Source organism: Apus apus, chromosome 1 (genome assembly GCF_020740795.1).
Source record: "Apus apus isolate bApuApu2 chromosome 1, bApuApu2.pri.cur, whole genome shotgun sequence".
NCBI classification, from domain to species: domain Eukaryota; kingdom Metazoa; phylum Chordata; class Aves; order Apodiformes; family Apodidae; genus Apus; species Apus apus.
In genome coordinates, this window is record NC_067282.1 from 150855184 (window position 1) to 150999362 (window position 144179).

Here is a 144179-nt window from a genome sequence, read left to right on the forward strand (position 1 = left end):
TTGTATTTAGATACGAGCAGATGTCATCCCTGCACCTTTTACATCTTCACAGAAGTCAATCACAAGCTGGCATGTCCTCCTCCTCTCCCCAGGTCTGGTGGCTGCTTGAAAACATAGTTTCAGCCTAAGGACTGTATTTCCTGGTGTTCATGATTTTGATGTGAATGCTCAGCAGTGATTTCATATCCTTTCTGTTGGACAGTTTTGCATTGGCTCAGCGAGTTTTGAATGTTTTGGGGTTTTATAGGGATGTTTTTAGTCAATATTTCAAATGAATAAAATATTTCCTTTAAAACCCAAGCATATTTGAGGTTCATCTGGCCAGTATAAACATAAAATGACTTGTGAATGGCTGACATGATGGACACAAAAAGCAATTTTAAGCCACACAGGTCCCATACCACAGTGAGCTCATATCCTAGCTGAAGCAGAGATAACACCAGTAAAAAGAAAGTGACTTGGCAGCACAGCAGACACGATGAAATCTCAGTGGGAGGAGAGCTTGCAGTCACCATGATATTTAGTCTGATGCTGGAGGGGATATGAAGCTCCTGGAGTCTTTGCAAGCTAGATTTTACAGAGAGCAGCATGCAGATGGAGAAAAGCTGCAGGTGGGATGTGGCACACCAAAACAGCAACTGTGTGCCAGGTCTCTGAAGGTGCTGCAAGCAGAAAGGACTAATATGAGTTGGAGCACGGCCCTGTGGATCAAGCAGAGCTTGCTCTGCAAGGTGAAAAGAGGAAGCTGGAGACTCCCCCACCATCAGGCTCCTCCTCACCCCATCTCTTCCTCTAGAACACCCTTTATTTTTAGCTGCCATAACTCATCTGCTGCTAATTAACTGCCACATCTCATCCCAAGGGACCAGGCATTCAGTTTGACTCCAGACAGTTCCTTTTCCCAAAACACATTGGTAATGCTTTCATTTCATAGAACAGTTTCTTGTACTCCTCAGCATGGAGCCTACCAGCATGACTTTATAATAAACAGCATTCATCTTCCTTGGAAGTGCTGGGATACAAAAAGAGAATTTAAAATCCTGTAGTCTTTTTTACTTACCTGAGGATTTTTTCCAAGCACATTTAAGATGCAGAGTCACAGGGTTGGTTGCTGTGCTCACCAACTGAGTTGTCTGTAAGCAATATCTTTCCTGGAGCTGTTAGTGCTTGTTTCATGAAAGGGAGAGGTGCAGGCCAGAACAAGGTACCCTAGTGTCTCAGGCTTCAGGCAGGTCTGAAAGAAGGAAAAGTGACCTCAGGTTAGTGGGCTGAAGGACATGTCCCAGAGCACTGCCTCCAACTTGCTCCTACAATATCAATACAGGGTATAAATACAAGGCATGACCTTGTGTTTCAGGTGGCAATTTGTGCCCTCTGAGATTAACCCTATAAATTACAAGGGCTTCGTATTTATGTCATTGCCATGGGACTCAGGCTTTTGTTTTGGTTTTAAAACCTGGGTCCCAAAGGAACCCTGCAGGAAAATCTTTATCCTATGCAGGACATTTGCTTCTGAAGACTTTGTTACAGCCCAGGTAAAGTTCCTTTTTTCCTGTTCCTAAATTAAGAAAAGAGCAAACAGACAGGGAAGTTTAAAGAGCACCTGTAACGTTTCCTTCTAAGCTGTGCATTTGCCTTATGCCGCTCAATGAGTCTCTCTCAGGGTTTCAGTGTTTCCATTGTTTTATATTCATTCTGGCTGTAAATTATATTAAAAAGTAAATCTAAAACGATGCACTCGGTGTGAAACAGAGCTGTGAATCGCTGTTCCCCCTACAGGCTGACGCTCCATCTGCAGTCCTGCCAGTTCCTGTCGTTTCACACAGGCACAGCCCCTCTGTCCCACTTCCTGCCATCTGCACATTAAACCAGCCTGTTTGCAAAAAGCAAGGGTAATTATTGGTTAGACACAGATTGACTATATGTTTCTTGGATAGCAGAACATAAATTGCTTTCCTAGAGAAGCTCCTCTGGGAAAGTCAGGTGTCTAGAATACAAGCAGACAGGTTTACCAGGGAGTCCAATGCAACCCAGCAGGGGCAGAGCTGTTGGTGCAGAGAGCACAAGAGAGGTCCCCTTTTGGTCCCTCGTGCAAGAAGCAGAGTTTGGAGATTCCCTTAAAGTGCTGAACGCATCAAAGGGAGGGTTTCCAGAGAGTGGGCATCTTGGCCTAACCTTTCTGGAGTCATCTGACACTGAGGGGCTTCTTTAGGATGTGAATCCATCAATTTTAGAGCAACACGATATCTATTATGATGTATGAAGTGTCCATAATGTCACCTGAATCAAGGCCAATGTGTTGACCCAAATGCTGGAGCCTCATTTGTAAGTTAAACCCAGGTTCAGGCCCCAGCCTGACCACAGCACTGAACAAGAGAGAAATCTGATTGAAAGTGTCCTAGCCCTAGTTCATGGTAGGAAACCTCTTCCCTGACAGAAAGTTGGAAGCAGTGGTGCAGCAGCTTCAGGAAAATGCTAAGGAAACAGAGGAGTGTGTCCCTTGACCAGCCACTGAAACACTTTCGGTTTGGGTGCATGGCAGTTTTTTGTGCATTTGGTTGAAAGTTCTACTGGGTTGAAGCAACATGGAAGGGTCCACTGGAAACCCAGTACTGTTTTCTGTGCTATCTCTGCACTAGAGCTGTGTTGAAAAACCTCTGATATTCTTTAATCCCTACTAGTATCATGAACTTTAAAAAGCAGAGGAGCTCCTTCCCTCCCCAGAAGCCCTTAGGGTCCCATCCTCACAAATCCTGTTCTCTTTCCTACCTCAGGGTAGGAACTGATGGACAGCCAAGCTATTAAAAAAATTCTGAGAAATACTGGGGCTTGTCTTAACGGAAGTGCTTTCAGGACTCTGTGCTATCATTTGCAAACATGTTGTGGGTGTATGTATGTGCACGAGGGGAGGGGGGCCGGGCAGGGGTATTTGTTCTCTGTGAGCTTGGAGCTCAGAGCTTTGAAGACAGTCCTGGCGAGACTGATGTTTGCTGTGCTTCTGTTCTTGGAGAGTGAAGTCATGGCTGGAAATGCTCCTCTAAAATATATGCCTGGAAATGTTCCTCTAAAAGAAATGGCAGGAAGACAATGCAGACAGAAGGGAAACACTGTCGTTCCCCTGGGTTCTGAGTGTGTCTGTGTGTAGTAACTGTCTGCCCTCCCCTCTACCTCACCCCCTACCCTGGATTCCACCTCATGTCTTAAAAAACAGGCAGGAATTTGAGAGAGGTAAGACGATGCAGCTTGTCTTTCTAACCTTCCCCTTTCTGCACTGTAAATTCTTAAACAGGCCCAAGACAGTAAATTGCTTTTTCAAGTTTTATCAACAAGAAGGCAGCCCAGCAGAGTTACAATTCAGTGCTCAAAGATTGCCTTCATGTTTAGCAAGAAACTTTCAGGCCAATAAATAAATAAATATATACTGAGAGGGGGGACTGCCCCATCCTGGTGGTACAGAATTTGCATTTTGTGGACATAACTCATCTCCCTGGTGCATTTCCAAGTTTCCAGTCTAGTCTCAAGTAAATTGCCTTCTGTATTCAGAGTTATAAGACCTACCCCAATCAGGACACAGGAGAGACTTGCTGGACCATAGAGACAGCTTCACTTAGTACAAACTATTCCACTAGGCATTATCCAAAAATGAAAATCTGAGCTTTTCAGATATGCACCATGTCATTGAAAAACAAATAATTTTTAAGCCTGCTGTAACCTTAGAACTGTTTCTCACTTCAGTAACATCAGATGCTGCTTTACAAGTCCTGATTTTCAATTAATAGCAAAAATGAAAGATGGCGAAGACTGAAAAGAGAACAGTATGTCCACATACTGTTGCTAGTATATATATATATATATATATATATATACTAGTATATATATATATATATGCCACTACATATGCTAGTTTCTGACAGAGAAAAATTAGAGAAAAGGAATGCCAGCAATGTTAGAAGAAAAAACAAGAAGAAGAAACAAATTCCCTTGAAAAATAAAAGTGGGCATTTACAACATTCGTTTTTGTCTATTCCACTCAGATTCACTGGGTTCTGAACTACATTGTACTTTCAAAAGAATTGAAACTCTTTTCAGAAAGCTGAAGAGAGACAGGATGGATCTTATCTGGTCTTGGTTTCAAAGACGAGCCTTGGCAAGAATATTAGCCTCCCTGTGATACAGCCCCATTTACAGAGTACAGCATGGCAGTTTCTGCTTCCTCCTTTATTAAACTGGTTTGCCTCCCCACTAAAAGAGCAGAAAATAACTGAAGACCTCCACAGCAAAGTGTAGATAGTCAGCTCTTTGAAAGAAGAGCTCTCTTTTCAGAAAATAAACGTTCAGAAAGCAAAACACCACCCACTGGTCTTTTCCCAAGTCTTTTGTGGAGCCACGTACTCAACACTCTGGTGAGACGTGCTAGGGGAGAAGGCATGGTGGGGGTCGGTTTACCACCCTGTGATGCCTCTGGCTTTGCAGTTTCTGCATAGTTATACACATTTATGCAGCAAGTCAATGAATCTTCTTACTTCCAGCAGCCCATCCCATAGAAGCAACTGCAATGGCATCTGATTTCCAATAATGTCCTTGGGTACTTAAGATTAATAAAGTTCTCTCTATCTGCCCCTAAAGCCGTAGGTTTGGAATTACACTCCAACAGCTAAGCTCAGAGATCTCCAAGCTGCTGGTTTAGGCTGCCAGTATCTTTAAATTGACATTAATATGTCACTTTGGTTAGTAGGTCAAGGGAGGTTCTCCTCCCCCTCTACTCTGCCCTGGTGAGGCTGCATCTGGAGTATTGTGTCCAGTTCTGGGCCCCTCAGTTCAAGAAGGACAGGGAACTGCTTGAAAGAGTCCAGGGCAGAGCCACAAAGATGATTAAGGGAGTGGAACATCTCCCTTATGAGGAAAGGCTGAGGGAGCTGGGTCTCTTTAGCTTGGAAAAGAGGAGACTGAGGGGAGACCTCGTTCGTGTTTCTAAATATGTAAATGGAAAGTATCAAGAGGACAGAGCCAGGCTTTTCTCAGTGATGTCCAATAATAGGACAAGGGGCAACGGGTGTAAACTGGAGCACAGGAAGTTCCATATAAACATAAGGAAAAACTTTTTCACTGTGAAGGGCACTGGAACAGGCTGAGCAGAGAGGCTGCGAAGTCTCCTTCTCAGGAGACATTCAAAACCCGCCTGGATGTGTTCCTTTGTGACCTACTCTAGGGGATCCTGCTCTGGCAGGGGGGTTGGACTAGATGATCTCCAGAGGTCACTTCCAACCCTTAACATTCTGTGATTCTGTGACTTAAAATTTTCATAGAATCATTTAGGTTGGAAAAGACCTTTAAGATCATCAAGTCCAACCATAAACCTCACACTGCCAAGTCCACCACTAAACCATGTCTCTCAGCACCATATACATCTACACTTCTTCTAAATACCTCCAGGGATGGTGACTTGAATGCCTCCCTGGGCAGCCTGTTCCAGTGCCTGACAACCCTTTCAGTAAAGAATTTTTCTCTAATATCCAAACTAAACCTCCCTTGGCACAACTTGAGGCCATTTTTCTTGTTCTACCACCTGTTACTTGGAAGAGCAGACTGGCACCCACATTGCTATAACCTCCCTCCAGGCAGCTGTAGAGAGCAATAAGGTCTTCCCTCGGCCTCTATTTCTCCAGACGAAACAACCCCAGTTCTCTCAGATGCTCCTCATAAGACTTATGCTCTAGACCCTTCACCAGCTTCATTGCTCTTCATTGGGCATTCTCCAAAACCTTTTTGTCCTTCTTGTTGTGAGGGGCCAAAACTAAACACATTCAAGGTGCAGCCTCACCAGTGCCGAGTACAAAGGAACAATCATTTCCCTAGTTCTTCTGGCCACACTATTGCTGATACAAGCCAGGATGCTGTTGGCCTTCTTAGTCAGCTAGGCACACTGCTGGCTCATATTCAGCCAGCTGTAGATCAACACATCCAGGTCCTTTTCTGCCAGGCAGCTTTCCAGCCATTGTTTCCCAGACTTGTAGCATTGCATGGGGTTGTTGTGACCCAAGTGCAGGACCTGGCACTCAGCTTTGCTGAATCTCAACAAGGTGTTTATCCCAGTTGTACAGGGAGAAAGACTTCTGGAGTTCTTTGATTCCAGGAACTAGGAGCATATGCACAAATCTGTCATCTCTAATGCAAAACTCATCAAATTAATAGCAATCATCCCTTTCAGTATGGTTGAAGGCCATTCTTCCCATGCCTTAGTCCAGCCTTGGTGGTATCATAGATCCATCAGAAGACCTGTCATTTTTGTCACTGACTACTTCCACCAGTTCACTAATATTGCTATATAAGTGCTTAAAATAATAATTAGAATTCAATTAATAATTAATTGGCTGAATAATTTATTCAGATATAGTGTAAAACTTGAGCAACTTATTTGATTAATATATTTAATAACTCACTCTGTCCTCTATCTTTATGAATAAAATTTTTGAAACTAGATGAGTAATTTGTTTTTAAAAAATTTTAACGTTTGTCAAATAAATTATCCATAGCCTATTATTCAACCAACTCTAATAATAGTGAATTACGAGCAAGTGCATTCTTGAATGACCACTGAAGGCCCAAATAAGCATGTATGAACTTTCTGGGCAGAATTTTTGCTTTATCTCTGATAAAACACTTCTCATGGTGAAATATGATCTTTTTTCCTCAAGAGCTCATATTTTACTTCTTAGTGGAGTAAAAGAGGACAGAAGCAGTAGCTGAATGGAATAAGGATGTTCATCCTTATTCCTGAAACCATAGCAACGTGCTCATTTTCAGATGGGACAAAAGCTACCATACATGAGGTAGTACGTGTGGTCAGAAGTTTAATTAAACCCTCATTCCCACTCCCTCATCCCCAGTCCAAAACAAGGACAGAGAAATCACTGAACTCTGAGCTCAGCTTTGTGACTGTCACTGCAGAGGGGATTCTGCAAGACGGTTTTGTACCAAGGGACAGCAGGTTTGCAGTGTGTAATTGCAGAGTTAGTATGAATTCAAATCAAGAGAGTTTTCCTCAGCTGGGATCTGAAGAAGGAGAACTCCAGGACAGATGTTTCACATAAGCAACCCTTCCACCCAAGGTTGCATGAACAGCAAGAATAAATGGACCCACATTAAGACCAGAAAGCAGCAACTGTTCCTGAAACTTAATAATAGCCAAAGGTCAAGGGTGAGAGATTTTCTTCTTAATCAATCTAGTGTACTGTCCCCCACCCTGGATGCCTTTTTTCAGCTCTGATAGATGCTTAGACCCAGGACTGAGCTCCCCAAAGGAGCTGTGCAGTGTACTTGGTAGCAATCCAGCTTTTGATACTGAAGATAATATTTATTGCTCAGGAAGAAAGAGCTCATAATTTTTTAGCTCCTACCTTGTCTGACCTAGTTGGGTTTAGCCTTGAAGAAGAAAAACATAGCAAAATGCTCTTAAAGATTAAAATTTATTTTACTTTTTACAGCTTTGCTGTAAAGCCTTGGGCTGAAGTACAATTTGCAGTTATGATTATAGCATTTTAAACACACAGTTCTTACTTTTAGCCTTCACTATACTGGCTCAGATACCTCTAGATGTGTGACCTTAGCATTTTCTTTACATGTTCTCTCCGTAATAATCTCATTAAGAATTGTATCATGTAAAGATGAAGCTCACTTGTTTTTTCAGTTACCTGCAAAGTCTTTTGTACATGTAAACTCAAGGGGCCGAGTAGACAGCCTCTTCTAGGACTGTTGGACACCACCATGTGAAATTACAGTATTCACAGATTATTCTTGTTCTTCTGAACCTGTTCTTCAGCGTCCTCCAACACAGGCTTTATTATTTTGGAGTAGCTATCAGAAGGAAAGCATAGGGTGGCTTTCATAAACTATGAGAGCTATATGAAGCTAAGTGTCTCAAGACACCTGGGTCAGTACTGCATGTGAAGATGTAAGGCTGGAGGTCTCTTGAGCTTTGCTGGCATTTTCTTCCCTACTAAGCAAGTTGCCAGGTTTCAGCCTATAAGTAAACATTGTCATCCGAGGAGTCTGGATTCAGTTGTGAGCCCAAGCCTTGAGTTAGATGGAGTCTTAACAGTCAGTACATCAGTTGCCTGAACTGAAGAACATATTTTGTTTAGGACACTTTGTATAAGCACTGAAAACCTCTTTATATATCCCCACATATAGGACACTCTCTCAACCAAGGAGCAGTTGGGGTTGCACATGCATTCAATCTATCTGGTACTGAGTAACTGAGAAGTACTTGGAGAAGGAACAGGTCTGTATATTAGACTCAGTTGGATATTTCATAGGAAAAAGACAAAGTACAAAGATGGAAGAGGCATATGATGTGTTAATCGCAATGCCTGTGCTGAGTTTTTGGATATTTCCAGAGAGTAGAACAAACAATTACACTTATGTAACTTATATTTTGGGAAAGACTGACAAGCTTGTAGCAAAGTCCTTCCAACACAGAGGGAAAGTCCACACACAATACTTGAAACACTTGAACCACGGACCCTGGAACACTTCCCTCCTGCTGCAGGAAACCAAGTCAATCTCATATGCTTAAGCTGCTGCAGTTGTAACCAGCAGTGGGAGATGGGCTTTCACTGGCATGCATTTCTCTATCTATAAAATTGTGGGTTTAAAACACAGAATCCAGTAAGATCTACCTTGTGACAGTCACTGCTTTAGGACAGACAGACCCTGGCCTCCTCATCTCTAGTTTTTGTAATCTCACCACTCCAGCTCCCTTGCCTTAAGCCATTGCAAATGCTCTTGCTGATAAAAACTTATCTTTCCAAGTACTTTAAAAGGTTTAGTTCAGACAGAACTGCATTTCTTATTTGTGTGTATGCCTTGTATATCTCACCAGCTAGTTGAGCACAAGAGACATACAGCAAATTCATCCCAGGAATCAGAAAATCTCCCAGACTTCCTCTGTCTGTGTGCATGTGTGTGTCTGCACTTGTGTGTCCGTGCTGGGACACATTTTTCTGTGGAAACTTTAATTTGACCCTCAATCTCCTATGAACAAGTAAAGCCAATGGATTTGTTTACTAGAGTCGGTCACTGAATATTTAGAAGAATCCATTTCAAGCCGTGCACTTGCAAAACCATACAATGAACTGTCCAGGCACCTGCTATTTTACTTAATTTATACTGCAAGGGCAAGCTCTGTAACACAAAATAATATTTAAACTTACTAGTGTAATGTTGGCCTTAACCTTTAATTGGCAACCTGGAATGCTTTCAGCTCAGTTTGGCTGGGCTTTCAGGGATGCAGCCTATGAGCTAAACCAGTGCAATATATCAGCTCCTCCTACAATATTTCTTGAATGTTATTTCACCATGTAATTCCTCACAAGCTAACTCCCAGGTAGGCAACCCAATTTGCTGCATATATAGACATGTCTGGGAACTTACTAAGTCATTTACGTTGTCTGCTTTTATGATATACAATCACAGCACTGAGGCATACACAGTGTTTTTGTCTCAAGCAATTATGCAATAACTAATGTTAATTCCACTGTAGCAGTTACTGGACTTTTTCATTATTACAGTAAACACCTGATATGCACCAAGGTTTAAAAGTTTGCATCATAAAGTGTAGTAGTTCTCTGTTTTCTACAGTACATAATCACATTGTCAATACATTGCCAGGACTTCTCAATGCTGTTTAACACATCTACATTATGCTTTTTCACGATTGTCTCTTCTCTAGGTTGAAGAGTCCTAGCATATTTTGTATAGCTGATAGGGAATGCTATCCGATGCTTTTGATTATTTTGCTGACTTTTGTAGCACCTTCTCTGATTCTTCCATGTTCTTTCTGAAATGAAGAGACCAGACTGCACTCAGTCTCTAAAGTGGAGTCACACAGTGGGTTTTCTAGTGGCATAAAGATATTTCCTGTTCTGATTGCTATCCCATCCTCAAAACTCCCAACACAGAATCACAGAATCATAGAATGATTAAGGTTGGAAAGGACCTTAAAGATCATCAGGTTCCAACCTCCCTGCTATGAGCAGGGACATCTCACACTAGACCAGGTTGCACAGAACCTCGTCCAACCTTGCCTTTAACACTTCCAGGGATGGGGCATCAGCAACCTCCCTAGGCAACCTATTCCAGCACCTTACTGCCCTCATGGTGGAAGAATTTCTTCCTGATGTCTAACCTAAATCTCCCCTCTTTCAGTTTAAAACCATTACCCCTTGTCCTCTCACTGCCCCCTCTGCTGAAAAGCCACTGCTCAGCTTTCCTGTAGCCTCCCTTCAGGTACTGGAACCACAGAATCACAGAATTACCAAGGCTGGAAAAGACCTTTAATATTATGTCCAGCCTATGACCAACACCACCACACCAGCTAGACCATGGCACTAAGTGCCACATCCAGCCTTTCCTTGAACACATCCAGGGATGGTGCCTCCACCACTTCCCTGGGAAGTCCATTCCAATGTCTGGTCACCCTTTCTGTGAGGAAGTACTTCCTAATATCCAACCTAAATCTCCCCTGGAGCAGCTTGAGGCCATGTCCTTTTGTCTTGTTGCTAGTTTCCCGGAAAAAGAGCCCAGCTCCCACCTGACTACAACCTCCCTTCAGGTAGTTGAAGAGAGTGATAAGGTCCCCCCCGAGTCTCCTCTTCTGCAGGCTAAACAACCCCAGCTCCCTCAGCTCATCCCTATAAGACTTTCCCTCTAGTCCCTTCACCAGCCTTGTTGCTCTCCTCTGGACCAGCTCCAGCACCTCAAGATCCTTCTGGAAGTGAGGGGCCCAGAACTGCACACAGTACTCAAGGTGAGGCCTCACCAGTGCTGTGTACAGGGAGAGAATTACATCCCTACTCCTGCTGGCCACACTATTCCTGATACAAGCCGGGATGCTATAGCTCTTCTGGGCCATCTGGGAACACTGCTGTTCAACCAGTTGTCAACCAGTACTCCCAGGTCCCTCTCTGCTGGGCAGCTCTCCAGCCACTCTTCCCCCAGCCTGAAATGCTACCTGGGGTTATTGTGGCCAAAGTGCAGGGCCCTGCACTTGGTCTTGCTGAATTTCATGAAGTTGGCATTGGCCCACCTCCCCAGCCTGGCAAGGTCCCTCTGGATGGCATCCCTTCCCTATAGGGTGTCAACTACTCCACACAGCTCTGTATCATCAGCAAACTTGCTGAGAGTACACTCGATCCAACTGTTCATGTCTCCAACAAAGATGTTAAACAGGCTACTGCTTTACCCTGAACTGACATTTTTGTCGTTCTATCTGTTATTACATGAAGATCTCATTTCTGATGGTAACAGACAACTCAGAACCCATCATTATATATGTAAAATTAGGATTTTTTCCCCAGCATACTTTGCTTCAAATGCTGTTACTTTACACCCAGTTGCTTGCTGTAGTGAGATGTTTTTATAGTGTTTCACTGTCATGTTGTCTGTTACTTGGAATAATTTAGCATTAGAAAACATCTTGCAATTGATTCTTTCATTCTAGATCATTTATGCACTCATGAACAGCATGGCACTGAACACAGATCTGTGTGAAGCTCCACTGACAGCCACCTTCTCTACCAAAAATTATTTACTCTTACCCTTTCTTTTCCTGTCTTATGACTAGTTACATGTCCACATGAGGATGTTTGCCCATGATAGATTAGGATTTTTGTCAATGAGAACCTCGTAGAATGCCTTTCAAAAGTGAATGTGGATTATAGCCACCAGATATCAACTACCTCTACATATCAACATGGAAAGATGAATCCCTAAAACAAAAGTCATGTTGTAGAAACTGTCCCAAGTTCTTTATGTTTAGTGCAGCCAGGCAGATTAACATTTTTTCTGCTACAATTTTGTTGTCTTTGAAGTCTTCTGCTCTTTCATCTTTACTCAGTCTTACAGATGCCCTAGAGGTCTCATAGCCCCTAAGATGTAGCTACATGATTTATAATTAGTGTCTCTGCTTTTTTTGCAAGTTGAAGCACAATGCAGTTCTTTTTTAGCCTCTCTTACTGAATTTCAGCATTCTCAGTCAGTATATTTCCTTTGGGGGTTGGGTGGGTGTTTTTTGTTTGTTTGTTTTGTTTTAACAGGATCAAGCTTTGTGGTTTTTTGAATAACACCTTCTTATTCCTAAGAAAGCTCCCTTACATTTCTGTTAAGCTAGGCCTGTCATCTTTTGGTTTTTTCTCACACATTTATTGATAGTTAGTAAATGTTTGCTCTCATCATCCAGCACAGTATCTTTGAACTGCCCCAGTGCTGTCCATAAAAACTTTGCGCGTGAACCACTCATTTTACCTTCTGTTTAATGAGACCCCTTCATTTTCGTGTTGTTTGGCATTTTTAAAACTCATCACTGCAATTGTGGGCCTCTTGGATCTTTCAAGAGGAACAGGGATGTTGGATATAAACACAGTACTGCCACTGCTCCCAACAGGTCTGTGACAGTCACCAAAGCCTTCACATTGCTCAGGACTTTTTCACTTCTCATTTACCTGTCTAGTACTACCATAAAACAGAAGTTGTCAGCGTCTGAAAGTTCAGCCCACACATCATACCTCACAGTAAAGTTTACCCAGTAAATGAGGACAATTGTAGTCTTCTTTCATTGTTCATTGCTGCCTTCCTTGCTCTTTCTTAGTGTGTCAATCTCTATCACCATCTTCATCAGGCAGTCTGTAATGCAGCCTTGTTACTACATTTTTCCTACATGGGATTGGAGTTTGATTCATAGGTTTCTATTATTTGTTGACAAGGTTTGGTTGTTAATCTGATTTAACTCAAAACTTCTTTTAGACTATAGTACCATTCCTTTCTCTGTAGAGCCCATTTTTTCTTTCCAGTATAATTTTTCAAATTGGTATTACATTGTCCATCTGCTTGTCCTTCCACCAAATTTCCAATATGTCTTTTGTGTCTTTATTTTCATTGGAATCTAAATATTCCTATCTCCCTAGACTACTGGTATTAAGGTAGATGTATACATAAAATTATTTTTAACTTCATTCTATCTGTGCCGTTGTGCATCTGTTTGTGACCTGACAATTTCTAGGTTTTGTCCTGTGCTTCACCTGAGGATGAACAGTTCTTGTAATATCAGGATGTGTCCTCCAAAACCCATGCTACTCAACACCTTCATGTGGGCACTCTCCTGTGCAGAGTCAGCAGCTGGAACTCCCCTGGGGCAGCCTCCTCCCTTCCAGACATGTCTCTGTTCTTCGTGGTTTTGAACTCTCCTAAGTATATAATTTTCCCAACAGCATTACCTTCTCACATCTGCCTGACCTGCACACATTACCAGGAGTATTCTGGGGAAAGAGGCCAAGGAGATCCTGCTATTCTATCTCCAAAACCTCTCCCCCTACATTACCAGCTCTCAAAGGGGTGGTGGCCACCAGCTTCTTCCTGGCGTTTCCCAGAAGTCTAGGAAAAAACAGTGACACAGGCTGCTTCTCAGCCTGCAGGCAAACCAATGAACAACCTTTGCCAGAACCACAAGCCCAGATAGATACGTGTTCCATACACAATAACTACAGCACAGCTGCCCACTCCAGTCTCTCATAACCAGAGTTTTTTGCAATCCCACCCTCCTCATAAAATTCCTCAAAAGCACAGCTGCATCCCCTTCAGGATAGGGTTTTGACATCCAAACAGGCATATAGAGCGTAGTAGCAATCACAGACAAATATTGAACAGAGCATAAAAAAGGAGGAGCAACAGTGACAGTCATCATGGTCTCACAGTTGGCCACAAGTATGTGAGATGGCAGGCTCCCTTGTGGACTGCAGATATTGTTAGAACATAGGGACAGAAAACCAATGCCGCATACTCAAAGAAGTTGAAAGGCAGAGGCACATCCTGGCTGGCACCAAATCCTTTTTAGTTATCTTTTGAGAGCTGACCAAAACAGGCAGGCAGAGATTTAAAACTCGTCGTATTCCATCTCTCCTTGCACCCTTGGAGGAAGGTGTAGGGTGGGGCTGGGAGGACATCCTGGGCCTCAAACTCAACTGGCTTCACATGCCCTGCTGAGCTGCTCAAACTGGCACAACTTCAAGACTTGTGTAAATCCTGATAGAGACAAATTTTCCACCCTATTTGTCTTATCCCAAGGCAATGAGCAAACATTCATTCCCTTTTTGGTTATTTTCTCTGACTGAGAAGGGAAAATAAGCCAAAATTTGGAATACAAATCTGAAAAGAATGAGAAAAAAAGAGGCAGAAAGCAGAAAAATATCCTGTTTTGCCCAAAAACTGGCATTAGGGGGTAGAATGATTGCATTGAAAAGGGTTCTGTACTGGTCTGAAACGGGTAATTTTTCTTTGGTTTTACAGTTAGATCGTTGCTGGCAGAAAGACCTCAGCTATGGCAGTAAAAATCCTACATTTGCGAGTTTTCAGAAACTAGCAGGAATCTCTCTTTCATCTCTACAGGAGTGTCTCCTCTTTGATTTTACTGTCTGCATTACTGTGTAGTTTCTTCTTTCTGTATCATTTACCTATATCTGTAACAGGGAGACAGGGATACAGCACACTATTTACAACAAGTAAACACCATTAAACCAATTCCACCTCATTGTCCCTGCATTGTTTTGAATTGAGTTATTGACTCTTGGATAACAGCAGGGTTAGAGACAAGCAAGAAGAAACTATCTTTGAACCCCTCTGGGTAAACAGCCCACTTACAGCATCAGAAGAAATGCATTTAGTCTAACTGCATACTGTTGGTGGGAAGAAGTCAAGAGCTTTTCTCAACTGCAGCTTACACTCACATGCCCTTATTTTGGTTTCTTCTATAGCAAACAAACCTGAACTGAATCACAGAATCATAGAGAGGTTTGGGGTTAAAAGGGACCATTAAGGATCATGTAGTCCAACCCCCCTGTCATGGGCAGGAACACATTGCACTAGACCAGGTTGCTGAACACTCTATCCAACATGACCTTGAACAATTCTATGGATTGGACATCCACAGCTTTGCTGAGATGGAGTGGTATAAAATTCAGTTTTATATGCAGAAGCCCAGGTCTGCTTATTGGGTAGAGAGCTTAAAATGAGGCCTAACCTCCTATGGCCAGTAGCCTGCACTGTCAGCAGAGGGTAAAATTAAGGCAGCTGCAGGTTATAATGAAGATTATTTGAAAGAGGGGTACTGAATATTTCCCTTTATATTGGAGGAGTAATAAGAGGTAGTAACAGACCATTCCAGGAGTCAGAATGAGCTAGGGTTGAGATCTGATTCCCACCCCAGCACTAGCCCAGAGCTCTAACTTAAGCAAGATTCTGCTGAGTAGTCATTTCCTACAGCACTCCACAGCATCTGCAGGAGCACAGTGGGACTGGAAACCTTTGTTCCTTGTCCTGTGACAGATACAGGATCTTACAAAAACTCAGGGCACAGTAGATTTGTGACTTTTTGAAACCATGAAAAGGCACAAAGGAACAGTGAGATGGGACACTTCCAGGAAGACTGCCATTGCACAGGTGGGAGGGATAAATTCATTTAGTCAGGTAGATCCTGTGGTTTTAGGGGGTAGGGGAAAACCCTTCCTCCAAGCTCTGCTTTTTCACCTAGGAGAAGATTCTGCAGTGTTTCCTTGAAATATTATCTAGCTTGTGGTGCGCTCTCTCCCGGATGAGAGGCAAGATGGGTTCTCTGTCAGACACTGCTACAGGCTTGTTCCAAGAAAGGGAACACAGGCAAGACTGTGAAGAAGATAATCTTCTTTACCTAAAAGAAAAAAAAAGTAATAAAAAAAAAAATTTGCAGGCCAAGTCTGCCCCCTTCTGAGTCTTCCCAAGACCAAAGCTGGTGTGCTGGTGCGTGAGGTCTGTGCACACAGCTCATCTATCCTTCAGCTTAGGATGTAACTGGGGTTGTTCAAATATCCATTCCTCTCCTTTTGAATCACTATTTTTTCAGTTTGGCAAGTAGTAGCTTTCATTCTTGTATCAAGAAGAACTATGACATTTTTAAAAAATCTGTCTTTGGCATTTTCCAGCACAGACAAAATGGGGTCTCTGTTTTTTGAAAGATGGTGTCCTCCTGCTGCTTATTCCCTAGTTAATCCTCCAAGTGTGACATCAGTCATCTCCATGTAACCTTATTGAGACTTCTCAGGCACGGGATTATCACTGCTACGGACTCCAGTGGGGAGTGCACAGCAGGAGCAGATGCACGGTAAAGAAACAGAGAGAGAAGCCTGTTTTCATGCAAACATGACTCATTAAAAAGTGTTTTTTGAAAAAGACAGAGTGGAAGCAGCAAATATGCAAAACACAGAAAATGTACCTGATTTCCTAAAAAAGGAATTGCCAGTGATCCTGGCAATTACAGTTCCATTAATTTAAATTCTCTCCTTGGGGTGACAATGAAGCAAATATGAGAGACAGGAGGAGGAAAGAGAATCACTAAACAGCTGGAGATAAAATTTTAGTAATAAACATGACAATGGGTCCTCAGCCCAGTTGGATCCTTCAGGCGCCACTAAAGTACGAATAATAATAGAATAAATCTTCACAAGCAGATATAAAAGGTTCTAAAATAATTAAAGTAGTAATGCCTACTGGAAATTCACTTGGTATACTGCATTTTGGTTTTCCATAAAATATTTGATATTGTGTCTCCCATGAATGTACTTGAATAATTAATTGAGATTGGCTTCAGCAGGAGTACTGCCACAGGGTCTACAAATTGGTGGAAAGAACATTAGCAAATGGTAATGATAAATGGCAGTGTTTTAATTTGGGGGAGGTAGCTACTGGGGTGCCACAGGGATTGATGTTACGTCCTATCTCATTTATCACCCTCATTAATTGGTCTGGAAGAAAAATAAACAGTCATTAATGAAATTCACATTCAATGCTGAATTGGGGAGGAGTTTTAAATCCTAGTAGGAATTAATAAAAAGGAAAAATTAAAACATTCAGAGAAAAATGAGGATCAAGAGCAGAGAATGTTTAGGTTTTTTTAAAGAAAAAAAAGTAATGTAACTACTAGATCTTGATTGGAATATTTTGGAGGAAAATATTGAGAATGAGTTACGGTTCTGGATTTGAAGGCCAGAATATGTTATATTGTCTGTTTAATTTCATCCCCTTCAAAATATAGGCCCAAAAATACTGATTCCTTCAAGTAGCCAGGTATTCTAAGTTGCGTGAGAACATATCTCTTGGAAAGGCATCCAGTCTTAATTACAGATCTCAGGTGATGAATGCTGTTTGTTAACAGTGTGAATATAACTACAGCTCTGTATAATCAGCCATTAGAAAAATATTACTTTACCCATGTTGTGGCCACTGGCTGCTGCTGGTGGTTTCAGCACTGTGAAGATGGAGAGCTCTGAACCCAACTTTAAGCATTGCCTGTGTTGCTTCTGGGACAGCAGAAAACCATTTTACTTCAGGTTGCTCTCTCCTTCATCTCCCTCTATCTCCTTCTTCTGTCTCTTCCTTCAATCTTCTCCTTTCTGCATGTCCAAACTTCAGCAAAACTGAAGGCTCTTTTTATATTTTTCCTTTGTCATGCTCTCATTTTTCTCTTCTCTTTGTCTATGATTTCTGTTTGTGATTGTCTTGTTCTGATATGATCTGCAATTAGTGACAGAGAATTCACTTCTTGGACAGATCAATTACTTGACAGATTGCAATGCTTGCAGAAGCCAAAGGCATCTGTTGTTCTCTGAACCCTAATAGAAAACTGCTTCCTAAATAGTAGTTGAAGTTTAATACTTCTTTTTGTATGTTCTCTTTGATAGCTCTTCATATAATACCAAACATATTTTTATGAGAAACTCGGCACATGCTTGAGTTTTCAGGAATCTGAGCTGGTAAATGAAAGCTTTGAATTTATGAATCACAAACTTATTTCTTATTAGGCTAGGTAGTAAATGAGCAAATGAGAAAATATTTCATAATGTGGCATACAGCTTTAAAAAAGTCAAAACTATTTTTGTTTTCTGTGCATCATTGACCATTCATGGCCTTGATGGTGCTGCCACAGAAAGTTTGATCAAAGTAGAGATGCAACAGCTAATTCATATTCATTGCTCTCCCAGAAATAGGCAGCACCTCCTCCTTGAGGGGTATAGTAGCAGTTCTTAGGTAGAATCATAGTATAACATATCCAGAGGAACTTCCCACCAGTTTGACAGCACTGAAACCTGATTTCCCTTGGCTCTGGTAAAGTGTTGCAATGAAAGGCAGGAGGATGGGTGGGCAACCTAGTTTAAGATGCTCTGCAGCAGAGCAGATGAATGAAGCAACTTCTCTACACAACTGCAAATGCCGCTGGCATCTGCTGTGCTGTTCTGGGCATCGTGTCACTTGCAAGATATTGAAAAGCTAGAGGGAGTTCAGAGAGGAGGCACAATTATTATTAGGTAGTGGGAAGGCTTGATTGATATGGAAAGATTAAAAGAGCAAGCTATGTACATCTTGGCAAAGCAACAACTAAGAAGAGATATGATAATCACCTCCAAATAAATTCAAGGAATATCCCAAGAGGGAGAGACTTTGTGCAGGCTTAGTACAGTGGAGCATCACATAATAGGATGAACTGTAGAGAAGGAAAACTTGTGAAGTTTGAATGTGAATAAAAACTTCTTCCAAAAGTAGTAAGATGTGGAATAGGATCCCTGGGGAAGCCTTGCTCCAGGACTGCTTAAACTATACTGGTCCCATTACAAGAAAATAGTTAAGGAACCATGTCACATTGATTAAAAGAGAGAACAGACTCCCAAGGTGAGACAGCCCCACTCTAAAGCCAGAGACCATCGGCTGCTCTGTACTTGCTGAATTCTCCCTAAAGAGCTTGCTGCTGGTTTATGTGAGAGAGGCATCATCTTGTCTTTAAAGCTGTTGTGGTGTGTGCCATTCAGGGAAATTATCACCAGCCTGCTAATTGTTTCAGAGGGAAGCTGTATTGTAAGAGAAGTGCTGCCTGCAGGATGTATTCAGCAGGTTTCCTTTACTAAGGAGTTGAGATACATGGACATGGAACACGGAACAAAGGAAACAGAGGTGGCATTGCCCAGTGTGTTACACTAAAGCTATTGAGTTACTTGCCAAAGGGGGACCTTGAGCGAAGTATTTTAGCAAGGAATTTTGAAAAGCATCTGCTGGTGTCACAGCCATTATCAGTGCCCAATTAGCAGCCATGCAGAGTACGCTGCTGCTTACCAAAGGTGCTGATCTGCCAGCCAGGGACAGGAGAGATGGGCATTTTTCATTCAAGCAGAACACTTCAGATGTGGAGGCATATAGGATAGCGAGATTTCACCCATCGTGTCAGGTGCTAGCCTCTGCAGAAGAAGGGCTTGAAGAGCAAGGAATAGTTTTTCAATAAAAGAATGGAAGATACATTAAATAAGACATTATTCACTTGGTCATACGTCCATTTCCTTAGACGTAATAGCAGTAAGAGGGAACACTCTAAGCTGCTCTGCAGTAACTCTCCTAATTATACTTTTACCCCATGATACATGTGAGGTAATTTACTAAGAGGGAGTCTTACAGGGAAATGGAGGCTTCTGTAGCCAACTCTGCTAGACCCTTGGCACAGCTGAATCTGGCAGCCTGAGCAGCCCAGTTTCCCTCCATGCCTGAGTTCTCTCAGATTACCTCACTTTTATTCAGGGATGAGTGCAGAGGTAACCAGTTACCTCTGTCACTTATTTAAATGTCTATAACCCAACTGAATGCCATATGTTCCTGGAGGAGCCAGCCGTTTCCATTATCTTTTTATTCCTTCATTCACCTAAATATTGACTCCCTGCCTGTATTCCTTCACCTTTCCCTGGGTCTGTAGAATAGCTGTAGTGTTAGCAATTATTTATGGGAGAGCTGCTGATGCATGTGACAAGAAATAGTGCTAATGGTGATGTCTGTTAGCCTGTAAAATAGCTCCCACAAGTAAACTGGTGGAAGTCTCATCACTTGGATGTTTTAAAACCAGCCTGGACAAAGCACTGTAAAATATACTGCAGGGAACAATCTCGGAGTGGCAGCAAGATTAAGTAATGGATTGCTCTCTCATTCAGCCTAGCAAAATGCCATGTGAGAGTATTCAGAGTACTCCAGGGATGTGATGGTTTGGCTTGTCCTGACAGGGGTCTCTGCTGGCAGTGTTCCTGTGCAAACACTAGATTGGATTTGTCTTTGGGGAGACAGAGAAGGAGAGGGAAGGGGGAAGAGTGAGTATTAGAACATGGCATGTTGCATATATGACCCTGACCACTGTTGTTAGGACATTACCCTTCACTGCCCCTGTGCTAGTTATTCTCATGTTGCAAATATTTCCACTTATTAAAACCTTCCTCTGCTCTGATCAGCCTCACATCCACCCAACAGTTCTGATAATCCTGTGTTTTTCCTTTTTTTAGCTTTGCTTCCCTATATGTTGCTGCTGGAGTCACTGGTAAACCAATGGTTGGTTACTGACTGGTGTGCTCAACCCCAGTAAACCACCATGGTGGCTTAGTACAGATTTGTCCAAAAATGCATACCATGAAGAGATTAATGATTCATAGACTTACACCACGGTGTAAAGAGTTTACTTCAAACTAAGGAGCAGAACTTATAAGAGTCATGGTGATAAGTCTCTGCTAACCTGACAGGAATGACAGACTTGGTAAGTGAGCTACTTTTCCACTCCCTGTCATATTACACACCTTATCACCAGGTTAAGGTTAGCTAGACAGAAGTAATCATCATAAAGCATGTTTAGGCAGTGTCCTGCACTAAAACAGCATTCTGAGCCTGAAGGAAAGTTTTAAGTTCATTCCATTTAATTTCAGCTACTTCTGAATAGCTGGAACTTGACCTTGAAGCAGTTTTCCCCTCTAATTTTGCCTGGATGATCTCTTTTGAAAATGTCTAGAGCAATGCAGCTTCTGCTGCTGCCTTTGCAACTCTATTCTGCATATTATAATGTTATACGTTGTATAAGGACTTCTCTTCTGGGTACCTTCTTAGAAATCAGACCCTTTTTTCTTTCACCTGCAACTCTGCTCACCCACCCAAGCCCTTGTTAAGGGACATTACAGCCCTCTTCTGTGCATTCAACAGCCCTGCCTCAGTAGATCCAAGGAAATGGTATTCCCCTTTACTCAACTCTTGAGGCTGCATCTGGAGTACTATATCCAGTTTTGGACCAGAAAGATACATACAAACTGGAGAGGGTCCTGTGGAGAACCACCTAGATGGTCAGGGGGTTGCATAAGGAGAGGGTGAAGGCGATGGATTTTTCGTTCTGGAGAAGGTAAGTCTGAGGGGATCTAACTCATCTCTACTATTACTGCCACTACTAGAGGGGGTGTATAGCAAAAGGACAAGGGGCAAAGGCCACAACTGCAACAACAGAAATTTAAATTTAACATAAGGAAAAACTTTCACCATAAATGTGAGGAAAGCACTGCAAGAGTGGCCCAGAGGGGCTGTGTAATCTGGGAGATTTTCAGAGCTCAAATAGATAAGAACACAAGCAACCTCATCTAATTTGGTAGTTGGCCCCACTTGGAGGAGGTAGTTGGACAAAGTGACCGAGAAGTACCCCTTCTGATCTAAATGTATCTCTTCTGATATGATTTTGCATTTTAAGATGTGTTTAGCTATTTTGGTGTTCAGGTAAGAGTTCAAAAACTCTTCTGAAAATGTGGGTCAGGCTCAGTAGCCAATGTTGCTTGGGAAATCCTAGCTTGCAGTCTCTTCTGTGTGTCAGGTTTTCACTTCTTGTAGCATACACAAAAGTCAATACAGTCATGTTCCCAAAGACCTTGGAAGGGAGGAGCTAAATACAAATGCTTTCCATAGAAGTGAAATTCCTGGTAGGAATCCCACACAGATACAGTCTTGAGAAAAGTTAAAATATATTATTTTGTTGTTTGGCTTGCTGACTTTCTGCCTGTCAAAATGTCTCTTGCTGCTTCTGCTGCCTCCCTGAAGACAGACAACAAAGTTGACAAATGCCTGCCAGGCGGGCAGCTCTAGAGCTGTCATTTGCATTTTCTCAGTGGAAAATTGGAATTTCTTGTCAATCTTGAAATTTCTCATGGCAAAATTTCAGATATGCAAAAACTCATTTTATGCAGGATATTTCTTAGCTAGCTTCTAATAAGAATATACCTGTTTTCCTTTTTTTTTTTCCATCTCATCCACTTAGCCCTAAAATGATTATAGCTCCTGTCATAAACTTAGCAGACAACATAAGATAATAGATCTCCTGTCACAGCCAGGGCATCTAGGTTTTCCCTTAATGGTATTCTTTAAGAAAAGTGGTAAAAGTGTGCAGTTAAAGGTGAGTGGAAGCTACTGTTTATTTCAGCTGTGGCCAAAGTTTGCTCCATGACTTAAGGAAAGCTGTTAAAAACTACCATTTGCAAACTGAGAATACCCTCTTCTATCTGGAAGGAGCAGCAACATCTTAGTCTGGAAAGTCTAAATCAGGTGAAGTTCACAGCCCTGGCTGCTTCTCCCCTCTTCTTTTCCTGCCCTCATTTGATGGGAAGATATCACTCAGCTGGGAAAGATAAAGCAGATAAGAAGATGAGGTCAGCTGATGAGAATTTGTTTTGCTGATATTGCTGCTGCTGCCCACCAGCTTGTTGCCTGAGGAGCTTGCCCTTAGCTCTGTGTGGTCACCTGAATCCTGCTGAAAAATCCTCCTTCTCTCTTAGGTCCCATGAAACCCATCTGCTGTTTCCCTGCATCCTGGATTCTGCTGCTTCATATCTGCTGTTGGTATAGTTGACACTCACTTTCCTGCCTGTTGGAAAATCGCTGAGGCAATGGTCGACCTCCTGCCACCAGTCTCTGGCAGAAGCACTGTTAATGACAGTCTTCCCCCTGCTGTGAGATAGCTTGTGCTGGCCAAATCTGACTCAGTTTCCAGGAATCCTCCCCAGCTCTGACCTCCTTTAAACCCCAAGAAAGCTGGTGATGCTCAGCCATGGTATTTGAAGAGGTCCCTGAAAACTCAACCTTGCTTCTCATCTCACTAGAGTAAAGCATGGAAATGTTCCCTGTGTCAGAGGGAGGTGGTTGGGGAGGTAGGGGTAGAGGTGTTCCCCTTCCAAAGCCATTCTGCAGAAACCTTGTGGTGTTTTTACTTCCCTCCCCAAATCTGCTTCCTATGAAAGCAAGAAACAGGAAGAGAGTGGGCCCTGGCACAGCCTGCTTAGACCTACTGCCAGACTAAAAGTTCTTACCTGGAAGATGGACATAGCTGGCTGAATCAGAGTTGTCTGATATTTCAGTGATAAACCTGAGACTCTAATTGAAATGCATTTGATGGCTGGAGTTCAGCCCCTATTAGGCAAGAATCCATGTTTTAACGTGAACCAGCTTTGCACCTGTTTTGTCCCAGCTGGCATCTCCACTGTGGTAAAAAGTATTAGAATAATAACAATAAATCCTATCCATAGAAGGCTTTGATCAAAGGGCCTTCTCATTTCCTTTCTTTACCTTTTCTTTTTCTTTCTCTGTCCTCTCTATTGTCTGGTTACTCTAGACAAGTATGTCTGACGGCCTAACGGAGTTGATTGTGGTTATAAAAGCATTTGTGAGACTGGTGGGTAGGAGCCTTGGAGTCCCACATATCCTGGTTTTGGCTTGCAGCAAAAGGAGCTAGTTAAGTACAGCTCAGCTTTAGTCCGCATGTCCTCAGTCCCTTCTGACCACTGATTTTGTTTCTTCTCCTGAGGTCACTTCAAGACATTCATTTGCTCCTGACAGTCCTCTCTCCTCACTCCCACCATCCTGCTCCCACCCCTCCAGCAGCCCCTTTGGGGGACTTGGAAGATCCATTTTCAAGGCCCTGCTTGATCATGATTTTTTTGTATACCATTCTTTGGGCTTTTTGGCCACTGCCATCTGTGTGTCAGTTCACCATCTGTACAATGGGGGAGTAATTGCTCCATCATCCTGTGGACACCTCTTAGGACAAGGTGCTACCTCCAGCTCAGAGCTGTGCTCCCCTGGCTCAGCCCAGAAGCAGCTCACACCCTGCACCTTGCAGCAGGCTCCCATCTCCCCACGCCCCTCTGTGGAGACATGTCTGCTATGACTGATCATGTTGACACAAACAACCCCAGCCCCTGATGGGCTTTATGGCACACGTGGAATAGGGGGTGCACAGCACAGTATGGCTTTTTTTTTTCCTTAGTGTGAACGTGTCTCCCCTGTCCTGTCTCAAAACTGTTCATCTTGCCCTCCTTCAAAAGCCTGTTCTGTGACCAAGGGAGCTTTGTGTCACATGTCACCAGTTCCCAGTTGAGGCACACAGATTGGGATCACTGAAGAGAAAAACCTCCATTTGTTCTAAAGGCACCTCTCCAAATCTCATCACAAGCAATCAGACAAGCTTGGCAGAAAGAGCCCTTCCTTTTGTGTTCTAAACAGAAAGAAATAATAGGCGATCTAAGCTTCTAACAGTGCTTAAATCTGTTTATTCTGATGTTTCCCTCAGCACAGGTCATCAACAAAAGATCTAAGTCAGAATATTCTCCTCTACTTGTCTATCTTGAATTACGTCAGAATTAGGTGGTTGCTGCTCTAGATTAGGGTTACCAGAAGAACATCCACTGTGATGACTGTATTTTCATACCTTAGCATAAGCCTTTTGGCTTAGTACAACATTGAAATCTTGAAATCCAGTTCTCCAAAGACAAGAAATTCTGAAAAATAATGGTGCATCTGCAACAGTAACTGATCTGCACCTATATTTGAAGGTAATGTATTAACAAAAGCTGTAAGATGACATTGTATGTAAAACAAATGAACTGGAAATAGAAAACAGTCAATGTCTTCAAAGCTCTCTGGTTAATATTGTGCAGTGAACTTATTTTTTGTCTGTTGCTTGAGCATTTTCATATCACAACCTGAAGGCTACATTATTGACACAAATAAAAAGAACTAGCCCTGGTTTGCCTGTGAAGCTGTGCTGGATGCCAGGTGCCCACCAAAGCCACTTTCATCACTCCCATCCTCAGCTGGGCAGGGAAGAGAAAATGCAATGAAAGGCTTGTGGGTCAAGATAAGGACAGGGAGAGAGCATTCACCAATAACGATCAAGGGCAAAATGGACTCAACTTGGGAAAATTAATTTATTAAAAATCAAAATCAGGGTAATGAGAAATAGAACCAAATCTTAAAACACCTTCCCTGCACCTCTTCCTTTTTCCCAGGCTCCACTCCTGATTTCTCTACCTCCCCCCCAAAGTGGTGCAAGGGGACAGGGAATGGGGGTTGCAGTCAGTTCACCAGGTTGTCTCTGTCCTACTCACAGCCTTTCTCTGCTCCAACATGAAGTCCCTCCCATGGGAGACAGTGCTTCCCACAGGCTGCAGTTCTTCTCAAACTGCTCCAGTGTGGGTCCCTCCCATGGAGGTGCAGTCCTTCAGAAACAGACTGCTCCACTGTGGATCCTCCATGGGGTCACAAATCTTGCCAGGAGCCTGCTCCAGCATGGGCTTCCCAGGAGGTCACAGCCTCCATTCAGACACCCACCTGCTTCTGCGTAGGGTCCTCCATGCATCTACTCCACCGTGGACCTCCATGGCTGCAGGGGGACAGCTTGCCTCACCACAGTCTTCAACCTGCCTTCACCATGGGCTGCAAGGGAATCTCTGCTTTGCCCCCTGGGACACCTCCTCCCCCTCCTTTTTCACTGACCTTGGTGTCTGAAAAGTTGTTACTCTCATATAGTCTCACTCCTCTCTTCCAGAGAGGTGGTGGAGTCTCCTTCTGTGGAGACATTCCAAACCCATCTGGATGTGTTCCTGTGGGATCTACTGTAGGTGATCCTCCTCTAGCAGGGGAGTTGGACTAGATCATCTTTAGAGGTGCCTTCCAGCCCTAACCACTCTATGACCTTGACTCTATGACTGCTGCTGGTGTTGCACAGTTGTTTTTTTCCCCTTCTTAAATGTTATCACTGAGGCACTACCACTATCACTGAGGCTGGAGGCAGGTCCATGTCGGAGTCAGCTGGCTTTGGCTCTGTTGGACATAGGGGAAGCTTCTAGCAGCTTCTCACAGAAGCCACCCCTGTAGCCCACTTGCTACCAAATCCTTGCCATGCAAAATGCAGTTCAGAAGGTTATAAAGTCTGCATGAGATGTAGACCAAACCCCAAAAGGTAGTAACATTAATAAAGACAAAAAGCTGAACATGAGCTGTTTGGGGCCAACAGAGCTAAAGCAGTTTTGATGTGTAACATTAAAGGAACAGTGAATCATGCATGGAAAATACTTCTTCTTCTGTGCACAGGTAGTAAGCTAGGAGGCTTGAAGTAGTAGTTTGTCTTGAATGTGGAAACCTCTGCCTCTCCCTAGGGAGAAATACAGAGCTCACACCCACCTCAGGTGAGGCAGGTAGCCCCATGGTCCTTTTTTAAAACCAAACCAAACCAAAAACAAAACACCAAACACAACATGATAGCATCCTGTATGCTATAAAAATACTAAAATTAAAAGTTCTGGAATCTATGAGCATTGTTGACAGAAGAACACAGAATCATGTTCTACCACCTGTTTGTCAGAAAAGTACCACGAAGCTGGGCAGGATGGAGAGAAGAGTCACAAAATGTAATTCAAAGACTAGGGGAGGAGAAAGAATAAACTAATGTCCTGCCTTTCAGGGAAAGACTTAAGGAGCTCAATCTGTTTTAGTTAATCAAAAATAAGATTGAGAAGCGGTGTGGCTACAGGGTATAATTACCCACATGGGGAGAAAATACTGGCTACAAACGGGATCTTTAATCTAGCAGAGCAAGACATAACAAGAACTAATTACCAGGAGGTGAAGCACAGCAAATCCAACATAGTAATGGGCCACAGCTTTTTATGAGCACAGATGATTAATCACTGGAACAAAATACCCAGAGAAACGGTGGGTTCTCCATCTCTGTAGTCAGATTGAATGCCTTCTGAGGTTGAATGTAGGACCTGATTTTCAACATGAGTTGCCAGACTCCGTAACAACATTCTCAGTGAAAACCTACTGCACCAGACCAGTTTTGGACACATTTCATATCACATCCACTTTCCTTCACCATCTTATCTGCACAAATACCCTCAATGCCACACCAATAATCTCACCTTCTCACATTAATTTGCCACTTTTTCTGCTGCTTTTTCCATGGCCAGTGCTGGAAAAAAGGCTTGGATATCCAACCATTTGCTGCTCCTGACCCCTATCCTCTTCTTGGTCTGAACACCTGCCTGTACATTATTTTCCTCACACCAGACAGTGACATCTCTCCACTTTGCCCTTTGCAGCCTTCTCTGTTTCTTTGCATGCATCCCTACAAAAGCTGCCTGTGCAACCAAACAGAAGAAGAACAAAATCTGTCAGTATCTGCTCCCATTTGCAGGTCACCCATGAGGACTCCCTCATAAGACAGACCTTCCTGCAGTGGCAGCTACCCTGTGAGGGACACACAGAAGCAGAAAGGGCTTCCCAGGCAGAGTTTGCCTTGTGCTCCCACACACCTTGGGGAAGGGTCTGCTCTGCCTCTGCTCTACCTCCTCCTTTCCACCCCAGCAATCTGACCCAAGGCACCAGAGTCAGTCTCACCACTACTCCCACTCTCTGTTTACCAATGTAATTCTTCCTCTATTTATATCCAACCCACACACACTGCTTCTCTAGTAACATTCCCCACCACTGTTGGAGCATTTGTAACTTGCAGAGTCTGGCCAGCGTGGAGAGAGTAAGTTTCACTGAATTGATACAGCTCTGTAATAACATGATCTGCCTGCTGGTATTTCAGGGCCAAACATATTCTGAGGGTGCTTCCATTGGTGAAGTCGACTTGTTAAGAATGATGCAGAACTCCAAAGTCCCACTGGCATTGTCACTAAGGCAGTCACATTGTCACTAATCAAGTCACATTAATTTCTAAAAATGCTTTTTTCATCTTCAGCTTGAAAGGCAACATTTATCTCTTGCTCCCAGGAGTGGGACATGGCTAACACCATCAATTCGTTTATCAGTATCCATGTAGGTTATTAGAAGCAACCATATCTGGACCTCAGTTTAAGGTTGCCAACTCAGTTCCAGCTGGTACAAAATGTTGCCTTCTGTATGGCTGAAGCCGCAGTAGGCACAACCCTTCCCTAGCTCACAGGTAGCCTCTGACATCAATTCAAAGTCTCATTTTTCAAAGAAGCTGAAGGATTGAATCCTTGGTCCGTGAAGGACCAGATTTCAATCTGTGACCCCTGTTGACAACTGGGCTCCTCTGAGGCAATGCCTTGGAGAACTGACAACAAAACAGCTCTGATCAAAGGGAAGTCTCTGCCAAAATTATTCAAGTGGGGAATAAGTGCATCCCCAAGCCTAGAGTTCTCTAGGGGGTGTTACTAGACTTTCCTCAGAGAGAACTTTTACTGCCATCTAACAATACAAACACTTTTATTCTCTCCATGTCCTCATTCCCTCATTCCCTCCAAAGAGAACAGCCATCCATGCAGAGTCCTGACCCCAAAAAAGGAAACTGCCATGGGCCCCATGAACTCTATGTGGGATTTAGTGACTTTTTTTTTTTTATATATACAAAAATGTGCTTGGAGACTACAGTAGTGGATGCAATAAAACTCTACAAAGATGCAGGAGAACTTGACCCTGAGTTTCTAGGTCATTTGTCAAAGAAATAACCCTAATTTCTTGCATGTTGGAAATGAGTGCTGAATAAGGGAATTGCACAAGGAGTGAGGCTTGTAGATGCAGAAGTCTAACCCACCCAACTCCAACTTCATTCTAAGATCAAATAAAGCTCCAAAGCTCACTCCAAAAGCACTGTCACTATACCTGAATCATTGTCATTGCCCCAGGAAGAGCTACGTAAGATGCTGCAACTGAAGAGTTTAGCTGCAAGACTCGGATTCTCCTAACATCAAGATGCCTGAGCTTACAACTTTTTTTTCCCCTCTAGTGTTTGAAGGGGTAGGGGAAGCCACAAAGAAGCAATAAATCAGTGCATTAAATATACATGCATGTATGCATATATTTACAGTGAGAGAAAAAGATAAATAAGAAACTGCAAATTCCATGCGTCAAATTCAACTGGACTTTTTACCCTTCCATTTTTTCCATGTACAGTGTGCAATGGGCCTTAAGCTTCAGCTTCTAAGTACTCATTGCAGTAATGCTGTTTAGCAGAGACTGCTTAATTACTGCTTGCATTCTCACTTCAAACAGGAAATACTGAGCTACAAACAGAAGGACTGGGGTTAAAGAAAGGTGCTCCCATTTTGCTCAGAGCAGCATCCCTAAAAGCATTTATCGCCAGGCGAAAGTTTTTAATTGTATTTGAAATTTTCACTGAATTTTCAATGAAAAAAAAAAAAAGTATTATTTCTGGAGCCTTTGTAGGTGGTATTTTTCTCTTGACCCCAATTCTATGTCACGGAATAAGGCCACAAAACCAAACACTCTATCACACTATCACTGAGTGTTGTGGGGAGCAAGGGGAGGTTGTGGTGGTGAAAAACTGAGAGATACCAAGTAAAGAATCATCTTGTTAACAGCTGTAACCTCACTTGTGATGTCAGTAGCCATATATTGGTGATAATCTACTGGAAGTTACTAGAAATCAAGCATCAGAAGGTATAAAATTACATTAGGATCATGCTTGCAGCTGCATTCGGGATAACACACTGGTGTTTTTGCCATGCTAACAACTCCAGTCAATTAACAAACCTTCCAGGCCAGACTAGCGGCTGAAAAAAGATATGCTAATCCAGTCTCTGAAGAGCTGCAGTGCACGAAGCATGGGCTCCCTCCATATGTTCCCTCCCTCCTTGCAGAGTAAACGTCAGTGTTGCTTTTGCGTGTTTAATGACAGTTTTCTACAATCCACTGAGCCTAGGAAATATTAGAGGAGCTATGAGTGATTAAATTCAACTGGAGTCAGGCAAACAAACTTATCTCACCATTCTTCAAAGCTGGTGGAAAACATAAACCAGCAAGAGGTGCGGGTAGTAAGTCCTCCAGCACTAAACAAAGCTGCCACCCAGCCTAAAGTATTCCCCAAAGAGGCAGCCCTTCACGTGCCCATGTCTGAGCCCTGTCAGTCCACCATCCTAGGCCTTAACACCTGTTGGTAGCCCCTGCACTACACCCAGCCTCACCCTGATCTCTACACAATGGGATTAAGTTATAGAGCAAATTATATTAATTTATAGAGCAGAATAATTTATAAAGCAAATAAATAACAGGAGGCTATGCATCTTGAGGCTATTATTCCTTCAAGGCTGTTCTAATTCAGAGCAGAAACCTTCTAATGGTGCCATTCACTGCAAGAAAGGAAGCTTGAGTCATCATAGCCCCTGGATAAAATTATATCTGTGCAATACACAATTGCCTCTTTGTTTAGATAAGCTGGTTGTATTACCCCTGAGCCCTCTGACTACCTGAAATGAGGAGAAATAGTGTTGATGCTTTCCCCCACTGCAAGCTGAGAGCCAACATGCTGTAATGCACCCACTCTTTTCCTTCCACATAAGTGCTGAGAGATGGATCACAAATGGCCACTCGCAAATTATGAAACATGTGCCTTACTTGTGCCCAGCAAAATCCTATCATGTACCTCTCTCCCTTCCTAGGATTTTGTTATGCGAGTCAGTGTCAGAATAGCTCACAATGCTCAGCTTTGGCATGTGGCTCTGATGGACCCATAGGCCAGAGTCAGGAGAGGTCATAGATGATGCAGCATCGAATATTAGGCCTTCCTCAGACTGGCATCCACAACCTGTGGATAAGGGCCCATGGACCCTGTGGCTCATGGGAAGAGGGGGTCAGTACATCAGAATAGCCTGAATGCAGCACTGAGGAAAGGCTGAGGCTGAGCAGGGCTTAGCTCCTGGGGTTTCCTGTCTTTTGGGAGGAGTGGTCTCCTCAGCACTACAGAGAGATGTTCCTATTCTATTTTTCCAAGGATGGAGGGTGAATATTTGTCCCTACCCATTGAGGGGTTTGGGGCATTCTCTTCCCAGCGGAAAACCCAATTTTGCTTCCCTGCCCAGTAAATACAGATTCATACCTATCTGTTACAACACTCATTTGAGTTATTTAATAACCTGCCCATCATTTAGGCTTTCCCAGCACTTGTCCAACATGGGCTATGAAGCAGATGGGGATGGTCAATCATCAGGTCAGACAGCAAGTGAGTAAGAGGGACTGTTGTTCTCTACTCCACTGATCAGATGATTTGCCTGGGCAGAGAGAGTATCTGAGTTTGGCATTCTACCATAAACAGTTGTTGAAACATTAGGAAATGGCTCCCTGAGGCAGAGCTTATTAGCTCAGCCACATTAACATGACCCAAATGCCTTCAAACTGGAGCTTGCATCTCAACACACTGCTGCATTCTGGAGATGCCCAGATGGCAAAGGGCTGGCTCTGATGCCTCTAGGCAAGTCCACCGTTGTTACAGGAAGCACTATAGAACAACAGAGGACAGAGCATGTATGGAAACCATACGTGCTTTTCCTTTGCTCGGATTCCCTGAGTAATAGACCCTCTGATATGTGCTTCTATAGCTTTTCTAAAAAATAGGAACTAATGTCATTCATAAGCTCTTCAATTGTGCTCTGTTGAGCAAATCCTTGCTTACTACCTACATTTGAATATCTGTGCCAGTGTATTATCTCGTGTCCACCTCCTTTTGCAGATACTTGGAAGAGTGGCTCTGAGACTGGAAGACAATACCCATAGAAAGAGTTTCCCAACCTTTTTCCTGCAGTAGGCAGCTTCCCTATCACCTTTAATAGCTGTTGGGATTGAAGCCCTTTGTTACTGTTTTAACCAGGCTTGCCAAAAGCTCACTGTTCCAGCTTCCGTGTAGAAACTGCAAATGTTCATCTTTTGATCAACTGCCAAATGCTTCCTCAGGAGCAAGTAGAGGGATGGCTGGCTTCACTAGGCAGCCTGAACTACATCTTTCCAGGTCCAGCATTTTAGATTTCACCCTTCTTCAGAGTGCAGCAAATGGAGGTCATTAACTGCAGAAGGTTATGAAGTCTAATAATACAAAAAAAAAAATCAGAATAAAATTCAGGAGTATGTTTCTTCTCCCTCCTGTGTACATTTTGTACAGAATACAGCAGTAGGAGACAAGTGTGTATGCCCTAAGAGTGATTATTTTGCTGGCAATCTGGATCCTTTTAACTTGTTTTAAGTCGTTAAAACATTTGAAATGTAGCCAGGTCGTTATGCATTGGAATTAGCTACAGGGTATGTCAGTAATAAAAAACAACAACAAAACCAACATGTAACCCTATTTTATAAAGACCTGCTCCCCACACAGGCTGTGGGCTTTGTGGTCATTCTGCTGGACCCAAGGGAAATGCTCAGAGCATGGAAAGTTAAGTCTTTGTTAAGTCTTTCCAAGATCAAGGTTGTAAGGCAAAACTAGGGGGGGGGAAAGCAAGCCTTTACAGTGCATGGTTGGTATGGAATTTTCAAACATTCATATCTCAGTTAAATAAAAATCAATTTCTTTCACAATAAGGCTGGGCATTGCAACTTAGTCATAGCTGTTTCCATGGCAAATCAGTTTTTCACTGTCAGCCACTTTGCCCATAAGAGTTGTTGAAAAGGGTCACAAGTTACAATGGGAGAAATGCATTCTGCTTCTCATTCTTACTTGAGGTCTGAACACTTTATATGTAAGCTTTTCAAAACAATTCATGAAGCATGGCAAATTTAAGCCTAGAAGGTGGATGTTTCACAAGCTACAACTACTGGAAAATGCAGTTTTATAATAAAAAACATTTTGCCATCTTAAATATTGTGCTGGTTTTGGCTGGGGCAGAGTTAATTTGCTTCACAGTAGCTAATATGGGGCCATGGTTTGGATTTGTGCTGGAACCAGTGTGGATATCACAGGGATGCTTTAGTCACAGCTGAGCAGTGCTTACACAGAGCCAAGGCCTTTGCTACTCCTCACCCCACCCCACCAGTAAGTGGGCTGGGGGCACACATGAAGGTGGGAGGGGACACAGCTGGGACAGCTGACCCCAAACTGACCAAATGGATATCCCATGCCATATGACGTCATGCTCAGCATACAAAGCTGGGAAAGAAAAAGGAAGGAGATGTTCAGAGTGATGGCTTTTGTCTTCTCAAGTAGCCATTATGTGTGATAGAGCCCAGCTTTCCTGGGGATGGCTGAACACCTGCCTGTCAATGGGAAGCAGTGAATTAATTCCTTGGCATGCCTTGCTTGCACATGTGTACTTATTAAACTGTTTTTATCTCAACCCATGAGTTTTCTCACTTTTCTGATTCTCTTCCCCATCCCAGCTGAGGAGAGTGAGCGAGTGGCTGTGTGGAGCTTTGTTGCCACTGGGGTTAAACCATGACAAATATAAAGCTAGTTGTCACTTATTTTAATACCTTGTAATATGGTTTTAAAAATGCACAAGTAACATACAATTTTGCAACTAGTACCTTGATTCTAGGCTTTTAAGACTTCTAGGAAGAAAAAAGTAACATAATATGAAGAGCCATGATAATAATTCAGGATCTTTTTCCATTTACTTTTGAAGCACAAGAGGCAAAAAAGGTACCAGTGTCTGCAACTGTTGGAAGAACTGATAAGGCATGGGCTAACTTGGTTTTACAGTGGGATCATTCTGGTATAATCTTGTAAGAATATTAAAGTGGCAAATGTAAAGGGAATTTCTCGTGCCTTTTCCTACACTAAGCAAGCAACCCCATCATCACAAACCGTATTCTTCAGCTTTGACACAGATCTCTGTTGTGTTGCAAAAGCTTCTTTGAAAGATAAATTTTAACAGCAAAGCAAAAAGCCAACGCCTTAAACTCCAGAAGGAAAGCTACCATTCCACCTCTCAGAAAGAAGGTCCCCCACCACAGAATGCAAATATTCCACCTCATACCAAGCTTCATCTGGTTAGTGCTCAAACTGAATGAAATCTTCTTTCTTTTTTTGATGCTGCAGCTTTCAAGCTAAATTATTTTCTTTAGGCACAAGACTTAATTAACACCCATTGAAGTCAGTGGAAAACCTCCTACCAATTGAATGGGAAGTGGTCAATCTTAGGGAGAATGACAGGATGGCAGGGAAAGTACATTTTCAGAACAGATGTTCACAACCGAATAAACAAGTGTCACACTTTACCTCCTGAGGCAGATACTGTGGTAGCAGCTGTAAAAGTACAGCTTCAAGTACCATTTTCTTACCCCCCTGCTAGATCTTGTGCTGCTTTGGAGTGGCTAAGGTGATACTAATCACTCCTCTGTCACCAGTTGTGAATATGGGGACTTTGGGATGTGACAGACTTTGCAAGGATGCAAAGTGACATTCAAGTCACATCTAGCCCTAGGGTAGAGAAGCAGGAAGTGAATTCAGGCAAATATTGTTGTGCAATTTCAATAGATTTGTTGCTCTTAGTCTTTTTTTTCTTTCTTTTTGGTATGATTGTTTGTTAGGAAAATCAAAAAGAAAGATTCAGCAAATTCATTTGGGGTTATAATGAGTAAGAGCTTTTGTTATGATTGCAAAGTGCCTGAATTAGGACAAAATATAAACTTGTAGATGCACACAGAGAAAAAAGGATAAGGAGAAATGGAAATTATAAAGTAACATTTATGATTTATGAAAAATTCTTCCTTTTACTCCTAATCATAATGGACTCCTGCTGCTTATAACCTTATAGTAATCAAAGGGGTATTTTCATTTCTGGCATAGTTATGTGCACGTAACTCCCGTCGAAGCTAATAAGCATTATGTGCTTGCTGTGAGGGGCAAAGAGGTGTCACACAATTAAATAATTTACTAAGCTGCATTGTAAATGTTAAAAACAGCCTAGAATATTATAATTATATATAACATTACCCAATTTTAATTTTAAAAAGGATGTATGCCATTTTCCCTTTGGCCTTGTGCTTGGAGGAAGCAGAACTGGTTGCAGGAATTGGAGGCACTGGGAAGATAGGTTTCTGTGCACAGTTAAGTTCTCTGCAAGGTCTCCAGCAGTATGGTAGACTGTTAAATCACTTTCCAATAAAGCTTTCCATGGCTGCCTGTAGGGCTGGATGAAGGCTACCCACTTCCCCATGTCTGAAGCTCTGGAAGAACTGGATCTTGGTGGTACAAAACACCACACTGAAAATATCAGAGATGGCAACTTCAAAGAAAGACTAGAGATGTCTGCTTTGACTAGCAGGAAATTAATATCCCCTTTACAAGGGTATTAAGGAGCCTGCAAGTAATTTGTCTTGAATTTCTTGGTTAGGCATATTTTAGATGTGATCCATTGGTCAGAGTCTGACATCAGAGTCCAAACCAGTGCCAGGATGTTCAGCTGGTGTAATTGTTTTGAGCATCCTCTTCTGGGAAGTGTTTCCAGATCCACCTTGAACAGTGTAACCACAGCTGCAGGTAAACTGGAAGAGGATCATATTTATATATAAAAAGCACCAGTTTGACCCTATCATTTCAGTTTTGTCTGGCAGGCAAGACTGAGATGAATTTTCAATATTAAAAGCCAATAGGGTGCAACTTAGCTATAAGACTAAAGCTAAAATATAGATAAAAATGATACATTTAAAAAAAAAAAAAAAAAAGAAAAGAAAAAGAAAAAAGAAAAAAAGAGGTTTTATTTTGGTGAATTATTATTTTCTAAATGAAAACTGGAATAATATTCTTCAGTCCTAGGCAGTATTTTCCAAATTTCATCAGTTCCCCAAAGGAAATATTATTAAAAGAAAAAATTGAAAAGTTCACAAACATGGATAATGGACTACACCCTTAGGTATCATAGATTCTGAAGAAACAATTCACCACAGTGGAGCTCAATGTGTATAGAAATGTTTGAAGGACCACTGTCTTAGGCTGCTGCACTTCACACAGTCCCAGTCTGCCCTGACATGAGTATTCTTCAACACAGTATTAGTGGGACACCTTAGGAAAGCAAGGATTATATAGAAACCAGAAAAAAAGCAAGTTCCAAAGCTGAATCCTTAAACAATTTTGTCTCATTTTGAGTTTAGACTGATTTGGAACACAAGACACCTCATGGATTGATGGAACTTGCAGCAGAACTACCCTTTCTCCTACTTCAATGTAGAAACCAGCATTGCCTTCTCATGTGGTGCACAGCATATAATGGAGGAGCTGCTGCCAGTAATTAAAGCAGCCAAATTTTTAATGCTTACACAGCACACATAAGTCCATTAAAGTTACAATCTATAAATGAGGACAAATATCCAAATCTCTACTTAGTTAACGAAATAACTATAACTTTTTCTCAGATGGGCCAGACCTCCCAAGGTTCCAGTTTAACTGCTTTTAGAGGCTGTGGACAAACATCCTCCTCCAGATCCAGCTGTGCTGTTAGTTGCTACCACTACAGCTGCTCATCTGATGTGTCCCTTGTCCTCCTTTTCTCACCCCTTCCCTTCCTTAGTGTTAAGCACCCTTTCAAACCATCCCATGCGTCATTTTGTGTCAGCATTCCTTCATTTGTGCCAAGTAAAATCACTCAGGTTAGTTTAGTTGGTTTAAATAGGAGGTGGTGGTGGTGACTGTAGCCCTGAGAGGTACCACTCTTTGGGCAGCAAGGCAGGAATAGCCAGCAAGCAGCAGGCTGGGAGCTGGTTAAGAAGCTCAGGTGCAGGATAAAGGGAAAGAGCCAGTTCAGACTGAATGGGAAAAGGAAAAGGGAAAGGAAGAGGAAGAGGAAGAGAGAAAAAGGAAAAGGAAAAGGAAAAAGACAAACAAAAAAGCAGGACACTGCACTGGTCACTCCCACAAGCCTGACCCGCTGACCTCAAACCTTCCTGCATATCTGGTTTTCCAGTTTCTCCCATGATCTGAGGTGTCTCACCTCCCATGAATGGAAATATACTGTTCATGTATGACTACTATCTACCCACATTACCTGGTGCACATCCTTTATCCCTCTGCCTGGAAATTCTGTACCTTTGAGATTCTTGTTTACTTGATATTTTTTAGAGTTTCAGACAAACCTTCCTGGTCAAGTATCATGGCTTAACACAATCAGTTCAGAAAGAAGTGGCTTTGCTGCCTTCAAGATAAACACTTAGGAGTTGGGATGCAACCAGGGAGCATCTAGCTCCTCATGTAGGGTGTGCTCCTGTCCAGAAAATCCCAGTCAGAAATGTGTCATCATTACCTGGATGTCACACATAACACAGAAATCTTAACTGGTCCCAAAAACACTGGCTGTCCTGTGTTTGGGGACAGAACATTTGCACCTGCAATGAATGTGCAAATAGGAAGAAATTTTTTACTGTGAGGGTAGTGAGGCACTGGAACACATTGCCCAGGGAGGTTGTGGCTGACCCCTCCCTGGAGGTGTTCAAGGCCAGGTTGGATGGGGCTTTGTGCAACCTGGTCTAGTAGGAGTTGTCCCTGCTCATGGCAGGGGGGATGAAACTAGATGATATTCTAGGTATTCATACAAGGCATTGTATGATTCTATGATTCTATGTTCTCTTTCAGTCAGTGACTCTGAACAGTAAATCAGTAGCTTTTCTCATTTAGGAGATGATTTAGGCTGACTTCCTCCTCTCTCCCTTTTGTGTAACCCCAAGTGTTTGAAGATGTTGCCATGCAGTGCTTGCTAATAGTGCTAACATGTCAAAATGGTGATATGTCAAAACAGTGACATGCCAAAACAGTAGCACCAGTGCGAGAGACAACCCAGTCTCCTCATCCCTGTCTTTCAGGAGCTGTGCCTGGTGGGGCATGAAGCATACCAGAAACTTTCTCATCAAGTGAAGCTCAGCTGCACTGATGGAATCTGCATCCAAAACATGCAGATCAGATTAGAGAGCTGGGGTGCAAGAGGGAGTGCAGTCCATGAGAAACCAAATCAAGAATCTATTAAGTAAAAGCTACCTTGCCCTCAGTGAGGACAGGTCCTAATCATCCCTGACCTCCAGTGGGAATATAAGAGCTTAAACAATGAATCTCAAAGTCTCCTTTGTGAGGTACAGGAATGTGACATCTCCTCCTCCTCAGATTGTTCTCTGCAGCTGTTTGATTTCTAAGGAATTGCAGCCAACTTACAGATTCTTCCCTGGTACCCAGATGGGGAGGGAGCATCCACTAGGGAGTTATTCTTACATTTTCAGTCACCTCCTGTCCTACCTCAGCCAATTACGCAGTCGTGATAGGGGCCGTTAAAAAGCGACTGAATCCTGCCCCAGAGCTAGTGGCATTCAGAAAGGTGAGCAAAATCCAGGCTTCTCTAAGTTTCAATGTACTTTGGATTAAAAATTAAAGAGGAGATATTTGTGTTAACTTTTCCCATCACCTGGGAAAGGATTTAAACAACTTGAAACATCAGGCAGCTTCAGAGAGAAATTCTGCAATTGTGCTACCAGTCAGAGTTATACCTATTAACCCTGAGGAATTCAGGGTAAAAGTAGCACTATTATGTATAAAGACATAGATTCTTCTTTCTGCTACCCTTACAATGAAGTGGGACCTTAGGATGAAAGTAAATATTATTTTTGCACCATTTTTCCTTGCTGTTACATCAGGAATAAAGGGTTGATGGGGCTATAGCTCTACCTACAACACATGCTGGATGCCATGTATACTCTAAGCTGCAGGTTGGGAAATGGCTGCTCCTCTTCCCTCACTTCCTTAGATTGTGGTCACATCAACACTATACTGACAAAACTTGTAAAAAAACCTTTATGTAAATGAGAAAAAAAAGCTATATATATTTTTTTAGATCAGTCCCTCTTTTGCTTTGTTTTGCAATAGGTAGTCAACAAAATCACTTCTGTAGTCATAGTTGTGTTACAGAGTTAATCTTGGAAACTTTCTGGAGGGTGATTAGAACAGAGATTATCTGTTGATAAAACTGCAGGTTCCAGGGTGCCTTGAAGACTTCTGTCCCCATTAGACAAAATAATGAGTGGTTCCTTAAGAAGCTCCAATAAATTATGACCTCAAATGAAGTTGTTCTGCTTTCTGTGTACAATGTTACTAATTTCCTTTGTATAGGAAGAAAAAAAAAACATTAAGCAGAGATATGAAGGACACCTACAGCATTCCTCCTTTATGACTCATGTCTACTCATCTTCACAACCTTTTCTTCTGGACTCATTGTTTGAAGTCTTTTTTGCCATTCCCTTTCCAGAAAATAATTCACATTCTCAATGGCCTGATTTGCTAGGACAAATTAATCTAATTCACTGTAATTAGGAACACGGTAAACTTCTACTCATGTACAAAAGATGAAAGGTAACAGCTAGCAAGTGATAATTTCAGCAGGATTCTGTATAGCATTTCAGACAAAACATTTCTGCTCTTAATAGCTCGAATGTCTCAAAAGAAATCCATGGTAACTTGATCAACAGTATCTGAATCTCTTCACAGGCTGGATGCTTTTCAAGAAATAATGATATTTGAATCATCTTTCTTAATGAAGAAGAAGGCATCAATACAATGTGCCAGTTCTGTTGCTTAGCCACTCAAAAGTTGGCTCTTGCTTCACATTAGGGTTATTCACCTGGTGACTGCTGGGTGCTAAGGCTCTGAGCCAAGAAAGTAATGAAGCACGTATGCCTGTACATAAGCCTGAAAGTAATTCTTCAGGCTCTGTTGTGTTCAATGCCATGGTCCTGCTCCAAGCACCTTGCAGAAACAGGATGGTAATGCCAGGAAGGAAGGGCAATGGGTGTTATTTGCAAACACTTTTGAGAAACAGATCCCCATTTGGAAGAGCTGACATTAGGCAGCACCTGGAGTGATGGTCTCCTGAGCAGATCCAAGGTAAGGGAATCATTCACACCAGTCTCCTTAGTTGTCTGGAGGACCAGGAGGCACAAAGCCATTGTGCTGCACAGCAGTATACCACACTGCCATAACCACTACCTCTAAACATGATAAGTCCACTGGAAAACGCATCCTGTTACTAGTTCTGTTTTTCTTACTGTAAGGGATGTATGACAATCAGTATAAAATTACCCAGTTAAAATTACCCCTGCATGCACTGAGAGGTGTGGAGTGGGAACTACACACAGATATGGGGCCTATCTAAGCCAAAATTGCCCCTTTTGCCAGGGTCTGGAGGGTTGTTCAACAGTCCATACAGCATGCCCCAGGCACGATGGGGTAAGCAGCTGATCTGTGGGCAGAGAGGGGATTTGTGTGTCTCCAGCTTCTCAGGATCAGTGACCAACAGAACCTGATTTTCCTGATCTGCAAGCCTTTGGTGTCAGAAAATAAGAAACTTTGGACTGAAGTAATATGATCTGGCCACAGAAACCATCAACCTCAAAGTTCCCAGACTGGGAAAAATCCAATATGATTGTTGGGAGCTTAAAGCTCTGCAGAGATCCAGTAAGACAGGAGTAAGTGCAACATCAATCTGCACAGGAGGGAGGATCCAAATGGTTTGGGTGCAGTGAGGTAGGCTCACCTCAGTTTGTGTGAAGGAATTAATTGTTGCATTTTATTCCAAGTTAATTGTGTGCACAATTCTCATCAGTATCGCATGGTCAGACTAAAATATTTCATTTTGTTTTGTTGTTTTTTCCTCAGCTACATTCCTGTTCTTTGCAGAGGCAAAATCACTCATGAATCTTAAAGAGCTTTTGCACAGAATCAGCTCAACTAATGAAAAAACAGAAAAGATAGCCATAATCTCTTGAATCTACGTAGTAATATATAGCACTGATTCCATCAGGATGGGGAGGAAAGACATAAGAAAGATGGCCAGGTGCATTATGAATTTTTTGCAATATATTTCTTTAAAAAATGTGGAGGAGGGAGTATGACAGTATTTTAACAATACCATTATTTTACATCATCCTTCTCATTACTTATGGACAGGCTGATGCTGAGATTTAGCACAGGAAACCATTTTAAGAATCCATATATTCTTGGCTACAGTTCATGCCCTCAGACTGTGCCAGAACTCCAACTGAATGTTAAATATCTAATCTACCTATGCATTTTTAATGCATGTGCTATCATCATATTGAAATAACACCGAGCACTAATGGCAACTATTTAAAAAAATAAACCAACAAAAAAAACCAAAAGCAAACAACCAAAACCCCCTCCCCCCCAACACTAAAATCCCAAACAAACATAAAAAAAGGCCATACCTAGAACCTGTATTGAAGCAGTAGCTGTAACCAAAACTGATCGACACTGCAAAACCATTAATTCTTCCCAGAGACAATGTGCCATGCACAGTATAGTAAAAAGCATGGAATTAGATGTAAACGCACTTGCAGATAAGGTTTGCCAGACCGGGAACTTTTCATTTGGAAGATTTAGGCAATTCTGCAATCTATTCTTGTGCTGTCCCTTTGTTTGCCCTCAACTAAGCCACTTCAGGTGTGTTTATCACTCAAGGCAAGATGAGTGATGGTTCTTCTGCCAATGCTCCACAGACTCGCTTTGGAGGTGGAAGACATATCAGCCTGCCAGCTCTCCCACACCGACCTGGTTTAAAGGAGGGATTCTGGTAACAGCAGAGCACCCTGTCTGTCAGACTTTTCTGTATCTGGGCTTGTTCTGTGGTCTCTGCACAGTACTGCCCTGCAGCATTTCAAGGCATTAGATCTCTAACCAAGCATTTACCTGGGAGGATATTCCTTTACAAATTTTGAGGACTGTCAGAGAAATTACACGGGGGGTGGGGGGGTAAGGGGGTGGGAAGGGGGAGCGGTTCTTTCCTACCGTGGTTTTTCTTGTCCAGTTAAGTACTGATGGCTTCAAGTCTAGGACTCTTCTTTAGTGTTTGTACAGACACAGCACAAGGGAGCTTCAATTCCAGTGGCAGCTGCTAAGCACCACTTCCGTATGTGACCACCAATATGAATTATTTGTGTATACCAAAGAAACCAGATGACTGGGAGGAGCTATGTACCCACTTCTGAAAAGATGCTTAGCCCTTTATTTTTCTGTCTGCTTATAAAGACTTATAAATAAGTGAATATACATAATTATTTTCCACAGAAAAACTTCAGTGATTGAACATTTGAAAAATAAATAAGGCTTGAGATCTGGAGAGAATGAGAGGCATGTTCCAGACCATGACATTTTCAGGATTTTAAAATGGTGTCTTTCATTTTTTATTTCTGGAACAAACATACTAAGTTCTCACTACTGCTCAAGTCTCTGATTCATTAACCTTTTTTCTTGAAAATAAAAAAAGACTCAGTGCAAGGGAAGAACTGGAGATTGGCTGTTACATAAGCAGTTAAAAAAAAAAAAAAAAAAAAAAAGAGAGATCTTATCTATAATCTATCTATCTATATATATATATAATCTACACTACAGGAACAGATTTCCCCAAACCTAGTCCACTCCTTCCTGCCTTGTTAAAATAAACAGCTTAAAGCATTATTTCATTCATACTGCCTTCTGCAATATTCTGCTTTAGTTTTGCCTGCTATTAATCTAAAACATGCTTGCTTCAGTAGACAGGACCCAGTTCTGAGGAGTGATGCTTCCTCACTGGCAGAAGGTCTTTCTCTGTTAATAAGGAATGAAACCCTTGACTGAGAAAACATTTACAGCTCTGCAGCAGTTCACTAATGACCTAAAGTGAGATTTCTATTCAATAATCCTCCACCAAACATAAATATGGATGCCTCTAATGCAAATACTGTTTCTGGGTTTTTGCTCACTCATTCTGTCATTGACACACCTGAAACATATGGGTTCTCTGTTACATCCCAAAGGCAAACAGTATCACATTTATTTTCCCCAGGGAAATTAACTCCTCAGCTCATGTCTTTACCCGAAGGTGTCCAAACACCACCACCTTCATTTCCTATTTCAGGTGTTGAAAAGCAGGCAAGGTGACTTATGCTCCTGATAGTTGCTTTTTTTTTTTCCTGGGAACATGATTTGTATTTTGTCTGTATTTCTTCTGGCAAACCTGGTGCTGTGGAAACAGTGTGACAGGAAGAAGTACCTCAGTTGCCTAAAGAATAAGCACCTAGTTCTTGACACCAGCTAAAGTTAGCTGAAATGAATCCCACTTGTAGTCACTGCTACTTTCTGGGTAGCTCAAAACTACCTGTTATAAGCTGCTCATGCTGTGCCAGCAGTCTTGCTTCAATCAATGCAACACCTCACACAGTGAGACATGACCTAGCTAGAGGCAGAACTGATTTCCCTGTTCTCTAAATCAATGATTTCTGTCATTGATTTTCCTTAGGGCCAAAAAAATTCTTTATCTTTAGCATAATGATCTAAGTATGGCCTTCCTAATTAAAAGCAAAGGTCTTTGTAGCCCAAAAGATAAAAGAAAAGAAAAGAAAAGAAAAGAAAAGAACATTAGAAGTCCAGGGTAGAGATTATCCCCATTCCCATTTAGCAGCTAGAAACGATGTTATTTCCTGAGCTTGTATCTGTGTTTATATCACTCAAAAAATACAGTCTTGTTTGGCCTAATGCAAACAGCTTTATTTAATTGTTGTTGTTTAATTATATTTGGGCTTTCAAAGTTTCCTGTGGCAATGAGTTCCACAGTCCCACGGAATACTTAAGAGTGCTTCTTCTAAACCTGCTAATAAATTGTTCCCTCCCTCCAGGGAACCTTTTCATCTTCTTCATGAAGTTTCTAGGTCTACATTTTCCACACCTACCTCATACAATTTTTTTACCCTGCCAGGAGACTGCAGAGGGCATTCAAGATGCGAGCACAGCATAGGTTTGCATGGCAAAAAAAAAGGTATGCCTTTTATCATGTTCTTTATCTCTTCCCCAATAATCTGTAATATTCCATTTGTCTTTTTGACCACTGCTAGCTTTGAGTCGATGTTTTTGAAGAATTATATGTAATGATTCTCCAATCTGTCTTCTGAGTGGTAATAGCTCATTTAGAGTCCATCACCGTGAACATATAGTTAAGGCTGTTTTCCCCCATGTGCATTACTTTGCATTTATTGACATCAAATTTCATCTGACATTTTATTACCCAATCACTCAGCTTCTCAAGCTCCTTCTGCAAGCCTTCACAAACAGTTTTAGCTTTGGCTGCTGTAAATAACATGATGTCAGCAGCTGGCTATGCCAATTCCCTATTCACCTCCTTCCCAAGGAGAGTATTTACAGGCCTGTTCTGACCGTGGGCGCACACCGACAAGATCTTTCATCTGTGAAACAGTCCCTACCTTCCAAGCTGCTCAACCACCAGTGTGCCCTGACAGTCCCCAGCTTGCCCTGTGTCTTTGGGGTACCCAGGCCCCACGGCTTTCCCCTGCTCCTCGTAGAGACCCATGCTCACCCACACCGCCTTCCCACACTACAACTCCCTTTGTCCATTACCATCGCCCAGCCTCCCAGTCCCAGCCCAGGGGGGAGAGGAGCACAGCTGCAGTTCGCTTCCCGCTCATGGGTCCTGGAGAAGCTCCTTCCATCCAGCCCAGCCCGCGGTGCCCCGGGAGAGCAGGAGTCAGAGTGCTCAGCAGGAGGGTGGCAGGGAGGCTGCCAGGCCTGCGGCTGCGGGAGGGCTGCCTCATAAGATCGCACAAGAAGCGCTCCAGAGCTGGGAGCTTTTGGAGAGGTGTCTGTTAGTGCTACAGTCCCTGCTCCGTGCTGGCAGTGCCAGCCATCCCGTGCTGCGCCCACTGCCGTGGTCCTTCCCGAGCCAGAGCGCTGCCACAGCACTTAACATTTCCTATAGGGGTCATCGCGACAGTGGGAGATGAATGCTTTCACAGGAAGAAGAAAAAAAACCAAACAAAATAAAATCCTGATCAGTGTTCTGTTCACATCTTTCCTAAAGGGAGGTGGGACAAGAAAATTAAAGTGAAGCTCTTGAAGAGGAAAACCTAATAAACAGGCAGCCCAGGACCCTGACAGGTCTTAGAATCATGGAATCACTAAGGTTGGTTAGAGATTACCAAGCTCCAACCCCCCTGCCATGAGCAGGGAACCCTACCACTAGACCAGGTTGCACAAAACCTCATCCAACCTGGCCTTAAAAAACCTCCAGAGATGGGGCATCAACAACCTCCCTGGGCAACCCATTCCAGTTCCTCACCACCCTTATAGTGAAGAATTTCTTCCTAATATCTAACCTAAATCTCCCCTTTCTCAGTTTAAAACCATTACCCCTTGTCCTATCACTATCTTCCCTGATGAAAAGCCCCTCCCCAGCTTTCCTGTAGGCCCCTTTCAAGTACTGGAAGGCTGCTATAAGGTCTGCTCGGAGCCTTCTCTTCTCTAGGCTGAATTAGTACTTTTCATCAGGAACTTACCTTACTTAACTCAGAACTTACTGCTTTTGATACCATGCTGCTAGATGCTGGCAGAGCAGCTGTCAATGCTGTATGGTGCAGGCTGAAAAAAGCTCAGGAAGAAGTAGCTTTCTAGTTCATTCTTAACTGGCTCAGAGATGGGGCACTGAGAATGAAGGGTTAATCTCCCTCACTCTGAGCAGCACTGTATGTTGATGCAAAAGCCAATGCTGTAAAAGATTCTTCACCAAGATCACTCCTGGAATAGGACTAAGTAACCTGTTTGGGACTCTGTGCTAGCCCAGATAGTTTAATGGGTCTTGGAAACAGCATCTCAGCACAGCAAATTTCAGCACAATCCTACCTGGAGGAACCAGTATGTTTGAAACTAGCCCATACATCTCTACCTCATGTAGTGCTGACATGCCCTGATGCACCTATAAGGAAGTTCAGATACAAATGTTCAAACTTCAGCCATGGTTTAGCTCATCTTAGTGCAGCTCATTCCATGAAGGGCAGCATAAAGATATAACAAGATTTTGTAACATTTTTGTTTTCATAAGATCACTGTATTAACTGGGCAGCTGTCATCTTACACTCAGAAATGTCTGCTTGTTCTATAGTTTTACAGCACCTCGCACAAGGAAGTTCTAAGTTGCTAAAGGAGGAATAATCTGTAAACTCAGTCTAGTATCCAGAGAAGTCCAGGTGGAAGCTAAATTTAGGAGAATCAAACAAGCACAGACTTCAAGCTCAATTAGTGCTATGACTACAGTCCCCACGTTAGTAGAAAATTGCATCATTTTGGAGCATGTTTCCAAGTCCACAGCTTCCAACCTATTATTTGTGACTGCAGGCTGTTGGTCTGAAGGCTACACGTTTGGACTCTGTATAGGGAGGACCCACTGCAAGGATGAATGCAGCTGTGATGTGAAGACACAGAGCCATTCTCTCTTTGTCTGACCTGTGCTGTTTGGCCTGGGTGAAACTTAAGATGCCAAATGAGGCATTACATCATCCTTGATCAGAAAGCTTTATAACAGTTGTAACTGTAAGCCAAAAAGCAAAACCTCATCTGATCAATATTCCAGGCCAGCCAACACAAGAATCAGGCACATTGCAGAAATTGCAAATGGCTTCACTCCTTTTGTCTGTGCTCCTCCATATGCTCCGACTGCACTGTGTTAGTGTGAGCCAAACACTAATTCTTTTCTCATCCATGAACCAAGTATAGACAAGCAGTGCAGAAAGTGCAATAACCTTATTTCCTCCACGTGGAAAGGTCTCTAGTGCACTTGAAATCCAGAACTTGAGCTGTGGCCCAGGGACACTCAGCCAGCACCCCAGGCAGGAATCTTGGCTGCATGGACATGAAGAGTACACAGATGGTTTGTTGGTCATGTTCTGCCATTCAGAAGACCACTAAGCAAATGCTTGTAGTCATTCTCTTTCTGTCTCAGGAAGCAAAGGAACATATTCTCAAACTGCACTCATTGCAGCTTCCTGGATTTTATTAGCTCAGTTACACATGGTGAAAAGTTCTTAATGGAAAGATTTTTGTGGAAGGCAGAGACTGTCTCTTTGAGTGTGAAGCAGGAAAATAAAGAGATTATGCTGCAGCTCTCCTTGGTTCTCCATATGCCCACTATCCAGGCTGGATATTAACTGTGCACAGTCACCTGTGGACACTCCACATGAACAGCTACACTATTTTTACATCCAAATAGGTCATCTGCATGGTGCTACATGGCCCCGAGCGGGACACTGTCTCTGCTGGACATTGGCTTGAGCATCTCTGCACTGACATGCTCTCTCTCCCCATCCTCTTCTCTGTTGCATCCTCACTGTGCACTCTACCCTGTTTCAAATACATTCGGTGCCAGTTGTCGTACTACTTTTTATGAATCATGTTATGCCATCTGTATGGCTATTACCTTGCACTATCAAGAGAGAACAGTTTTTGGCTATGTTTGACTCTGTGTTTGTGTGTGTGTGCACACATTTTTTTTTACTGCTGTGTAGCTGTGATGTATTAAGGTGGAGCCAACTGACTCTTTAGCCATTTAGCTTGTTATGCCTGAGGAGGATTTTTATTGGAACATGATATTTCAATTATAACCTATAAGCTCAAAGTCCAAAATATGCATCCTCAGAACCCTTGAGTCTCAGAAAATTAATATTTAATTTGGTAGTTCTGTCATGTGGGCATTAATGACAAAGCAGAGACACTCTGCAAACTTGATCCAGCCACTGTTTCAATCAAAGGAACTTTTTGGTTTACTTTTATGGAAGCCAAGCTGGGCCTTGAACACACAATGTTTCAACTTTGTTTAAATGTTTAAATGAAAATATAGATCTTCAGGTATAAGCAGGAGAATGCTTGAATGCAGCATTCAAATGCCTTTTAATGTCCTTGGCAGTGAAGTTTTATTTATTTCATACAATTTCTAAATAATTAATTTCAGCATACGAAATGGGGTCTAGATGTCCTTCCTGTGTCACTAATGTTAGTCAGGTGACAGGTTACATATATTGTTAACTGAGCACTAATTTGAAAGTAACATATTTGGAGATGTAAAAACAATGTGAGTTTGCACTTCACATTCTTCCATAGTTCCTCAAAGGAACTGATTTAAAATAGGAAGGGGTGGGTAATTATAAACTGATTCTTAACCTCATCTCACCTCTACTGTTATTGTACCACCATGTAAATGAGATTAAGAAAAGCATTTCCAAAAAAAAGCCACCAAAAAAACTGACAATGACTGCCTTGTGTATTCACTCAGCCATGTCAACAGGATAGTCAGCCATAGTATCCTGTGGATAAAGCACATACCAGGCTGTACCTGCCTTTGCAGAGCCAGAGGAACAAATCTAGATGAGACAGGCATGTGCCTGGGGCTCCAGCTCTGCTTTGATGACTGTAACATCTCTGTTTTCATTATTGAGAAAAGCTTTTAGCCTGCCCAGCCATGAAGCAAAGCTAGAAATGGCAACCTGTATGTCATGGACAGAGCAACATCTGCTTGAATCTGCTGTCAGTCTCCAGCAGAGGGAAGGGCTGTACCTAAAGCTAAAGCGAAATTACAGGCACTTTTGGTTCTTTTCCCCCTCTAAATAAATAAAGAAGACAGAAAAGATTTTTCACTTTTAAAAATGGTGCTCTCATGAATTTCATAAAAAGAGCACTAACAATCTGGAAATGTTTTCATTTTTCAAACTTACTCTCATAATAATACAACTAAATGGAACATTTCAGCCTATTAGTTTTATTTTTGGCAACCTAAACTATGAATAAGCTTCAGTATTTAATCAGAAAGGAAACTCACTGCCCTGTTATGTTACCACTAGTGTGGGCAGGGGTGAGAGAAGGGGGAGGGACCTTGCACCAGCTGACCCTAACAGCCCCCAAACACCCTTGTCCAGATTTCTCTTTGGCTGTGCAAGGGGGCTTCTCAGTGCCTGGCTTTGACTGTGCACAGCTCAGCTGCTCTGTGCTCTGTTGAGGTCGGGGTGCAGGGGGTGGTAAATATTTGTTTTCTCCTCAGGGTGGGCCATGGAAACATTTACTGCATCAGAAAATAGCACTACTTTGTAGTCCTTTTTCAGTGCCTTGCCAGCAGTGACTGACAGCTCATCACCAAAGGAGGCTGAATGAGCCAGGAGCAAACTGCAGAGAGGAGTGATCTACCTACCAGCTCCCGAGTAGAGGTATTAGCCTCAAAACCCCTCTCTTGCTTTCTGTACTGAAAAATGTCCTTTCATCCCTTTCAGAGATTGTCTGAACCAGGCAATCCTCATTCTGTCTCCCCTTCCTCTTCCCCTGCCTGCAGCAGAGGGGCTGTGGGGAGTGCCAGAGACACCATGGTTTTAGTACCTCCTGGGAGTTGTGGAGGACACAGACAATAGATCGAAATCAGCAGAGTGAAGGGGATTTGGGGGCCATGACTGAGGGAGAGTTGATGCAAATGAGTCACTTTTCAGGTAATTCATCAGTCCTGCCTGTGAGACAGATCCTCCCACCTTATGCAGGATTCTGATCATCTGCAAAAGCTTTTAGTATGTCTTGATGCATCTGCCTCCTAATGTATGAGCAGAAGCAATCTCAAGTCTGGCATTGCCTTAGCTTTCCAGTACTTGACTCTGCAACCTCAGCTAATAATGTTCTTTAGACGGACTTTCCGGTATGTGATTTTATGGATGAAAAGCAGACAGTGCACTTGAAGAGAGGCCAGGCTGGCACACAGCTACAGAAGGGTTGCTTTCCTACTATAAACTGCAAAGGAAGAATGAAAAAAAACCCAAACAACAAAGAAACAAAAAACCCACCAAAAAAACCCCAAACCCAAAACACAAAAAACCCCGCAACAAACCAACAAACAAAAAGCAAAACACACAACTCTATAGCTGACACAATTTGAATAGCCTGTGGCAGCATCACATCAGAAAATATAGAAATATGTTTAAAATGTCTGTGGTTACAAAAACATAGGGTGGCTGCTTGCAGGAAATTTATTTGAAGTGCAGGAAAGTGGCTATGTTAGGTGTCATGCAGGGGAAGCATACTAGGGCTTAAAACTGCCCTAAAGGTGTAAGTGGCTTTAGCAGCTGGAGTTAAACTTTGTCTCAGGTGTATGTAGTTTGTGGGCCAGACCACAAAAAGACCTGCAGTCAGATGAAGGTCAGAAGTCTCAATTTTCCCTGAAGTTTGAGTTCCTGTGCCACTACACAAATAGAAATACCATGACTCGGAGAGCAACTTAAGAAGGAAAACCACCCAAACCATACTTTTGCCCTGTGATTCGACAATTTATTTTGGTGTGTAGCTCGAGCCCCCAGCAGAACTCCTCCCACCTGTGTAGATTTGAAGATGTCCTGCCTTTTCCAAACCCTAATAGTGACTTGCCCTCTAATCCTGTGATTCCATGAGTCAGAAGTACATCTCTCTTCCCCTACCTCTGCTACTTCAGCACTTGGCCTTTCTCTGGAGGGATGCAACAAAGAAGCTCTTAATGGGTCCCCATGGGACATCACAGGGAAGTCCAGGAGTGAGGAAGAACATCAGGCACATAATTCATGACCTGCCTCGGGCAGAAGGGGGCAAACAACAACACCAGCAGCAACAACAACAACAATTTAAAAAAAACAGCTCTTCTCTCTAGAGTGGATTAATAGGGGCTCTCACTGGAACCCATTAAACAAAAGAAAGTGCTGAAAGCCTAGGAATATTGTGCATTTCATCATTTTCTCAGGATCCCCAGGGAGAGGACGGGAAAAGTTGCAATGCTACTGAAGTGGAGGGAAGGAGCCTGGGAGAGGGCTGGCTTGGGAAGGGAAAGCACTGCCAGGTGAGAAGGGCTGCTATCTCCTCAGTAAGTGGATGAACGTCTGCTTGGTGTGCCTGCAGCTGATACTTTTCCTTCTCTAGTCTGTACACAGATATCTTGTGCTCTCCCAAGATTTTGCAGAGCCCCAGTGGACTGTTTACTTGTTTTGCCATTCTGCCATCTGGCCAGCCTGACACGACTGCCACTGGCAGAGGGTGAAATTTTGATATAATGTCTAAGTTTGGAAGTGATATTTTCTGCAGGTTTTGTAAGCAAAACTAATGAATCACTGCAGTACAATTTCTTTTACCCTCTCTTCATGGGTTGGACCTGAATATTAGCACTGACAAAGGTGCTGAGGTGACAGGACAGGTTGTAAATATAGTATCTCCCAGTCTGCTCTGCTGGTGTATCTTGCTCCTGCCCAGTATCTTCTCCTGCTATCAAGACTTTATATCTAGCACTGTCGCTACTCTTTTAAATGAATAGTTTATTCTCATCTTGGAACTCCCTTTGGATGGCTTTGAGGACACCTCTTCATGCCTTCCTGCCATTCCTGTTCATGACCTACACAGAAATTCAATAATACAGATCATCTCAGCTCCCAGCTCATCCTGACAAAACACTTAAAGTCTTGTCAGGCAAGAGGCCTTTTGGCCCAGCAGGGCCTGGATCATGATCAGTTAACTCCTTACACTTTGTGGGATAAGTAGGGTTTGGAGTATTCTACAAGAAAAAGCATTAATGTCACTTTTCCTATTATTGATTTAATTAAAACTGCATGTCTTGGTGCTGGAAATTCTGAAGTTTAAAGAAGACAGGATGGTTCTTATCTTCTTCTGTGCTTTCTAGAATAAGTCATCTGGAAAAAAAAAACAAAACAAAACAAAAAAAAGGGCTGTAGTGACCAGTCTTTAACTGATTTTAATTTACTGGCTTGTTTTATAGGCACTGTATGCTTTCTACAGCTTTATGAGAAGGGGAAGTGGAGAGGGAAGTGCTGATCTCCTCTCCATGAAGTCCCATGAGAGAACATGTGGGAATGGTTGTTGATGCCCCATCCCTGGAGGATTTTAAGTTCAAGCTGGATGAGGTTTTGTGCAACCTGATCTAGTGGTAGGGTTCTCTGCTCATGGGAGGGGGGTTGGAACTTGATGATCTTTAAGGTCCTTTCCAACCTTTATGATTCTGATTCTAAAGCTGCACCAGGGGAGGCTGAGACTGGACACTGGGAAGCATTTCTTTACTGAGAGGGTGGTCAGACACTGGAACAGGCTTCCAGAGAAGAGGTCAATGCCCTATCCCTGTGTCAGTGTTTAAGAGGCATTTGGACAGTGCCCTTAAAAACATGTTTTAACTTGGTCAGCCCTGAATTGATCAGACAGTTGGTCCAGATGATCACTGTAGAACTCTTCTAACTGAAATTGCCTATTCTATTCTATTCTATTCTATTCTATTCTATTCTATTCTATTCTATTCTATTCTATTCTATTCTATTCTATTCTATTCTATTCTATTCTATTCTATCCTATTCCATTCCATTCCATTCTGGCCTTGGCAGTGCTAGGTTGACATTGGACTAGAAGACTTTAAAGGTCTTTCCCAACATATAAGGTTTCTATTATTCCATTCTATTTCTGTAATAATTTTCCCACCTTGCAAAGCTGCAGAGGTCCATATATGCAAAAAATCAAACTTTTTCCTGGCTTGTAAATCATGGGATTTGCTGTTTCAGGTAACTGCAAGAGAATCTTTGCATGGCCATCAGATAGATAAGAGTATCTCTTTGCATTCTGTGACTTCGCCATGGGGATGACTTTGCTTCAAGCGTAAGACAAGGATGTAGGACAATTTTCCCTTCCCCATCCAGGCAGTTGCAGTCCTGTTGTGCTGTCCCACAGGTCACATTGCCCTCTCCTGCTTGGCTTTGAGAGGCAGAAATGGTTCAAGCAGTGATCATCTGATACTGGCTCTGTCAGCCTGAACATTGAATTAGTTCCTAGGAGCTCAAGCACCGTTTCACAATCCTGTTTGCAAGGCCCGTCACATGAAAGGTGTTGACTGGTTAAAATCCATGCAGGCTGTCAGAGCCAGCTGGGAACTTTATGACACAATAATGCTTTCTTCCTGCAGAAAACAAAGCAGTTTTAGAGGAAGGTAAGGTTGACAAACTTGTACTCACTGCAATCTGTGACCATCCCAGACAGATAAAAGCCCTCTTATGCATACAATATAGAATTTCTTTATTCCCACAGAAATTATCTATGCAATAACTTCTTTCCAGCATACCTCACAGACTGGACTGCTGGATCTGAGAAAAATAGCTATGGAAATAGAGGAGAGACAGCAGCCTTAGGGAATAAAGTTACCTAATATAACTTTTCCTGAATGTTTTTCGGCAAACAGCTTGTTTTCCAATTGTATTTAGGAGACCAGGAAACTGGGTCAGTAGCAAACACATGCATTTGCTCTGCACACAGAGAGCACTACACCACCAGGATGGTATTGTTTGAATTCACTATTTATTTAAAAAACAACAGCAATCAATCAAACAACAAAAAAAATTGTTCACATGTTTTTTTAAGTATTGGTTTTCCATGTTTGACATATTAAATCTTTATTTAAAAATATATTGATAATGGTGAAAAATTAGTTGAAAGATCAACAGTAAGACAAAATATTTTATTATGATCAAAATGAAATGGTTTTATTGATCTGAGGAAAATGAACTGAAAAAAAGCCTTTTTTTTTTTTTAGGTTTGTTTGTTTGGGGTTTTTTTTAGGTTTTTTTAAGTCCTTGAGAGTTTGGCTTTTCTCCATGCTTTAGTTTAGGAGCATCTCTTGAAATCTCAAAATACTTCCAGCATGAGAAAGCTACTTCCCATAAAACTGTACCTAGCATGTGAATAAGACTAGACCAGTCTTCTCAGGAATCAGACAATGGCTGGGTACTCCATCCCATTAGTATAGCACAAATATTCCCCATACAGCCGAGACACTGATGGTCAGTTTAATAACCTCACTGACCTCTGCCTACTGCTAGTCTCACATATGGGCTTTTTTTTGTATAAGCACATCGGAAAACTCTTTCTACCAAAACACAGCAGTCCTGTGCACACGTGGTTAAGCAGACAGGACAAAAAAGGTAAGTCTCACACTCCCAATCTGTGCATTGCATGATTTATGTGATGGGGGAGGGAGGATGTTAGTATACTCTAAGCACCTAATTTTTAGATAATTCATCTAAACTACTTCTTGAGGCTTTCTGTCTTAAAAATTAAGAGAGACAAGTGCTTCCTGGTGGAAGTTAGGAGCACCTCTCTCAGGCATTTAGCTGAGGATAGTTTGAATTGCCCATTTGGAAGTGCCAGTCGAGTACCCACTGGCAAAGGAAACAGCTTGTCTTCTTAGAGCCACAAAGATGATTAAGGGAGTGGAACATCTCTCTTATGAGGAAAAGCTGAGAGAGCTGGGTCTCTTTAGTTTGGAGAAAAGGAGACTGAGGGGTGACCTCATCAACGTTTACAAATACGTAAAGGGTGAGTGTCAAGAAGATGGAGTTAAGCTTTTTTCAGTGATGACCAGTGATAGGACAAGGAGTAATGGATACAAATTGGAGCATAGGAGGTTTAAGGTGAATATCAGAAAAAATTTTTTTACTGTGAGAGTGACAGAGCACTGGAACAGGCTGCCCAGAGAGCTTGTGGAGTCTTCTTCACTGGAGACATTCAAGACCCGCCTGGACGCCTTCCTGTGTGATGTACTCTAGGTGACCCTGCTCTGGCAGGGGGGTTGGACTAGATGATCTTTCGAGGTCCCTTCCAACCCCTAGGATTCTATGATTCTATGATTCTGCTGAGCATCTCCATAATAGAAAATGCAGTGAGGGCCTAATTCTTTGTTTGCAGATACTGCTACAAAGCAACAGCAGTCCACCATAGCACCAGTGATTCATGGGAGGATTAACTGCCTTCTCCGCTTCTGGATGATGAAAAATGGAACACAGGAAGTTCATTTTCATGCATCACTACAGACATGTATTCACTACCAAACTACAGCTAATTTGATATAATGAGCTAGAGCTCATAGACTTTCTGTTTTACTATTACCTATTCTTGGAGTGTTTTTTGTTTTATTTTGGTTTTCCCTGGAGAATTGCTTTTATTTCTGTACATGTAGCCTCTGTAGTCTTCTTCATTAGGCAGGGAGAGAATTTTTGTTCTTCTCACGTTTGCAAGGATGGGGTAAATTAAGCACATTCCTTCTTCATTTTTAACTTTCCATCAGCCAAACAGCAGACAGATCAAAGCCAGTTTATAGCCATGCTGGACAGTTTGCCATAGCAATTGCTGCTCAGAGGCTTGAATTGCTATGAAAAGGACAACCTTTGATCTCCTGAGCCCTTCCCACATATAACAGCTCCAGTTCCATTCGAACCAAAGACCCGGGCTTGCCATCATGGATTAACTAAAGATTTTTGAGAGAAAAACATCTATAAGGGGCTTGAGGGGCCTGGCAGGGGCAAAGAAGTATTATGAAATACAAGAACGGATTAAACAGGGGGTGAAGTCTCTGAAAGCCACCTGCAAACTCTGTAATCAGTGACCTGGACTCAAACTGTTTCTGTGCTTCCTCTCTTGCAGTCCTGCAGCTGCTGCTGTTAATATTTTTGGCCTGGAAGAAGTAACTTTGTGAGTCTATTTCACCTTGATGGATTATGATGCTATTTTAAATGTCAATTGATAATAATTGTCCCATTAAAAAAAACACACTATAATAAATGTTATCAGTTTAAACCTTCAGTATCCCTTTTATTAATAGTTCTAATTTATGAGCTTGTTGAAAAATCTATGGAGACAACAGAGCTAATAAATCTGAGGTTAAAAGGACTTCAGAAGGCAGGCTGCACAGGCTTTCTGCTAGATCTTTGCCAGCTGTTGAACTTTGAGAAGATCAGAGCAACTGTCACTGGGGAGACAGTCAAAGTCCAGTAAGGTGTAAAGGATGGAAGACAACTTACAAGGACATGAGGCTCCAGAGGTGATGTGGGCAATTTGAAGCTGCTCCGTCGCTGCAATTGTCAGTCCACCTATTCACCTGACTGCCTAAGCTTGCAGGCTTCCTCTGAGCAGCTGGCTGAGCACAAGCCCTTGGAGAGGAGGTGTTGTCAGCTGCAGCATCCATGCTGTGCGTAAACATCAGACAGCTCCGACTCTGAATCACATACACAAGCAGGAGCTTAAAAGAAGAGGCATCGGGTGGAATATCAAAACTTTATCATCTTTATTCAGAGGAAAAGACCAGTGGGCAGGAACAGTCATGCTTCCTGACTGACAGTGTAAACACAGTTTCATCTTCCTCCTCTAGACAGGCACTACAGGACAAAAAACTCCCAAGTATTGATCCCAAGTTGATTCTGAATACAGACATCCAGGATTTTTCACTTTCTGAAAGCACTCTATGTTTAAAAAAACCTCACAGGCTTTGTGGACCTGTAGATTTGCCTGGCATGGGCAGGATAAGTTGAGAAAATCAACACAGAATGATTTTGTTCTAGTAAGCTTATTTTCTGGTGTAAAGGATTGCCTTCAGATCTCAGCAGACCCAGGGGAACAGGTGTTTCCTGCCTCAAGGAATTTATAGACTAAATTAGACAGGTAGCACAATGATTGTAACAAATGAGATTCATCTGCATTTCCAGGTCAAGCAGAAATGTAAAAATATATCTAAACTACCCTACAAAACCATCTTATTAGAACTTGGCAGAAAAATAACTTCTTCATTCCTTGGTAATTGAAAAGTAAATCATTTCTTGTTTTGAACATAAATAATTTGTTACATTTCAGCAACTCAATCATTTAAAAAAGAGGGTCAACTTAACTATTTTAATTTGCAAAATCTTCATTTGCATTTCAAGCTTCTATTTTTTGCCACTCATCTTTATTTTAACATAATACAAAGCAAAAACATTCTAAGCCAGAAGTCATTCCAAATAATTTATTCAATTTTTTTAAGAAACAGTATTTATCTATATTTTTGCATTTCTGTATTAAAAAAAAAATTAGAATATTAAAGTCTTTTGGTATCACTTAACCATTTTGGTATCAAATCTGCATAGTTCTTTTTCAGAAAGAACTTTTGTATGCAAAACATGGGAATTATGCATCATTACACTGCTGCTTTCTAGTCCTCTTTCAAGAGCTGTCACTTACTCATTCTACTTCTTACTTATGTGCTTGTGTTTTTTTCTATATAGAAGAACAAAAATATATTTCTTAGTTGGCATTGCCTTCAGTTTAAAAAAAAAGACCAATGCAATAAGACAGAACAAAAATAAAGCCTTCACAAGGAAGCTTTCAAGTTGTAAATTTGCATCTGCACATCTCATTTAAGCACACATAGCAAATCAACTTGTGCCTGCGAGAAGCAGGGAAGTTTAAAGTCACAAACTAAGACAGAATAGTTGTACAAACAGCCACTGTTTGATTTTGTGATGTGGGACTACAGCATTGCCTCAGCAGGTGCCCAGCCAGAGCGAGCTGGTGGTGGTGGAGACAGGCAGCACATGCTCCCTGAATACAGCGAGACTCAGGTTTCACTTGGTATGTGTTGTCAGTATGATCATTGACTGAAGGTGTTTCACTGAGATGAAAACTTGGAGTTTGCTAATCTCAGCTCTCTTTTCTTCAGATTTTTTTTACAGAGAGACACATGGACTTCTTTGGGAGCTGGTGCAAGTGATCATGCAAGTGATCGTGGAGACATAGCTGCCAGAAGGCTGTGTTTCTTCCTTTCAAAACAGTGTGCGTTTACTCAGCAGAAAGGGAGCTTGAGCAAAGAGAGGGATAGGAGGTGTATTTTTTGCCCTGAAGTCTCTAGGCTAGTTTACTCAGGCAGTGACCTCCAAAGATAGGAGTCCTCTCATAAGGAGAGTTCAGACCTATCAGACTTTCCTGTGAAATCCTCCTTCTCCCCCTGCAGCAAAGAAGTAGCCCCTTGAACACAAAGAGGCTTTAATAACAAACCAAAGCCAAAGCTTTCCACAGAAAAGGAAAATTTGCTCTTTCTTGGGCCTCACTTGGCAACTGAAGCACATCAATCCATGGGCTTTTTCCTTGCACCTATATAGAACTTTTGGAAACAGGGGCAGCAGGGGAGGCTTAAAAAGCAGAGGCTTCTGGTCCCCAGAGCTGGTTGTCTTGTTCCTGGAAGTTTCTAGATAAAAGGTAGCACAATAAACATCAGAGAGTCCAGGAACTGTATATGCTAAATTAATATACTGGAGGCTGGGCCAAGGACATTCAACTCATGACATTTGAGAAGTAAGTTTTGAAGCCATTACTCTATATGAAACCAGAAAAAGCAAGATGTAGCCCCTTTTTTAGTGTCTTAGGCAAGCTGAGTAGGGAAAGCAAGGTACTTGTAAGGGAATGTACCACATTTCTTCTTGTGCTTTTTCTTGATTTGTTAATCAGGAATTACAAGAAAAAGAGGGAGCCTTGTTAGTAACTGAGCAGTTTTTATCCAGGATATATATTCAGAGCATTTTTCTTTTCCTTCCTTCTGCATACAGATGACACCCTCACCTCTACGCAGCCCATAAATTACCCACTCTCTCATTCTGCCTAAGTACAGAAAGGGAAGACATCCTTTTTTTTTTTTTCACAGGCACCAGCCACAAAGCAGGAGAGGACAGCTTGGCCAGAGCAGCATCCCCCATGTGCATCAATTGAAACAGCAAGGTGTCCTCTCCTTACAGAGAGGACCACAAGACCTTTTGCACCCACACAACAGCTGCCACCTCACCACCCAAGCAGGAAGGCATGAGATCCTCCCTTACACAAATGGCTCCTCGAGCCACTGGGCAGAGGGATGCAAAGGGAACAAAGGAAAGCACTTACCACGCTCTCTACCCCATGCATTTCATCAGTAAGAGAGACACTCACTTGTCTACCCTGTCGCCTGGGGAGAAGCTTGATTAATAAAATCAGATAATTAAATATTCTTCATCATGACTGGCTGCACCATTTTTTACCTCTTTCATTGTTCTTTTCCCCACCACCCCCTTTGCTTTTCCAGTATCTCTAACCTGGAAAAAGCCGAAAGCCTTTCATCTTATCAGGTGTGGTTTATTACCCCCTGGTTACACAGTAATTTTGGTCTCCGCTCCATGAAGAGGTCATATGATGGGATATCAGCTCAAGAATTGTCAGTTCATTGGACAAATAAGGCAGGGTCTGCCAATACAATTATAACAGCCTGATAAGGAAAGCACAGAGGAGAACCAGCAGGAGAGGGAGACACAACCATAGCAATTTAAAAGGTGAGGGGCAATCGTAGAATAAGGCAAGAAAGTGGGGGCAGGGAGAGGGAAGGAACGGGAGTGTATCTAACCACACGTTCTTCCAAAAATGAAAACTAATGAGAAGACAGAAGTAACTCAGAAGAGGAATCACTGGCACTCATCCACATTATCCAGGGAATCTTCTCCTCCTGCGGTGGTCGCCTGACTGGGAGGCACAGGCAACTGGTGGTGATTATCAAGCTTGCCTCATAGCTCAGGAGAGAAAGAAAACGGTGTTTTATCTTTGGGAGTACAGGTGGGGGGTGGAGGGCACTAATTCCTATTCCAGAGTATGTTGCAAGGGACATCTCTTTTTCTCTTGTGACTGATAAGATGGGATGATGTTGAAAAGCACCTGTTTGGAAAGTTCAAAGGGTTTCTGAAGTAGAAGAAAAGAGAATCTGAACCAAAGCTGGTGGCTTGGGGGATGGCTGAAGGACAACCTGTGAATTGCTGGTGAGGAAAGTTTCCATGTGTGAATTCTCTGCATTTGTGAAAGAAGTTTACAGGATAAACTCTAGTTTACTCTTGCTCATAAACAGCACAAGGAACAAGTATTTGTTCTGCTGATTATTATCCTAACTGCATAATAGTACAAATCCGGTGGGCTCGTCAGCAATTTCAGCCTGAAAGCAAAAAGGAGGATAACTGTCCCACAGACACAATTTACCAACAAGAAGCAACCGTTCCCAGGGCATTTTTCACCTGGATCTGGAAGGAGCACACCTCTTCCTTGGATGGCCATGCAATTGTTCAGAGCTCCATAAATCTGCACTGGATGGGGGATGTTTGGCAGTGGGTGGGGTTGGTAGGACTTTTCACCCTCACTTCTAATGCTCTCTTCCCCAGACACGGAAGCACAGATCTTGGTCTCGAGCTGTGATCAGCAGAGAGGAGCAGACACGTGTGCTCACTTGTGGGTTGCCTTTTGTTTCTTCTCCCAGCGCTCCTGCAGGTCAGCCCAGCACAGGTGGGCAGCGACTCTCACCTTCCTAGCTGCATGTTTCTCGGGGTGCACCAAGAGCCAGGAGAGCAGGAGAGGACTCTCTGCCCTGTGGCCGCTTTGGCAGGAAGATGACGGACCCCCAGGAGTGTGCCAGCCAGGGGAAGCCCAGCCTGTCCTTCTCCATTGAGGAGATCTTAAAGAAACCTTCTTCCAGCACCACCCTAAGCCGTGGAACCAGGAACAGAATTAACTACACTGAGAGACTTCCAGCCCTAAAAGCAGGGTCACCACTGGCCTTTGGTAAGTACCATTTATAGCTCTTAATGAAAATGCTCCTTTCTTTTTAACCCTTAAAGCTATCCCATTTGGTTATGTAGGATTTTTATTCTTTAGCTTTTGTAGGAATCTACCATTTCCCTAATCAGGTACAAGTCATTCCTTATACATACAGAAATAGTCTTTTTGAAGTAGCTTGCTTTCAGCCTCACAGTAGACTGTGCTCTGCTGCCAGCCTTGAGTGGGTTTTGTACATTTTGAAGCCCTAGTGTCATTGCAACCTGTACAGTTACTGCAGGTAGCTCTGTTCAGGGACAGTGAGAAGTGCTTATTGTAAACAAATACAACATCCTGGTGTCCTTCCCTTTAAAAAACAAGACACTTGTTTTTAAAAAAAAAAAAATAATAATCACCTGTCACAAGGAAAGACAAGCATTGAGACCCAGGTGTCTAGCCTGAAACTGCTGCAATTCAAGGAAGTTGTTAGAGTTTCACTTATATCAAGAGCTGAATGCTGTCTGGAATTACAGCCAAATCTCATATCGGTACCATTTTCTGATAAATCCCACCACTCATCCTCAAGCAGGAGAAATGGTCTGTAAGGGTCATGATAACTAAGAAGTGTTAAAATTCAATTGCTGGAACAGAAAAAGACAAAGCGTTTGTGTTTAATCATTTCTCCATATCACCAGGGACACCAGGTCCTTTCATGAACTAAATAAATCTGGGTAGTAGATAACTAGCCTGACTTCAGTCTTAGCAAACCAGCAAGTGTATTAGCCTTTTTTACTTCAGTTTCCTCAGTTTTGTTACTTTGGCCTTGAATGAACTTTTACCCCCACTGAGATTGCCCCTTTTTTTTCCTTAAACAAAGACCAATGGCCAGTGTTTTCTGGATTTACTATTTCTTCTTTTTCAATCAACATCTTCCATGAAAAGGTAATGGTTTATGTATACAAACACATCCACTTAACTGAAAAATGACCTGCAGTTTTGACAGAACATTTTCCCTCACCTCTCACTCAGCTGCTTTCAAAGCTTGATGCTACGCTTTATTTTTGTAACACAGAGATTCATTTCATGGATCAGGACCCCATTTCCCAGGACACTGAAAGAGGCATCCACTAGTAAGAGCAAGAGCCTTTTTTTCTAAAAATCTGGCAATTATTCTCATCGTTTTGTCTCTTTTTATGTCCAAGCTGGATACCTGGGCTGGAAAAAAAAAGACAAGACCTAAACTGAGAAGGAAACTACAGCAAAATGAGCACCACAATCACTAGTGTAACACTGGTCACCAGTTGGGCTTGAGCCCATTAACTCTGTCTCTCAGCCGTGCTTTGCACAAGATTTGCACTTTCTTGTTCACCTCAGACACAGGGTAACGTCACTGTCTCTGTACAGAGCTTGTTTCTTGGCCATAGGGCAGAGCCCACCCACGACATATCTCACAGCCACGGGAGCTCCGGGAACTGGGGCTGGGTAGACAACAGCTGCCTTTGTGCCTGTACGTGCACCTTTCCACAGAAGACTGTGTGTGGTGGAGAGGGACGGCATGCTGCTGAATTATCACAGAAGCATAGGATTGTTGAGGTTGGTTGATTATCTGTAAGTCTAGCCTGCTGCTCAAAGAAAGGGCAGCTTCAAAGATAGAGGAGGCTGCTGAAGGCCATGACTTGTGTTGCTTGGCTGTTTCACCACTGCTGCTGTTGGAAGACTGCAGCATTTAGAGGTTTCCTAAATCTGCCAGTGCAGATTGGGCCTGAATAACAGCACACCCAGACCGTATTTGAAATACAGTCCTGAAACAGGTGAAGGGTTGGTAGTTTGTAGGCATGGACAAGGACATAGATGACACTAGTGCAAGCATCATGGGACCCGTGTACTGAAGGAGCCCAGGTGCCAGGTTGCCAAGTGGAGGAAACATGTTGGCATGAGCTCTCTGGGAGTAAACTTTTGTGAGCTGAAAGTCCTTTCCAGAGAACTGCACATTGCAGTCACTGCATGCCATGGGATCCAAAGTGAGATAGATTGCACCACTGCAAATGAAGTCAGTGCTGCTCATAACACGGACCATAGAACTGCGTTTTAGCAACATGAGACTCTTCTCTGGGAACAAAGAAGCATGGCAGAGACAGAACCTTTTTAAGTTTGTTTCACGATCAATATGTTGAAGCCCCATTTCACTGTGTGTCTCTGCTAAGTGTGCAGCTCCAAGCACAAGCTCCAACAAATCTGTGTGCAGGACGTAGTGAGTTCCTAGGATCACATTACTGCACTGCCAGTACTGACTCATCCCAAATTGCTCCACCTGAGAGTACAGTCAGTTTTTCACCTTGAAAACAATGCAGGCAGAACAGTTAGGCCTTGCTTTTGGCTTTGCTTCATCACCTGGCCAGAGAGAGACTGCAGCTGTAGCAAGAGAATATAGTGACTCTTCTCTCCCCCACCAGAAAGCAAGGTTGAAATAACATACTTAAGGCAATGTAAAATGTTAACTAATGAAAACAGTATGTACACATAAACATTAACTTAACTGTCACTGGATCTGGGAATGCAGGAAAGCTGTAGAGATACTCCAAAATGTTGTACATTGCTTTTGCAATCGGCCAAGGATGTTTAAAAAAGAGAATGAAAGTGAAGCTTTTTCATTGTTGCTTTCTTACTAAGACCAAAGAGATACCTAAGCTTATTACCCTTTGCTTTCTCAGCAGAACTGTCAATTTTTGCAGATAAGTTTTATTTATTTCAGAAGTGAAATACTCTACACTGTATATCTTGGGAAAATTGCTATATTTCATCAAGGTCATTCAACTTCATGCCATATAACACTTGTATTAAATGAGTTGTGTAAAGAGTCAGCCATATCTAATTTGGCTCAGCACTGGCCAAGGTCAGGGAACTGAAATGAGCTTAGGGAACTTGTTGAAAATTCCAGAATGTGACACAAATCCAGTTGCTTTCCCAGGACAGTTTTGCAGCAGCAAAGAAGGAAGTATCATATGGCAGGGGTGAGTTCTATCTCAATATGGATTTCAAGAATATTTCCCACATCCCATATGCTATGCATCCGAGCCAACCATGATCTATATGAGAGCAAGAACTGGCACCACACACATCTTCGTGGCTACCATAACGTAATTACCCAGGCCAGAAATTATCATCCAGCTCATCTGCTGATCTAGGCAGTCTGGGTACCACTATCATACTTGTCCTGAAGTCTAGATCTAACCATTAATAGCTCAGGAGATGGTTAGGACCAGAGGATCCACATATGCAGAATAACAGAAAAGAGGGACATAGACAAAGTTCACCCTGGAATCCTTTCCCAAGAAAGCCCTGGGGTGCTGAACAAGAAGATTTCAAGAAGTTGCTTCTAACCTAAATTGTTCTATGATTCTTTGACAAAGAAGATGTTGTGATGTACAGCGCCAGTCTTTCATGGAGAGCTGGGGCAGACTTGATCAAGTATGAGAAGATCTCTGGGCCTGACTCCTAAGCTCACAGCTTTTTGTCAGTGTAATTCCAGTGGGCCTTGGTGTAAGGAGTGTGCAGTCTTCTCAGGAGTGTGCAACTTTCCAGTTGCAGTATTAGCCATTTGTGAGTTTACTGCACAAACAGGTCTACTAGATGACCTCAAACTGAAGCTGTTGATCTGAAGTCTACCAAAAGTTTTGGATTTTTGAAACAGTCTTATCAAGTTAAGAGGAATAGTGAGCAAGAACTTTTAGTATTCAGTCCATGCTTTCTTCTTCTTCTGGTCAGTGCTTAAAAAGGGTAACCACAGCCTTCGCAAGGGACACAAAAAACCACCCAACAAGTGCTGATCTCTTCTCTTATGCCAACTCTTTAATTTTAAACAGAGAAGACTAGCACACCTATTTCAGAAGAAATCCATGTGAAATCCTCTGGGAACTTGATTTCAATGTGCTTGAAAGTACATCTGAAATAATTGTTCATTACTTCCCCAGTTTCTGCCAGTGAGACTCCACCAACAAGAGTTCCTTTATCAAGTCAAGGAGAGCTTGGGATGAGAACGTTACACCGGGGAAATTAATAGTAAAAGCAGTAACAGATACAGTAATTTTGTCATTCGGCCTGTGTTAAGCTCCATTATGCTAATGATATGCAAATTAATAAGACTACAACTGCCACTTCACACAAAAATGTCAATATGGTGATTGTTTACCTCATCCTTAGCAACACTCCACCCAGATTTATTGCAAATGAGGGAACAGCTGAAGGAATATAACTGAGCAGATACCACCTGGCCAATATCCCCAGTTCACCCTACCTATTATAAGGGAAAACAATCCACCTTACAAAAGGGATAGAAGTAAGAGAAAAACAGCACAATAAAAAGCTGCTTGCACTTTGACAGATCCTTCCCTGTTCATAGCCTTAGTAGGACTCTAAAATCATAAGCCTTATCCCTACAACAGGCCTGTCTCTACACAGTAATTACAGAAAAATACTTAAATGGAACTTAGGACATTGGAAATAACCTCCTGCTTCCAAAAAGAGATCTAGATATCTTGCCTGAAATTTCCCATCCTTTCCTATACAAATGAAAGTCAAGCTAGAAATACCATTTTGAGCCAGAAATCAAAGTAATTTCTGTGCATGGCAGTAATAAATAACTTATGTTGTGCCAGGCTGAAATGTCATTGTCCTCCCCCCCCAAAAAAAAAAAAATCCTTCCATTCCCTGGAGAAAATTTTACCCCATTCCAATTCATAGGTATTTTTCAGAGGTGTCTGCTAGAGCTACATAAATATGCACAGAAAAATACTGACTGGCTTAATGCTGCCACTTCTGACAGTCTCCTAGCTTGTTCAGGACAACAAGCACCAGAGAAGATCACAATGCAAACAGAACTAGACCTTGGGGCACCTGTTTCTCAAATTTGTTCTTTAAATTAATTATCATTCACCTCCAATCTTATCCTCCTGAAAACTTCCTTGATTTTTCTAGCCTCTCTTTAAAGTTTATGCAATTCCAATTTTCTGGTTTGATCTCAAAAAGCAGGTCCTTCTGCTCCTTTTCACCAGGTCACAGAGACATTGGTATTTTCCCATCTACCCAGGACAAGCTTATACATAAGTTGTGCTTGTGACTGGGGTACATGAACATCTCAGAGAAAAACACTGGGATGAAAGGTGTATATGAAGGATGAACACACATGAAAAATCTATAATTTAGAAAATGCCAGTGTCATTCTTAGGAAGCTTTCATCACTGCCTATAAGAGCACCTTGCTCAGGTACCCTTATGCTCTTAATTATCACAGGAGACATGCATCATCAATTCTGTAGCATAAATTTTCACAGTATCACATCTAGCAAGGGAGTGTAACTAGTCCTTAATTTAGGAATAGACGCCTAATATAGAAGTCCTGGGCTAAGAACCCATGCTGACACTGATATCCTCTGAGTTCTTGAGCAAATAATTTAACTCCAGCTCGATGCTACTGACCACTCCCAGGTCTATCCTTCTCCTTTATCCACAAATATTATTCAAAACCTCACTTGTTTTCTCACCAGAAAACTCAAACCTAGTGAATCCTAAAGTAATTAAATTAGTCCTGTTTTGCAAAATATGCCTTAAGAACAGAGGTGCACCTCATACCAGGTTTTTTAAGGTCAGCATGGCTGGACAAATGCAATTGTGTTTGGAAGTTTATCCAAAGATTGGTGAGAATTTGAAAAGATAGCATATGAATAATCATCTTCTACTGACAAGAGGCTTTGGCTAATTTCCAGAGCTCTTGCAATTGCATTTTCTTCATGTCAGTGTCAGCCCTCTGTAAAATTCCTGTTGTGTGGGCTTTTACTGAGGGCAGAATTGGGTACTTAGTCTCCAGATGTTATAATTATCATTGCTCCAAGGCTGGTTACAAAGAGAACTTGGTATTTGTTCAGAAAATAAAACTCTGACAAGTCTAAAAAGTTAAATGCTTTCTCAATGCTAGATACTGCGCCAGAAGTAAAATATATATATAAAATTGAGTTCCTTCCAGTACAACTTGTCGGGCTTCACACCTGCAGGGGAGAAAGGAACAGCCACAGGTGCTGCAAAGCCCAGAGCCTAGATGGTGACTGCTGGGTGACTGCTCAGGAGTACAGTCCATTATTTCTGAATTATTGCATGTTTTTTGGAGGTAACAGCAGACAAACCTGTGCTGTCCCATTCGCATCAGGGTCATGCTAACCATGGACCCAATGGGTTCATTATGCTTGTATGTTGCCTTCTACTCTACCTTTCCAAGCAAAGAAATCCAGGCACGGAGGAAAACTAGATCAAATTCCAGGTTTGCCATTAAAGCAGCACAGACCCATTTCTCTTGTCTCTGAGGAGTCAAGCCTGGGCCATGATTGCATCTACCAAAGGCAGCACATAAAGCACTCAGAATTGGGACTTATGGGGTGGCTTTAACGTAGAAAAGAGCAGGTAAGAGCATGGGCCATTTGGTATACCTCTCTTGGGATGTTAACAATCATAGACAGCCCACTGCCTTGAACCACAAGGCTTCCCAGTATATTTTATTTCAGTGCATGGCTTTTACAAGGTCCTCTTATCTTTATAAGGAAGACTACATTCAGAAAACTTATCTGAAAGATCTCTGCAGTGTCCCTGCTACACAGACATGATGGTGGTAGTAATAAGTGAACACCATACAGAAGAAAAATCATGGCTCCCGTGGCCAGTTTAATCACCACTTATGGTCAGGTGTCCTAGCACAAGTTATCACTGGTTGCTGCTGAGGTTGCCCTCAGCTCCCACTGAGATTGTTTATAATGCCCACACTTCAATCTAAGTTAACCTTAGGGCTGCACTTCATGAAAGTGGGCCAATATGCATGTCTCTCATGTTTGTCCTGTCAACAAGAGGATGCAGGTGTTTTCATGAAGATGAGGTGGCTGCCAGAACCTTCCTAGATATCACCAGTGTCACCTTTTCCAAAGGCAGATGGGAAATGTTGACAACCTGGGCAAAGGCTGCCGTTAGAATTATCCAGTGCTCAAGCCTGAGCAGCAGGCAGCCCAGATGTAGAAGGGCAATTTGACCTGAATCAGGGAAGACACTGACCCTTAGCCTATGGTCCATCTTCCTATGGGGTAAAAATACAGGGACATTTAAGAAAGGACATTTAAAAACATTTGGCTTCCAGCAAGTTCCATGGTGACCTTTCTGACAGATTTTGAGGGCAGTTCCACATCTGCTTTCTTTGAGGTTTTCAGAAAAGCCAACCACCAGTTTAAATATTGACAGGGAAGCTGAGCTTTCTTGATCTTTTGGTTGTCTCTCCTTACTTCTACAATTTGTTTTTGAAACTTTCCCACAAGGACCACTGAAAGTTTTAAAGTGTAAGGAAGCAGACAGTAGGCTAGGCTTTGGGGTCAAATTCACCAGGATCCCTGCAACTTGAAGTCATCTTGGTCTTGATGCACAGCACAGAAGGATTAAGGCCATTTTACGTATGATTAAATTTGATTGGTAAAGTATTTAGACCACATCCATGCTTCTTTTTTCACACAAACTGGAAGGTGTGCTGAACAACAGTTGGTTTATTCAAAGCTGGCTTGTGCCGTGTCCTTCACAGATTCCAGCAGCAGGAGTCAGTTAGACTGTAACTTACCTTCAGCAAAAATGTTTCTCCCTGCCACATGTGCTACACCAATGGTGAAGGCAAAGGACATGCAGGCAGCTCACTGCAGGAGACCGACTGACAGCCCATCCTCCCTCCTGGGTGACAACGCAGGACGTGAACAACTGGAAGGCAAAAGAAAACACGAGGAAGAGGAAGAACAGCTATGTGATTTTCCAGTGGACCATCCACTTCATGGTGAGTGCCTCTACATCCAAACTTTCCCCCAGAGTACCCAAACACACAGCTGTTATCTATAATGAGGTACATGGCAACACCTAACAACAGACATCACAAATATCTCTACTGCTCAGCTCCTGGCTGAGTCAAAGGGATGGCTCTTCAGTCTCACCATCAAAAACATGGAGACCCACCCTAGGAGCCGAAGATCTCACTCAGGCCTGCCAACTCTACCAATTTTAGTGACAGAGACTGCTTTTGGTGTTTATTACTTGTAGGGGCAATCTACAGAGTTGCCATGTTCAGCAGCCTGACTCCCTGGGTTGTGCAACGCCTGTTTCCTGGTAAATGGGCATTGCACAACGTGAGGAGCCAGGCTGCTGAACATGCCGAATCAGCTCCGTGTGTTCCCTACACCTTGGACCCACTGTACAGGTGATCAAGAGGTCATCAGCATGCGCACAGGCAAACTGTTGGTGTGCAACAGGTCTGGCATGTAGGATGCGTCAAGCACAGTTTTCAAGCCTGGCCGTGTTCATAGGTCTGCTCATTTCATGAGTTGTGAGCACTGGTAAACAGCAGCCTATCTCTGAGCCAAAGCAAAGGACAATGCAAATATACTTGGCCAATATGTTGCAGAGACTTTAAGCTAAGCAGAATACATGGTACCTGAACAAGACAAGTTCCTAACAGGAAGATTGCAACCTACTAGTAGCATGTGACAAAATCTGCTTTAAGTTTTTTGAGTTCTAGGAAAGGTTAATACAATCTCACTGCAGTCCACAAAACAGGCTACCAGAAGCAGCAGTAAGGTGTTTTTGGCACAGATTGTTATTATTCACTCTTTTCTGAAAGGGAAAATAAAAGAAAAAAGAAAGAAGAAAAAAAAAAAAGGCAATATAAATTAAGTCAGTTGAAGACTCCTGATGGGCTCATGTGGTCGCAGATGCAGGGTCATTCAGCTGGCTTCACTGAGATCCACACAACCTCCTACCTCCTAGGCCCACACTCTGCAAGTTGGCAGAGGAAAAATACTTGTGAAATATATCTGAAAGAAGAGCTTTGTTCCTGCTGCTATGGTATATACAGGAGTCTTGTGACAAGCTGCTGTCACCTTCTCGTCCCTGGCATGGCATCTGTCTTCATGCAATGAGAAGCCTTGTAGGATAACCAGATATTTTAGGCTACCTCTGCCCTGTAATGTGCACGCAGCTGATGGCAGCAGGACAAAATCACATTGCATCTCACAGAAGAGCCAGGGCTGGATACATCTGGCACTCAGAGTTGCCTGTGAGTGGTAAAAAGGAATATATTTCATGCAGGAGAGTACCCAGACAGAGGGATCATACTGAAGCCAAGAGGTGGCTTTCCTAGGGTGACAGAGGCTGTCCCAACTCAGCACGTAGCCTCATTGACCAGACCAGTGGTCAGAAGCAGCCTCATCAGCAAAGCAGAGTGGAAGCATGTAATTATCTGCGCCAAGCTGAGCAAGCCCTGTCAATGACAACTTATAGTTTAAAGGCATTTTAAACAAAATCCCTCTGTTCCCTGGTTGCAGTGGGGTTTTGAAACCAAGCAGAGGTTTAATGATCTGCTATTTTTTAGGCTACCGGTTCCTGCAGTTGCTGAGCCTTTGATAGAAACTGGCTGAAGGAGGGGGGAGGATCTTAAAGCACTGCATTGGCATTTTCCCTGTGGTGCACAAACAATGATATTTCGGATCCCATTCATACACTCTGTCATTCTTAGCAGGGAGCTAGAGGCCTAGGTTTAAAATGCTTTCCAGCATCATAAGCTTCAGCCTCCTTCCTCCATTTTACATTAGGGGGGAAGAGCTGGCAGCTCTTTTTCTCCTGCCTCTGGCTGTGGCTGAAGTCAATCTTTCCCAGACAAGATTAGCAGCAATGCCTGCAAGAGAGGTAGGCGGGACCATCCCTGGAAGCAGTCTGTAATTCTTAAAGCTTGAGCTGATAGCAAATTTATTTCTGTTTCCATGCCTATCTACTCTGCAGTACTTCAGTTACACTTTTAGCATGGTAGCTATAGGCTGGTTATGGGTTCTCCAGGCAGCCAGGCAGTACCAAATGCTCATAGCATCTGCCATGGAGGTGTTCCCAGGACCTCCCTCACACCCACACCGAGGATGCCTACAAGCACCCAGGGGAACTGCACCAACCTCAGCAATGGGAGAGCTTTCTGATGTGAAAGACATCAGAAGTCCTTGGCTGGCCATTTCCTCACCTCTTTCTCACAGGCCACCTCTATCTATATAAAACATCTGCATAATTTGTGAGGAAGGGTGCTAGGCTCTGACTAAATGTACACATCTGTATAGTTGACAGGGAGCAGAAGAAATCAAGCATACAGTCTCCTTGGAGGTGGGAGGGCTGAGGCTTGTCTTGTGCTTTTCTGGATAGGAGGAAAAAGATTATAAGGAAGCTATGACAATATGCCATTCATGGCCAGGTGGTCTGAGATAGCAAGAGCAGCCCATATGTGACCCTGAATGTGAATTTGGAGCATATTTCCAGGAAACTCTCTAACAGTGGGTGTTCCTAAAAATTGCCTCTCCCACAAAATGGCTTCTGCTACAAAACGGTTTAGAAATGCAGTGTCATTTAAACTAAATAGATGTATGCCCTTATCATAAACCATTTACAGGAAGTAATGCCTCTTGCACTTTGAACTTAGAGGTTGCCTTGTAAGCAAAAAAAAAAAAAAAAAAAAAAGAGAAAAGCCCTCATATGCTGGAGATATGCTGACAGTGGCATATAGTGTTCTTAAGCCCCCATTGAATTTGGAAGCCTTAATTCTGAATGTCGGGTGCTTTCACCTGTGTCATTCTGTGTGAAAAGCTCAGCAGAACTTTTTCAGAAAACCTGGTTCTTGGGATGCCATGCTGATAAAACACATTTTATAAGGATACCATTCTGAGTAAGGCCTTACTTTGGAGTTGTGGGTACAGGCTCTGCTTGGGCCATCTCTGTGAAATGATGAATTGCTGCTATTTTGTTGTGTGCAACCACCATCTCTGCCAGGGTCTCAAAACTTAAGAACAAGCAGGGCAAACTCCTGTCGCTGTCAGTCAACATCACGGCAACATGTCCAGGTAAAGACACAAATTAAAGCCTGAGCTTCCACTTTCCTTTTAGTTCCTTCTTTCTGCTCTCCACGCTCCTGGGACTTGACCAGTTCACCACAGTCAAGCACTGGAGCCCAAGAGGATTATTTGCCTCCATGCCTGCCTGACCTGCAGCAGCTCCTGCTGGAGACTGCCTCATGTGAGATCCCAGCCTAGTTCAGATCCTCATGGGCAAGTCTTTTGCCATGTCTTTTACACAGGCTGGGTCTGATGGTATTCATTTGTGTGTGTGCATAGTAACTACAACCAAAGATGGTGGGTAAGTGTGCCCAGCATTGCACATAGATAAGGGTTCCAGTCCTCTGCTCCAGTGATGGGGCAGTCAGTGCCTTGGAGAAGCCATATAGCGTCATCACCTTAAAACACTGGCAGATGCCTTGTCTTGTGGGATTTCTATTTTGAGCAATAATTCAAGTAGAAGGTACATCATGCTTCAATACATGAAGCTAGCTCCTAATTCCAACAGAAACTGAGGGTTTCAGGCTTTGGGAAAAGCTGGACTATGTTATTTCCTGTAGCTCATGACTGTAGAGGAGGCTGCTGTAATGAATCAACATCACCCAAATACTTCCATAGAGGAAATCCTCTGCAAACTTCTGACTGGGAGCTCAGGGATCTTTGTATTAATCTAATTCTTTTATTCTTATGATAGCATCTTTGATCCCAAAGCATATTGACAAATTCTGGTGACAATTATCATAAAGACAACAGGAAATACTGAGATTATCTCAGTTCTGGAGAACTTCCAGTGTAAGTCATGTCCCCTTGGTACTGATGTTAGTGGCAGGCATCTTTAGCTTAGTGTTTATGTTTTCTCTGAAGCCATAAATTCATTTGTACAATATGGTCAAATCCATGTACCCCTGTGAAACAGCATGGTTTATCTCCCACAGAACAATCTTTTCCCCAATATGCTGACTTATCTTAATCCATTTATAAAACACCTAAGAGACCAGGAAGCACTGAATAATCACAATCCCAAATCAGTATCAACTGCCCAGAATGGGACTGCAAAAAAAAGGGCACAAGCAACCCATTGTCCTGCAGAATAAAAGGAATCAATTCAAAATTAAAAGGAAAAGCAGGAGGAAAAAAATAAATGCCTATATATATAGTTTTGCTGCCATTAGATCTCTTACCAGTCTTCTATTTATCAGTGTGAATAGTCCCTGCAGCCCTGTGTCTCTGAAGTGCAGTATTCCTCTATACGTTTAGAAATGCAGCAGACCATTGACCTTGTTTTGGTGGGTTTACCTGAGGCGTTGTTGAAGGATGGTTCTTTGTTTTTCTCCCTCTTTGAAGACTGACTGTTTGTAATCACACCCTGGATATTAGAGGCATGAAACCTAAATTCTTTACTCCCACCCGTCAGACTCTGTTCCCATAGATGTCTGACTGATTTAAGTAAGCACTGAAGAAAGCAAAGCTGTCAGCTGTTGGAGGACTATAATAAATTCTGTTTGTGTTGTTTCTTAGTGAGTTTTGGCTTTTGTGTTTGTTGGGTTTTTTTAGTTAAAGAAAATGTTAGCATTTAGTGCTTTCTATGAGCAGCATCTTTTTCCTGGCAATTTTTAATCCAAAGGGTACATCACAGAAGACCCAGAGGTTAATTTGTTCCTGATAGTCAAATCTGTGTAATGTGACCACTTGTAATGCTGATGGCCCAGCCTGATAAGTTTATTTCAAAAATCTTATGAGTACTTACTGTCTTCTCCTAAATTGTCTGAGAACTTTACATCCCCGAGATTTGGTACTTTTAATTACTGTTCCTAGAAATCGAGGGCAGGCCTTTTGCCTACTGTATTAGCAAGTGCCTTGTGCTGAAATGGGAAACAGCAGAGATTACATACTAAAATAATGATGGAATTATACTTTCTTGGAGGGAGCACAAACTTCAAGGCAGGGATGTAAACAAGCATGCCTGATTGGTGTCTAGAGGTTTGCAAGTGCAAATAAACCACGAAGAGCAGGAATAAAATAGAACACAGGCTGTCTGTGCATCCTGCAATAAGCTCAGCTTTCTCCATGGGCAAATGGCTGGTTTCTGACAACTGTGGTGACCAGACAGTGTGGGGAGAATGGTAGGGAACTTATTTTTCTTGGTGAGAACTGTTACTGGATCTGCCTGGCCACTGCTTTTAAGGTGAAGTTTGACAGTGGCTGAACATTCACAGGAAGTAAATTTCAAGCTTGATATTTAGCTGAATGGGGAAACTACACATACCTACTCCAAATCCACTTTGACCTAAAGGAGTTAATGAAGGTGTAGGTCATTAAGCCCGGTATCAGGTGCTGGAAGTTAACGCACTCCCCTGTCAGTTGGGGTCCCTCAAACCACGGTCTGCACATTTCTTCCTCCAAATGTTTTGCTGACCATTGGTAGCGCTAGAGTTGCACCGTTTCAGGGCAGCAGCTTTTGTAAACACCATAATCATTTAGCTGGCATATGGGAAGGGTTAACTTCACCAGGGGCTCATGTTGATAATGAGCATTATCCTCTGCAACAAACTGTACACATGAATGGTTTCATATATGCTGTCTACTTGCCAGCTCCTCTGACAAGCAGACTAAGAAACTCCCCTGGCCACCACTGTACAGCCTCCTTAAACAGGTTTCTAGCCTGATATTTTCAGCATTCCTGCTCACATCACCTAAAGTCTGTACCTCTCTTCATTTGTGTGACAGCATTGCTGTCAGGTGATTAGGCACTACTTTGCTAGGGTGGAAACAACTCTCGTTCAAGGAGTTATAGACTGAAGGAAGGAAGTCAAGACTTTAAAAGTTCAAGTCATGTTGCTCTGTCTTAACTTTGGCAATGCCTGAAAGGCCAGCAACTGGATGCTAAATGCTGGGTTTCACTAACAGGAGGCTCTATCCACAGCACGTTGTCCCTATCCAGTTAGGATCAGTCTTGCTGGCTATGTCAGTCCTTCTTAACAAAGGGCCAAAAAAACACTTCAATACAGATTAAACACATTGCTGTACTCCCACCTAAATACTGCAGCTCAAGCTCTTTTGAAAGCTGTGATCTAGCTCTTTAATTAAGAGAGGGACTGCCATGGGTACATCTCTGTACACAGACAAGCATGTTTTGTCCTGATGCCGTCAAAAATCTGCTATAACTCTTTGATAGAGTTGCAGTTGGCTTGACTGCCATGACCAGGATGTCACCACAAGAGAACAACATTCAGAAAAGCCACACGAAGGAACCAGTTGGGAGACCCATATATCTGTAATTGGTTGAATTAAAAAGAAGAGAACAAGGAACTTATTTTAAAGAAGCTAAAAGGGAGAAACAGAACTAACCAGATATAATTAAGCTTTTTTTCAATGCTCCTGAGTTTCTTTTTGAGAAACAAATGATACAGTCAACTTTGTTGCACAGAGAAAAATATATTTCTGAGGATATGTAGCTAAAGCCACTTCCTTGCTTCTGCAACTTTGTTCTCTCTTCTTGTCAAAGCAGCAGCAAAATGTTTGTATCTGGTTGTCGTATTCCATGAGAGGGTGTCTGTCCAGAAATGACAAAGAGGATTGCAGGAAGATAAACTGATCCCACCAGTTTTCAGCTACCTAGATGATGGATTCCAAAGCAAATATGTGTCTGCCAGCAGTGACTTCCAGTCCTTTGCGGTTTTTAGTTCTTTATCCCTCCAGAGTATGCACCCTTCTAATGAGACCAAGTAGGCTTGTTGCAGTCTTAGCCTGCTGATGGACTACATGCAAATGGGAGATGCAATTGCAGAGATCTCCTTGAGGTAGCATTTATCTAGCTGGTTCAGATATGGGGCAGCTGAGAAACAGCACTGCAAGGTGTAGCACAGGCTGTATGCTTGGTACAGACTATGATCCGGAATAAATTTGCCCACATATGGCATTGCTGCCGCTGCACATATTTTACTTAGCAAACTCAGGTACAGGCAATAGTCTTCAGTATTTATTTGCTCATATCTCTAATATCTTGTAACTTGGTTGTACTAGAGAGTGGAAATAAGTCATTATGTGGTAAGCTAAAATTGTATATATAAGCAATTATGAATCAGGCTCCTTGAGCTGCATGCAGTACGAAAGCCTTAATTTCTCTTACTTTCTCAGAAAGGAATGATGAGGGGGCTTCAGCCCACATGGATATTTTGAGGTCAGAGATCACAAGTTGGGAAGGACCTCTGGAGACCATCTTGTCCAACCCCAACTCTAAACAGGAGAAGATTAAATCAGATTGCTTAAGCCTTTGTCCAATCAAGTTTGGAGTATCTCCAAGGACTGAGACTTCTCAGCCTGTCTAGGCCCACATCAGACTACCTTCATGGTGAAAACATTTTTTCCTATTATATAATCAGAATTTTCCTTGCTGCAACTTGTACCCATTGGCCTCATCCTTTCACTGCGCATCTTCCAAAAGAATCTGTATTTCTAGCAAGTGCAAATATTTCAACTAGTAATAAAGCCTGATTTCTAGAGGACAAACGGAGCCTGTTACTGAATTTACAGGAGCTATACTGCCTTATCAGCATGGAGAATCTGGCCCTTCCAATGTCAACAGTAAGGCAATGTAGAGACAGCTGTATCTCCAAGCATCTGCAAATGCTGACTTAGTTGCCTGGTTCTTTCAGGCTTGGTTTCAACAGTCAGCTAACCTGTAAATGACTTTCACAGAGCATAAAATCACACTTGACTATCCCCAGCTTTTACATAGAAAAGAGCTCAGGAAACTCAGACAGACTCTTATTTCCCCAGGGACTTTAGAGCCACGTTTGTAAAGCCAATGTTATACTTCCAACACTTTCTAGCCTTATATCTTCCACCCACATTCTTTATTAGATTGTAATTCTGAATGCAGTTGTTTGCTGTGGGATCGCTAAGCTAAGGTCCCAAGGCAAAGGGAAGTATCAAAGCTACAGTCAGAGAAAGTTTCATCTTGCAAGAGAAAATGTTCATATAGAGCCCCAGATATTTTGTATTATTTTTTAGTGAAAAAAAAAAATAGAAAAACTTATTACTTATAGAAAAAAATGCATTCATCTAGCTTTCCTACTGGCAAAAGCCTTGATTAGTTCACAGGAGTCTATTTTGTTAGCAATTTAATTTAATTTCCAGTTGAAATCCAAGCCTGTCTTTCTGTCTGTACTGGCCCTTAGCTGACCTCGTGTATTCTATTTTGTTTATCTGCTGAGTTTCAGCTTTGAAAAATCTGGTTTCAGAAGGATTGACACTTCTGAGTCCTGTGTAAAGCCTTCCCTGACATAAGAGCCTCTTCTGTAAAACAGTTCACCATTCAAGAAGGAAAAGTGTGGAGGATGTAAGAGTGAACCAATAGGAAGTTTCTTTTGCCTTTCACCAAGTTATCATCTGGGTCATTTTCATAATAAAGAAACTGGTATGAGACAACAGAAACTCACGAGTGTATTCTCTCTCAAGCCATGCTCTCTAGTCCTGGACACTTCTTAGCTGACAGTGGGACAGAATGTTGTGAGAGATTAGCTGGCAGATCCACTGCCTGTCCCAACTCTAGCAAAGTTTAAAATACTGTGCAGTTGAAGACAATGGATATGAATCTCAGGTGCCATAAGATGTCCCAGCTCAATAAAAAAGTTTCTTCCCAAATTTATGCCAGAAGTGCACAGCCTTTGCCTTCTTATTCTTTCATATTCTTTGTAGGGTAGACTTTGTAGCTCCTTCTAGTCTCATGGTCTTCACTACTGAAGTTGTTTCATACATTGGCTCTGTACAGATGGTATTCATTTCATTGCTTGTACCAGCTCATTTCTTCAGTCTGTAAGTGATTGATTAATCCAATGAACTCTGTACCAAGTGTCCTGGGAGCACTCACAACTTCTTAGGATAGGTATCCACATTATCATCTCAGGCTCTGGAGGGTATGAACATGCTTTCTAGGGGAACAGCCTACAGCTAATATGGTCTAATAATGTAAATAATTCCTTTTTATCTCAGATAGTAGTCTCTGGTTTGGGCACTAAAAGAGTTGCCTTAGCTTTGATTCCTTATTATGAAGAGGACATGGGCGCTGTCATCATATGTGCTTACAGGCAAGAACTAATGATTGTTTTTTGTATGGTGCCTGCTGTGATCAGGTCTGATGCAGCTGGTCTTTGGCATTCACTTAAATCCCATCATGGTCCAGTTCAGTCATCCCAGTTCTGTAGAGTCTGGTTAATGTAATGTTGGTTGATGAAAAGCTCAACATGAGCTGTCAATGTGCACTTAGAGCACAGAAAGCCAACCATGTCCTGGGCTGCATCAAAAGAAGCATGGCCAGCAGATCAAGGGAGGTGATTCTCACCCTCTATTCTGCTCTTGTGAGAATCCACCTAGAGTACTGTCTCCAGTTCTGGAGCTCCCAACACAGAAAGGACATGGAGCTGTTGGAGGGAGTCCAGAGGAGGGCCACTGAGATGATCAGAGGGCTGGAGCACCTCAGCTATGAGGACAGGAAGAGAGAGTTGGGGTTGTTCAGCCTGGAGAGAGAAGGTTCTGGGGAGACCTTAGAACAGCCTTCCAGTACGTGAAGGGACTACAAGAAAGTTGGGGGAGGGACTTTTTACAAGGGCTTGTAGTGGTAGGAGGTAGGGGGACAGTTTTAAGCTGAAAGAAGGTGGATTTAGATTAGACATTAGGAAGAAAATCTTCAGTGTGAGAGTGTTGAGACAGTGGCACATGTTGCCCAGGGAAATTGTGGATGTCCCCTTCCTGGAAGAGTTCAAGACCAGGTTCAACTGGGCTTTGAGCAACGTGGTCTAGTAAAAGGGGTCACTGCCCATGAAAGGGGGTTGGAACTACATGTTGTCTAAAGCCCTTTCCAACTCAAACCGTTCTATGATTCTATGATTCAGTATATGAGACAGAAAGGCTTATACTGGACTAAATCATTATTTGCTGTGTTCTAATGGAACACGAAAATACACTGTGTTTTTAGTATTATTTGATGTGATATCTTAGGGTTTAAAATTTAGATGGTTTCTTTGCATAGTCATTAAATAATACTTCCGTTCGTTAATCTAATACTTTAAAAAAATATATATACAGTGGGATTTTTTTGCTAATTCAGAAACTTTCCAGGAGATAGACAAGTTTGTTCTCTTTCTCCTGAATGAGAGATTGCTAGAAGTTACATAGACTGCCAGGGCATACAAAATCTGGCAGAAGAAGAACCCTGCTGGCATCCTAGATGTTTTTATACAGCTGGGACCACAGGAACAAGGAAGCAGTCACAGTTTGAGCTTGGATCTCTTGCTCCATTCTGGAAATGCTGGAGGTAGACTGCAGCTTCTTCCAGGTTTGTGGAGCCAGTCTTCTACCCTGGATAGAAGCAGAAGCTCAGCTCATTGTTCAGGAAGATGTACAGGACATCTCAGGGAGACTTCAAATCTCTGAGCCCATGACAAGGTCAGGACAAACTTCTTTTGTAGTCGGAATCTGCTATACGAATTGCCCTTTACCAGATAAATATATATACTATACGTTGTAAAGATGTAGATACAGCAGAGATATTCATTACTGTATGACAGAACATTATGTGCTTGACAAAATATCAGCTTCGTACTCAATCTTACATGTCTACAGGATCTCCCAGGAGAATATGGAGGCCAGGCCCCACACAGGGGCATGAGATGAAAATCTTCCAGATAAGAGACACCACTATGAATTGTTAGCTCTATCATATCTACAGTGGACGTAGTCTCCTGAGATTCATATTCTCAGCCCTAATATTTCCTTTTTAATCCATCCAGCAATAAACCCCTTCACAGCCATCTTTTCAGAAGGTTGGAGTAGATGCAACTTGGTAATTGGGGCTTCTTAGGGTAGAGTGCCCATTGCTATATTCAACATAAGCACAAAAAAATATTTCTCATTTCAGATCACTGCCCTAGAAGTGTCAGCAAGATTCAATGTAAATAACATTTTTCTCTTGGGGCTGAAGCCAGCACTGCAGTCTAATGAGCAGTACTTTTGTAAGCTGGTGAAACGTCTAATGATTAACTGTGCTGGACATCAGCTTTATTAGGCTGTTTCTGAGGTATGGGAATATTGACAGTATTAATGATAAATGATGCTCCTCAGTTATTCTTGCATGACTGGCTTCCTTTCAAAGAACCCAAAAGGTTTAGAAAAGATGAAATAGTCACAACAGAATATGCCCACTTACTGGTCCCCAGGTGTTGTGTCTTAGGCACCTTCACACCACATCAATGGACAGAATTTTTTATTCCTTGTTTTCTGTGTCAACAGAGTCATGATGAATTTTCAATTACAGAATGACAAATGTCATTTTTTTTTTGTTAGCTTAGGGCCCAATTTATATTGATCAAGACATTTAGTTACCTTTTTCACTGCTTTAGCTCTCAAAAGGAAAAGTTTATGCTAATGATTGAACAAAAGGGGGGAAAATAGTACAAAGTCTCTTTGAGGGACTAAGCTAACCTTCTTTGGTTAACTGTGCTCATTAGGAAGTCTGTGCACCTAGTTACACAGTATGAATGGGTACTTGTCATCAGACCATGGAAGACCAAAAGCAGTTATCCAAAAAGGTCATTTTCTTGAACAACATCATGTCATTGTCAATTACTTCAGGTCATTGAGTAGCAAGCTCATCACAGTCATTAGTGATATTAGAATTTTTATGCTCCTGTCAGGCTGCAGTTTTCCAAGTTCATTAGAAAAACCCCTGTGACTCACAATGCTTGGGGCATAGCTTTTTGCACCAGTCATTCAATGTCAGCTGGAAGATACTCCATTTGTGCATCAGAGAGGATCCCAGCCTTGGGATGAATATCTTCTCTTTCATTCTATGTACTTTAAGGGTTTCTTCATAAATAGTTAAGAAGAGATTCTAAATTAGCATCAGATGTGTGCATGTGACAGACCGGAGCAAAAAGGAGTCTAAGGTTGGTCCAACACTAAAGGACTTTGATGACAAATGCATTGCAGGGCTAGTGTGGTTAAAATAAGTAGGGTTTTGTAGATATTGACATGTAGTGAATTCATGGAATTAGCACTGCAGCTGGGCAGTTTTGCCTCACTCCTTGAATGATAAAGGAGTTTGTTCACATTCACTGCTGGGTCAGGAGACAATCACCTATGGTAAGCACATCTCTAGAAGGTGTGGGAGGTACCATCCCAGCTGTGTAGCAATTTACAAAAATTGCTGGATCTCTGAATCTTCTTGCATCCCTGTGGCCTTTTCCTACAAAATGTGAAACATCTTTCCTTGTTTGCACAGTTGAGAGGAAAGGGAAGCGGAGAATCCGGACAACATTCACAGCTGAGCAGCTCCAGGAACTGGAGAAGATTTTCCAAGTGACTCACTACCCAGATGTCCATATTCGCAATCAACTGGCAGCAAAGATAAACCTTCCAGAAGCCAGAGTTCAGGTACATTGTGTCTCCAAAAGGCTATGCTCATTGCTCACTTTATTCAGAGTACATTCTGAATAGTTTATGCCTGGATGACAACACTAATGAAATACGTGACCTCCCTGTTACCTCACAGAGGAAGCCAGTATCACTGTTCTCCTTTTACAAATAGGAAAAAAGAATTTGTCACCCACCTGGGATTAAGCAAATGGGATTAATCAAAGGGTTAACAGGAGCTCTAAGCACACTAAATGCACAGCAAATAGGAGTTACAGATGGTTATGAGCAGCCTGTTGGACTCTGCAGTGACAGAGAGGCCATTTATGAAAATATTTATTAATCATTTCTCAACCTTTAATATACTAATGTACATCCAGTACAAACTGTCATAGTCATCTGTCTTCTGTAGGGCCTCAAAAAAACAGGGAAAGGAACTGCCCAAACGAAAATGCTTTCTTACTGTTCTTTATTTTGATATCACAGGCTATAAATGCTCTGGCTGTAATTTCAGTGCAGAGAAATGAATCCAGTTTCCCCCAGCTGTAATGCAGTCTTGCTGACCGAGCTCAAAACTGACCCCAAATGTTTGCCGCATATGAAATCCGCTACATTAAAACATACATACCGCTGTGTATTGGAATTTGATGTTGTTTACCCCGCACTGTTGTGATGAATTTTGTCAAGGCAGTTTCTGCACTTGCTATAATGCTGGAGTCATCAGTGTATTTCTGTCCGCATATCCCTCTCTAACAATCAAAGTTCAACACGGAACAGTTTATTGCCTATGACATGCCTGGGACTATCGACAAACCATGATGGGATTGCTTCCTAGTTAGGTGACAGGGAGAATTGGAACAGTATAGCTGTAATATGCCCATTAGCCATATCCGTGCACCCACAATGCATTTCCAATGGAATAAAGCACAAGCTGGGCTACTAGTCAGTGTTCCCAACAGAACAGCAATTCACATGAAAGAACAGGACAATCTTCTGTTTAAAAAATATTTATGACCTGTAGAGAGGGGGGCAGGGGAGAATAAAATAGTTTTCATGGGGAATATCAACCTGAGATGTACACAAAGGAAGTAAAAAGCCCCTTGTTTATGAATTGCAGATGGCAAATTCCCAACTTGGATAGTGTTACACATGACACAGGAAATTCCGTGTTGGTCCTGTCTTGGATCATAAAGGGAAACTGGCCACAGAACCAAAACTTAGCAGTAACTTAGGTACATTACAAATTGTTATAGTTTTGGTTGATTGCATTTGTTAAATGTAAATAAAATAAAGTGCAGAGAATTCATATATGCTCTTGGAACATTGAAATAGTAGTTTTGACAAAGCTGTAAGCAGTGTAAGTCGAATCACCTCCGAGAGATAATTTAACTACGAAAAAAAGTGAGCAACCATTGGATAATCAAGGGAAACATTCCATAACTGAAAAATCTTGCATCCTCTAATCAAGAAATAAAGGTATGATTGCTGTGAAACAGTTTAAGTGGATAGATGGAATTATATCCCTGCCTACATGCAGCACAAAATTAAGAATACTGGATGAGTAAACATTAGAAACAAGAAATTATAAAAAACTAATAAGCAAAGCAGGATACAGGCCAAAGCTTTGGTCAGAAATAATAAGGATCCACAGAACTCAAGAAAAGTCCATTAAGAACAAACAAAAGAAAAAAGTGAACAATTATATTGATCTGTTACTTCATAGAAACAATGAGACTGTCAAGGATAATGCAGAAATGGCAAAGATATTCAGTCATAATTTCTGCTGTACCCTTGGAATTACGTCAGTTAAGGTGGTAGTACCACATGATGCTGATGATGATGATTAAACACTTTCCATAAGGATGATGGTGTATAGCAGCTTCTACAGACAGATATTTTAAAGTCCAGATACCTAGGTGACTTATCTCCAGTAGTTCTTACAAAGCTGCCTGAGAAGCACTTTGGATCATTAGTGTTGATATTTAATCAGTCCTGGAACATAAGAGACATTCCAGGGGCCTTGAAGAAATCTAACGTTGTGTCAGTATTTAAAGGGTAAACAGGACAACCAGATAGATAATGATTGGCCTGTCAGCCAAACATTGATTTTTGGCAAACCATTGATAAAGCTGGTATGAGTCTCTGTTGGGTAATATATTTAATGCTTATCAAAGCTGGTTTGTGGAAGACAGATGTTGACAAACTCATCTTGTTTATTATGAGATTTTTTGTGACAGTTTTAAACTGAAAGAGGGTAGATTTAGATATAAGGAGGACATTTTTAACAATGAGGGTGACAAGACCCTGGAACAGGTTGCTCAGAGAAGTTGTGGATATCCCATCATTGGAAGTGTTTAAAACCAAGTTGGACAGGGTTTTGAGCAACCTGATAGAGTGAAAGATGTCCCTGGCCACAGCAGGGGGCTTGGACTAGATCATCTTCAAAAGTTCCCTTCCAACTGAAACCAGTCTATAGTTCTATAGTACTGTGACTCTTGTGTATTTGGTTGATAAAGGTAATAACATTAATGGCATGTCACTGGAAGGGCCTTGCCTTGGTCCTAATTGGATTTAAAAAAGAGAGTATATCAAATGGCATGTTCTAGTAGACAAAAAACTCAGTCTGCAACAGGTGCCTGATCGCAGATGAGGACATTTCAAAGGTGGTCTCGCATAGGAAGCATTTACTGACACAAAGATGAATTTGAACTACATAATCAGTGAAATCCTTAACAATAATGCTATGAAATGGTAAGAAGAATAAAGGACTGGAAAAATAATGAAAAGGCTGATTCTTTAGTACAGCAAGCTCCAGATCACCAGTCATGTCTCTGCAAGAGAAAAGCAAATGGACAGTCTTACAGAGCAACAAATCGAGCCCATGCCAGCAACATGGGGAACACCACCCTCCCTCTGCACTCTGTTTTATTCATTGTTTCCTTGGATAGCCTGCTGACCACTGAGAGGACAAATTATACTTTTGTGAAATCTCCAACAGGATTAAGGAGGGACTTGTCCCTGGCTTTAGCACTGATGTGAATTCCATGAATGCACACAGGAATACTGTGCTCTCTCTCAATGCTGTAGCTCAGGAACACAGGCAAAATGAAGGATAGCAGCCTGCAGAAAATAAAGTTTATCAGTAGCTTGGTATCTGTGGTAGACAGAGCATGAAGAAATTAAATCCCACAAAAAGAAATTCAGAGTGGACACTGAGAAAGAATTCAGGGGATAAAGGTTTTGGAGAGCAAAAAAGAGCAGTTTGGTCTGTGGACACAGATTTGCTTTTATTTAAAAAAAACGTTAAAAATCTCAGAAGTGAGGACTTTATTCCATGTGCAGACTTTGGAAGGAGCTCTTCAGGGGTTTAATTTTGGCTTCAGTCCCCCCTCTATCCTCAATCATTTTGTTAAAGAGTAATTTTTATGGTGCTGTTCCACCATATAACTCCTGCATGGTAGAAAAGGAATGGAGCAGTTGATACAGACTAAGTAGCTCTCGAGCATATGCAAACCCAGATAAAACTGTCCCTTCAGTAACCTCAGCTATTGCTAACTATCAGGAATATAGCAGAGGGTGTCTGACACTCCCATGACTTCCTCAGAAAGAGACTGAGAAATAATGAAGCTGTTCATTATTTGGTTTAAAATACATATTTACATCCAGTAGCATCTAGTTTTGATCACCTTGAGTTCATGTGAACCACTTGCTTGCACTCAAACAGAAAGCTCCTAAGCCACCTGCAAACTAAAATGGAAGATCAATGCAGAAAGATGCAGTTCTGTGGCTGCACAATTAATACTTGTGTGGCTCAGCCAGAAGCCAGACTGGTAAAATCAGCTGATAAATGAAAGAAGCTCCTCTGAGAAAATTAGCTGTCTGTTTTCCAGTGCTAAAGAGATGGCAGATAACATATTCAGACTGCTGAGTGATTTAGAAGGTTTCATCCCTTTGGGTCTTTTGCTCAGGTCCCTCATATGAACTTCAAAATGTTACCAGCTAAATATAGAAAGAACCTTGTCACTACATCACCACTGGTGACACATTCTTATTGCAGCCCAGCAAAACATCTAGGTGGGTCTTTTCCCAGTCTATTCACTTGGGAACAGAGTGAAAATGCCCTGTCATGCAACAAATCACACCTCCTAGGGAAAACTGAATGCTGTGTGCCTTGACTGCCACAGAGCTTTGACTGCAAAAGAATCTGCTTTCCCAGGAAAGCCCTGGGAGACCTGCTGCACCCTGTGACACTGTCTTTCCTTGAACAGGGAGTTCCTAGGTCTTCTGTGAGCTGTGGGAGAAAGGAGACTGTTGTGATAGTCCAGAGAACCCACGTGCTGTGCCAAGTGTGAAAGGTGCCCTGTCAAACTCAAAGTTCATCTTTAGATTCAGCCCCTGGTTCTGCTGAGCTGAAGGCAAATGTTTCCTGATGCTCACTTAGACTGCAGGGAAAGTAGATGGATGTGAGTAGTCACCTGTTCATTTCTGTGCCTTTATTTCTTGCCTGTATCCAGATCTGGTTCCAGAACCAGCGAGCAAAGTGGAGAAAACATGAAAAATTTGGCAATTTTGGCGGTCTTCAGCAGCTGGCAGAAGTTGATTTCATTCCTGCTCCCAAGTCAGATATCACAGTGAGTATCAGAAGATATGTATAAAGCCACTGAGGGAGAGCTAGCTATCCTTCACCAGGTCACCTCTTCACATGGGACTATCCCAGAGAAGTAAGACTAGTCAAGACAAAAATGGCAGTATGATGAAGAGAAATCCCAGAAAACACAGTCAAATAACACATTTCTTCATTAAATTCAACCTGTTTTGTAAATATGCCATGAAGTGTCTCTTGCAGGATGGTTCTTCCTCATTTTACTTCTAAATAACTTCCTTTTAAAACATACTTGGATTCAAAATATCTATACTATTAGAAATTTCCTGAATGGGAAGAAATATGACATTTGCAGCCACCAACCAATGTTTCTTTATAGACTATATCTCTTTGGAAAGTCCAGCTTTGTTAGGCTGACCAGTGCTTTTTGCCCTTGACCCAGGTCCTTGACAAGTCCAAGACATTTCATATTTTCTAGGCTGGCACACAGACTCTTTTGCTGTCAGGAGTTTTTCCATGGCTAGAACAAAGGGTATTTGGTCTTGCTCCCTGGGTGACAGCACACCACTGGGTTTTAGGGAGATTGTTCTAAACTTTTCTTCTTATTTAGTGAGCTCCAAGGAAACAAATGAGGTTGATCGTAAACTGTATCTGACTAAAAGTCTGTATTGATTGACCTGAAACTGCATTTTTATTCTTGAAAGGCTCCTAGCTTGATGCCAAGAAAGCTTGCTGCTACCATCCCTGCCGTGGGTTACTACTCACCACTGCAAGGGCAGCTGACAACTGCCTGGCTGCCCAGCACGTTCTCCTTCGTCCCCCACCACTTGGAGCTGCTGCCCTTCCCAAAACCATACCTGCTCTTCAATGTCATCCCTCCTTACAGCACACCGCTACCTCACAAGCTGGAAAGGAGCAGTATCTGCGCCAGCTCCACATAGAGGAGGAGACAGAGGAGTGGGGGACTTTGGGGGGCTTTGCTCACCCATGATGATTTTGGGGGTGTGCAGTTCTTCTCTTTGAACAAGCCTGCCAGGATGACGGGTGACCGGTGGCGCAACGTCAGCTCACTGCAGGAGTGCTACCATGAATCACCACAGTCTAGAGGACGTGGATGAGAGCCGCCAGGGACCAGGAAGGAGCTCCCCATCTGCCTGAGGAGCAGCATGCTCTGTAGAAACCCAACTGCTCAACTGAGAGCCTCTCCCTGAGAGGAGAGTGCACTGAGTGGCCCTGCAAAAGGACTGGGGTTTTACTCGGCCCAGAGAAAATGCTGAATGACCCTGTTGGGCTGGATCTTGGACTAGGCAAAATGCCTGCAGTGATGAGTGTGTAGTCCCAAGATCCAGCCAAAAGGGCTTTCCTCTGTAGATTTAGGTTGCTTTCCTCATACATTCTGGTCCTCATGCACTGGGGGGTGCAAAAAATGAGTTTAGGTCAAAAATAAAACTTTCAAGATACTTTTTTTTTCCAAGTAGTGGATGGGGGAGGGAGTTTGGTTTGATTTGCCGTCTGTGCTTCTCACTTGAAAAAAGGGGAACAAACACAATTTGAGCTGAAATATGACAGTCTGAGAGGGGTAGCAGTGCTGAGCTCTGGATTTGGTACTGTGAGTCTCTGGGGGCAATTAAAGTGCTTATGAGGAAGCCTCTCATTTTTTGACCTGAATTAAGAAAGCTCCAAAACTCCATCAGAAACAATAATGAAAAGAGACAGCCTGAGTTTAATCTGCTACACATAATAGGATGGTATGACCCCACAGTTTTGTTTAATTGTACATCAATAATGAGATTGGCCTGCCCACTTAAAAAATGTCTGCTTGCCTTATTATTTACATAATGTTCATCTCCTGCCAACATATGGTGTTTTTTTGTCCCTGCTTATTCAGGGTCCAATCCTGCTTCCATTAACTTCTCCACTGACTTTCCTGGGAAGCACTGCTGGGAAGCACTGTTTAAAGGGTTGCACCATCTTCTGTCTTGAAGCCAGAGCACATATTGCACACTGCACACATTGACAGGGGAAGCTACTGAACAAAGCCATTAAAATGTGGTCTCCCTTCCCAAGGTACAATGGTGGCCATTTGTGACAGAGTCCAAAAGTAAAACAAATTGTGACCCAAGGGCTTGCTGGAGGGGCTGTCCTGTGCACATGGGAGTGCAGATAGGTAAATGACTCTGAATAGGTTACTTACTTAAGAAATCTCCCTGGCCAGAGAGCAGCTGTCAGGTCTTCAGCCTTCTTCTAGCTCAAATTGTTAGTGGTGTAGTGGATCCCAGTGAGTCAACAGCTTTCTTGTTGTCTGGCTGACACCTGCTTTCCATGTACTTCAGGTCTGGGTGACCTGTAAGTGAGAGAGTAGCTGACTGTTGCAGGGGAAAAGTTAAATCCTACCCTATTTGGGTTTCATTTCTCCAGGCCACAACTATTCAGCAGAAGTCAGATGTACTGTGTCCTTTCTCTTATAGGTCTTACACAAGACCTTTTTCCAACACATGCTTGGATCTTTATAACCTCTTCATCCTTGTCATCTTATCTGTCATCTAAAGGACAGTCCAGTCAGATGCAAGACTAAACTTAAACTCCAACAAATGCATTTAATCACCTAAGTGATTTAACCTAAGTGGTTAAAATCAACTGGAATTAGCTATCGTGTTCACCTCATGCAACTTTAGGTTACTTCATTGCAGCCATACAAACGTGAATTAAGCACCCCGGGCTCACATTAAAGAAGATGTGATCCCACTAAAGTTTCTATGTGAGATCAAGTCCACACATTAGTGCAGATTCCAGGGTGCAAATTGTCCCTGTGCACTGATTGGTTTGAGGTGTAGCCTGAACAAATTAGCATGGAATGGGGCAGTTTCTGACATTAGCATCTTATTACTCCCCATTTCCTCCTAGTGTTCCAGATTTCATCCCATCTTATCTACTAGTGGCATCTTTCCCTTCCTCTGCACCTGTCCCTCTCTGCCTATCTTCAAAGCAAAAGGTAAGGAATTCCATTTGTTTCATGGCTGTGTTGGTCCTCAGAATGCTATTCTTGCATTGTTTTATACTCTGTTGTTTCCAGAAAATCCCAAATTGGGCACACCAGTCTTTGATACACACCAAACTCCACAGTCCTTCAGACATACAAGTTTACTTTGGGCATAACTGTATCTTAAAGCTGCCGAAGGGTTTTGCTAGAGGAACAAGTCATCCAAGGAAGCTGACCACATGCTAGCATGACCTGAGTATAGGAATACAGTCACAGTTTCATCCTAACTTCAGAGTAATAGTCTGTGGTATTACATGGGCAGGTGGTTGGAAAAATAAAAGGAATCAGATTTCTCCCTGCCAGTGTGTGGCTGCAGGTGTGCTGTCTCAGAGTGAACTGGTCCATCTGATCTCCCAGCACATGTGCTATACTCATCCCAGCCAGAAACACCCACAGCAAACTGAACTCACTTCTCAAACACAAATGCAAAGGGCAAAGGGCCTGACAGAGCTCGGGCTCAAATCCAGTCACAATAACATTTTGTTCCCTTGGCAGGTCTGAGTCCCTTCTCCAAGGCAGTGGCAATGAGAGGCAACAGCATGGAGCTGTGCCCTCCCAGTCGATGGACATCCTGGAAGGCTGTTGCTACAGTCTGCTGGATCAGGTCATATTAGCCTAATAGCATTGCAGAAACAAGTGACAGGAGAGCCCCCTCTTGTCCTATCCCTGACAAAAATGAAGGGCCATTATTTATGGTAGATGCTTACAGGTTTTGCCTCACTTGATTTCAAGTGACTCAAATGACAGGGCTTCAGCCCTCTCTGGGGAGACCTCTCTGCAGTCTCACAGCTATCCATGACACACTGCTTATATCTTCCATATGACAGATTCATCCGTTAGTCCTCCATAAAACCCCTTGTAACCCGAACATTTCCTCCCCTCCACGACTTATGGCCCTGATTTCCATTTTCACTCTGACTTTTCTCAGTGAGCCAGGCCACCAATTTCAGGGAAATTAGTCCTCTTTCGCACAAGGAATCAAGATCCTGAAGATGATGTTTGCACATCCCAGACACCTCTGAGCCCTCAGACTGCCCTGGCTTGTTCCTTACTCACCTTGCTATCTGGTGTCCTTAATCTTTCCTTGTAAATCCCTCTGGGATATAGATATTGAGGGCAAAATTCTCAATTGGATTAAAAACAATTAGATGGACGACCAAGGTCCAAGAACCGACGTAAATTAGCACCGATCAAGAGGGTGGAGACTGGGACAAAGTTCAGAGGGGGTGGTAAATACACATCTTGGAGAACAGGATGGGGAGCACAACAATTTGCTGGGATGGCGACCAGCTTTGCCCACATATCAGCTGTCTGGGAGAAGGGGCCCTGTGCTGCTGAAGAGGAAGAGGGAAGAACTGTACAGGAGGACATCTGGGCTTAAATAGGACCACACATTTAAAAAATGGATGATGAGGCTACTTGACTTTTAATTAGATGATTTAATGTGGAAAACCTGCTGCATATCAGACTGAAATGTACATCACTGGGCAGAGCAAGAAGATATGTGTAATAATTGCTATTCTGATAAAAAACTCACTTTGGGGGTATTTTTTACTCTTAACTGGAGTTCCCAGATCAGATGGCTTCTAATTGTACCACAGTAAGAGAGCCTAGGGGCCTCTAGAATGCTTTTCTGTTATTGTTGCTACTGCTGTTTTGTGGGGGTGGGTAGAAAAGAGAGCTGGGGTTTGGAGGGAGGGAGTTGTTTACTTTTAAAGCTTTCTTTTTTCTGTTTTTTTTTCCCCCTGTGATTACCACATGCTCTGATCACACCCAGAAAGAGTGTGCAGACAGAGTGCTGCCTGCTCTGCAATTCCAAGCAGGTTCACACTAGACCTTGGGTCAAAAAAAGCTGTGATTTAAAGCAGCCAAACATCTGGTTCTTCATGCTTGTTGGCCAAGCTCTCCATCCTTTTTCCACTCAGTGCTCTGACCTGACTTTGCTAAATGACTGCAAAGTGTCCTTTCTCTGCCACCTCATGTAGCCAGGACTACAAGTCTTGCCTAAATGCCTACTTCCCTATTATCTTGCTCTGCTCCTTTTTTGCCCCATGTTCAGTGTGTTTTTGAGACACACCATGAGAAAATGCTATCACTTCTAGCTCAGGGACAAAATGAGCCCACATCTGGGCATCTCAGAGAGATCAATCAATAATACTGGGTGTAAATAAGGGCTTAATTCAGAATATAATGGTCAGTGAAATAGCCCAGGTGACCTTTTCTGCAACCAGGAGAACTTGCTCTTCCAAGAAGGCTTTTTGTAGCAGTTTCTCCTTGTTTATGTCTTCATGCAAACTTAGTCTGTTCTTGGGCCAGTTTTTGCCTCACTTCTGTAACATGCTCTTGCTTTTGCTGAAATCCATCATTTATAGTGTCTACCCAAAGATACCAGCACAGACTAATTTTATTTTCAAGAGGCTAGCAATAAAAACTTACCCTCTGACCTCCTGAAGCACAGCAAAATGGAGAGGGTAAGAAGGGAAAATGCTTAAAGCATCTGAAAGGACCCTGATCGAAAATGAACCTGGTGCCAAAGCCACAAGCTGTGTTTAAATTCTTTCAGAAGGAAACCCAAACATTTGTTTTCTTAATCAGGTCAAAGAAAAAAAAATAATCTGCATCTCAAAGTAGTAAATGGTTTGTTACTCCAGCTGCTGTTTTCATAGGCATTTCAAGGAGAGGAAGTTCCCTCATGGGGCAACTTGTATTGGCGCTGTGACCCTTCTGGGACCAGCATATCAAGCAGTCCATGTTGGCCACCTGAACGATCTGCAGACTGTTAAAGAATTAAAGAGCACCAGCCAGCAGCAGCGTGTCAGGAATTCATAGCAGCTGCCCCTTTTCTGCATTTCAAAACTCCCATAGCCACATTCCTTGCTACTGCATTCCTGTCTTTGTCACATGGCTGATGTTGAGCTTACAGGACAGAAATTCACTGCATCCTTCATCATCTTCAATTAAATATAGATGCTGCTATTTACAGCCTTACAGACTCTGGACCTTGTCAGATTTTAATAGTTTTGCACATTCCCAGTAGCAGAACAGAGCCATTTCTTCTGCTCCTCAGGAAAAGGAAAAGCAAATTTAACACTTTTCTTTCTCTGCAGGACACATGTTCCTGACTCTGGGACAGTACCTTTTGCTTTGTTTGTGTCTGCTGAAGCTAGGAAAATGTTTAGGGCTCTCAGCAATATCAGCCTTGCCTGTCACTAATTTTCCACTCTCTGAAGCCTTGCTATTCCCCCTCTCCTTTCTTTTGTCTCCCCCACACATGAACAGAACAAATGCTGCTGCTACTTTTGCTTTATTCCCTGGAGTAACCTCTTTCTGCTGCTCTGAACTTAGGGTTGTCCCATACAATGCTGCCAGAATTTCCCAGGCAGGAATAAATTCACCACTCTCAGGGGCACAAGGCAGTGCAAATCACCTCCTCACTGCCATGAAATGGTTGCTGCTACTCAGAAGCTTTCTTCTCCTGGAGGAAGAGTAGAGAGACATCCAGTGTTCAAGGTCTAACATTTGATTCCAGGGATTATCCTTCTTATAGTTAAGGAAAGCAAGTCCTCACCAAGGGGTCTTGAATTTCAGCCTGTGTTGGAGGTGTTTGGGCAATTGGGTAAAATTCCCCCGCTCTCAGACACTTGGAATTTTACCAGATTTTAACTTTAGAAATTTAATGTTTTTCTGTGCTGTTTGCCTCAGGCCAATGTCTTAAATTTAAGCAATTCAGTACTTGAGCCTGGGGAAAGTGCAGTCTTTTGCCCGTGGTAACAAAATTCTGGTACCTTTTTGAGAAGAGCACTTGGAGCAGGAGCATGAAACCTGGCTTGGAGGTGGCCTTTTCTGTTAATTGTGCTCTTTGCCATCATTGTCACCAGCTACTGTTGTCTGGCCAAAGTACCAGTCTTTGAAAAGTATTGGCTTGCACAGGTTTATTCTGTGTCCTTCAGTTTATAGCCATTACACTCCCTGTGGAGTTGCTGCTCCCTGGCAAAACTTATTCTGGTGGCTCAGCACCACGAGCTCAGTTCTTGTCTTGCAGTGAACAACACATGGCCCAGCCCCTCATGGTAGCCACCAGAGCCTTTTCCCTCCGTTTCTGAGTGCCCCACCACCTCAATCACAGGATCAGGATGGTGGAGTAATCTCCTCAAGCCTAATAGCAGGATTAGATTTCCCAGGGAAGATGGGATGGCAGGGTGGGGTTGTGACTGGAGAGGGAAAACAGGACTAGAACTGGCACAGGCCGAAGAGGGTGGCTGGGCAAGGACAATCTGCTGGGGAGTCAGGGAGGTGCAACCTGAGTTAATGCCAGTGGCTGGATCAGGTTACAGTACTATTTGGCACTGCCTACCTGCAAAAATAAGATCTCCAAAATCTGATCATGATGTGCCCAGCTCAGGAGTGCTCCCAGCCTTTTCCAGCCTGTGCCCCTTGCAAGACCACTGCAGAGAGCCTGGTGGGCTGGAAAAACTAACACCAGAGCAGCCAGCAGCTAAGGCCTGAAAGCTTACAATTAACAATAAAGAGAACAAACCAAGTCCTACCTAAGGCCTGTTTTTCAGTAAGTTCTTCTGTCCTGTTTTTCTGGTTTGGTTTGGTGGGTTTTTTGGTAGTTGAGAAGCTCCCCCTGCTTCAAACCCAGCCAAGAAGCCATTAGAGGGACAATAGATGCACCTCAGTGATTACCATACAAAGAACTGAGATAACACCTGAGCAGAGAAGCACTTAAGGGGGAGAAGAGCTGTGCAGGAGGAGGAGAGTGGGGCTGGTGGAGCAGAGCAGTGCTGGTGGTTGGTGAGGAAGAAGGGGAAGAAGGTGCCTGAGCAGAAGTTTCCCTGCAGCCCATGGCTAGAAGGCAGCTGTCCCCCTGCAATTCTAGAGGAACGTGGTGGAACATTCCCGGCAGGTGCCAGGAGGGGTGAACTTGGCCAGTGGACTTGGATTTCATGGCCAGAGGATTTGCAGCCAGTGGATTGATCATGCAGCTTTGGAAGACCCTGGCGCCAGGGGAGGTGGCTGTTCCCAAAGCAGCCCATGACTCTGTGGGAAGCCGAGGCTGGAGCAGCTCCGGACCTCATGGGAAGGACTCATGAAGCAGAGGTTCGTGGAGGACTCTCTCCCATGGGAGGGACCCCATGGGGAAGCAGGGGAGGACTGTGAGGAATCCTTCTGAGGAGGAAGGAGCAGCAGGAAGCACCAGCCTGTGAATTGACTCTAAACCCCATCCCCTGTCCCCCTGTGCCGCTGGGCGAAGGAGGGAGAGAAACCAGGACATTAGCTGGTGAAGAACCCTCCTTGTCCTTTGTCTCAACCCATGAGCTTTGTCCTCCTCATCCGAGTGTGTGTGTGGGGAGGAGGGAACTGAGTCAGTGGCCATGGGGCTGTTCCTTTGTTGTCGTGTTGGGCCCAAACCACGACACCTGTGCATTCAATGAAGTCTGATCCTGCAGGGGAAAAAGCATTGTGCGTTCATTTAATTAAGGACTTGGTCACAATGCAAGCACGAAAGGAGGCAGAGCTGAGGATTCACTCCACCCTCTTGGGGTTTCCTACCCTTTTCAGTGTCTGATTTAGCTACTTTGATGGCTTTTTCTTTACTCAGCTTTTGCCTGTGGTGTTGTGCAGAGCAGCACTGGAGAAAGGTGAATGGTGAGGTGGGTACAAATTCTTTGTGACATGAAGAGCAGAGAGCTATAAACTCATATTGACTGATGGAACTTCACCAGACTAGGAGGTATTTTATTATCTAATTGTATCACGTTACTAAAGGCAGCAATATATCGATAGCTGTATCTGATGAGTTTATGTGTATTTTTAAATGTGGGTGTGAAGGTATTTGTGTGTTTCTTGAATGAAACTGTTCATAGTCTACTGGGCCAAAAGATAAATTTCACTGATAAAACTTCTTGTTTTATAGGAACTGGGAGCAAAAGCACACAAAAACAGACACACTGGATCAAACCCCAAATGAACACCCAGCCCAATACCAGAGGGTGCTTCAGATGATCAGCACTGGATGTTTTTGGCACGTGCTATTACCGTGTTCTTTTGAGTGCATCAGGTTATTCCTGTGCATTCATCTAACTTAAACAAACCACCCAACATGCTATCATTTCTCAAGCATAGCCCCTCTGTCCTTGGCATCATCTGGTGAGGCCAAGTTGTGAGAGTTGTGGTAAGTGACACAGTTGTGGTGTCTCCCCAGCCACCAGAAACCCTGTCTGACAGAGACTATCCTTATCCTCCTCTGTGCAACCACTCGGTCACAGCCTCCTCCCTGAGCCTATTTCAGAACAAAAAATCGGAGTATCTCCTCATCCTACACAAGCATCTGCCTCCCAGGGTAGTCACAGTCCACCCACTTTTCACTCAGACTTTTTGAGGACTGACTGAAGCCTGAGGTGTATGCAAAATGATCTATTTTCAACCCCCAAATATCTACAGTGGTCCCCAGGTGTCATGAGCCTTTGCTGACTCTTGAAACCCACAAACTACACATAAAACAAGTACTTCCCTATGACCAGTCATGAAACAACTAGGGTGCTGTGTGGCAAACACTGCCTTCCAATCTAGACCTTGTAAAAATCCACTGTTCATCTCTGTGTAACTGGATGCTAGGGTTGGCTGCAGGAAGGATGGTAAGTCTGACTATGGGAGCTTGGTTCAGTACTTGTTGTTATCAACAGGAGAACTGGAGAACATCCATCACCTTTGGCAGAAACAGAGATTAGCGGATGGTGGAAAGCAAGCAAACAAAAGAAAACAAAAATAATATACACAAACCCTGCCCCCCCCCCCCCGACTTTAACATGTATTCACTGAACACAACTACAGCCAGAAGCCCACTGATGTTGCTCTGGGAGTTGTTCAAGTGCAGAGCAGGCTCAGCACAGTGTTCCAGAACTTAATATCATTCCAGGCAATTTATTGTTCTCCAATATTAAAGCTGCTGTCCTTATGAAAACAACAGTGCATGGGGATGTCTTGCATTTTCTGTGTTCAGCTGAGCTACCTTAGACATGCTACTTTAATAAGGTTAAATTTGTACTCATGTTACAATGAACAATAGTGCTGAAGGAGCTATGAAAATTAGTTCCTCCTTTCCTGGGTAGCCAAGTTTTCTCAGTTCTTGTAGGATCTGTTGCAGCACACAGTACTAGACTAGGAAACAGTTTATTGTGCTGTTATGGGATAACTGGCTCTTACTTAGTGTATGCATTTACCAGAAACAAAATTAATCTTGTGCCTTCATTTTCCTTGGGGAGGATGCTTATCAAGGAGACAAACCCCATTCCTGCTTCTTCCAGTGGACTACCCTGACCACGAGGTCCTGGCTGGGCTCTTTGATGAAATTTGCTGTCCTAATGGCCCCACAGCCTCCGTATTCCTGCCTGCACCATTGCTCAGCTGAAAAAGGGATTACCCTCTTCCCCCATACCAGACCTCTGCACCCCTTCTTCCTGCAGGCAGAGAATACTCAGGGCACACATCTCAGTGAATGAAAGTTTCACTCAATAGGTCTGAGGTCCAGCTGTGGCTTTTTGACTGAGAATTGCAGCAGTGGCAAAGACTACACCCTTGGTGCTGGTGGTGGCAGATACCCTCAGCAATGCTGGCTGCTCCCACCTCTGAGAAGGATTATGTACCATGTTTAAGTGGCAGGGGCTTTTAGACTTCAAGTGTGCCTAAATCTCTCCATAGAGTCAATAGTGAGACTACGTAATTGAGGCAGCCCAAATGTGGCCAAAAAAAACTATGGCTCAGCAATGTCTGTATCAGGCATGATCTGGATACTGTCCTCAATGAAATGTATGTATCTTAACAACACTTAACTTCTTAGAAGGCTGTCTTCACCATCCAGCATGGTAAATAAGGGATACAACACTATACCTTTTCATTCAGGCTCACAGAACACCTGCTTCTGAATCACATGTAAAAAATAGAGGACAAAAAAAATCTGGTTAAAAAAAAAATCAAAATCAGATGAAGATAGCTTAATTAAATGAAAACCATAAATGAAATCAAAACAATCAATCGTAGTTCAACTCTAATTGAATTTTATCGTCTACAAAGCTGCTGTTGTTTTTCCCTCCCTCCCAAAATGAGAAGCTCCAGAGAGGAAATTTCCCTCATCACATTTCACATTAAGTTGAATTAGTTTGGGAATATTTTTAGTTAAAAAAAACAACAACAAACAAACCAAAAATCAACACCTGAATAAAACCCCACACCTTGACAGAAAACTCTTTCATTCCAGCCAAGGCCCTTAAACCAATTACCCTGTTCCAAACTGTCCAGAAAGAGAACTGGAGGGTGTCAGCACTAATCATCTGCCCCTGTTTTCTAAGGGTAAATTTGGCATGTGTCTCAGAGGCGGGGAGCAGGGGCTCTCGAGTACTCCATTGAATTGGATGTGATGGCATCAGCTAATTAGCAGCTCTAACAAACCTCACCTCCAGCCCCTCTCTGGATTTTTTTGCCAATTACAGCTAAGAGTGACCCTGCAAAAAGGCGAAGTGAGGTGGGGGGAGTTGTCTGTAGTTATTGAAGGTTACACAGCTGCAAAGAATAAAAATGATTGCAGCATTTAGTGACGTTCCTGATTAATTCTGACAAACAGGAGAATTAACATTCTGCAAACAGGGACAAATTAACGTGGAGGATATGAAGCTGAGACAAAGCCCCAAAGCCCCTTCTCTAGCTCTTTTCACAAAGGTAAATTTTACCATTACTGACATAGGGGACTTGTCTGCCTTTGAACATGATTATTCCTTTATATGTGTGAGTGGCTATAAATATATAATTTCCTTGAGGTTCTGCTTTATTAAAATTCTTAACTACAGGGCTTTACTTACTCCACTCTTTTCTCATACATACCATGCAAAGCAGCAAATATTGTTTACCACAAAATGAATAATCACTTACATGCCAAAGGCAGAAAACACTTTAATTGCTGCTGTCCTCAAAGACTTTTCTGCTATGCTCAGAAAGTTGGGGTGTGTTTTTTTATCCCTTGGTTGCATTGGAAAACTTTCCCAGTGAAACCAGGGTAGTCCATTTTTCATTTAAATCAAAGCACTTCCCAACTGCAATAAAATGACGTTATTTTACAAATGCTGTGAAATCCCATTGAATTTTACAAACACTGTAAGTGTGACCATGCAAAGAGTGAAAAATGATCAAAGTGTGGTTCCATCTCTCCCAAATAACTGTGACAGCCCTGCCATAGTGCAAAGCTTTGGAACAGTTATATCACTGCACATAGCAGTGTAAAGTGCAGATGATGACAACAAAAAATGCTCAGTGCTGACACTTAAAAGAGTAGCTGTAAAAAATAGCAGTCCATTATAAAAAGCACAATGTCAGACATTGACTTTATGCAAAATATTATTTACTGTACAAACATACTGGGCTGCAAAATATAGCTAATAAAGTAAGTGATTTGCCTGCCTGCTGCTTCCAGAATCACTCACAGTCTCCAGTAGGCACAGTTCCCTAGAGATGATGGAAAATATTTTCTAGCAGTAGACAAGAAACTCTTGATGAATTTTTTCTCTTTTGTCAGTAGTGAAGAGTCACCCTTGAAGATCTAATTTTAACTCACCAAACTCATTACAAGTTCCCAGTGCTAAAAAAATTAAAAGCAGGAACACAGGTGCTAAATAGATCAAATAGATTACATCTGCCAGGGATAGGACCTGTTTCTCCAGCTCCAAAATAGCCAATTGGCATGTCAACATTTTTACAAGGTATGGAGCCCAGGCACCAGTCATGCTAAACGTCACCTCACATTAAGTTGGTGTGACAGCCAAGGTATTTTTAGTTTTGACCAATGCAGAGAGCAATAAACAGGTGAGACACCAGCCAGTTTCAGCCTGCAAGCTACTTAGGCGCACACTCCCAGGAGCTGCACCTGAGCAAAGGTATCCTCCCCTTGGTGCAGGTGGCCCACAGACAACTCCATGGACACTGTCTGTACGTGCCTGTGTCACACACACATCCATTCTTATTCCCCCCTTGCCTGTACTAAAAATCATAGAATCAGAGGTTCTATGCTTTAGGTTGGAAGTGACCTCTAAAGTTCATACAGTCCAACCCCCCAGCAGTGAGCAGGGACATCTTCAACTAGGTGAGGTTGCTCAGAGCCCCATCCAACCTTACGCTGAATGTTTCCTGGGATGGGGCTTCTACCACTTCTCTGGGCAACCTGTTCCAGTGTCTAACCATTCTCATTGTAAAAAAAGTCTTCCTAATATCCATCCTGAATCTACCACCATGCCCAAGAGATGAGTACCTGGTACATAGATATTACAGGGTTATAAGTTACACTGCATGTACTCCAAGGAGAAGTAACTGACTGTACTCTGGTCTGTTAACTACCTCTTCTTATCAGGTTTATATTCACTTTCCTGGAACATCATCCCTTTGTTCACAGAAGCCTCTCACCAGAAAGGCAAGCTCCAGTCTGGCAGAGGGAGTGGTGGGCATGTTGGGAAGAGTTTTCCCTCACCAGCTCTTCCCTACAGAAAGGCAGTCCACATTCACCACGGAAATCAATCACCTACACAAACTTGGGAACATTTTACTCAATTTGGATGCTAGGTTCCCGTCCTGATGATCTCACTCTGGCAGAACTACATGGGACAAGGATCCTTGAAAATGGGGGACTGCATCTGCCAAGCACCTGGGCTCCCCAGAGGTGCACAACACATTGCCAAAGACTACTACTCACCTCTTTGTGCCTTCTTACACAGCATTGCTTCAGTTCAGCTTTTCTCCACAGAGAGCTACCTCACCTAGGAAAATAATCAAAGTACCTGAAACCCTCCGGGTTCCTTTCAGGGTTTTCTACCAAGCCTCCTGGAATTACACTGCTGTAAGTTGACCTCTGACAATTCAGGCAGTCTTCTGGGGGTACGGAGGAGTCAGTGCAGAACAAGGAGGCAACAAAGCAAGTTTATGGCTTTCAGAAATCAAAGCAAAAGCAAAGTAATGTCCTTTCTGGATGGTCTTTCTCAGCCAGACTCCATTTTGTCCACTTGGGATTTTCTTGGTGGGTTGGTTTTGCTTTTTTTTTCCTCTCCTTGTTTTAAAAATTCGACACATTGACAGATGCTCCCCATGTATTTCCATCCTGTGGTGTATTGAATCTTGCTGCTGAAGCAGCTACAAGTCCTTTCAAGGGATTATTTCTTTCATTGTTACACCTAGGTCATCTGGAAATCTGAGGGGAGAAAGCAACATTCTCTGCTGGCTCTGTGATTAATATTGTTTATCTTGCAGCATCTTACAGCATCACAATAAGCAGAATGCCACCACCCTGTGTGAGTGCTAGCTCCCACGCAAGACTCCACTAATGGTTTCTTTTCCCCCAAGCAGGAATGGCTTCAAAACCCCAGAGTTTTCTTCTGAGGCTAGAAAAATACGTGACGCTCAAAGCCAAACTCAGATGGAAACAACACATTAGGTGGGAACTATATTAAAAACTTGAAGCAACCTTGCTCTCCCTTATTAGTTGGGTAGTGTAAAGGTAGTGCCTGGGCTGATGACAGCAGGGATGTGCTCGTTAACTGAAGGCATCACAGCTGCTTTTCTATTGCTGAGCTCTGCAACTGCACACAGTTCTCCCAGCTAGAATCAATGCTGCTTCAGTAATATAGTTTAATCTAGGCATTGGTCCATTTATCTTATTATAGACTAAAGTTTTATCTCACTTTTTACATCATTTTTTTTTCCCCTTTGTGAAAAAACAAACAAACAAAAAAAAAAAAAACCAAAAAAACCCCAAACAATTAAAAAACCTGGTAACTTTAACACTTGCACTAAGCAGTGGTTGCATTGCCCACCATGATGGCAATGTTCACATGCCAGTCAAAAAAGCCAGGGAGAAATAAAACAAAACCACGGACTTCTAAGTGTTGGAATTTTCCTTTGCAAAATAAATAATTTACCCTGTGTTGTCGCACATCTTGAGTTTCCTGCCATGTGAAAGGCCATTCAGTCTGGTAATTGTCCCTCAGTGGAAGATGACATTGTATCCAATAAATCTGTCTTTACACATACCAAGAAATAACTGCCAAACACAACCTGGCCCAGAGTGATCCTGCCTCTCAACAGATACTGTTTCTAAATATCTCAGCTGATGAGACAGAACACTTACCATAGAAAGGTTTGGGTTGGAAGGAACCTTAAAGATCATCTAGTTCCAACCCCCCTGCCATGGGCAGGGACACCTCTCACTAGACCAGGTTGCTCAAAGCCCCATCCAAACTGGTCTTGAACACTTCCAGGGAGGGAGCATCCACAACTTCCCTGGGCAGCCAGTTCTAGTGTCTCACCACTCTTACAGGAAAGAATTGCTTCCTAATATCTAACGTAAATCTACCATCTTTCATCTTTTTTTCTGTTCCCCCTTCTCCTATCACTACACACCATTGTAAAAAGCGCCTCCCCGGCTTTCCTGTAGCCCCTTCAAAAACAGGAAGGCCACTATAAGGTCTCCCCAGAGCCTTCTCCAGGCTAAACAACCCCAACTCTCTCAGCCTGTCCTCATAACAGAGGTGCTCCAGCCTTCTGATCGTCTTTGTGGGCCGCCTCTGGACTCACTCCAGCGTCTCTGTGTCATTCCTGTGCTGGGGACTCCAGAACTGGACACAAAACTGCATTTGGGCTGTCACAAGAGAGGATGGTGAGAATAACCTCCCTTGACCTGCTGGCCATACTTCTTTTGAAGCAGCCCAGGACACGATTGGCTTTCTGGGCTGCAATTGCACATTGCAAGGTTCCCCATTATAGGGGACTGGCAGTCATTGATGAAGTTTGGTTGCAAAGTCATACACCCTGGCTACTGCCAGGACAAGCTTTATGCCTGATACACACCCCACCTGTCCTTGCTTTTACATTCGCCGAGCAGCACCACTTACAAGCTGTGGCCCTACCTCAGCACCTGGCTTCACTCCTGTGATTTTTTACTATTTCCCAGTAGTGGAAAGGGAAGATACACAGGTCAGTGCATGGAGCTGGACAGTTAGCTGCCCCACTACTACCCCATGAGGTGTCAGCTTCTGTAGCTGACAGCACTACCCTGCTCTGCCCATTCAGTGAGAAAATGGGAACAGAGAACACATTTCATCAAATTGCTCATTCCACTGGCTTTACTACCTGGGACCAGCTCAGGAAGATCCCAGCTCCCTTTCAGCCCAGCCAACAGAGCAGGGGCTAATTAGAAAAGGCAATTTAGCAATGACCTGCATGTACCACATATTCTGTGTGGAGCTGTACTTAAAGCTCCTTGGCAATGCCAGGGTATTGGGAAATAAAGGTTGCAAAGTACAAATAGTGTGGATTTCCACTGAGGCTGGTGAGAGTGGCTGAGCCCAAGATGGAGGGCCCAATGTCCATGTCCTGCTCCTGAAGGTAAGCACTTCCCAAACTGCTGAGCAGCACCAACCTATGAAAAAGCTCAAGAAGACCAGTTAGCTCTACAGAGTAGAAATAGGTGTCTGACTGACCAGGCAGGCCAGCAGCCTTTGCTTTTTTTCTTTTTCATCAGTCACCAGTTACATGAGCCCAGTCCTGCCCTGTACACATGGGATAGGGGCAGAGACACCTTGCTGTGATCTGTATGAGGCGATCGAGTAATTTAACAGCAATTAGGCTCCCAACCAGCTTCACTCATTTACAATTACATAATGACTCCTAACAGCTCCAGAGTTCCAAGACATTATTTGAGGGAGGTTGTAAACCAGTCAGAGTTTTGGCAGGGCTGAAATGGAGCATGGAGCTAAATAAGGAAAAATAAGGTGGCACATAAAAAGGTTTAACCCTCAAGTGCCTCAGTAGGAACCACTGCTATATCATTTCAGGGACAAGTGAGGAACATTGCCACATTTATAATCCCCTTTCCAGACCAAAGAATGCAGCCTGAGAAACTGACCAACTTTTCCAAATTCTGCTTCTGTGTCTATACCATAACAAAAGTTTTCTGTCTTCCTTAATAAAGAAAGGGATAATTGCTTCAATTTCCTAAGCAGCAGCAGTGTAAAGAGAATCCTTAACAATTGCTATAAGTGTGATGGTATTTGCATTAATCTACCTGGTATTTATAAAGTACTCACACACCAGAACCCCTGGAAGTGCTGTGGCTGGCACTTAACTTTGTGTATCAACAGCTTCAGGCTTTCTCAACACATCTTGCGAAAATATGGTCTCCATTTTAGTTGCTCTAAACCACCCCATACAGAGTCTTTCCTGACTGCAGGAGGAGCTAATTTTTGTAGCCTAAACTGCTTCCTTGAGAATCCACCTCAAAGAACCTTGCAGACGAGAGAATAAGATATCTGCTCTCCCACTCCTAAAACTTTCTTCCTTTCTCCTTGCCAGTGTGTTGTCCCCATGTAGCTGACATCTGCCAGGTTAGGAATTAAACCCCCCAAGAAGCCCTTACAATGTCAGTGGCTGTGGTGAGCACTGCCAGTCTCCACATGCAGGTTCTGATGTCCACGGTGATAAGAGCTACTGCTGAGCTGGTGAGGTCTGATCTCATGTGCTGCAGACAGCCTGCTCACTGGCTCCTAATGTCCTGAGGGACAATGAGGATATGGATAAAACGCTGCAAAAAATTGTTGATCTGTATGAGTTGGTGCTAAATTTGTTTATGAACGTTTGCCCCGAGTGCATGAGCCATCAGCATGTGGTGCTGCTTCTTGGCTGTTTGTGAAGCTGCAGGAGCTGTTTTCATGCAGTAGTGTTTAGAGAATGGACCTTCTCCCAGGAAATGACGATACCTGGAAATCCCAGGGCAGCAGATGCAAATTGTGGATGGCTTTGGTTGTCTTCTTCTCTCAGAGTACAGTCCCAGGGCCTCTGACTGCACTGAGAAATCTCATGGCCAGCTGGAAGATTTTACTGAAGGAGGGTAAAGGCATATATGAGAAAAAGAGGGCAAAAACACAGGTAGTTAATTAACATCATGAAGCTAGCAGTTCTGGGGTCACTCATACCTCTGACAAATGCAGGGCCAGGCTCTCTGCTGCTCTGCAGGGGCACAGTTCTGTTGGCACGGGCACGGTCCAGTCTGCCTGCAACACTGTAAACTGGGCTCAGGATCTTTTCCCAGATCTACCCTGATGCACCAGAAGCCCAACCCACAGATCTTCTGTCCCAGGCAGGCAGCAATTCTTGGTCTGTGTGTTTCTCAGCTGATGATCCTTTCTAAATGAGGCTCGGATGTGCTGCATCCAGGAGCACTGGTGTGTAATGGGGAGGACAGCACACAGGGGGAGGGACCAAGGCACTCTGGGCAGCCAAAATGCTGACTTTCCCTCCCTTCCGGAGAACTTAAAAGCTTACTCTGTGCCTAGCACCATATTTCTGCAGACAAGACTGCATAAAGTCTCAGAAGAGATCACTGTTGGGTGCAGCCTGGGGGCAATCCAGAGAGATGCCCTTTTTCTCCAGCCAGTGACCCTGTGCTTACTTTCTGTGAGCTGTCCTTGAGGAATGGGCTAGTAAGAGGAGTTAGGACAAAAGGAAGAAAGTAACAGCACAGAGCACAAGAAAGAAAGAGGATAGGCAGAGGGAGTGAAGCAGATAAAAGAAAGCAAAACTGCTAATGTGTTATCTGCCTCCAGAATGAAAGCTTTCTCTGATATTTTTCTAAACAGCCTGGCCACCTGAGAAACCCCTCACCTGCTCCCAGCCTTCCCCAGGCAGAACTGGGATTAAGTCCTCACCTTCACCAGTGAAAGGTTTAAACATCTTTCTGAGCCCCTGCCTGATGATGAGGTCCTCTAAACCCTCCCAGAAGGCCATCAGAAACCTGCTCTGAACAGCTCCTTCTGCACCAAGATGTTAGTGCGGAGGGCAACACGGGAAGTAATAATGCATTTGTATGCGCCAAAGGACTAATTGGGTTTTTGCTGGGGGATTAGATGTTGGCTGCCTGCTTCAGCACAGCAGGCATCATGGGGTGCAGAAATATCACAACAACAAAATGGCAGCCTGATCCAATAACGTCATAGGCCATTTAGATAAGTTTTATGCACACCATTATAACAGAGAACATCTTCAGTTCTCAGGAAAAACGTAAGTGCTTGATTAGTCTTGAGGAAGTGGCAATATTTATTCAGATATGCCAGTAACTGGGGCTTGTTTGGGAGCATAGCCTTGATTCACTGTAAGTGGTTTAGATTGCTAAGGTTGGTTAAGTTAAAAAGTGTCAAGGAACAAGAAATCCTAAAGTTCTTGTGTTGAAAGGATCACAGTTATCTCCTTTCTGCTAGCCCATTGAGAAATGATCTCTGAAAAATCTTCTGAATCCTTTTTTATTGAAAGTATACTCTCTTTACTAGTACCTCTCACACCTCCTAATAATTTGTTTTTTAAAAAATAATTACGAAATGAAGCATAAGGCAAAGTTATCTTCTTATCCAATGAGCAACCTTACAGCTTATTATCTGCTTCCATCATTAAGGCAAAGTTCAGGTGGGATGTTAAGTAATGCAGCTGCAGAAGCAGAGCTAACAATGGCTGTGGGTTTCCTGTGTGGTTCCTGTCTCAGTGCTTGGGGCTGGCATCACAAGAGCAAGAGGGACCTGGAGTTTAGAGTCAGCCCTTTGACATGCTTCATGTGATTTCTAAGGCCTGGATTTTAGTTGTTCTCATTCTTAAACCAATAAGCAACAGAGGCACAAGAAGACAGGCTAAATCTCTTAAGAACAAAGCAGGTTACTTTATGCTTTGGCGTGGTGAAGACATTTAGCAAAGCTGTTACCCAACATAGAAAAGCTACCTGTAGTAAGCAGTAGCTGCTAGAAAGTGCAACTGGCTAGAAATGGCAGAAACTGCAATATAAGCAACATACACATCAGTATTTCATTTATAAAGTCACCTGAGTCTACTTGAAGAGGCACTGGGTGCCAATATAAATAGTGCCAAGGCCTGCGCCACCCATTTCCCTGCAGGTCATGCCAGTCATCTCCATCTGTTTTGAAACACACAGAGAGTGTGTTTCAAGTAGAAAGTTGATTTCCTCTTCACAGGACTGGAGGGGCAGCACACAGAAATCTGGCTTCTTGTTGCCTATGCAGTGTCCTTTTCAGTCAGTCTTCACTTCTACTCCTCTGAATAACCTGACCTGTAGAAAGTACACTTCAAAAAGTAGTAAAACTGAGCAAGCCATGAACTCGAAAATGCAAGTGAAGCAGATTAACACAGTTCTGGGCTTTCGTTACTGGATGATCAATGGTGCAGAGTCCAGCTGGAGACCTGTAACTAGTGGAGTCCCTCAGGGATCAGTGCTGGGTCCAGTCCTGTTCAACAGCTTTATCAATGACCTTGATGACGGGACAGAGTGTCTTCTCAGCAAGTTTGCTGATGACACGAAGCTGGGAGGATTGGCTGATTCACCTGAAGGCTGTGCAGCCATTCAGTGAGATTTGGAGAGGCTGGAGAGCTGGGCAAAGAGAAATCTAATGAGGTTCAACTAGAGGAAGCGCAGAGTCCTGCACCTGGGAAGGAACAACAAAATGCACCAGTACAGGCCAGGAGGTGATCTGCTAGAGAGCAGCTCCATGGAGAAGGACCTTGGAGTCCTGGTGAACAACAAGTTATCCATGGGACAGCAATGTGGCCTTGTGGCCAAGAAGGCCAATGGTATTTTGGGGTGCATTAGGAGTGTGTCCACCAGATCGAGGGAGGTTCTCCTCCCCTTCTACTCAGCCCTGGTGAGACCTCACTTGTAGTATTGTGTCCAGTTCTGGGCTCCCCAGTTCAAGAGGGACTGGGGACTCTCTTGAGTCCAACAGAGGGCTAAGAAGATGATTAAGGGACTGGAACACCTGCCTTACAAGGAAAGGCTAAAAGACCTGGGGCTTTTCAGCCTATAGAAGAGAAGACTGAGGGGGGATCTAATTAATATATATAAATACATGAGGGCTGAGCAACAAGAAGGCAGGGACAAGCTCTTTTCACTTGTATCCTGTGATAGGATGAGGGGCAAGGAAGAACAGGAAGTTTCACCTCAACATGAGGAAGAACTTTACTGTGAGGGTTATAGAGCACTGGAACAGGCTCCCCGGAGAGGTTGTGGAGTCTCCTTCTCTGGAGACTTTCAAGACCTGTCTGGATGCCTTTCTGAGTGCTCTGCCCTATTTTTTTGGTCCTGCTCTGGCAGTGGTGTTGGACTCGATGATTTTCGGAGGTCCCTTCCAACCCCTGACATTCTGTGATTCTGTAATACCATGTCAATAGGGGATTTGCTGTTTGTCACAGGGAACTGCTCATATTTAGATGCTGAACTTCTGAACTTCTCCTTTCACCTGTATTTGAACTCTGCTAGATTATTTTACAACTATTATTGCTTTATAACCCATGACTGTAAATTCTTCCATTAGATTTTATTACTTAAGGATAAAAATGTGTGCCTGGGGTTTGTATTTGCATTTAATAATATCTGTATGTACTCACACACGAAGTGACTGGAAGATAAGATAGAAGGGACGAACGGCGGTTTGCATCTGAGAACTGCGGTGTCCCTCACTTGGAGCCCATGTCAGGGCTGCAGCGGGGAGATCTGAGACACCCAACCCCTGGTCACCTCCTCAAAAGGCCCTCAAAGGCCAGGAATGTTGGTAAAGGAAGGAAACAACAGTTTGGTCAGCCTCAAGCAATAAGAAAATTATTAATCTGGCTCTATAAAATCTCTGGAATGTTTAAAAGTATGATTTAAAACATGAGTCTCTCTTGGTTTTGTTCTCTTTTCTGAGGCTGTAGGGCTAATAATTTCAGGCTTGCCTCCATCATCTGAAGGGCTGGGCTCTCTTTTCATTTTTAACGAGCCCTGATATTATGCTATAATATCAGGACTTAAGGGCTTTATGAGGGAAAAAAAGAAATAGCCATTGTAAAACAATTGTGATAAAAATTATAGGTATCACTATCATCAGGTTCTCAATGCCTGTTTTTTCTATATGCACTCATTGCCTCTCACATGCTGAATTTGAGGGGACAAAGCTCTTTCATTACTTTGGTTTCTTAGTTCCAACTCATTTTTTTGTGGGTTGTTTCCAATCAGAAACATCAAGAAAAGGTGAACTTTTCAAGCAGGCTCTGGAAAGGAAGTCCTCAGAGTTCTGAAGTCTGAGTGGGAACTTTCTTTCCCCCTCCTCCGCCACTTGGCAGGGGGTCAAAACCTTGCAGGGTACAGCTGGGAAGCCTGGGCAGGAGAAGCAAAAGCAGTAACCTGTAGCAGACTGTGGTGTCACAGCTGCAGACAAAGAAAAAGAGAGCTCAGGAAAGCAGGAAAGACGGACAGCCTGAGAGGAGGACAGCCAGCTGCACGACAGGTTTGGACTTTGCTTATCCAACAGTGGTTTTGTCACTGCTGGGACAGGGCTAGCTTTGCCTAAGGACAGCTTGACATCTTTCAAATCCCTCCACTTTGTCTTCTTTAAAGGACACCTACAGAGGCTCTAGCCAAAAATACCCACTTCCATTGACTGAGGACCAACTGTCTCAAAAAGATCTCAAATAGCTCACTTGGGAGGGAGGTCTAAAGCACATAGAAGCTCAATTTCACCCTGAGAAACAGGTAGCTGTGAAAGGAGAGGGAAGAGGGTTTCTACTCTTCCCAGAATAGTTCTCTCATTTCTGCCAACATTTCTTTAAGATAAATCCAGGTGGAACAAAATAAAAAGATTTCAAGGTTTAAAAGAGAAGAGCAACTACAAGAGAGTAGGGAAACTCCACTCCCTGCTGGACAAAAAACAGTTAAGAAGGGACGGGAGCCAGGATAGACATTGAAAGTTGGGAGAGTGCTTCAGGGTATTTCAAATTCACCAGCATGGTTCCTGTTTCAAATGATACAGAACTTGTATTTCACAGTATGGTCCCTGCTTCTTCACCTCATCTGTCTCTGTTACTCAATTGTTCCAAGTAAAACTCCAAAGGTTTTGCTCTGCAAAATGAAGAATCGGTTTGCAAGATCCCAAAAGACAAGAAATGTGCATTGATGGCATTTTTTAAATGGTATTATAACTCTGCTTTAACAAAGTTTAAGGCAATTAACTCCCCAAGAGCCTCAGGTGGCTGGTTTCCTGATTACTCAGCCAGAGGGAATGTCATTGCAACTGCAGCAATTAATTAATTAACTCACACCAATTGATTGTAAGATTCACTCCTTTATAAAGCCCTTGCTTCAGTCTTTTGTCATTTTTCTGACACTGCTGGGAGTTTTTTTAAGGATTTCCTGAGGTTTTGCTTTAGCTCAAAGGCAGATTCCTTGTAACAGTTACAGTCAAAACAATATGTCAACTTTTCCCTTGTCCTAAGATGTAAAAGGCCTGGGCAGACCTATCAGGTGAGAACAAAGTATGCTCAGATCATGTAACTAAGTACTTAGAAAGACAAAGAGATGTTATTGTGCCCTTTCAATACTTAAAGGAGGCCTGCCAGAAAGATGGGAACAAGTCTTTTAGCAGGAACTGTTGTGATATTATGAGGGGTAATGGTTTTAAATTGAAAGAGGGTAGATTCAGACTAGATATAAGGGAGAAATTTTTTACCATGATGGTGGTGAAACATTGGAACAGGTTGCCCAGAGAGGTAGTAGAAGCCCCATACCTGGAAATATTCAAGGTCAGGTTGGATGGGGCTCTGAGCAATCTGATCTAGTTGAAGATGTCCCTGGTAACTCAGTGGGGTCAGACTAGATGAGCTTTAAAGGCCGCTTCCAACCCAAACTATTCTATGAAATTGGGAAGAGCCAGCTGTAGGGCTGCATATCCATCTGGGATTGATCATACCAGCTTGTGACTTCTGACCATCCTGTAGCAGTGCAGGGAGCAAAGCAATGGCATTGCTGCCAGATCCAGTTCTGCTCCTGGAGGCATTCGCTCCTGCAGCCACTGATTTTGCCTGAGATAGCAGGGTGAAGAGACAGAGCTCCCCATGCACTGCTGGGGAGCTTTGGAAAGCGTGGGGAGGCAAACAGGTCAAATGTGCTTGTTTGGATGTCCAAGGAAATTACTTTTCCCTCAAAGGTCAGCAGAAGGATGGGGCCTTTTGTTTCCAAGCTCCTCACTCCTTTCAGCTGAGCTCTGATAGCACTGGGAAGTTATCTGAGATGCACAGGCACCTGTCTCCTGCCAAGGTATAGCTGTGTCAGGACTGTGTGCCATAATTTCTCTCTTTGTTCCTTTCCCAAGCTATGGCAAATTTCAACTTTTTGGGCTCTTCTCCAGCTGCTGTCAGATTTTTTGGGTTTTAAACACGTTTCTTTGTTTTTCCCCTTAGGAAAAAAAGGACAGCATAGGAAGCACAGACAGCAGGGCTCTCAAGTCCTGGGGCAAGCACAGTCCCAGGGACATGGCCACAATGCCAAGTTGATTCATCTTCAGGCTGAGCAAGGACTATCAGTGACAAAAATACAGTGCACATCCATTGGGTTTGGGTTTTTGGGTTTTTTTGCAAGCATGCAACCAAAAATATTTCCCTTTATATTTTCTGCAGACAGATGTACTTTGTACATGACCAGCATGACCAGAGAACCCATGTGGTCCTGCAGCACGCACTCCTCCTCATCTGGCAGCTGAAGCCTTCCTCAGGGTCAGGCAGCACTGCAGGCAACCTGCACAATTGCTGCTCTCCACATCCCCCCCTCCCAGCCTCACACTTTGCTTCCATCCCCACACCTTCCTGCTGATGGGGAAAGACATGGACAAGGTTTATCACAGTCTCATTGAGGCCATATCCTCCTGTGGACACCAGGTCCGTCCCAGTGACCGTGGCAATTAGAAGATCCTACAGGTTGCCCCAGTGTTGCACCTGAGGCTGAGGCAGGAGATGTGGTGAGATGCTGACAGTGGCTGGGATGCCGGGAACTGCCTGCTCTCTCTCTCAGACCATTCATCTCACACGAGGCAACCCTGGGAGTGCTGGTCATCACCCTCTGTGCCTGCTCTCTGCTTTCATTTCTCTAGCCCTGAAAGGCGAAGTTGGATGGGGCTTTGAGCAACCTTGTTTAGTGGGAGGTGTCCCTGCCTATGGCAAAGGGGCTGGAACTAGGTGGTTTTTAAGGCCCCTTCCAACCCAAACCATTCCACTATTCTGTGAAACACAGATGGTACACAGTGTCTTACTGCAAGGCTGGTCGATGGGGCTTTGGCTGGCTATCAAACAAATACCAAGGATTTTCCTAAAGATTTCACTACAGCTCACAATCCAGAGATGATTGCATTCAGACTGGACAAGACTTGCCCAGTGCTCCATGAGGTCCCCTCCAGTTAGTGTTTCTCCTCACAACTCCAGCTGTTCAACTACATTCCTTCCTTATCATCCCTGGCAACCTTGGCATCCTCCAGGGTGTCAATCTTCCTTAAACACTCTGGAAAGCCAAAGTGAGAAAGGTCTCTAAAGGTCCTGGAAATTATGGCCCTGTTGTTTCAGGAAAATCACAAAAACTATCCTCCCTAAGGCAAAGGAGGGTGACAAGGTGACCTAGACCCTAGAGCAGCAGTTCAGCACAGGTTCTCCTCTTGGTGCAGCTGGGTGTTTCTGGTATTTCTCTGGGGAAGCCACTGAGGTTACATTCAGATTTGGGGGAGAGGGAGTGCCCTTCCTTAAACCCATGGCCCTGCAGATGTCTGGTCAGGAGCCACACCAGAGCACACCAGGGCTCCTCTCCAGTCCAGGGTTCCCCACCATTTGGAACAAAATGCAGTGGGGTGGCTATATGTACATTTAGGGTTTCACCCAAAACTAAGGCCAGGAGCTGGGAAACCACTTCTGAATCCCAAAGCACAGTCATAGCCTCAACCTACCCCTGCTGCAGTTCTCTGTCCGTAAACTAGGGACCTTGCTTCCTCATTCTGTGCTGGATGAAAAATACATGTAGGAGTATGATGGACTGCACCAGTCATAAGGGGGATGTCTCAAGTAGATACCTAAGGATGTTGGGCATCACACAGAGTATTTGTCATCAGTCCTATATGATGCTACAGGTGTGGCAGTAACGATTAACAACAGGGTTCAACCCAGGCTGTTTCGTTGTCATCTTGTGAAAATGTGTTAAGCTACTCGGAGTTCAGGTCTTTCTTTGTAGACAACACCAGAGACTAATTAGTCTTTTAAAATGTAAGATTATCAGAAAGTGATGAGCTCCTTACTCATGGCTGAATTGGTCCTGAGTGATGATGTATGGAGGTCTCTCCTATGAGAACGGCATCAGGCACTACCTGAGGTTGCACTAACTGTTGCCTATGACAGTCCCTGCCCCACAAGCCAGTTCAAGCTTCCCCAGTTCCCTCCTTCCTCAGTTACCTGCATGGTTGCTAAGTCTCCAGATTGGCCAGTCCGCATTTTCTTGCCTGTCTCTAGTGAAAACACCAAGCCCGTGTGAATGGAGGTGACCTGCTGTACAAGAACAGGACATGAGCAACAGTCATGTGGAGGCAGTGACATGGATGACTCAAAATAACGTCAGCCTGGGAATCCCCATCTCTGGCAGTGACCTGTTGTGAGGCCTTGGACATACTTGTCTCTGCTTCCTTTGACGTGGTTTGTCACTTTTAACCTCAAGTTCACACTTTGCCTCTTTTAACCTCAAGCTCTCTAGAGTGAGGACTATCTCCAGCTTCAGGCCTGTAAAGCTCTTAATGCAACTTGATCTTGTTCAAAGCCTCCAAGCACGCTAATCTAAGTAATAATAACAAACTACACACGGAGCTGTATAAACATTAAACATTTTTCTCTGTCATTTACAGAAGAGTAGTTGCCAGACGAGGGTTACACTGCCCACTTTGAGGGAGGGTTATATTTCAGGATGCTATCACTAGACTTATTTGACCATTTCTTCAGCACCAACAAAAAAGCTGTTTCCCTGCTCTTTTAATCTAACCCACTTTATTTGCTATACTCGCAGGACTCCTGTGCTGCTGCATGAACACAGAAAAAAACAACAAAAAAAAAGCAGTCTTTGCCCCAGAGAGAGAGATAAATGGTTATAAAAATAGCGATAATTCATTCTTCTAACACTTTTGTGAAGTAAGCAAATATGATTATTAACCTCATTTTACAGACAGGGAAGTATGTCACAGAAAGGTTAAGTGATTTATCTAATACCATACAGCATGTCAGTGACAAGAAGAGACTAGAACTCTTGATCCCAGAAGCAGTTCACTAGTCTGTAAGGCTGATCTTCAGCAGCAAAACCAGAAATGGGGACCAGAGTTTCTGAAAGAAGTGTTTAAAAAATGTCCAACAATTTTTGAGAGAGCAAACTGTAAAAGAAGAATTTTCCAAGATTATTTTAATCTTTTGTCCAGAATTCTAGTCCCTGAGCTGAGAAATCTTGGATTTTCAAAAACTGTTCTCAAACAAATAGGCCTGTGTCCCCCCACAGTGTGCTGCTTCTCTTTCATTACTCATTTTCTCGTTTCAACACATCATATCAACAAATACTTAAGTAGCAAATGTTAACTCCAACCCCAGATTTTTTATTTATGGTTTTTTTTTCCTGGTAACAGCCAAGCAGCTACATGTGCTCTAGGCAGTGTTTCTGAAGTATGTCCCCAGAGAGGGCTGGCCAGAGCCTGTCCCCAGGGCAACCCAGCCCCATGCATGTGCTTGGCCCCTTCCCCGTGCCTCTTGGCTTGTGCTGTATGTTGGGAGGAGACCCTTTCCCACTACTGACACACTTAGCCTGGGAGAGGGACAAGCTGGTGCTTAGCTCTGCACCACCACCCCTCTGGTGGGACATTTGAGGGTCGTGTTTGAGGTTTAGGATCTGTGGGCCATCGGCTCCAAACCAACATGCCCACACCTGTTCAGGCAGGCATGTCCTCTGCAGCGTGTTGTAACACACAGCATCCTCAGCCCTGTCTGTGCCACCACCACTTGCAGGGTTATTTGTGTCTCCTTATTCTTTGCAGCTGGCCACCTTCCTACATTCAGCTGGCAGCACGGCTGCAGATGCTCTCCTCCAGCTACAGGACACAAAGAAATGTTTGTCTGGTTTCTGAAACGTGATTAATATTTAACTTGCCCAAAGTAACATCCCACTCCAGGTGGCAGATGTTAAACCTCAGGTGTGGCCATGGCAAGGCACCCTGTCCAGCTTCCCAGGAAAACGAGGGCACCCTGAGGTGCCAGTGTGCCTTTTTCTGCATGCTCTAGACTCCCATTTCAGCTGGAAAAGCTTCTCTTGGAAATGGAGTCCAGAAAAGTCTTCTCTGCCACGTCCCCCAAAGGGCATCACCATTTATTCCCTCTTTACCTTTTCACCTCTACTTGCCCTGTTTGTAATGTGGAGTTTATGATGTAATTATATCTCACACAGCTGAAATTGTCCCCTTATCACCAGACTGATTACACTTAACAAGGCATAAACTCCCTCTCTCGTTCTCTGCCAGGAGTCCAATTTTAAGCTCTAATTGTTTTATAGGCCTTTTGCACTCAGGAGAAAGAAGAAAAAAAAAGAAGAAGAAGAAGAAGAAAAATTGGTTGCCGTTTACATATGTTGTGTAAGGCACATTTCTCATTCTCCTGTCCACACAAAAGCCTCTTGGGGACTGCCCAAATGACCAACAACTCAACAGCTTGTATGCCTCAGTGCTTTCCTAATGGTTGCTAGAAGCCTTAGCTTTTGTCCATCTCAAGTACAAACTATTTCTTAGAGGTGAGCAGCAACGACCCCTTTCCAGGGCAAGAGTTTCTCCACAGGGTCACCAGCAGCTGCCTGATGGCACACGGGGCTGGTGACCAGATGGAGAGCACTGAGCTCTGCCCAACCCTCTGTATGTAAAGGCTCAGCAAGAGCACTTCATCCAGAACCAAGAAAAGGCATTCAGTGAGTTCCTGCGGCTCAGCTAGGACAACCTGAATGATTTTTGGATCTCTAGGAGAACGGCCATGGCATTTCACAAACAGCAGCTAGGCTGTGCACCAGGCAGGCCTGACCTTCCTTTGTAGTAGTTAAAATTCAAATAATAGAATCATAGAATCACAGAAAGGTTCAGGTTGGAAGGCTCCTTTAAAGGTCATCTAGTCCAACCCCCCTGCAGTGAGCAGGGACATCTTCAACTAGATGAGGTTACTCAGAGCCCCATCCAACCTGGTCTTGAATGTTTAAAGGTTTGGGGCTCCTACAACCTCTCTGGGTAATCTGTGCCATTGTTTCACCACCCTCATTATAAAACAATCCTTCCTTATATCTAGTCTGAAGCTACTGTCTTTTAGTCTAAAACCCCTTGTCCCAGTGCAACGGGCCCAGCTAAAGTCTGACTCCAATCTTTCTTATAAGCCTCTTTTAAGTATTGAAAGGCCACAATAAGTGAAGTCTGGCCTGCCCCTTGGAAACACTTTGATCAAAGGTGATGGCAAATCAGGAAGGAGTGCCACTGTCATGCAGCCTTGCCTCCCACAGGTGTTAAAATGTACTGACTCTTTTTCTCTTGCTCATTCATATTGGAACTTGTTTAATTATAGCTTCTGTGTATACCAGAAGCACCAATGAGCCAGTTGAGAAGTGACTTGTTCTCTCAGTAGTGCTGGACAAATCCAAAGAAGCAGCTAATTCATGCTGCATGTGGTTCACCCAGTCTCCAAAGATACCACGTCTGCCTACCAAACCCAGAAGAGTGCGCAGATGAAGGGCAAGGCTAACGAAGAAGAGCACACACAGAGACAGGGAGCAAGATAGTTGCAGGAAATGTCAGATCAGCATTACAATGTTATTTTTACTGTTTTGTTCTGAGCAATACATCCCATCAGTTTTGTTGTTTTCATGGAGGACAATTCACTACAAGAAAAGGGGCAAAGTGAAAAGATGGGGCCTGAGGAATGGAGGCAAGCAGATAGAGAAAGGAGGAGCCCACAGAGGCACGTTTCCCAGCATTTATGGGTCAGGACCTCAGCCTATCAAGCTGCCCATGTTCTTTGATAGTAGTAATCTGCTCCCAGCCTGCATCCATCTGTGGCAGGTGATGTGCATGTTTCCAGGATAAGGTTTTGGTCTTTTTGTGCATGTACAGCACCTTGAACAGTAAGTCTTGACACCTGAGCAGAGAAACTGCTGTAATACAGGAGGATGACCATGAGCCAGCAGTGTGCCCTTGTGGCTAAGAAGGCCAGTGGCATCCTGGGGTGCATTAGAAAGGGTGTGGTTAGTAGGTTAAGAGAGGTTCTCCTCCCCCTCTATTCTGCATTGGTGAGGCTGCATCTGGAGTATTGTGTCCAGTTCTGGGCCCCTCAGTTCAGGAAGGACAGGGAACTGCTGGAAAGAGTCCAACGCAGAGCCACAAAGATGATTAAGGGAGTGGAACATCTCCCTTATGAGGAAAGGCTGAGGGAGCTGGGTCTCTTTAGTTTGGAGAAAAGGAGACTGAGGGGTGACCTCATCAATGTTTACAAATGCGTAAAGGGTGAGTGTCAAGAAGATGGAGTTAAGCTTTTTTCAGTGATGACCAGTGATAGGACAAGGAGTAATGGATACAAATTGGAGCATAGGAGGTTTAAGGTGAATATCAGAAAAATTTTTTTTACTGTGAGAGTGGCAGAGCACTGGAACAGGCTGCCCAGAGAGGTTGTGGAGTCTTCTTCACTGGAGACATTCAAGACCCGCCTGGACACATTCCTGTGTGATGTGCTCTAGGTGACCCTGCTCTGGCAGGGGGGTTGGACTAGATGATCTTTCAAGGTCCCTTCCAACCCCTATGATTCTATGATTCTATGAATACTGGTGAATGGAAGGTAACACGATACTAAGAAAAAGAGCCTGTGTGGGGACTAGGTGGACCATCAGAATAAGCAGCAGAGAAACTTCTGCTAAGAGGACACTAGTGGCATTTTCAGAGTATAGAAGTCAACGCTGATGGTTTTCTCTGCCTTGCCTGGCCCTCGTCCAGGTTCTTTGGCTGGCACAGCTGGCTTATTCTGCATTTTTTTCTTCCTCCTTCAATCCCCAAGACCACTCAGCCCTAGGGATGTTTAGTGCCCTATTTGCAGTCCAGGCAAACAGCTTTTCATAAAATCCAAGCCAGATACCCAGCTGGTGAACAAATCACATACCTCAATTATTTCTGTGGTGCTATGATAATTTATAGCAGCTGAGACTCTGGTCCTATAAATTGCAGTGAGTTTGGAGGGGAACCTGGAAGGGCTGCATACACCACAGATTAGGGATGTATATTGGTGCAAGGGGAATTGGAAAAGGTTTTGGAGATAAATGCTGTGAAGCAGAGCTGAGGAGCACAAGCTAAGCAGGTGGGCTGCCAAGTGAGAACTACAGAGGAGCACTGTGGGTTAGAAGTGATGGGAAAGGATTAAGCACATCAGGACAGCCTGGCTTGCTTTCCTAATACACTTGCTAAAATCATGATGAGGGAGAAAGGAAATGCACCAAATGCAATTCTGTCCACCTGCTAAGGAGGGGATTTTGTAGAGCATCTTGTGAATCCTTACAGTGGCAAAACAAATTCACAAGGGCATGGATGTGGACACAGTAGAGGATGAATGCTGGCTGCAGGCCATGGCCAGTGGTATGTGCCCAGTAAGGGGAGCACCAGGACTGGTGCTGCAATAAGCCTGTTATGGCACCATTGTTTATTCTCGTTTCATTAATATTTCCATTAAAAATCTGGAACCTTTTGGAGGAATAAGCAGAGAGGATGTGAGAGCCTGATTTCAAAGGCAGCCAAGGAGAAGAAACAACAAGGGGAGCTGGAGAAATTGAAACAGCGGGAAGAGATTGCCCAAATGAAACATTAAGCTTGGCAAAAAAAGAAACGTAACTGAGAAGATCAGGAAGGGAGGAGGAAAATAATCCAAACCACAGGTGCTTAATGGGAGAGAGAGAGCTGCAACACAGGAAGGGGACTAAAGGTTACAATAGAGGGCAAATTGAAGATGACTTTGGCAAAGAAATGAAACACCATCTTCAGTGCATGGAAACATTGTATACATTATGCAGCAGTAAGCCCTGTTCTTCTTTCTCTACCAATGCCACATCTGAATGACTGTTTTCTGCTCTGGTTTCTGGGCACTTCAATATGCAAAAGCTATTGACAGAGCAGTATACATTGATTACCAGAATAGAGACATCTACTTACAAGGAAAGGTGGAAAGAGCAAAGCTTTTATTGGTTCACTAAGCAATTAGTAAAAAATAAGTAGGATGATTGCTGACAGGTAGGCAGATATAAAAGAGGGACAGCAAAATTACTGGAAGGAAGAGAAGCATAATAATGGATAAAGAATTTAAATTAAAATGTCTCAGAAAACTTCATCAGGCAATGATAGCATGTTACTTTTTGTAATAGGTTTCCTCAAAGGGAAGCATCTTTGTGATCTGGGATATTGGAAGGTGCCATAAATCACTAAAAATGTTTTGTAGGGAGCAAAGAATAAGGAAATTGCCAGTTGCTCTTGCTAAGTTTTCCTGTTGTTCACAGATATTTCTTAGCTTGTAAGTTTTTTGCTTGATGCATACCATCCAACCCTTTCTTCAAATGTTTCTCATAAGAAGCCAAGAGCTTATTCTTGTCAGACATGCTGCAAGTGGCATCTTCCACACCCCAAACCCACACTTTCCAGGCTTGCCTCTTCTCCACTATCAGGTGGCCTTGCACCTGCTGAACTGCTCTTGTTCCAGCAGCATTACAATTTCCTGGCCCATAAATTTAATGAAGAGAGAAAGGACATCCCACTTGTTACACAAGACATCAGAGGGTTAATCTGAAAGTGGAGTGAATGAGAGCCAAAACTGGCTTTATTCTTCCCTTCTTACTTTCTGATCTCCTCTTCATTTTGCTATTACAGGAGGTCAGAAGAACAGAAAAACCTATGTATTTCTTCCACTTCAGTTGATATAATCTGCCCCCAGGAGATTCCTCCCCTTTGTATTACTACAATTCCCAGGCCCTTCTTCCTCCATGCTTTTCTGTTCCATTATTCCTCAATTATTGCATCAGATAAAAAAATAAATTATTCCATTCAGTCTTCCCCAGAGAGCTCCCGATTCTGAAAGGAAAGCACATGCCTAACCTGTTACCAACCTGTGCTAAGCACTGCTGCTAAAGAGAAACCTCTTAAACCAACCCAGAAATTTGCAGCCACAGCCCCACGCAGCTCCCCCTCCATTTCAGAAGGGGTTGCATGTTTTTGTAGCAGGTAGATTTATTTTTCCAGATACAGTGATCTGAACAGTCATGCAGTAAATATGAGCTACATTTCCTTTTATCTTGGTATTTTCTTTTTTTCCTTTTCTCTTGCTCTTTTCCTCCTCCATTTTTTTCATCTTTGTCTGGAAATTCAGTGGCAACAGGCTGCAGGCAGAGCAAAGAACTCAGCATTAACTTAGCTTTAACTCTGGCACTCTTAAGGTAGCTCTGATTTTCTGGAAAAAAACCAAACAAATTCAGCCCCATCATGCTAATAAGATCGTGGGTACAGCACATGACCTAATATGCAAAAGCAAATGGGAAAATCCTGCAGGCAATTTTAAGGATGTGTTTAGTCTTTGATGGTTGGAACAACTGAAAACACATCTGCAGCCAGCACTGCAAGCATGTAGCAAATAATTAGTGAATGCCTGCAAAATACACAATGTACCTCTTTATAAAGCACTAATATTTGCTTTGATTAAACCTTAAAGCCTCATTTCACCTTTTTTTACAAATGCCCAGAAAACTCAAAGCACTGGAAACTGTAACATATGTTGCTGTGCACAGGCTCGGCAGCCCAGATCTATCTTCCCACAAAGCCTGCCCTGCACTTTGTCACTCACCAAGGCAGGCGACTTACGTGACACAAATCCTTGAGGCTGTGGAAGAGTATCAGGTCACCCAAGTATTTCAGGCACCTCTTTGCTGTGTCATGGAAATAGAGGGACAAAGACCTTTACTTTTCATGAACAAGCTGATTATTTAGCCTGCCTCATAATTGTACACGTGTGATTTTGCCTGTGCACATGTTTGCATTTACATTGTCAGTGAGGGTCTGCCAAGGGACTGAGAGCCCTGTTAGAGGACATCAGTTAGAAGATAAACCACCTCACCTTATTTCAGCAATATTCTGGTCTATGCAGCTCAGTTCTGTGTATGACACGACAGCTGCTGTGACCAGCAATAAGCAGCTCCTCCTGTATTTCCCAATTATACCCCTGTTCTTAGGCACTGTACAGCTTTTGCTTCACCTTCCCACCCTGCACTGTTGACCAAGGCACACCCCCCACATCCCATCTCTGGTCTGGTGTCACCTGCCAGACACTAAAAGGGAAACCCCATGGGGCAGCAGGTACATTGTCAGGTTGGCTGGGAGATCTTGGGCCCAGGAGTGCACAGGGTGGAGGGGAGGGTTAGGCAAGGGGGGCAGGGGGGTGTTGCTGGTGTTAGCAGGAATGCAGCTGGAATTCGAGATTGGAAGGTTAGCAGAAGGTTCAGGGACAAACATTTGGACTACAAAATGAATCATTTTGAATTGCTAGGGAGAAAGACTTGAAAGAGCCCTACCTACCCACTGCTTTTTATCAGGGGTGTGAGTTCCACAAATGAGCAATAATTTGCAACCATAACCTGCAGGGAATAATTCCTTGAGATACAGCCATCCATAAAGCTTTTGGATTAAGAGGCATGGATATTTGCAAATGCCATCTTATTTTGAAACACCAAATGCCAAAACACTAGCAGCAGATTAATTTAGTCAGAAAACTACGCTTTCAAAGAGCAGCTCAGCATCTCTAACTTTTACAGCTGGGTTTCTCAAAAGATACAGTTCAAACTGTGCAGCCGTAGGCCTGACCTTGTAGAATTTTTATGTCCTCTCACAAAGGCCTTTAAGTATAAACATTTATTTTATGAAGAAAAACATTTCACAGAGCTTAAGCAGACAAGCTACAGCTGAGCAGCCCCGCAGAAAGAGGCATCATTACAATTACATCACCAACAGACCATTGTGCACTGTGCTAATGCCACTCGGAGTACTAGCCAACCTTTTAGCTCCATTACTTCAGCTGTCCTGGGGATTCTCCCTTACTTATCTATGTTTTTGCCCTTTAGGTCCTAAAGTTATGGCTGCTGCCAAGTAGCAGAAAGGTGGGAGAGAGAAGAAAGACAAGCAGACCTGAAGAGACTGTGATCTGGAATGAAATGGAAATTAATTCCTTCTCAGACGAAAAATGCAAGGGACATGTGGAAGGGAAAAATAAAAAAAAGTTATCTGCAACAGATATGCAAAGGGAGGAAGGAAAAATCAGAAAACAGTGAAAGTAAAGGAGGCTGGGCAGTGACAGCTAATAAATTCATATACAAGCAGGCCATGAAACACGACATGACAAAAAGCTGGAGGAACTTTGCCTCTGCAACCAAGCTGTGGCTGTTGCAAAGGCAATGAGTCCCTGCAAGGAATCGCAGGCTGGACCTGTGCTCGCCAGCCTCCCTCGCCAGTGCTGGCAGCAGAACAGGGCTGAGCACTGGTGCTGAGACAAGCTCTAGTGAAAATCTTTTGTGGCAGCCATGGGCAGGGCAGTTTTTCTCTGTCTGCAGTATCCTGTCTCAGCTGGTAAAAGAAGAACTCAGGATGAGAGCACTGGGTTGCTTGAGAAGAATTTAGCTGCCTGCCTTGCAACAGCAGGATCTGAGGAGCAGCAGGTCAGACCTCCTGAAGCAATAGGTCAGTTCCTTCTTCTCCCTGAGGTTGTGCAGGAGGTAACAGCCCTTTCCAGCCAGGCAGTACCTAGAGCTGAGGGGTTATATTCTGCTTTTAGCATCTAACAGCCAGAAACATGTGCCCAAAGTGAACAGAGTTCAGCTGAGAGCAGTAAAACACGAGGAAAGGGGTAAAGGAGTCACAAGGGAAAAATAAAAGAGCATATGTTTAGCTTGGCTCAACAGTGACTGAGGAGATTAGCAGACAGCTGAAAAAGGTTGGAAGGATGTAATCAGCAAAGAGGGATCTGGGGGGTAGAGAGGAATGTTTGTGAGGAGGGGAAGTAGTAGCAGGCTGAGAATGACCCAGGCTGAGAATGTCCACCAGAGACATCTATGAAGCCAGAGAAGACAACCACTGGTCCAGCCTGACACACAGATGTGTAATCCCCATCAGGTGTGGACAGGCTGCCATGCTTCTAAGCAAGGGTGCAACCTCCTGACAGAGGGAAAGGATCTTTCCTCCTCTGAATTTACCTTATGGGCAATTCCAGTAAAGCCACTAACTTCACCAGAATTTGGATTCAGCCTGCATAGCGAAGAAAGCAAAAATGCATCCTTCTTTTGACTCAGACAGTACTAGTAACCTTCCAGTTATCCTCCCTCTGCAGATATGTATTGTTGAGACCCCTGGACTCCAGAGAAAGTTGCCCAGAACATGTTTCAGGAGGTACATGTGGCACCCTGGGTTAACTAGTCCCAGTACAAGGTGCTACATGTGATACCATCTGAATATGAACCTACCCTTAGCATATGATAAAGTAGCTGGCTCAGGTGTAAAAGCAACAATACAAAAGCCATTCCATGGATTTGATTATTCCACTGCTGGGTATTCAGCTATTGTATATGCAAGAGGACATGGAGATGCATTGCATTTTTTCCCAATCCTCTCTGTTGCTGGCCTGCTTACTGACAATGTGCAGCAATTCAAATTGCAGATACAGCTCATTAGTTGGCAAGAGCAAGCAGGCAGGCAACTGCATGCTGGATACCACTCCCCACAGGTGCTTCTTCACCAGCTGAGGCCCAGAGGGGTGTGCAAGTCACTTCTGTAACATCTCCACCCTCCTCTGCTTGACAATGCTCCCAGATTTCAGACCAGCTGAACAGCAAACTAACAGCCGGAGAGGGCTGTGATACTCACTTGATACATGCTTTCCAGTCACATTACAGCTCTCACAGAACAGCAATGATATTTGTGATTTTGCCCATTGAGTTGTAAATCCTCTCTCCTTTTGAAAAAAGGATATGGTTGTTTGAGAGCGTTGAGCTGGAAATAGGGGATTATGGATACTGGGGCAATATATAACAGATAGGGCCCAGGTTATCTCTCACCCATAGCAGGCACCCAGCACACTGCTCTGGTTTCTGCCACCCCAGACATCCAGCTCAGGATGCAGGAGGACATTTTGGAAGACTTCTCCTGGTGCTCACAGAGACATCTCTAGGCTGCTATAGCTGGCAATGCCCTTTCCCAGCCTAAGTACTCTTCATTGCCAAGGGAAATGGAGAAATTAACCCAAGCAATGTCTGTGAACTCCCATGACTTTAGAACCTGTCCAAGAGGGAGTAAAAGGCAAGAGCTTATGTCTCATTGAAATTACTGGATCTACCCATCTATCCAAAGGGCTATAAGAAGCAAGAACACCTTCACAGGAAATACTATAGGTACAGTACAAAGCACAAAATGTACAATAGACTTGGAGGAATACTAGCATCTACTCCCATGCTCAGAAGTATTAATACTTACTCACTGAGCAGGGGGCACAGAGGGAGAAAGAATGAGCATTAACAGATCAGATAATGGTTTTTCCCACATAATATATATCCCGTGTGCATTAAAGCACTTGGCAGAGTATCTCTTCTCTGGATATATGACTGATTCATTCCTCCAGAGCACAACACAAAATCCAGAGAACATATACTTCCATGAGAGACAAGGCCATCTCTTCACAACACCCATACTATCCATCTAGCTCAAGCACAGTCCAAAATTATTAATCAAGTGTACCATTTCATATCCCCTACATGACTGGTATGTACTGAGAAGATATATGGGACTGGTTAGAAGTTCTTCAGCATACCAAGACCAAGTGCTTCTCTGGGTCTGGGAAAGATCACATTCTGTATCTGTGTCATTCCTGGAGCCAATCTGATTTTTCAGTCCATCTCTGGATATATCCCCTACTTTAGTGTACCCTGTGTTGATAACAGCAGGGAAACTTAAATTTTTTTTTCTGAACTTCCTACTCTTTCTCCCACCTGTGGGAGAAAACCACTCCTGCACCTCCATTTGGAGGGGTGGATGCGGGGGGGGCATCTCCTCCTCCCAGGCTGAGCTCCAGCCAGAGCCCCCGGAGAGGCACCAGCGAGCAAATCCCAGTGCTGGGAGGGAGGAATGCAGCCGCTCAGAAAAGCCTGCAGACAGCAGAGCTTTGCCTAACATCCAGAGGGCAAACGGAGCTCAGCACGAGGGAACCAGGTTTTAAAATAACCGAATGGATAAGCCTGAGCAGATCTCCCTCACCCCTGGCCCTTCGCCTGTTTCCCAACCCTAAGCAAAGGCGTTCTTTAAACACCAAGCCCTTAACCCCTGCACTTTCACCTGCTACCTAAACCCCCTGGGTGGGCTCTGCGGAGCTGGGAGCCAGATGGTGACACAACTGCCCCGCCGTGGGAGCGCCTGCCTCTGTCTCGCCTCATCTCTCTGGGCACTGCTGGATCCGAACAGACTTGGCATGATTGCAGTGGGAGGGCAGCTCAACAGTGGCCACCTAAAACCACTTGCGGCTCCAAAAACCCAGCCCACGCAGCTCCCTACCTCCTGGCAGTGCTGAGCAACCAGGGTGAGGTTTTCACCTATCTGGGGCTTAGCCAGAGCGCTGCAGGGAGCGGCAGCCCTCAGCTGGTGCTTCCCTGGGACAGGAGATGCGGGAGGTCTGGGCTGCACTGCTAAGAGAGGTTCTGCCCGGAGCAGCAAGCAGGGTGAAGTGGGCTGCAGAGCACGGTGGGGAGCTGCATCTTCCCTGTCACATCACAGGGACCTCGCAGTATCCAAGGCAAAGCCAGCAAGGGGGCTCACATACTTTAGCCTTTGATAGCTGCACCAAGTTACTGATCCCGAGGAATGAGGAATCTCAGCAACATCTGAGACCCAGGGGAACCAAGCAGTGAGCAAGCTTTTGGTGAGCTCCCCTTCTCCATCACCTCAGGATTTCCAAGGGGAAGAGCTAAGCCACATTGCTGGAGAGCCTGTGTTTCCCTTCCCATGCTGCACCTACTCATTGGGGAAAAAAAAAAATCAAAAAAAGTCAAAACAGAGAAAAGAGGGACCCCACAGCACTGGGCAGACAGAAGAGGGAAGAGCTGCTCCCTATAGCCAGGCAGAAGCAATGGAATTTGCTCTTTCAGTTTTAGCAGAAGAGGAGCAGCTGTCTCCCCACCTGTTCCTCTTAAGCATAACTCCTGGATTGCATTGTCTGAGGCTGTAAGCCTGCTAAAATGCACTCCCACTGCAACCACACAAAACACCCAACACTGTAAGCCAACACTGAGTTAAGAGAGTAATTTTAGCTGCCTTAATTTATACCTGGAAGGAAAGCAGTCACCTTCCAAAATGAACATTTCTTTGGAAGTAAGGCTTTGATAATAAGGGAAACTAACCTGATGCAAACTCCCAGAGACTGCAGCACTAAGAGGGGTCAGATCAGGTTTCATCAGGTGTGAATCCAGCACATCCGATTATTTTTTCATTAATTTTTTCATAATTATTCCTGCATTTGCCAATTACCAGTAAAACAGCATCATGTGTTCAAACAAACTCACATCTTCCCAGCCTTATTAGACCTGGCAGTGATGTCATCAGGCTAAATTTGTGCCTTCCTGTTTATTTCCACCGTGCCAGATTGCAGGGAGATGTAGACTGTGTGTTCCTTATAAATAATGATAGTGCTTTGCATTTACATAACCTTCCATCTGTGGATCAAAGAACTCCACAAAACAAGGTCTGGTGTTCACAGTTTATTACTTCTAGCATGGGTAGAGAGGAAGCACAGAGCAAAAGGCCCCCCTTTACAAGCTACCTTCATTGGCTAGGGAGCAGCTCCTTTTAAATCCCTGATTTTATAAGCCCAGGATGATTTTAAAGCCCTCAAAGCCACACCTGAAATGAAGGGGAAGCTGTAGGTACCCAGGACTCTTGAATTCAGGCTTACCAAAAGCCCAACACATTGCTGATCATGTGAGTTACAATGAGAAGATGTGAGAAGGTGAGGGAGAGTCTACATTGTTTCTGTGGGCAGACACTGGGTCATCTTCAGCACAGCAGGAGCAAGGTAAATGTGCTAGTCAGGATGCTGGCCTCAGTGGATGTGGTGCCTCTCAGAGGGGCTTGATGGAGTGGAAATTGCTCAGATATTGTCCATTCAGGGTGTGAACCCAGTGAGACGTTTTCTGAGAAAGAAGGAAAGCAGCCAAGGCAAAGGTTCATTAAATGGCTTTACTCCAGGAAGACTTCCAGTAGGAGTAAGCAATGTATGAGGCTCTACGGAATTAGCTGCTTGAAGCCAGGTACCAAGAATGAAGATAGACAGACAGACATAGCAAAACCACTCTCCTCAAGAGCAGGCCTGGAGTGACCATTCAGCCAAGTCCGTGTAGCATTTCTGGCTGTCACCTCAGCCACTGCACACACAAAATCATTTCTGAGTCAGCAATCACCCCCTATTCCAGTGCTTTTCATCACTGCCTCATTGTTTCTTCCCTCCAGTACACACAGCTTAAAGTCACTCTGTCAGGGTACAACACCTCAAGTGCCTGGAAACTGCTTAAGGTGCTATTTTTTGGTGACAGTTTAATGCTTGCATGTCCTAATGCACAGTGGAGAGCCAGAGTGGGAGAGAAGGGGAGTAGAGGTGTCCTGAGAAATAGCAGAGGCAACTTTTAAGTCTCTGAATGGAATTTCAAGGAGAAAAGAGCAAACCAGTTGGCAGAGGAAACTGCTTTTAGTCTAAGTACTTGCTTTTATGCAGGTTTCTTGAAGTCTGCTCTAAAGAAATCTTGCCTTGCTCTCTCTCCCTGCGCTTTTAGACATTGCCTTCTCCTTTGAAAAACTGCAACACAGTGATTCTGAGCAGCTCTTCCTTTACCTACTGGTTGGAGATACACGCCAAATAAATACTCTGTATCCCCTGACGTGCTCTTATCCATCAAAGAACAAGCAGGGCTTTAGGCAACATGAAATGGATTCTGCATTTTGTATTATTTCCTCTTTCTCCCCTTCTTACTACCCCTGAGCAGCCCCGCTCTCACACATGTGCACACTGAGGCACAAACTTTGTCTTCATGACATGGAGTCACCTCATAGAAGTCAGAGTTTAAGTAATGGCTGAGGGAAATGCAGAGTTAAAGAGCTTGCAGGCAGCTAATCTGTGCATCTCCTTTTATAACCTGATGACCTGACTATTGGACGAGGGAAAGGCTGTTGATATTGTTTATCTGGACCTCCAAAAAGCATTTGACACAGTTCCCCATACAACTCTCATTAAAAAGCTGGCTGCTCATGGCCGGGACGAGCACACGATCTGTTGGATCAAGCACTGGCTGGACAGTCAGGCCCAAAGAGTGGTGGTCAGTGGACTCAAATCCAGCTGGGGCCAGTCACAAGTGGTGTTCCTCAGGGCTCAGTCTTGGGACCGTTTCTGCTTAACATCTTTATTGACGATCTTGATAAGGACATAGAGTGTATTATTATCAGTAAATTTGCAGATGACACCAAGCTAGGTGGGAGTGTTGATTTGCATGAGGATAGGGAGGCTCTAGAGAGAGACTTGGATAGATTGGATCTTTGGGCTAATGTTAATGGTCTGGGCTTCAAGAAGGCCAAGTGTCGGGTCCTGCACTTGGGCCACAAGAACCCCAGGCAATGCTGCAGGATGGGGGAAGTGTGGCTGGAAAGTGTCTGGCAGAAAGGACCTGGGGGTTCTAACTGACAAGCGGCTGAATATGAGCCAGCAGTGTGCCCAGGTGGCCAAGAAAGCCAATGGCATCCTGGCTTGGATTAGAAATAGTGTGACCAGCAGAAGTAGAGGTGATTGTCCCCCTGTTCTCAGCACTGGTGAGGCCACACTTGGAGTATTGCATCCAGTTTTGGGCACCTCAATTCAAGAGAGATATCGAGGTGCTGGAGCAAGTACATAGGAGGGCAAGGAAGCTGGTGAAGGGCCTAGATAAGGAGCTGGGAATGTTTAGTTTGAGAAAGAGGAGGCTGAGGGGAGACCTCATCAGTCTCTACAACTACCTGAAAGGTCATTGTAGAGAGGTTGGTGCTGGTCTCTTCTCACAGGTCATTAGTGACAGAACAAGAGGGAATGGCTTCAAGCTGCAACAGGGGAGGTTTAGACTGGACATTAGGAAATTTTTTTCATGTAAAGAGTGGTTAGATACTGGAATAGGCTGCCCAGGGAGGTGGTTGAGTCACCATCTCTGGATGTGTTTAAGGGTCGTTTGGATGTGGTGTTGGTGGATATGATTTAGGGGACAACTTTGTAGAGTAGGGATGATGGTTGGACTCAGTGATCCCAAGGATCTTTTCCAACCTGGATAGTTCTATGATTCTGTGATTCTATGGTTCTATGAGTATATGCATGGAAGCTCAAAGCAAGATCCTTAAACAAGAACAGCACTTCTAAGCAACAGCTGTATTAAGTTAAGGATATACTTTAAATTAACCAACCCAGAATATGTAAAACCCCCAGATATGTGACAAATGTGCCAGCACACTGATCCATAATGTCTCCATATGATCCAATATCCTACACTCCACAGGTGGGATACCAAGTCCCATGTGCTCCTAAGCCAGCCAAATCTGGTCATGAGTTTCAAGGGACATGCTCAGTTATTAATTTTCCAGAAAACTTTGGTCCAGAAGTTTTGAATATTTTATGGTTTTGTGGGTTATTTTGATCGTTGTTTGGGTTTGTTTTTTAATCGGATATTCTTGCTGTTTAATCAAAACCAGCCTTTAATCCTCTTCTACCCAGCTAAGTCAAAATGCATTTATGACTGTTCTAGTACTCTCCTCTTGATAAACACTCATCTTTTTTGTGATCTTTTGTGAAGGTATTGAATTATTATTCTTTTAAAACAGAGGAAATTCACTTTCTGTGGCCTATCTGGACATTGCTGAGGTCCAGCATGAGACACAAATGTAGGGGCCCCTCATCTCTCTCTGCAATATTCTATCACTTTCACCTTTCTGACACCTCTCACACCAGCCATCTCCAAAAGCACCCTGATGCCAAGCACATTGGTCTCAGAAGTCCAGGAAAGAGCTAAGGACACAACATCAGCACAGCACAAGCTTCTTCTCTCTCCTCTCCTCCAAGCATTTCCTCAAAATATCTCAATTCCAACCAGGTAGGGTGCAAAAAACCCAGTGACAGAGCAAAAACTGCCAGTCCTAGTGACAGATCTTAGCATAGTTTGGCATCAAAAGTCCTTCTTGTTACCCATTATTTTTGTTATTGATTTTGTTCTTATGAGCCAAAACCTTGGCTGGGAAACTGCAGGTGTTAGATACCATAATAAATAAGACAAGAAGTATCCTAAAGGCTGTAGCTACACTGCTCTTGAAGAACAGTCATGGGACTGGCCATAAGCCACCCGCTCGGCAGGACCTCATACGCAACACTAGATGGTTATGTAGGCTGCCCTTTTTTCCCCTTCCATGCACCACCATCAGTCCTAGGACATATTGTCTCTGCTTGGAAAATTGTAATTGGAAAGTCCTAATCCAAGGCAGCAGCAGGGACAGGATGCAGTGACAATGGTGATGAAGGCTGGGCTCCTCCACACTGCTCTCAGCCAGCCAGGCCCTGCCAGCAGCACGAGGCAGCAGCACATCACGCCCTGGGCAGCCCAGCCCCTGGTCCCAGGGGCTTTGCCAGATACACCCCAAGGAAGGCAACTTAACAATTATGAAGAACAACAAAGAAAAGGCGCATGAACAGAAAGAGGGAGGAGAGCTGGCAAGCTGCTCCCCTGGGACAATGTAACTCTGTAAGTCTCAACAACACCAATCAAGCACCACAGATTTTAATCTTCGCTGTAATTAACTTTATCCAAATGAGCAGCAGGCTGACTGGCTTTGTTTGGGAGTCTTCTGTCAATTTAATGTGTCTTAAAAATGACTTGGCACTCCTAGAGTGAGAGGAGAGGGAGAAGAAGATTGATGCAGTGCCAGGCATTCACTCCCACTAATGAAAAGGGATTGCTAAGGCTGTTTGATCATATATTGTACCCTGTTCACTAGGTGCTACTCCAATGGGACCACTGATGTAACCTCAGCATTCCCTAAACCTCCAGCTAAATAACCTCCTTCCCTACACACGTGTAGCACGTAGCACACAGTGAATGGCACAGGTATTTAAAATTACATCTGCAGCATGTAGAAAAGGTAATGCGGCACGAAATCGGTCTTGCTCAGACTGACTGAGGCAATGGAAATGACACACCCTGCATTTCTGGGAAGGCTTTAGCTCTGAGATTTGCACAATGCCTTGACAAGCCGTGTGTGTTGACACACAGAGGCCAGTGGAAGGGAAGGCTTCTCCATTCATTCAGCCTTTCTACTTGAGAAAGGGATGTGTTGCATCCAATGCTAAATGACTTGCTGTGATTGCCTTGGCCATCTCAGAGGCCATCTCAGAGCCTGGGGTGCAGCCAAGAGCTTTGGGGCAGAGGTGTGAATCCATGGCTAACAGATACTTAAGGGCAACACTTGGCTACAGGAAGATGGCTTAAATGGTACATATTTCCCAACAGTTAGTGTTTCATGTTGGCTGGCTCTGAGGTCTCAATCCAGGCCTTATTTAAGCCCACAGAATAATTTCTTAGAGGTCTTCAGAGGTACCTAACTCTCCCCTATGAGTAGCATAGGAACTTTGATGAAATGCAGATCATTCAAATGTGATAAATTTTCTTAAGTTATTAGTAAAAACTGCTCTTCTTTCTGCATGTGTTTCTTTACCGTTCTAGTGGACTTTTTGAGATCCTGAGAAAAAAGTCATGATGAATACCTGTGGATAGCTATGTTTCTTTGTGCTGGGAGCTCTACACAGAGCCAGCAGGCCAGGGTTATGTTTGCCCTTCTATCAGCTGTGTAGGTGGTACCAGCTGATGCTACACATCTCAAGTAACATGGATGGAGCAGGACTGGTAGTTAAGGAGGGATAAGCACAGGCTGGCCAAGAAGAAGTAAGCAGCAGTGCCTTGTTTTGCAATAACAACCATTTTGCATAGTCGATATTTGTTTCTAAACACTCTTCCCAGCCTGTTGTATCACTTTCAGCTGTTGGAACATAGAATCATACAGTGGTTTGGGTTGGAAGGGACTTGAAGATCGCCTAGTTCCAACCCCCCTAGGGACACGTTCAACTAGACCAGGTTGCTCAAAGTCCTGTCCAACCTGTCCTTGAGGATTTCCAAGAACGGGACATCCAGAACTTCCCCGGGCAACCTGCCTCAGTGTCTCAACACTCTCATAGTGAAGAATTTCTTCCTAATACCTAATTCTACCATCTTTCAGTTTGAAACTATTCCCCTTCATCTTATTGCTATATGCCTACTTAAAAAGTCCCTCCTCAGCTTCCCTGTAGGCCCCCTTCAGGTGCTGAAAGGCTGCTGTAAGGTCTCCCCCAAGCCTTCTCTTCTCCAGGTCACACAGTCCATTTATGTTAATGCATTCCTCCCCTTGAGAAACCACAGTGTTTCCTGCTCTCATAAAAGGGGCTACATAATGGAAAGTGCTTTCTTTTAGATGGTATTTAGTGTCCACGTGGTCAGGATATAAAGGAAGATCCTACGGTACCTCCTTCTGGTGTCGACACCTCATTCCCGGCATAATGACCATGCAACACCTGCCTGGGCTTTTCTTGCTGTCTCTGTTGAACCTGGTATTAACTCCTCTCAGGTGCTGGTGTTCAGGTTAACCCTCATGGCATTTGAGCCCAGGCAAGCCAAGTGACAGTGCATGACCTGACTACAGCAACCCATGCCCTCAGGGACAAGTGTTCTGTTGGAAGCACAAGCCTCTCTTTTTTCAGGGCTGGAATGAGACTTTCCACAATTGTGGTGCTTTCCTACAAAGGTCCAAACAGAAGGGGGTCAGAGTGACCAGGAGAGTGAAGGGGTCACTGGATATGGCTATGCTAGCAAATCAGGGTTTGGGAATATCCCTGTGCCAAGCAGCTGCCTAATGCTCTGCCAGCATCCAGAGCAGGACAGTTGTATGCAAACTGTCTCTCAGGAATGGTCTGTGAAACAATCCAGTCCTCAAACCGTGCCTAGCAATCCCAGAGGCAAATGTGAGCTGGCTCAGGACAGCAGTGTGCCTGACAAGTCTCTAGCAGGATAGGGAATAATATTTTTATATCCAGGAGTGTTCCTGGGCACTGTTTGAATTACTACTGTGGATGTAGCCCCTCTGTCCCACCCTGCTAAACTGCATTTCCTTGCAAATACCTGTACTAATACTTCCATCTTCTTCCAAAGCTTTGGCAGTAAACAAGCCAATTGACCACTTATGTCTGCATAGACTGTTAGACTTGCAAGGCTTAACATGTTGAAAACAATAATGGAGTGTTGCTGAGATGAAATAATGCAAGATACATATATATACACATGTATATATATAATGCATATACAAGAAAAGCCAGAAGTGAGGAGAAAAAGAAGCTACCAGCAGGTTAAACCAGCCATGTACTAGGCATTGCTGCATTGATCATGACACGACTGGGTGGGGGGATGCTGCATTTGCATCTTTCATTGCAAATTGCCCAATAGCACAAGTGAGCACCACGGGGGAGGAGAAATCTCAGTCCCCCTGAAGCCAGTGGCAGACTTCTCTGGGTGCGTTGTGTGAGGTGTCTCTGCATGCCCCTTTTGGCTCCTTCCTCCAAGCCAGCTGTCTATAACATGATTCTCAGCACTTGCACTGGGCTGCTTCACCTACCAAAAGAGAGTTTTTAGGCTACTAGAATTACCTAGCCCTGATGATCTTTGAAGCTAGTGGGATCCAGAGAGCTCCACATTCATCCTTTGCATGGACCAACATACCACTCACTCTCCCTAAATCCACGTTCCTCATTCCTTAATACAAGCAGCCAAGGGATACATATGCTCGTCTGCACTGACAGCTTCATTGTGGGAAGTCAGGCCTCTTTATTGCTCAATAACATCTTATTTAGCAGCAAGCTCTGCTGAGTTCAGGGGCTTTATCCCAGGGTAAGTCACTAATTAAAACCAACATTAACATAGGGAAACCTAGGCCCATTGCTCCACTCTATTTTACAGTTTGTTAACTTAGATTTGTTTTATAGTCAAAATCTAAGGATTAACTCCTTTTGTTTGTCCACTTTGGGGTTCTTTGTTTAAAACCAGACCATTTATTGAGAAATCATTGACTGAACGTAGCCCTGTGCTCCCTGTGAGAATCTGATAACAAGATGAATGCCTGGACTGCTTTGAAATGGACAGATCAATATTACAATATGAAAGTGAGAAAATGATTTAGAGGTTAGGGGTGGCGCGCTTGGTTCTGATCTCACACAGGACATAAATCAGGTATTATACCACTGGAGTCAATGCCAGTGCCCTGGGGTAAATCTATTAACACAATCTTGAATCAAACCAAATAATTTTCAGGGTGGTGGAAAGTGAGGAATGATGGTTAAATGGGATAAAATAGTAAATGAAATAATGTATGGGTCTATTACAGACTGTTGAAAGACAAAGTTCAGCTTCTACTTGCTTAAAATGGAGATGCTCTGGATTCACGCTGGGATGGAATGGATTTGTGCTGAAATGAGCAGAAGTGCAACACCAGCATAAGTGCACATAATATAACTAAAACTCCATGGGGCAAAAAATATAAGTTCTGTTTCAGCAGAAATCCTCCAATTCACCCCAGTGGTAGAAGGAGCAGGTTTCAAAGTTCAGCTCACCTGAAGAAGTACTTTCGGTGCAGCCTATCTTTGACCTGAGGAGTTCACTCATATCTGGCAGATTGTCTTGGGCAGCAGCTTCTGTTGGCTCTAAATAATTGTCTCCATAACAGCTTTAATTGTTTCTTCCAGAAGGAAAAGACCCCAACATTACCCAAACCTTCAGTTGCTTTCAGCCATTAAGCTTATCCACATGTAACACATGCCCTGATTTCCAAAGCACTTGTTCAGTCCATCCTACTTACAACAGGACTTTTCTTTTTTTTCCTTCCTTGCAGCAGATTTTTACCTAGTATCACTGCCCTCCTTTGTTTATTATCTTTTTACCCTCTACCTTGCAACATGTGCTTCAGTGCTGCAGCATCTGGAAGGCTGTCTGCAAAGACAATCCCCTTCCTTCCATAGACAAGCAACAGTCATGCCACGATTAAACTGCTCATTTAAGGGTGACCAAGTTTACATGTGTTGTGTTTTCTTTTATTTTACCAAAAGAAACACGAGTGAGTGATTAAAGCAGGCACTTGGGTCGCTGCAATTCACTGAGATTGCTGTTGTTTGCTTTGATGAGATTCCAGTCCACAGCAAATTTCCGCTCCATGATTAGCCTGGTGTGGAATACACAATGCTCGCTCCGCCGGAATAAGACCTGGGGAGAGCACAGGCAGCATGTTTATGCACTGATGTGCTTGATTATTTATCTCAGTATCATCTCGGTGGGATAGCACAGGTTAACAGAGGGGTTGCGGCTAATCCACAACAGAGCTACTATCATGTCCTTCATTAGGCATTACAGGATGATCCTGAGCGGGAAAACATTGCTGGTCTTAACCAAACCCATCATCCCTCTGCACCACACAAACAGACTGTGGTTATTTTTAACCCTATTTGATAGCCACAAATTGTCACCAGAGAGAAACTACAGGGGTTTAACTGTGATAGTATGTGGCTGCCTACTCTGCTTCTCTCCCTCAATCAGGTTGTTTTGTCTGCTGTCACAACTTTATAACCATGCAGAGCTTTAGCTGGGGAGGAAAGGGGGGCCCAGAGAGAAAGCTCACAGCCCAAGTGAGAGAGAAGACACAGCCCTCTTCTTTTTGTCCCTGTACCTGCAGATTTGGGTGGCATCTCTTCCCCATACAAACATTATTTCCCCATTGTCTCAGGGCAACAACAGAAAGTCACCTCCTGACAAGAGATTAGCAGCTTGTGCTACAGCATTAGGGATGGATACAAATTATCTTAAAAGCAGCAAGTTCATGACTTGCATGCTTTCTGCCTGTGCCACAAGACTACACATCCAGCTGGTGCTCCAGGTCACTGCTGCATGCTGATTAACTGCTCACACAAAGCCTGCAAGAGCAGCCCCACGTATACCTGGTGGATGCCTGACTTCAGACACCCTCCCTGCCATACTGTGCAACAGTTTGGGTTAATAGGAAGCCACACAAAGATGTCAGCAGAGCCCCTGGAGGCACACATAAGATAGCCAGGTGGGCAAGAGACCAGAGCTGGGTAGTAGAGCAGCACAACACCCAGGCTGTCAATGGGAAGGGCTGAGCACAGATCTCCACCACTGGCCTGGATGCAGCAAGCACAGACCTACACTCGCCTGGCCTGTTGAGACCAGTGGTGTGAGCTCAGGGTCTGCTCTGGGCTCAAGAGCCCTCAGCTGTGCTCTCAGTGGCTCCCAGCTGGATCCCAGCTGAACAGTTCAAGTGAAGGTGGCCAGTAGCTTTCAATGCCTGGCTTATGGAAGGCAGAAGGTGTCCATACTTATGGCAGGGCAGTTGGAACTAGATCATCTTTAAAGTCCCTTCCAACCCAAACTATTCTATGATTCTATGAAAGGCTATAAAAAAGGTGCTCAAAGTGGCATGAAACGTGCCCTGTGTTCCCCTTCTGCTAAAAACGTCCTGCCACAGGGTTTGTGCTGGTGCCTGGGCTGTCCACCCATCCATGTGAAGCAGAAATGTCCTGATGGCATCCCTTCAGCCAACTGTGTGCCAGGGACAATGTCTGATGTGCCTGACAGGGCAGGGGCAGAAGCCCAGACCAGCAATACTGTGGCAATCCTGGCCAGCCACGCAAGCTGCAGGAACAACCATCAGAGCAGCACCAGCAGCCTGGTCTGGAAGAGAGGGACACTTTTCCAGTTACAGCACTGTGATCCTGTGAGGCTTAAAAACTGGCAAAAAGAGACCTCACCATTTCAGTTGCCTTCTGGCCAGCTTAACTTTGCCTAAAGGCTGTCTGCTGACCTCCACCTGAGAGAATCATGCAGAGCAAGGCCACCATGGGTCATGGTGATAGTTCCTGGGCACTTCTCTTACATCAGTAGTAGGACCCCAACATGGACCAAGAAGAAAACTGGTGGGGCAGAGGCAGCTCCTGATCAAAGGGCAGAGGGCTATGATCCAGTTGGCAGCTGTGGTGGCATCACAAGATTCATTTAGCCATCGTGAGAGGCCATGAATGAAACCAAAGTTGCTTAAAGCACCCTTTGCCAACCAGAAGCCAGTCCTTTAGAAACTGAAGCCTGAGAAATGAGAGGAGAGGAGGGGCCCACAGAAGCTGGTCTAGACTACTAGCCAGCACCATCCTTCTGGAGAAGAGCATCACTTTGCTCTTCATAATTTTCTCCAAATATCATCCTTTCAGGAGAGCTATGGGCAACTCTCAGTGTGACCCAGCCTTTTAAACTCCCCTATGTCACCAGCCGGATTTGTTCAGGGTTGTCATATTCCCTAGGAATGCCTACATTTTTCCTGATGAAGCAGCTCAGAAATCACTTGCCCAGAGCAAAATATTTTATTATTTATGCATATAATGTGTTTCAAAAAGCCAGAGTAAGAGACCACCTGCACTCACAGGGCAGGCTGCAGCTGCTCTCCCTGGTAACCTCAGCCAGTTTACTCTCTGCTGTCACCTTTGCTGCAGAGTGGTCACTTGCTGTGGGGCACCCACCATCCCTGGTGACCACACCACCTCCTATAAAGCAACGGGAGGAACTCGTGTTCTCCAAGGGGTGTGAGAGGCTTGTACTTAGCTAGCAGGTCACACAAAAGCCAAAATGAAAAATAAATAAATAAATAAACAGCCAGGGATAACAACAGCTTTGCCAGCACTAATCCACTGCAGAACAAGCACGCTAAAAATGCTGAGTGTTTTACGGACTTTGTTCCCAGACAGAGGGAAAGAGATTTTGATTCACCACAAGCACCTTCACCCTTTTTCTACACCTCCCAGGAGCACTGTTGCTGTGCCTTCATTAGCACAGCAGAAAACCTAACCCAACCTAAGGGACACGGGGACTCCCAAGCCCTGAAAGGGGATTTTTCTGCTCCTAGCAGCAGGGCAGCTGCACTAGCATAGGCTCCTCATTGAGCTACTCACTCTCTTTCTCCAGACCTCTTAAGTTTTTGGACTAGATCCACTGGGCACTGTCGCCTGCTGCTGCACCAGCCACACCCAGAGTGCCCCAAGGAGCCAAGGCTGACCATGCTCACCACAGATATCTTCACACCTTGGGTTCCCATGAAGCAGAAAGCTGTCTAGGACTTACCTACTTGCTTCCCCCGCTTTCTGCTTGGGTGCTTCCATGGGTTTTGCATGAGCAAATTTTTTGGGTCATTTCCTCACCACTTTGTCAGTTCTGCTCCTACATGATCACCCTAGACACCCTCCTTCTTCCATGCTGGAGCTTTTCCTCTAACTACATTCCTGTCATAGACCAAATGAGTCTTCTTGCCCTTCTACAAGCACTTGTGTCCTTTTTTTCACCTTTGTGGCTAACATCAACTACCAGTGCCTGATTTGTTGCTTTACCTTTTTGCTCAGCACAAAACAACTTCCAACACAAGGTCACTAAAAGTACAATTTGCTGTCTCCATTTAGCTGTGGCTCCATCAGAGAGCAATGGGAGAGCCAGGCTAGACTGTGCTAAGACTGGTCTTTATGTCTCAGGCACTTGGAAAAACCCAGCTTTGAAAAGACTCTCTCAAAAAAATAAGCATTGCAGAGGTTTGGTTCTGCTCATCTTCTGAACTAATTTGCTCACAAATCCTGGCCTTTAGAAAATTGTACTGAATTCTCCAGTCATCTTTGGCATGAGGAAGGGGAAAAAAAGAAACCATAAAAATGTCAATCATTCTCACTCTTCCTTCTATTGTTTAATTTATTTGGCTTTTTTTCCCCTATCTTTGTAATTACAATATTGTACAAAGTGTAAGATAACATTCAATCATTGTGAAATAAGATTTCATTATGTTGTGATGAGATTCATTAGTTAATATTTGTATAGCACACTAAACGTATTAAATGGTTAGCAAGTGTTATGTATTCATCTTGCTATTTCAGCAAACAAGGGAATTCACTTTTAGGGAGCAGAAAAAGCACACTAAACACATGCATTTGGGGTGGGTCTTCAGATGGAAGAAATCACTGCTAGCCTTCTGGCTGAGCCACCTCTGTACCTTTGACAGGAGCCTTGCCCTCCTCTTGGACCATAGTTATACCCAGAAGGCTCTCATTGACGAGGCTCTGATGAAACCATTACAGGAGACAGGACATTTTTCCAACCATAATGGTCTGTTGTATTATTTAGTATGTCCAGTGTTGGGATGCCTTAACCTCTGTACCTTCCACATTCCAGGACTTCCGTGGCACCAAAGAGATTGTGTGGGACTACACGGTCTCAGCCTCTAACCCAATGCAGGCCACCAGTTTTGGTGCACCAGCAACCTTCTTGCTTGTTACTCTGAAACATACAGAGGGGGAAAACCATGAGGTTCTTTTCTCTGCCATCATGAAACAGACCATCACAGCTCCAGGAGCAACATCTTGCAATGTGCAAGGAAAGCAGTAGGTCTGGTACCTGGTTCTTTTGCTTCAGCAGATGGTCCATAGAGAAGCACAGAAGATGGTATGGAGATACAGGCATTTTTTTAGTGTACCCTCCAGCAATTTCCCTTTGGCTGCTATGTGTGGACCCCTGAGAAGTAATGAATGTGTTTGAATATCCATTAAGGACCATGCTATGAAAATGTCAAGAGCAAAGAGAAAATAAACTTTTGGGTAAGAGTATATGAATATGTAATAATGAGTGTCTGCTAATGTCTGTACTGAAGGGAGTAACTGGAAGTTGCACAGCTTTGACTTACAGGATCATGTAGGGAAAAAAAGTTACCAAAAAATGCTACATGGCTGTGTCACTATTTGCTGCCCAGCCGCACCCTGATCCATCACCATTCTGTTGCATGAAATAGCACAGTTCATCTGCTCGGAGAAGCAGCCTGGAGGCGGCAGTCTCCTAAAATTGGCTGCCCTGACCTCCTGGCTTAGCTTCAGTGCCTGGAAGGCTGGGACATTGCAGAGACAGAGCCAGGGAGTCCCCCAAGAGGTTCTCTTTGAAAGAGCTACCCAAAACAAAACCACCTTTAAGGCAATAAACACAGTGGGGCTGTCCCTGTCTGTCACAGTGGAACCTGCTAAGTTCCTACTTGAGTGAATCCTGGTAAGGTTTATACGGCTGAATCTGCATAATTTGTCCCCTCAACTCACAGCTCTTCCTTGCAGCTCCAAGAAGAGTGCTGTTAAAAGGCATTCCCTTAATTTCATCATCCCCGTCTTCTTTTAGGCATGCAACGAGGTGCATTAGCCAGAAAGCCGGTGTTCACTGCCCAGTCCTCCACCTTAGCGGGGTTGCACCGAGGGATTTACAGGACTATCACACTGCGGAACCCAGACCTGTGTACACTGAGATGTGCCAAGTGCTCCAAACTAATCCGCCGTCCTTTAGAGAGTCACTTATGCCCCCTTTAGGTACAACTCGCCCCGCTCAGGCGGACTGAAACGGCAGCACCGGGAACCGGTGGGTACGGGGAGCGGAAACGCAGCAGCCCCGTGAACCCCGCGACGTGAGGCAGCTTAACGACCGAGACTGTGCACCAAGTATTTATTGCTGCTGGAGCGCTTTAATTAAGTGTGAACTGCTGGGAGAGTAAATACAGAAGCAAAGCAGCGGCTTCCCAAGCAAGAACACCTACCTCCACTGGCAAACCTGCCCTCTCCGGCTGCAAAGAAACTCCCTCTGCCCCCTGCCCTCAAGCTTTAGGAGAAGCAAGAAACCCCAGTCATCCTCAGAGCCTTACCGGAGGGAGAAATCTTCACGGGATGCAGATTTACTAGCACTCTCTGGTGTCTGATGGGGGAGCAGCCAAGCTGCCCCATTGCTTGCCCGTCCCTGCCTGTGACAAGCCCCCACGACTCAAAAGTGATGGGCAAGCCGGGGTCGAGGTGCTCAGCCTCCCGGTTGTGATCAATCTCCCTTGCACCACTGAAGACAGCGTGTCCTCCCGGGTCACCTCCTTCATCTCAACAAGGCGGAGGGGCCAGGGAGGCACAGCACCTCTGCAGCTCTTTCCACTGCTATGCCAACTCTTCTCCAGACAAACACTGTCTGATCACCGGACAAAACCTCATTTTCCCCAGAATTTTCAACTTACAGCAAAACAAGGCATAAGGAGGTAACAGGACATCATGGCAGGTGAGGATTGTCACACACTGGTCGCTGAAGACAAGGAGCTTGGGCCGGTAGTTTTTATAGTTTTAAGGCACTCGCACGGCCAGCCATATTTTTCAGAACTGCTGAGCTCATCAGGAACTCTGATTGTCAGTGTTTCTTGGAATCGCCTTCCTTATTATGGGGCTTCCTCAATGAGGTCTTTACCCACCTCAATTTAAGCTTCAGTTTCTCTATTTATTTTAATCAGAAGCAAGTCGTAAAACAGTGCACCAGCAAAATGACAGAGCGTCTTCTTCCATGATGCCTTCCACGAACAGACCGAGTCTGAGTCCGGATAAGCACAGATGCTCCTAAAGGGAGAGAGCAAAGCAAGAACCCCGGACTTTCTCCTCTCTTACTTCGCATGTCATCTCCTGAGCTTGCTCAGCCAACACTTCCACCTAGTGGCCGGCTCCACGCATGCTGGGATGATGAAAGTCCTTGGGTGTAATAGGGGATCAGAACTTTCTGCAGAGGAAAAACTATAATCTTGTGGAATAATAAGGTTATTTCTCGTTAGTGAGGAGGTTCTGGGTTATGTTGGGCCAGTTAGCATTGAGCAGTGCAGGGCTGCTTATCATGCAATGCTGTGTAGCTGCATACGACTACCATGCACATTATAAAAGTAATCAGTAGTAAATTACTTCTGAGACAACACTCGGTTGCATGTAAATGATTGCTTTGGGTAGTCATTTGGAATAGATTAGTTTTGCAAAGTAAGTTTAAACAATCCTAGCAGGGGATTCTGCTTTCCTTAAGGGGACAAAGTGCACTGGCGAACAGCCGGCGCAGAGAAGTGCACCCACACATGTCCCTCTGAGCCCTGGTCCTGCTCTGCTCCTGGCCCATACGCTTTCAGAGATAAATTGCTCAAGCTCTTTGCCTTGCTTTCCTTACCTGGACCATGCAGATAACATTCTGAAGGCAGTTGGTGGGCTAACTACTGTGTTACTGGATTGGGTTATTATTTATACCAGCACAGAATTCCCTTAAGAATAATCTCTGTGCTTGCTCTTTGATGGCTCACCCGGATCTTGGCATTACAGGACTCGTAGAGGATAGTGAAGGAGAAGGCTGTTGTCAGATACTCTCTCTTTCAGGGCACACCTGAGCAGGTCTGGGACCACAGCTAAGAAACACTGGTTTTTTTACTTTTAGAGCTAGGGTTTTATTTCACAACAGCATTGGGACATTGCCTTAGAGACTGGTGACAGCCAGCATCACCTGAAAAATGGCTAGAAAAATCCCACAATGCAGTTAAATCTGTTTCCCAGACCCAGTCCAAATCAGCATCAATGCTCCCTACATTACTATATAAATTTCAACAGCAGTTAAATTCCCCCATGTGATGCCAATCCCCATGCCCACTACTTCCTCTGCAGAGCAAGAAGCAAGAAAATTAAAGCCTCAAAAGAAAGTACAAGCCAGAGAAATACATATTTTTCTGCACCACACTTACACAGTGAGGAAGAAGAGGTAACAGTGGACACTCATGGGACAGTGAAGAATGGAAGCTCCTGAAGTCTCAATCCAATGCCTTATTTGTTAGGTTATTCTTTCTCCTTCAAATGTATTGCTGAGGGATAAAGCCTCCAGGCAGCTACAAGAAAAAGCTTTACTATTACTCTTTCTTTCAGGGCAGAACAGATCTGCTTAATACATTTTTAAAGATGGTATTCATCTAGAAAGACTATCAAAAGTTAAGAGAAGAAAACAATATTATTCCTGAAATTAAAGCACCCCCGTGGCTGTGAGAATATGGTACTTCTGATGACTTACTGGTATCCCTTCCAGCTCCTGGACAAACAACACAGAGAGCAAGAGACATTAATACCCCAGAGGGACTACCCTGCTCAGTTCAGGTTGATGCAAAGTGCCGAGGCTCTGTAATTGAAGACAAGCTGTCAAAGGATTTTTCACAGTTTTTCAGGTTTTCTTTGTTGTTTGCATTAGGGCAGTGAAAAATCCTTCCTCCCTCCTTGCCCTGTCATCATCAGGTCACTAAAGAGGCACCAGTTGTGATGAGCCAGCAGGAATCACTCCTGCTCTCCCACGGTGGGGCAGCAAGACCTGTCAAAGCTCTGCACACCTCAACACGCAGGGCCACATTGCCAGCTGTGGTGGTAGCATGAATATCCTGCTGGACTTCATGTTTTCAACACAGTCTGCAACTGTTAAATGGCCTGTGCTGGACCTGAGAAATGGAGGACTGGCCCTTGCCTGTGCATTTTAAAAGAACACTTGTACATTAGGGTCACACAGAGTCATGCATGGAGATACTGCAGCATATGTGACTATTACTTTAACAGGAGTTAACCCTGACCTAAAGTAGTCCCTGCCATAAAACTGCCGTGGGCAATATAGGCCCTGTCCTTCTGCAGATGTCTGTGCTGCAGGCATCACTGCCTAGCAGATTGATTTTGGCTATTTTGGACACCAGTAGCTGTGTAGCCTTGGCAACACGTGGGTTTTCTGGGGCCTGCCTGAGGTGTACTTAGAGCAGACTTCACTTTCATTGAGGGCCAAAGTAGTCCCCAGACACACAGGGATGTGCTAGTGACAAAGGACATTGCTGCTTTGATGTCCATAAGTGGAGGTTAAATATGAGGAATGGAGCAATGCCATAGGAGGAAATGGCTGGCTTCTTTAAATTTGTTAAAATCAGATAATTTTATTTCAACTGAGCAGTACTCATCTAGTCTGAGAAGGAAGAAGCTACTCCCTCTTCCCAGTGGAAAACCACCCATGAGCTAGCACCCCATTTCCAGTGGGGATTTTGGGCACCGACAAACAAACATTTCTTCTTTCCCTCTTTCTTTCACATACCTTGATTCCCTCTCCTTCAAAGCAGTACTGGGATAAGCAGTCTTTCTGCAGTACATCTGTGGTGAAGCAGCCCCCTGAAATAGAATTACCACTCAGCAGCCGAGCTGCCATAATTCAGTGAGCTCAGGTGTTCCTGGCTCAGTCCAGAAAGGAAATAAAATTTATTGTCTCAAATGACCTCCATAAAGCCACTAAGCTACATGAACTCACTTGCCCATGTCCCTGGAGTCTGCATGAATAAAGGGTTTCAGCCATTTCATACCAGCTCTGCATCTAAAGAAACTTTTCCTGAAGTTCCTAGCTCTACACTGGGAGCTAGGAATAAGATCAGCAAGTTTTGGTTGGGCTTTAAATGTTGCTCCTTCCTCTCTAAGGTGCTGGTAAGGACAGGCACGTCACATCTAAGGACTTTGCTGCCTTCCAGTGTCTCCAGTAAATATGAGCGCCCTCAGGTCAGGCTGGGAGCTAAGTCACTAAACGACTCCAGTTTCAGCACAAGCTTGTTTTCCTTTGGGCAAGCAAGAGTTAATGCTATCATGTCACCTTTCCCGGGTGCACTGTGTCATTCCAATGCTCTGCCTGAATGCTAGGGTGGGTCCTTTATGGTCAGTGAGTGGCTCCCATGCTACTCACAGTGCCGCTTCATTTATTTGCTATCTGGAAGACAGAGAAACAAATTGTGTGTCAGTGCCTACCTATTCTTCAGGTTTCATCCCAGAGAAGGAAATCAATGATTCAGCCTCTTCCTGAAGCATCTATGTTGAAACACAGGGAGAGAAATCTGACATTTTGTGTGTGTGTGTGCTTCAGCATTGCCATTCATCTTCACTCTCCAAATCAACAATTATCTGGAGTCCCCTAGGAGAGAAATGTGCTCCTCTCATAAGCTTGGAGTAATGACTTGGAAGCAGTGGTGTGTAACAGGATCCCCAGTGCTAGGCTTTGCCTGATAACCACATACGCTAATAAAATAACTCTGAGTTGGTTCCAGTCCTTAAAGTTCCTTTATTACTATTCTATGGGGCCTGCATTGAGAAGAGAAACATCCCTTGCCTGCAAACTAACAGCCAACTGCAAGCCGTGCTTAGCATCTTGCATGGGCCCTCATGAATTCAAGTGAGTTCTCTGTGTCTCTTCCATCTCATTGACCTGACAGGATGATCTATCCCTGCTACTGCACTGGCTCTGTCCCTTCTCAATAGCCCATGAGAAAAATTCTACATGGACACATCTCTTTCCTAATTTCTTGGTCTATAACTTTTTTCTTTTACCCTTTCTCACTGCATAACTCAAGCCACTTGAGTGGAAGCAAAGACTGGTAACCCTTAAGGTTTTTTTCTCCAAAAATCAAAGTCTTTATTTCTCTGAAGGCCAAAGAAAAAGGTGAAGGAGGTGAGCACAAGAGGTGCACAGAGAACCTTGCAATAAAATTTATTGGGTTTGGGATGAGATGGTGCAGTGCACTCAAGGGTGTAGATCAAAAGAGGATGCTGAAATACACACCTGAAAAAAATCAGCTGTTAAACCCAGGTTTACCTCTAACCTGGCTTGACGTGGGCACTCCATTGCCATCCCTTCCTGCTCTGTGCATATGTGCTCTTGTTTGTGCTTCCATGAATGGTGAGAGCAGAGCTTGTATATTTGCTCGATGATGTTATTGATACTATTGATTATTAACTCAGTCCTGTACGTAAGTCTGTTTGCCTCCTTACAGAAGTTATACTATTCATGCAGTTTTTTCATTATATATTAAAAGATGTCTGTCTCTCACCCAGGGGACCTTGACAATGGTTAAAATCATGGGCTATGCATGCAAGAGCAGCTCTGGAACAGGAGAGCCACAGCACTCCTCTTGTGGTTCAACACACTGTGGATTCTTGTGCCTACGTGTATGTGCATTTGTTTCAGTCAGCCCCTGCCTTGGTGTGATAACAGCAGAAGCCCAGACAAAGACAAGGGGTAAGAAGCAGGCAGAAGCAGAGAAGAGATTGT

At 43.6% G+C, this 144179-nt stretch overlaps 1 protein-coding gene across 1 annotated transcript; it reads left to right on the forward strand.

Annotated features, from left to right (window-relative positions):
- Positions 1-59970: 59970 nt before the first annotated feature.
- Positions 59971-85997, forward strand: ISX (intestine specific homeobox). Its single transcript, XM_051643059.1, has 5 exons — positions 59971-60142; positions 67718-67960; positions 80323-80474; positions 84968-85084; positions 85761-85997. Exons 1-5 carry the CDS (start codon positions 59971-59973, stop codon positions 85995-85997), a joined length of 921 nt encoding a protein of 306 aa, XP_051499019.1.
- Positions 85998-144179: the final 58182 nt, after the last annotated feature.

Excerpts from the sequence above, each read along its gene's own strand:
- ISX (XM_051643059.1), top strand. The coding sequence starts at position 59,971 with ATGACGGACCCCCAGGAGTGTGCCAGCCAGGGGAAGCCCAGCCTGTCC. Across the intron at positions 60,143-67,717 it reads AGGGTCACCACTGGCCTTTG|ATTCCAGCAGCAGGAGTCAG; the intron begins GTAAGTACCATT and ends TGTCCTTCACAG. Across the intron at positions 67,961-80,322 it reads AGTGGACCATCCACTTCATG|TTGAGAGGAAAGGGAAGCGG; the intron begins GTGAGTGCCTCT and ends TTGTTTGCACAG.